Below are 144179 nucleotides of genomic sequence, written 5' to 3'. Positions count from 1 at the left end.
AATGTTAGCCAGCTTTCAGACACTAATTCCTGGGGAAGAAAGTCACCCTGGACGGGTCATCAAATGTGATTGAAATGGACAGATTCCTGTACATTTCAATCACTTTTAATGGGAGTCGTGAGGTGTGGATGAAATGGCCATATCTTCCTTAAATTCACATCAAAGTCACCCAGCTTTCACACACTATTTCATGGGTAATAAAGCCATGTGCACACTGTATTTAAAGTAATGTTAGCCAGCTTTCAGACACTAATTCCTGGGGAAGAAAGTCACCCTGGACGGGTCATCAAATGTGATTGAAATGGACAGATTCCTGTACATTTCAATCACTTTTAATGGGAGTCGTGAGGTGTGGATGAAATGGCCATATCTTCCTTAAATTCACATCAAAGTCACCCAGCTTTCACACACTATTTCATGGGTAATAAAGCCATGTGCACACTGTATTTAAAGTAATGTTAGCCAGCTTTCAGACACTAATTCCTGGGGAAGAAAGTCACCCTGGACGGGTCATCAAATGTGATTGAAATGGACAGATTCCTGTACATTTCAATCACTTTTAATGGGAGTCGTGAGGTGTGGATGAAATGGCCATATCTTCCTTAAATTCACATCAAAGTCACCCAGCTTTCACACACTATTTCATGGGTAATAAAGCCATGTGCACACTGTATTTAAAGTAATGTTAGCCAGCTTTCAGACACTAATTCCTGGGGAAGAAAGTCACCCTGGACGGGTCATCAAATGTGATTGAAATGGACAGATTCCTGTACATTTCAATCACTTTTAATGGGAGTCGTGAGGTGTGGATGAAATGGCCATATCTTCCTTAAATTCACATCAAAGTCACCCAGCTTTCACACACTATTTCATGGGTAATAAAGCCATGTGCACACTGTATTTAAAGTAATGTTAGCCAGCTTTCAGACACTAATTCCTGGGGAAGAAAGTCACCCTGGACGGGTCATCAAATGTGATTGAAATGGACAGATTCCTGTACATTTCAATCACTTTTAATGGGAGTCGGTGTGGATGGCCTGTTGAATCCGATTTTGAGCACTCTTTTCCCCGCATAAACTAGTTTAAATCACCGTTAAACACTTATTCTGTTGATGTCTATATAACCGACTTCCCGCTATGCATTAAGTCGGTTATATGGACCCTGTACACTAGGCATACCGCGGCCGGTAGTAAATGTCCAACCATTGTACCCTCTGGTCCCTAGGGTATGTTAGGCCCTCTAACCAGTGGCTTCCCCACTGGGTTGTCGATACCATCTCACAGGCTTACGGGGCCAGTGGTCGCCCCCTGCCACCAGGCTGAGATGCCACTCTACAAGGAGCATCTCAACATATTGGGCTGCCCTGAGAGGGGTGCCCCTGGAGACCATCTGCGCCGCGGCGTCGTGGGCGTCTTCTGGCACATTCTCCAGTTGTCATCAGGTCAATGTCGCCACTCCCCATTATTTGGGCGTGGTCCTTTTGCCGAGCTCCGCTGCTTCCAGTGGTGAGCAAGGGCTTGGATTCTTCATGACATTGTTGGTATAGGTCATCCAGTGCTAAAGCACCGCCTCTGGCGGTCAGTAGGGACGAAATAGAACGATAGTTACGGCTGTAACTACGGTCTATGAGTCCCGGATGACCGCCAGAGTTCCCTGTCACTCAGAATTCTTGTGTGCTCGCGAGAAGATTCGGGGAACAGATCCTCTGTCGACACCGGCTGATGTAGCCGGTGTCACGTGGGTCACAGGTGACTTTGTTGTTATTGGTACTCGAGCTGCGCATGCGCGCGCGATGGACATATCCAGTGCTAAAGCACCGCCTCTGGCGGTCATCCGGGACTCATAGAACCGTAGTTACAGCCGTAACTATCGTTTTTTTAGCAGGTTATTGACATGAAGTTTAAAAGAGAGACAATCATCAAGCCAGATACCAAGGTATTTGTAACAGGCAACAACTTCAAGTTTTGTTCCTTGCGTAGTTACAATATCTATCTATCTGTCTTTTTTGCTTTTGAAAAGAGCATTACCTTGGTTTTATCCACATTTAAAAGAAGCTTTAATTCAGAGAACTGAGTCTGAATAATGTTAAAAACAGCCTGTAATTTAACAACAGCCTCCTTAATGGTGGGACCTGCACAATACATCACAGTATCATCCGTATAAAAATGTAAAGTAGCTTCATCCACATTATCACCTACGCTGTTAATATATATGGAGAATAAAAGTGGTCCTAAAACAGAACCTTGTGGTACACCATTAGAAATGTTTAACCACTCAGAAGACAGTCCATCAAAATGAACACATTGGGACCTTTCAGAGAGGTAGTTCACAAACCACCCCACTGCAAGGCTGGATAGGCCAATACTGAGTAGCCTCTGCTTTAAGATGAGATGATCAACGGTGTCAAACGCTTTGGAAAGGTCAATAAACAGAGCTGCACAACTCTGCTTATTATCTAAAATACTAGTAATGTCATTCACCACTTTCATTGTGGCAGTGATGGTGCTATGTTGCTTTCTGAAGCCTGACTGATGTTTAGACAGGATGTCATTTGTACATAAAAACTCCTTTACCTGTTCACTCACTAGGCGTTTAAGAACCTTAGCCAGAACTGACAATTTAGAGATTGGCCTATAGTTATTTAAAATAGTTGCCTCCCCTCCTTTCAGTAAAGACAAGACATAAGCAGAATTGTATTTGTGCTGAGGGAGAGGTTAAAAAGAGAAGTAAGAGGTGGAGCAATAAAGTCTGCAGCTATCTTTAAAAAGAAAGGTTCTAAGTTGTCCGGGCCAGCCGGTTTCCTAGGATCTAGCTTAGATAAGGCTTCATGAACAACATCAACAGTAAAAGGGGTAAAACTGAAAGGGTTTTCCAGACCACGTTGTTCAGAGTCACAGACTGTGGTGTTTACAGAAGCAGAGTTAGTGACAGAATCAAACAGAGAGCCACAAGACACAAAATGCTCATTAAAGCAATTTAGCATAGTGGCCCTGTCCGATATAGTGCCAGATGCTGTGGTAAGGCACGGAGGTAGCTCATTACGGATCTCACCGGTTGATATCGATTTTATTGCTTTCCAAAATTTCCTAGGATTATTTAGGTTTTCTGTGGTAACTGACAAATAGTACTTCGACTTTGCACTTTTGACATTTGAAGTGAAGCTATTCCTTAGCTGCCTAAAACGCAGCCATTCTATCTCTGAGCCTGATTTCCTAGCCTTTGCCCAGGCCTTGTTTCTCTCATGAAGGAGACTAGACAGCTCAGCAGAAAACCAAGGATTGTCTCGTCCCTTTACTCTAAATGTACGCAGGGGTGCATGTCTATCAATGATCTCCGTAAAACCAAGATAAAAATAAGACCATGCGGTTTCTACATCAGCACACAGATCGATTTTACCCCAATCAAAATCAAACAGATCATGCACAAAACCCTGCTCCACAAAATGTTTTATGTCTCTCTTGATGATAATGTGAGGTTTAACCTTTTGGACCTAAGTGTCCCTAATTGTGGCTACAACACAGTGATCGCTCAGATCATTTGCAAATACTCCCACAGAAGAATATTTATGGGGAACATTAGTTAAAATGAGATCAATTAGGGAGGATTTATTAGGGGACTTAATATTTGGGCGAGTAGGACTGTCCACAATCTGAGTAACATTCAATGAGATACAAAGGTTTTTAAAATCCTCTGACACTGCAGTTAACCAGTCCCAGTTAAAATCTCCAAGTAGCACTATTTCCTTGTAGTCTAGTTGTGATAAAAGATTTGCTAGTGAAGACAAGGAGTCTTTGACAGCTGAGGGGGGTCTGTAACAGCCCACCACCATGATCTGTTGACCCTTTGCCACTTCTATATTTAAGGCTAAAAATTCAAATTGCTTACTGATCGATTTGGAAACTAATTTGGTTACACTGAACTTATTCTTAACATAAATTGCAACGCCACCACCTTTATTAGGCCGGTCGGTACGATACACATTAAAACCATTTAAGGCAATGTCAGAGGCCAAAATAGACTTATTTAGCCATGTTTCAGATAAGACAATGACGTCAGCGTCAGTCGAGTTTGCCCAGATACGGACAAAATCTAGTTTACCTAACAGACTGCGCACATTCAAGTGGATGAAACCCAACCCAGACCTAGCTTTAAAATCAGCAGGAGTAGCAATCTGACTATTAGTACTGGGCGGACCAGGGTTAGGTTGTACATTTCCTGACAATAATAACAACAAAAAAAACAGGCATCTTTTCCTCTTAAATGACACACATACATTGTCATCTAATTTAGAAACACCGGAAAAGTCTGCGAGAGTGTGATTAGAGCTTAAGAAGCAGTCCTGAAGAACCATCATCGCAGGAAAATAAAAAAGACAAACATATTTTGTCGAGCAGATTGACTGTGACAAGGCAACCGGTAATTGTTTGAGCAACACATCCGAACCTTTGCAGGGGATGCCCACTGCAGGTGGCAGAACAGACCTGAATTCAGTAGTCTTCTCAGAATGACTAGAGATCTTCTCATAGTCCAAAACAGTTAACAGGCACAGCAGAATCCCGATATGGGCCATTTTCCCAGACCAGCAGAGCATCCGGATAGGCGTGCAAGCAGGCCCGAAATGTGGAGGCGCTCCGTTCTCCTCGCGATATCCCCGGTGCAGAACCTCCTCAGTACAGCAGGATAGGCGAAGCAGGACCAGCTCGAGGCGTAGAGGCTCTCCGGTCTCTCAGCGATATCCCCGTGGTAAAACGTCCTCGGCACCGTAGAGCACGACAGGTGGAGCAGGTGGATACAGGCCTCCGCTACAGCAGGTGTAAAGCAGGCCGCAGCCCGAACGCGAAGCCGCTCCGGTCTCTCCGTTACGCCCCCTGGGGTAAAATCTCGCCAGGACAGCAGCACACGACAAGTGGAAGCAGGTCCCTGCCACAGCACAGCTGGGCAGGTGGAAAAAGGGGGCCCAAACAACAACGTGCAGCCGCTCCGTCTCTCCGCGACTTCTCGGGAAAAACCTCCCCACAACAGCACAGGTGCACAGGTAAACCTCCTATCCACGCCGACGGAAGAGAGGCAGCCCTGCCCCTCACTTTCCACGCTCCGTGAGGCGGATGAGAAAATGTGCTCCGCTCGCGAAAATGCGCTCCGCTCCCTCTGATCGACGAGTGTAGAGTGTGTGTGCAGTTGCGTAGATGTCTTCACGGCTGGACTGTGAGTGAAGATGAGGTGAACCCTATCGTCTATTCCTTGACCTCTGAGTGAAACGTCACGGGGTTAAGGGATAGTGGACAGGAGAATTCAAAAGGACTTAGGAGAAGAGACTGCAGTACTTTAGAGAATCCGAATGCACTTTCACTATCCGACGTGTTTATGATGCGCCAGCGGACGTCATGAATGTGCGTCTGCTGCTGTGGGGGAACTATGGAAACTACAGTTTTCTATACAGCGGACTACAACATGGATGTTTAATAAGAACGAGGGACTACTGTAAACTCATCTAGAGACTCTGCACCGTGCTCTGATGCTGTTGCTTTGCTGTATGAACGTGGACAACAGAGAAACATATTCTTCATGACCAAAGTTGGATTTGAAATAAAAAAGGAAAGTGAAACCTATGCTCGTCACCCTCTCCCTCCGGTCCACATTAATACCAATGATCCCAATACGTATGATTGTATGAACTAAAGATCTTAAAATCAATACAAATGTATTTATTATAAACGTTAGTCCTTAACATCTATCACTGTGTATATCACCATTCAAACATCTTTTAAAAGTTGAACAAACTCCACACAGCTCAGTAAAGACTGTGAAATGTTGACTTTATTTGATCATTTCAGTAAAAACTAACGTTCATATTTCTCTTTTTGATTATAATACTGATGAACGTTCAAAACAAAGCACTTTGGCAACTTAGCACCTATGTTTTAAAATGCTTAATAAGCACCGTAACTTTCATGATATCGTTTCTCGGTCATAATCGGTTGTTTCCGTGAACGGCCGACTGTTGAGTGACGGCAAATGCTGCGGCTGCAAGGCATTGTGGGGCAGCATTTTCGCTTCTCCTGTCGGTTAGGGAGGTCCAGTGGTTCCTGAGCTAAAGGAGGTTATAAAGGAAGTTTGAAACCTCCTTTCCTATCATTCTCATCATTCTAGAGAATTCGAACGGCACTTATCATGGCTGCCACTGAGGGACTTCCGGGTCATTTCACTCCTTTAGGAAGGTTCCTAAGCTAAATGGACTATTCGACTTCAGCCCCAGTATTAACGGGGCCCCGGGGCTGAATTATTAAAGACCGTGGTACCGTTAAGGTCCAACGTTATCGATCTTTTTATCGGTACTGGAGACATTTAAAAAATAGATGTCATATGTATTATTGCTACATAAACATTATATCGCAGTCTTACTCTCGCCAACTCCGTTTCTAATATGCAATAAGACTACAAAGTGCGTCTATGATTTATTTTCGATCTTTCCAATCCAGACGAGAGATCTCTCTCCCCTGTCGGTGTGCGAGGAGGTGGGGCAGTTTACACACAGAACCTGCTACATGCACACACACACACACACACACACACACACACACACACACACACACACACACACACACACACACACACACACACGTGTGTGGAGGGGCCTCGTTCTTTCCTATGAGAGCTGCTCATTGGCGCATGAAGCTCACAGAGCATGCGCCCCTTAAGCCCCGCCCCCCGAGCACACACTCTCGGCTCACTAGAAAGAATGGAGAGAGAGAATAAATCTAGATTCGGCTTTTAGTGCATTTCACAACTTTAAGGACTTAATGATTCTAGGGCTATACAATAGTTCATACTGGGTAGTTTATTTAGTTTAAAAAAAATTATCCACCGATTTACAGATGTCTCTTTCCCAATGTTAATCAATGGGAAAAAGTATTTCTGGGCCGGTCGACGTCACAGACTGATAAGGAAATTGTAGTTCCGCCGTTTTGGACACAACGAATATTTTCCTCAGAGTCCGGCACACTTCCTGGGGGCTGGGTCTTGAGGTGGAAAATGCTTGTTGCCAAAAGTGCAATAAGAATTTAGCATGTAAGGGCGGTAACACGAGCTATTTGTCTAAACATTTAGCAAAAGTGCACCACATTCAGACGGAGGAATGCACCGGGTTCGACTGTCTATCTAGTAGCTCTGTACGAGTAAATGTACATGTATACATATTTATTGCCTCATTTATTTATTTCAGAATTTATTTCATAGGCATATTTATATATATATATATATGTATTTAATTATTTATGTATTTATTTATTTATTTAATTTTGGCTTAAATGGCATTCCATATATTTTACCCGCAGTTTTTTTTTGATGGTATGTAACTTTTTTTCCATAACATATTAAAGTCTCCCAGTCCGTGACTTTTCCTGAAAGTGTGTTATATAGCACCCTCTGTTGTTAAAAATTGTCAATAGGAAGTCAGATTGAAAAAATCGCCAAACAATTGCCATTTATACCCATATCCACCAGCGGGTACTATTTATCTTGTAGTGACCACTTATTAATATACAACCCAGTCTCACGGCATTTCGTGTTCCCCAACACGTATTTTAATCTATTGATTCGTGTTCACCATCACGATTTGCCTCTTTTATTCGTGTTGCACAGCACGATTTTAAAAGCAATGTATTTCTACTGGTAACGTGTTTCGTGCCTGCAGGCTGCAGCACGTCTTTTTCTCCGGTCGGGTCGTGGAAGACCGGAAGCTGTGTGGTTCATAAAAACGTGTTCTTACTCAATATCAAGCCACAATTATTGCTCTTATTTTAAATCGTATAATTTCGGACTTTTGTTGCCGTCTGTGAGGAAAATAAATGGGGCTCAGAGCCTCAGGATACTGAAATCTGTATTTTTAAATATTTGTTCCTTCTAATTTGTTATTCTTTTCAAAATAACACACTGTTATTTACTCACCAATAACACACAATTATCCTTGCTTTTATTTATTGGTTTAATTCCATAATCTCTGGCTTTTTTGGTGTCCGTCAGGAACTGAATTTCAAAATTAAAATAACCGGAAACAGACGTAGGCCTGTAAGGGACATTTCGAGCATCATTGCGATTGTCAACATTTCTGAGTTTAGGATGGCCGAAGACACTACACTACCCATAATCCCCAGCTATTGTTTAGGACTACAGTTCCCGTAAGGTTACGCAGAGCGTCAAACAGCTCTGTGAAATGGAACGAAACCACGCCAGATTATCCAAAACTGGAATCGAACACCCCCCCAGAACTACACATTCTGGCCATGCTGGCTATTGTGTTTCGCAAAATGTTCTATGGGACGTCACGTCTCTACTGAACGTTTTCGTTTTTCCCACAATTAGAAGTTGCCATTAGTAAACACATTGGTGTTATCAAATGTAAAACATATAATTAATAAATGGGTGAAAATCGCTGTCCATAATGCGCAGCATTAATATATAGCATTAATATATACCCACATGACAGCTCATTGCTACTTTGTAATTCTACTCCACTACAATTCAGAGGTTAAGCTGGTATTTTTACTCCACTGCATTTATTTGAGTTACTTTGCAGATTCTGATTAATTATGTGAAATATAAACAACCCTTAAATCAGACTTTAGTTACACCTGAGTAAAATTCAGGTAAGGTGATTGTCAAGTGCCAACAATCAGGAGAGATATTTGATAGTTGGTGCTTGAGAAGACTAAACATGTATCTGCAATTGACATGAATGGAAACAAGTCATAAAGTATATTCATTACTCGTTATTCTCTACTAATAGTTAATTAAAGACTGTATATTATGGCTATTTTGCACATCCCCTTCAAGATTTTCAAAGGTTTATTGACATATCATACACAACTACGGTGTAGTTATGCAATGAATGAAAAACTTGGGTCACAGGTTCCTCAACAGTGCATTACAAGACATCTATCAATATGTGTGTACCTCCACCATTAAACTGTCATATTCTGCACATTTCTTATTCTATCTACATACATAAGAGTATAATTAATGTGTATAATATCAGTTAAAATAAGTGCTTCAACATAGTTAACATTGCAGGAAAGCAATATATTAGACGTTAATTACTTTGTCAGGCTTAATATTTAATATTTAATGTTTAAATAAAGGTTAATCCGTTTTTCTGTTTTGCACCTCTTCCTATTAATATCTGTGCATCCTGCACTAAACTGTTTTATTGTAGAGATCACTTATAGTATCTTCTTGATTTTTTATATTCTATATTTCTATATTTATACTTTCCCCCTATGAAAGTATGTATGTGTATGTACAACATCTGAAGATGTATAGTTTTATGCATGCTTTCACATCATTTTACAGCATATTGCTATACTATTTCAGACTCAGTATTTACATTCTTACATTCAAAGAAAATCAGTAATATCTTTAAAAACTACAGTCCTTTTATATCAGCTGTGCACCGTTATGGTGTAAATATAACCTATCTATGAATTAGATCAAATGTAAAAGTCAGCCGAATTAGTGTTGATACTGCAAGGAGACGTATTGTGTGAAGAGAAATGGAAGATGTTGTTTAATTGTTGATATATTTATGATCCACGTCAAGTATTCAGTTTCGGCGCCATTTCTTCCAGTTTTTCCAAAGGTCTACTCATCAGGGCTCTCTAAATAAAGAACTACGGCAGATATGTAATATGTAATGCAGCCGAACCGTGTATTACAATGCCGTTATGTGATGACTTTCAAAGAGAAAAGCAAGAGCACTCGGAATTAAGTATTATTTTATACTTTTTAAATGTTTTCCGGATTTCATATAATATAAACACCAAATCCCAGCATGCATTGCGGCTAACACATCCAATCAGCGAGCTTAAAACCATAGCTGAGGATCTTGGGTAATCGCTCGAAATGCCTACGTCTGTTTCCGGTTATATTTATTTTGAAATTCAGTTCCTGACGGACGCTGAAAAAGCCCGAGATTATGGAATTAAACCAATAAATAAAAGCAAGGATAATTGTGTGTTATTGGTGAGTAAATAACAGTGTGTTATTTTGAAAAGAATAACAAATTAGAAGGAAAAAAATATTTAAAAATACACATTTCAGTATCCTGAGGCTCTGAGCCCCATTTATTTTCCTCACAGACGACAACAAAAGTCCGAAATTATACGATTTAAAATAAAAGCAATAACTGTGGCTTGATATTGAGTAAGAACATATTTTTATGAACCACACAGCTTCCGGTCTTCCACGACCCGACCGGAGAAAAAGACGTGCTGCAGCCTGCAGGCACGAAACACGATACCAGTAGAAATACATTGCTTTTAAAATCGTGCTGTGCAACACGAATAAAAGGGGCAAATCGTGATGGTGAACACGAATCAATAGATTAAAATACGTGTTGGGGAACACGAAATGCCGTGAGACTGGGTTGTAATATATTGGGTTACATAATTCACACATGGAACTACAGTTGGGGGTATGGTTTCCACACGGACATATATGTGTTGTTATTTATATATGTTGTGTGCCCTCCTGGCACTTTCTCTTGTCGTCCCGGGCTGCGACCCAACAACATCTTAATTTCTGCTGCTCATTAAAGCAAGCTTTGTACCTCCATTGCACCGACTCCCTATCTCTCGGCACTACATTGGTGACCCTGACAACGTCTCGTGAAGTTTCCGGGACGGACCCGAACATGGCGAAAAGCGCTGTTTTTCTCGTTATGCCAGAGATTGTTGGAGACGTCCGTGGCTGCCACGGGCACACGGACTGAGGCTCGGTGCGCCCCCCGCGGAATGGCTGAGGACGTCACTCGCCATTCATTCCCGCATCGTCCCGCACGACCTGCTGGGTAGGGGAGAGAACCAGACTCCTTCCACGTGGGGTTGTTTCTTCGGGGCGTGCGGCTGCACGTCCAGGCTGCGCTAGCTATCGACGACTAGCAGCTAACCACGTTAGCTAACGGCTACGGCTAGCAGCTACCGATGGCTGCCAGCTAGCGGCTAGTGTTCCTTCCAAACAACTCAACTTTGGTTTCATCTGTCCACAGAATATTTTGCCAGTAGTGCTGTGGAACATCCAGGTACTCTTTTGCAAACTTCAAACGTGCAGCAATGTATGTTATGGACAGCAGTGGCTTCCTCCGTGGTGTCCTCCCATGAACTCCATTCTTGTTCAGTGTTTTACGTATATCGTAGATTCGTCAACAGAGATGTTAGCATGTGCCAGAGATTTCTTTAAGTCTCTAGCTGACACTCTAGGATTCTTCTTCACCTCATTGAGCATTCTGCGTTGTGCTCTTGCAGTCATCTTTACAGGACGGCCACTCCTGGGGAGAGTAGCAACAGTGCTGAACTTTCTCCATTTATAGACAATTTGTCTTACCGTGGACTGATGAACATCAAGGCTTTTAGAGATACTTTTGTAACCCTTTCCAGCTTTATGCAAGTCAACAATTCTTAATCGTAGGTCTTCTGAGAGCTCTTTTGTGCGAGGCATGGTTCACATCTGGCAATGCTTCTTAAGAATAGCAAATTCAAAACTGGTGTGAATTTTTTATAGGGCATTTCAGCTTTAACCAACACCTCCAATCTCGTCTCATTGATTGGACTCTAGTTTGTCTGACTCCTGACTCCAATTAGCTCTTGAAGAAGTCTTTAGCCTAGGGGTTCACAGGGTTTTTCCACCCTGCACTGTGAATGTTTACATGGTGTGTTCAATAAAAACATGAAAACATATAATTGTTTGTGTGGTATTAGTTTAAGCAGACTGTGTTTGTCTATTGTTGTGACTTAGATGAAGATCAGAACACATTTTATGACCAACTTATGCAGAAATCCAGGTAATTCCAAAGGGTTCACATACTTTTTCTTGCAACTGTAGATATGTTGATAGATAGATAGATAGATAGATAGATAGATAGATAGATAGATAGAGAGAGATAGATAGTTATAGATAGTGTAACATCATGGAGAATACAAGATCTTGGATGACTGAGCTCACGTTGAGGACGTAATGCATGTGTGCAGGTTACATGCCAGTTGAATAAAGATGGACACTCGGAATGAGAGAAGTAGTCCGCGTCATCCGTTTATGTAGACAATTATATGTCCATAGAACAGAACATTACAGATAGATAGATAGTTAGAGAGATAGATAGATAGAGAGAGAGAGATTTGAACCTAAACAAAACAAGTCTAACACCAAGCGTTTAAATCAGCACTGGTAGCGATATTTATACTTCATGCTATCTGCACACTATATGAAAAGCTGAGAGTCCACAGATTCTATTGGTATAAATTTCATCCCTGTGCGATCAAAACTCACTGTTCTGTATGATAAATAAAAGAACATTGTACCTTGCAAATCAATAGCGGGTACATTTTACCCGTTGGCGGTTTTAGGTATACAGCGACCTCTGGCGGTTCTAGTGTAAAGAAAGGAGAAGGAAATATAATGATGCAACCTGAATATTTTCACAAAAACATACTTTCTGCATGCGATTGCATTATGTTTTTCCAGCACTCGACTTCGTCACACATCATGCACTTGTCAGGTCTCTGAATGGGAAACCTAAAATTAGTTATGCGTGGCAGACATGTATAGAATGAATTAGTTAGAAGTCAGGTGTATGCGCTTGCTGTCTCTCCCTATTCACCTAGGCACTCGCGTGAGGCAGTCACAATTTCTACAGGCTCGCACTACCTGTTAGCATCTGGCATCTGTTAGCATCTAGCTCTCCTGCTGTTGGCGCACCACCCAATGGCGGTGGTGGAAGGTTCACCTCTGCTCCGCGCGTCTCTTGATGACTGATGAGCTGGTCAAATTTATAAAAGAAGGAACTCAAAGCACCAGAATAAAGGTTAAACAATAATCTGTTTTAATGGTAAAAGCAACAGTACAAAATACAGAGCACTCCGGGCTGAATTCTACTACCGTGTGATATACGTACCACGACAGTCAGTCAGAAGACAGCGCCGAATGTGGGAGGGGTTGTGTCGATGGCTCCTCCCTAGCTATTTGGTATTGGCGATTTCACTTCTGGGCGAGCCCTAGACCGTGAGCTGGTAGTTCTCCATTGGCCAGTTTCACTTCTGGATGGGACCCTAGGCAATGAGTCAGCAGTTGTTGACTCCATCTGTTTCGCCCCATCTCCTTATCGTGTGTGTGTGTGTGTGTGTGTGTGTGTGTGTGTGTGTGTGTGTGTGTGTGTGTGTGTGTGTGTGTGTGTGTGTGTGTGTGTGTGTGTGTGGTGTGTGTGTGTGTGTGTGTGTGTGTGTGTGTGTGTGTGTGTGTGTGTGTGTGTGTGCGTGTGTGTGTGTGTGTGTGTGTGTGTGTGTGTGTGTGTGTGTGTGTGTGTGTGTGTGTGTGTGTGTGTGTGTGTGTTGGAGGGAAACATCTAAACCTAACAAAAGCACATTGGATATTATCCATGACAAAAATTCCAAGAAGGACGGCTCAGGGAGGAATTGCAACCAAACAAATCCAGTGAAAAATACCATTTAGGAAATGTTAGGATATGGACACACTGCAGGTGAAAGTTTGTGGAAATCCAATTACTATATAACATTTCAAAACGATATATAATGTTAAAGCATCACTCAAAAACACAACAGTTTGTGTTTCATTAGTTGTAGTTGACTTCTTAAAGGTGCATCAAAGTATCTAGTTTAACTTGTGACATTAGCTTTACATTTGTTATGCTTATGGTTCATTATGCTTTAGCTTGCTTCAGCTCACACAACTCACAATAACAATTAATTTGAGCTTTACAGCATGTTTCCACATTTGCTATATCACATATGACAACCAAGCACTGTAAAATGCATCACACCAACGTGTTACGCTTCCATGGTGGCATTTCAATGAGTCACAATGAAAAAATGTTCACACACATATGTCGGTGTGAACTTGTTGCATTTGTGCGCAGTGCAAAGCATATGTCATGTGAAGCAGCATGATGTTTCAGTGTGCATGAACCACTAAACCTACACTAATGGAAACATGGCAAGCGGAATCAGTTTCACCTAAACACACAGAAACATGGCTCAGAATCAAGCTGTGTGTGTGTGTGTGTGTGTGTGTGTGTGTGTGTGTGTGTGTGTGTGTGTGTGTGTGTGTGTGTGTGTGTGTGTGTGTGTGTGTGTGTGTGTGTGTGTGTGTGTGTGTGTGTGTGTGTGTGTGTGTGTGTGTGTGTGTGTGTGTGTGTGTGTGTGTGTGTGTGTGTGTGTGTGTGTGTGTGTGTGTGTGTGTGTGTGTGTGTGTGTGTGTGTGTGTGTGCAACACGTTCTCACTCCCATCCCGTCACATATTGACGGACGGTCAGGGCCCCTCCCCGTCGCTATATTACGTACAGGGTACCCCTTTCCCGTCATTTTCTACGGGCAGGGCGTCCCGTAGACCTTCATTGCGGACAGCGGACCCCTTGACCGTCAGGCTTCTACGGGAAGGGCGTCCCATAGACCTTCATAATGCCTATTTTAAGGTTCATTTGGCCATTAAAATGCGTTTTGATGTCATTTTATACGAGTAATGAGTTTTTATTTCTGATTATTTGTGCAGTACATGTACATGATGTTTAGTTTGCTAGTTATGACGAAGATTACTTCATGAATGTGTACACATTCATGGTTGCTAAGGTGGTTGCTATGGACGCTGCAACAGCTCCCAGACCACGTGATCAACAACAATGGCTGTCCTTCGTGTTATTCTCGGTGGAAAAATGCCTATTTTATGGTTCATTTGGCCATTAAAATGCGTTTTGATGTCATTGTATGCGAGTAATGAGTTTTTATTTCTGATTATTTGTGCAGTACATGTACATGATGTTTAGTTTGCTAGTTATGACGAAGATTACCTTACGTCTGTGAGGAAAATGCATGGGGCTCAGAGCCTCGTATTTTTTAAATCTTTTTTTCCTTCTAATTTGTTATTCTTTTCAAAATAACACACTGTTATTTACTCACCAATAACATACAATTATCCTTGCTTTTATTTATTGGTTTAATTCCATAATCTCGGTCTTTTTTGGCGTTCGTCAGGAACTGAATTTAAAAATAAAAATAACCGGAAACAGACGTGGGCATTTCGAGCGATTACCCAAGATTCTCAGCTACGCTGATTGGATGTTTTAGCCGCAATGCATGCTGGGATTTGGTGTTTATATTATATGAAATCCGGAAAACATTTGAAAAGACTAAAATAATACTTAATTCCGAGTGCTCTTGCTTTTCTCTTTGAAAGTCATCACATAACGGCATTGTAATACACGGTTCGGCTGCATTAAATATTACAGATCTGCCGTAGTTCTTTATTTATAGCGCCCTGATGATAAGACCTATGGAAAAACTGAAGAAATGCCGCCGAAACTGAATACTTGACGTGAATCATAAATATATCAACAATTAAAAAACTTCTCAATTTCTCTTCACACAATACGTCTCCTTGCAGTATCAACACTAATTCGGCTGACTTTTACATTTGATGTAATTCATAGATAGGTTATATTTACACCATAACGGTGCACAGCTGATAAAAAAGGACTGTAGTTTTTAAAGATATTACTGATTTGAATTGGATTGCATTTTGAATGTAAGAATGTAAATACTGATTCTGAAATAGTATAGCAATATGCTGTAAAATTATGTGAAAGCATGAATAAAACTACACATCTTCAGATGTTGTACATAAGTGTCTGTGTGTACCTTGTGTGCCTAGTGGTTAAAGCACGTTATTGAATTATTGTTTTTATATATTATATTTTTATATATTATATTTGATTAAAAAAATATTAAGAGTACATATACTTTCATAGGGGGAAAGTAGAAGGTCTGTGATAGAAATATAGAATATAAAAAATCAAGAAGATACTATAAGTGATCTCTTCAATAAAACAGTTTAGTGCAGGATGTACAAAGATATTAATAGGAGGAGGTGCAAAACAGAAAAACGAATTAACCTTTATTTAAACATTAAATAACAGATTACGGTCTTCTTTTAAATAAGAAAAAAACGTTGGGGGTATCTATCTACAGATAAATACAAAGTACTTAACGTCTAATATATTGCTTTCCTGCAATGTTAACTATGTTGAAGCACTTATTTTAACTGATATTATACATATGGATTATACTCTTATGTATGTAGATAGAATAAGAAATGTGCAGAATATGACAGTTTAATGGTGGAGGTACACACATATTGATAGATGTCTTGTACTGCACTGTTGAGGGACCTGTGACCCAAGTTTTTCATTCATTTCATAACTACACCGTAAGTTGTGTAAATGATATGTCAATACACCTTTAAAATCTTGAAATCTTGAAAGGGATGTGCAAAATAGCCATAATATATAGTCTTTAATTAACTATTAGTAGAGAATAACGAGTAATTAATATACTTTATTACTCGTTTCCATTAATGTCAATTGCAGATACATGTTTAGTCTTCTCAAGCACAAGTATCAAATATCTCTCCTGATTGTTGGCACTTGACAATCACCTTATCTGAATTTTACTCAGGTGTAACTAAAGTCTGATTTAAGGGTTGTTTATATTTCACATCATTAATCAGAATCTGCAAAGTAACTCAAATAAATGCAGTGGAGTAAAAATACCAGGTTAACCTCTGAATTGTAGTGGAGTAGAATTACAAAGTATCAATGAGCTTTCATGTGGGTATATTAATGCTATATATTGATGCTGCGCATTATGGACAGCGATTTGTATCCATTTATTAATTATATGTTTTACATTTGATAACACCAATGTGTTTAATACTGGCAACTTCTAATTGTGGGAAAACGAAAAAGTTCAGTAGAGACGTCCCATAGAACATTTTGCGAAACACAATAGTGTAGTGTGTAGTTCTGGGGGGGCGTTCGATTCCAGTTTTGGATAGTCTGGCGTGGTTTCGTTCCATTTCACACAGCTGTTTGACGCTGTAACCTTGGCGCACTGCCACTCCAACATCCAATCCCAGACCTAGAAGAGTAATCACGGGGACTGTAGTCCTCAACGATAGCTGGGGATTCTGGGTAGTGTAGTGTCTTTGGCCATCCTAAACTCAAACATTTTGACAATCGCAATGATGCTCGAACTGTCCCTTATAGGCCTACGTCTGTTTCCGGTTATTTTTATTTTGAAATTCAGTTCCTGACGAACACCAAAAAAGACCGAGATTATGGAATTAAACCAATAAATAAAAGCAAGGATAATTGTATGTTATTGGTGAGTAAATAACAGTGTGTTATTTTGAAAAGAATAACAAATTAGAAGGAAAAAAAGATTTTAAAAATACGAGGCTCTGAGCCCCATGTATTTTCCTCACAGACGTAAGGTAATCTTCGTCATAACTAGCAAACTAAACATCATGTACATGTACTGCACAACTAATCAGAAATAAAAACTCATTACTCGCATATAATGACATCAAAACGCATTTTAACGGCCAAATTAACCTTAAAATAGGCATTTTTCCACCGAGAATAACACGAAGGACAGCCATTGTTGTTGATCACGTGGTTTGGGAGCTGTTGCAGCGTCCATAGCAACCACCTTAGCAACCATGAATGTGTACACATTCATGAAGTAATCTTCGTCATAACTAGCAAACTAAACATCATGTACATGTACTGCACAAATAATCCGAAATAAAAACTCATTACTCGCATAAAATGAGATCAAAACGCATTTTAATGGCCAAATGAACCTTAAAATAGGCATTATGAAGGTCCATGGGACGCCCTGCCCGTAGAAGCCTGACAGGCAAGGGGTCCGCTGTGTCCGCAATGAAGGTCTATGGGACGCCCTGCCCGTAGAAAATGACGGGAAAGGGGTACCCTGTACGTAATATAGCGACGGGGAGGGGCCCTGACCGTCCGTCAATATGTGACGGGATGAGAGTGAGAACGTGTGTGTGTGTGTGTGTGTGTGTGTGTGTGTGTGTGTGTGTGTGTGTGTGTGTGTGTGTGTGTGTGTGTGTGTGTGTGTGTGTGTGTGTGTGTGTGTGTGTGTGTGTGTGTGTGTGTGTGTGTGTGTGTGTGTGTGTGTGTGTGTGTGTGTGTGTGTGTGTGTGTGTGTGTGTGTGTGTGTGTGTGTGTGTGTGTGTGTGTGTGTGTGTGTGTGTGTGTGTGTGTGTGTGTGTGTGTGTGTGTGTCCAATGCTTTGGAGTCATGACAGAACGCACACCCATTCCCCTTTAACACACACACACATCTGTTTAAGCCAACTACTCCAAACTGTTGTGGCAATTTAGTACTCATAACATGAAAGAATAAAACAGAGAGAAATCAATAAAACACAAACACAGGTATAGTTGAGCAGTAATTATACAGCATATAGCCACTGAAACGAACGCACACATATTTGATCATGCAGCCTATCACACAAATGTCACATGTTTTTCCTCTGAAAGCTATACTTGTTATAGGTTTAAACGTCATCGTCTCATAACATCCATAGGATTAGCTAACTAACAAAGGTTAACTGTTCTTATATCCTAAGGCCTCCTCTGAACTTCCTTCCACCCCGAAGTCAGCTCACTTAATCATGAATACATCTATTGATAAATCAGAAGGACCATTGTCTCTCTAACTGTGTGACTCACATCATCTCATGGCCTCTTCAAATATCTGGAAACTGTAATTAAAGAATAGTTATATTTTGAGAAGGTCCAAGAATTTACATAATATTTCTTCCTTCTATTAATTTAAGCTTCCAGATCATACAGAAAACTCTTACAGACAACCTACTGAGTTCTGTACAGCACTTTGGCTCGACCAAAAATAGTTTATAAATGTGCTATATAAATAAAACTTGATTTGATTTGATTCTGCCCCTGAAAGCCCAAAATGACTTTCTAAAAAATACTCATCAACGGGTAATCATTTTACTCAAGGCAGAAATCACAGGCTGTACTGTACCTTACCTACTCACAAATAGCCAAAAAAACACCTTTTGATTATAACACAAAAGTGGAAGAAAAGACCTTTTGCGCTAATCTACTTCCACTCAAAATAGGACATCATTTTCCGTCCATTCAAGTTAACACACTTCCTATATATCAGGTAACATAAAACTGAATATACCAGAAATACGCTGTATTAAACTTTCTGCTATAACACGTTATTTTAATACTTCACTGTTTACAAACATTTAGCCATCCCTGCTTATACAAGTAGTAGTTTTAGTTGTCTGCAATCTGCGGAGGCCAACTCCCACCTGTCGAGTACGGCTGTACTGAGGTGTTTTTCCTCCGGAGACGTCGCGAAGAGACGGAGCGGCTCCACCTGTTGCTGCCTGCAATCTGCGATCTACGGAGGCCTGCTCGTCGCGAAGAGACGGAGCGGCTCCACCTGTTGCTGCCTGCGATCTGTGATCTGCGATCTACGGAGGCCTGCTCCCACCTGTAGAGTACGGCTGTACTGGAGATGTTTTTACCCCGGAGCAGTCGCGGAGAGACAGAGTGGATCCACGCTTCGCGCTTGGCCTGCTTCCACCAGGCGTGTGCTGCTGTGCGGAGGAGGATTTTACCACGGCTGGGGCCTGCTTTCCACCTGTCCTGGTTCTGCTGTTGCAGAGGCCTGCTTTCACCCCGGGGATACCACGGAGGGACCGGAGCGCTTCCACACTGCTGCTTTCGCCTGTCCTTTGCTGCTGTGCTGATTTGCTCCAGGAACATCGTGGATACTGTGTGCTGGTCTGGGAAAATGTCCCATATCGGGATTCTGCTGTGCCTGTTAACTGTTTTGGACTATGAGAAGATCTCTTTCTGAGAAGTCTACTGGATTCAGGTCTCTTCTGCCACCCGCAGTGGGCATCCCCTGCAAAGGTTCGGATGTGTTACACAAACAATTACCAGTTGCCTTGTCACAGACAATCTGCTCAACAAAATATGTTAGTCTTTTTTGTTTTCCTGCGATGACTGTTCTTCAGGAGTGCTTCTTAAGCTCAAATCACACTCTCGCAGACTTTTCCGGTGTTTCTAAAGTAGATGACAATGTATGTGTGTCGCTTAAGAGGAAAAGATGCCTGGTTTTGTTGTTGTTATTACTGTCAGGAAATGTACAACCTAACCCTGGTCCTCCCAGTAGTAGTAGTCAGATTGCTACTCCTGCTGATTTTAAAGCTAGGTCTGGGTTGGGTTTCATCCACTTGAATGTGCGCAGTCTGTTAGGTAAACTAGATTTTGTCCGCAATTGGGCGAGCTCGACTGACGCTGATGTCATTGTTTTATCAGAAACATGGCTAAATAAATCTATTTTGGCCTCTGACATTGCCTTAAATGGTTATAATGTGTATCGTTCCGACGTTGCCATTTATGTTAAGAATAAGTTCAGTGTAACCACATTAGTTTCCCAATCTATCAGTAAGCAATTCGAATTGTTAGCCTTAAATATAGAAGTGGCAAAGGGGCAACAGATCATGGTGGTGGGCTGTTACAGACCCCCTTCAGCTGGCAAGGACTCCTTGTCTTCGCTAGCAAATCTTTTATCACAACTAGACTACAAGGAAATAGTGCTACTTGGAGATTTTAACTGGGACTGGTTAACTGCAGTGTCAGAGGATTTTAAAAGCCTTTGTATCTCTTTGAATGTTACTCAGATTGTTGACAGTCCTACTCACCCAAATATTAAGTCCCCTAATAAATCCTCCCTAATTGATCTCATTTTAACTAATGCTCCCTATAAATACTTATCTGTGGGAGTATTTGCGAAATGATCTGAGTGATCACTGTGTTGTAGCCACAATTAGGGACACTAAGGTTCAAAAGGTTAAACCTCGTATTGTTATTAAGAGAGACATAAAACATTTTGTGGAGCAGGGTTTTGTATATGATCTGTTTGGGTTTGATTGGGGAAAAATCGATCTGTGTGCTGATGTAGAAACTGCATGGTCTTATTTTTATCTTGGTGTTATGGAGATCATTGATAGACATGCACCCCTGCGTAAATTTAGAGTAAAGGGATGAGACAATCCTTGGTTTTCTGCTGAACTGTCTAGTCTCCTGCATGAGAGAAACAAGGCTAGGCAATCAGGCTCAGAGGTAGAATGGCTGCGTTTTAGGCAGCTAAGGAATAGCTTCACTTCAAATGTCAAAAGTGCAAAGTCGAAGTACTATTTGTCAGTTACCACAGAAAACCTGAATAATCCTAGGAAATGTTGGAAAGCCATAAAATCGATATCCACCGGTGAGACCCGTAATGAGCTACCTCCGTGCCTTACCACAGCAACTGGCACTATATCGGACAGGGCCACTATTATGCTAAATTGCTTTAATGAGAATTTTGTGTCCTCCGGTTCTATGTTTGATTCTGTGACTAACTCTGCTGCTGTGAACACCCCAATCCGTGACTCTGAACAATGTGGTCTGGAAAACCCTTTCAGTTTTACTCCTTTTACTGTCAATGTTGTTCATGAAGCCTTATCTAAGCTAGATCCTAAGAAACCAGCTGGCCCGGACAACTTAGAACCTTTCTTTTTAAAGATAGCTGCAGATTGTATTGCTCTTCCTCTTACTACTCTTTTTAACCTCTCCCTCAGCACAAATGCAATTCCAAAAGTATGGAAGTCAGCTTATGTCTTGCCTTTGCTAAAAGGAGGGGAGGCAACTATTTTAAATAACTATAGGCCAATCTCAAAATTGTCAGTTCTGGCGAAGGTGCTCGAACGCCTAGTGAGTGAACAGATAAAGGAGTTTTTATGTAAAAAATGATATCCTGTCTAAACATCAGAAAGCAACATAGCACCATCACTGCGACAATGAAAGTGGTGAATGACATTACGAGTATTTGAGATAATAAGCAGAGTTGTGCAGCTCTGTTTATTGACCTTTCCAAAGCGTTTGACACCGTTGATCATCACATTTTGAAGCAGAGGCTACTCAGTATTGGCATATCCAGCCATGCAGTGGGGTGGTTTGTGAACTACCTCTCTGAAAGGTCACAATGTGTTCATTTTGATGGGCTGTCTTCTGAGTGGTTAAACATTGCTAATGGTGTTCCTCAAGGTTCTGTTTTAGGTCCACTTTTATTCTCTATATATACAGTATCAACAGTTTAGATCTCATGATGTTGTTTTATTAAATGTGCCAAGTGCTAGGACTGTCTTAAGGAAGAAAGCTTTTAGTTGTGCAGCTCCACTAAATTGGAACAGTCTGCAAACATGTTTAAAACTGAGCACAAGTCTTTGGTTCCCCTGCATCATTTTAAAACTCGGCTGGGTGACATGCTGTTTGATACTCATGGTACCTGTCACCTGTACATTATGTTGTATGTCATCCTTATTGTTGTTCTGCTGTTTTTATGTTACATGTGTAACTAATGTCCTGCAGGTCACCCTTGAAAAAGAGATCTTTTGATCTCAAGGGGCTTTCACCTGGTTAAATAAAGGCTACAAACAAACAAAGAAGAACAAACTTTACAATTCCCTGCAGTCCAAAGAAACGTGGTGTAATGCCACAATTTAATTAATCATTGGTCATACCAAAACATATCTAACTAACTAACAAACAGATAGAGTTGGCCGTGACAGATGTTCCTCCTGCATGAGCAGCCACCCATTTTGCACTTAAATAAATGTTCCAGTAACTTTCAACATCAGGATAGTACTTTGAATCAAACTGTTTTACATGCTCGGATACTAGAACCAGCTTTCATTTATTGCTGATCACTTTTCTACAATTCATATATTCGTTATCTGTACATCTATACTGTATGGAATTTCTACAGGGGCCTATGTCAAAATATACAATATTTTATTTAGTTTTTCCTACAGTGATAGATTTGTGTTACTGGAAAATTGCACATTACATCTTGTACTTCCATTTGCAATGGGCTAAACTGTTGGAATGACAAGATAATATGTATTAATTTACCTGCCAAGTAATTTATATTAAGTGCAACTAATATGTAGATGTTATAATATTGCACGTGCTAATTGAATTCCTATCTAGTTGCTTCAATTGAGGTTGCCAACCTTGGCTGAGACTTCAGGAATTCATTGCACCTGACCTAGAAATAGTCACACAATAATAAGTTGTTACACTTCTGATACTATATTTATAATTGATAAAAAATGTGTTAGTGTGACAAACTTTTAAATTCGCTGCACACCAAAGAAAAGTGGTGTGATGCCACTATAAAAACAAAAAAAGAGAAGATCACAGAGCATTTAATTAATCCCATATCATCCTTAACCTGTTCAACCCATCAGGTCGGTTTGCTATCCTGGCTCCAAAATGGTGGAATGAGCTCCCCATTGACATCAGGACAGCAGATAGCTTACACATCTAATTGTAATACACGTTTCAAAATGATGCCGAAGTAACTACATACTGATACCAGTTAGTAAAAACCATGAATTAATGCTTTGACAAGTGTGCAGACAAGAGGGCAGGCAAAACAACTTTTAAAATGTGTGTTTTCTGAATGGAGATCGAATCCATCAGGCTAAACTAACCTGTAGCTGCTCCGTCCAAACCATGGTCCAAACTCACAACAACGTCATATTATATTCAAATGTTGAAGTGTTTTCTGAAATGCTGTAGCGTTTTCTGAAATGTTGAAGTGTTTTCTGAAATGCTGTAGTGTTTTCTGAAATGCTGTGGCGTTTTCTGAAATGTTGTTTTGACTTGCACTTCAGGGCCACCGTAGGTATAACATAGGTCTCAATCTTTTTAATTCGCTCTGCAAGAAAGAAACAAAGCCAAAAATGTCAAACAATTTCTTGCTGAGAGTATAGGTTCTGGGTCATATTCAAAACACATGTATAAAATAATCAAAGTCAAGAAGTGCCGTTTGAATTGCCCAGTATGAAGAAGCTCATAGAGGCAGGAACCCAGAGAGGGACAAAGTGTGATAAATCATATGCAGTGATGTTTCATTAGACAAATTAGACGAAGAAGACGGCAAACAGAGAGCCTGTTCTTTTCCAAGCTACTGTTTCAGCTCACGCATATCAATGAGGAGGTGGAAGGGATTCTTTTATAGTTGAAGATTGAATGCAGAGTGTGTCCCTCTACTTGAGAATGCCCCCCTGATTGTCTTCATGTGAAGATGGAGAGATGTTTACGCTTACAGCTACTGAGCCCTAGCATCACACCCAGCGCCCCGACACAGACAGAGGCACAAAGGACAACGACAGTGAGAGGAAGAGCCTGAGTTATATTTGTAAGCAATGCCTGTAGCACTGGCAGATATACACAAATAAAGAATGGCGCACACGCAGACAACATAGTGTGTGTTAATGCAAGGCCCAGTGCTCGGGTCATGCCCTCCCTGTGACGCCGGCTCAGTGGACACACAGCATGCAGGAGTCATCGCTGGCTGCCATTGATAATCACCGTAATGAATGTAAAGGCCCCGACACACAGTGACTACTGCAAAAAATAGCCTACAAGCATTCACAACAAAGCTAACTACTGTTTTCTTGAGATATACATCAGGTTTGTGGAAATGTGGCATACAATACATTTTGTACTCAGTAATGCTGTCATCTTGTTGAAATGTTGCATATTGTTTACAGTCAGTTTGAAGTAATAATGTTTGAAAAGCATTTAGAATATCATATATGAAGTGCATGCTCAAATATGGAAAACTTGTATCTCTTAAAAAAAATGCTGAGAAATTACCTCCGGGCTCCACAGGACATGGCTGCAATTGCCCTGCCAATGCTTTTCAAAGTGTAAATAATCTTGAAGCTTCACAGATCTTACAGCGTTGTTGAATAATGCATGCTTGAAATTACAGTTGGTCTGATAGCCGCCTCTGTTGTATCAGGGTATCTTCTTCCTCTCTCTCTCCGATCGATCACAGCCCATAATTCCCTCTATCTAAAAAGTGATATATCACAGAGAGGACTCTGATAAGAGATTTCTGCTTTGTCACCTTTTGAAAAAAAGTTCCTCTATCTGTGTTCGCACTGCAAGTGGAAATTGCACACCAATCCAGAGTGTAAAGGTTTGGATATAATGCCTTAAGAAAAGCCTGAGAGAACCACTCAGAATAAATATATACTGCTGCAGGGCATATCCTCTCTATTTAATCAACCGTTTGCCTTGTTTACTATAGATTGATCAACCAGAGACTTTCTCCAGGTAATTTTCCCATCTGAGTACTAGACGATAAAATCCATAAACAAACCTGAAATCTATCACTGAGGGCAGATCATGAGCAATTCAAAGTGTGGGAGCTTGAAAGCGGACGATGCTTTATAGTATTGATTCTTTGGTGACTTTTTTCTGACTCTTTTCATCTTTTCAATCTTAACACTTCAAACTTGAAAGACAATAATTAGTTTCACTGAGTGATAATCCTTTACTTTAATCTTCAATAAGATTTCTCCAAAAATGATTTTAAAATAAATTGCTTTCGAAGCAGCCATGCAAACAAGTATATCTAAGAATCATTTTAATTTGCAGTACTGTCTTCCGACCAAAAATGTATAAAACAGCTTTATATTTGTTATAAAATCATTGCATTTAGGAAGCCATAGGCGCTTTCACACTAAGTACTTTGCCGTACTTAGTTCATCGGAACTCTTTAGTTCCCGGAACTAAAGAGCAGATCGCATTCACACCGCCTCTGACGTCACTTCTTCTTCTTCTGCTTTGGGTTTACTGGTAGGCCGCAAACAACTTCACGGCGTATACTGCCACCCGAAATCCCCGGCCGGAAGTCCCCAGAGTTGGGGACTGGCCTTCCGAGTAAATAGCCAGAACACCGACACCTCCTCATCACTCCACCGCTCCCATGTTTTTTTTTGTGTTGCCATAAGTTAGTCTCTCTCCGTTGGTGCGCTGGGCTAATGCTAATGCTAATAATGCTAATGCCAGCAAATACAATACGGAGTTGTATGGGGCATGGTTTGCAATTCGCCCAGCCAATCAGAAATGGGAACCTTTTTCTCCCAGGAAAGTACCTGCTCTCTAGTAGGGACTAAAAAGGGGGGAAAAAGTTCTCATGAACTAAGTTCTAGTTCCGGATCTTTTTGGTGTGAACGCAAAATCCGAGGAACTATCGGAACTAAAAGGGAAAAGTACGGGGAAAAGTACTCCGGTGTGAAAGCGCCTCTTGTTGTTGTGGGGTTTTGTTTACAGATGCAGAACAGACTTAAAACTACACTGAAGTTTTAATTATTAGCATTTACATATATTATTATTATTTATTTTGTGGTTTGCCTGTTTTTAGGCAATGTGCTTATTACAAAGGTTAGCAGTGACAGTAGTATGTATCTAATAACCAGGATAACAGTCACATTTGGCTAATTTTTTTACCACTGGTTATTATTGCAGAGAGAAATGTTACATACAGTAAAGCAACTCCTTTCACTGTGCTGTGCTGTGCTGTGCTGTTGTGTGGAAAACTACAATGAATGTGCCAATTATTCAGTGAATTAAAAAAGCATTCGTAAGAAAATTCCCCTTTGTTATTGTAACTGGACTACGGAAATTAGTTAAATGATACTTTATGTGGAAGACTACATGTAGTCCCCGTGCCCAAGTATTGAAGAAGATCTGTAATTGTGTTGAAGGTTCTGGGAAGTTTTCCCTGTACTCTGCACAGAAATGAGAGCGCCACAGAACGGACAACACATTTCTCTCTGATAGCGGGTTGGTTTTATGACCTGCTGTGTTGTTTTCTGATTATACTCCACTCAGTGGCATGGATGCTTTCCAAAAACAGTATATACCGCTGAGCTACCTACTGTCTCAGGCGAGAGAAACACATGGTCCTTCAATAAAAGATAATAGAAATGACAATAAGATTTACCATCTCCATTCATCTTCTTCATCACCATTTTCAGGAAACTGGGAATAAGCCAACCCACAAGCCTCACTGCACCACCAGGTCTAGTGGAATACTGGTTATGTAAGGCAGCTGGTAATTCATAAAATGTAATAGGATGCTACACTGCATTGGGCTTCAAGGCTACTATTTATTCAGTCTTTGATGAAGAGTTATACAATCTAGGCTGCTCCCTGTGAGTTCCTCTCTGAATCTTACGCAGCAAAAATCTGTAAAGAACTCCCCGTAAAAAGAAGCTGCAATGTAACAAATGTACCTATTGTACGATAAATCAAATAAACTGAATGCTTACACAATAAAACTGAAAAAATGCTACTTTCCATATTGCAAACTGAGCTTATTTTTGCTGCCAGGGAGCAATGCCATCAGCCCTTCTTGTTTCCTACAGCACTCAGCAGCACACAAGAGAAAATTGGTGTCCGAGGACAAAGCAGCATTAATGTACTGTAACTAAAAAAGGTGTGGAGATTCTTTCCAGTGACATTACCCAGTCGAGGTGCTAGCAACTGACGCATAAAGTGATTGTCTTCTCTAGGAGCATTGGATGGTGTCTCAACTAGCTCCCACTATCCAGTAGTCATCACGAATGAATGATTACACCCGCTAGGTGTGATAGTAGAGCTCTTTGCTGGAGCAAGAAAACGCTCAGGGGGCGAGAGGTCACTGATACTGTACCTCATGGTTTTTCCTTCAAGTCCTGGCATGGTCTGTTGGCTTAGCATGGGAGATAATGTGTGTCAGCCAATGCAGAGCCACAAAAACATCATTAAGTGTTTATACAGACACTCATAATTCTTCTTCAGGGCACTTTTTTTTCTATGCCCGAATCAATAAAAGAGGGAGATATGACTGAAAATGTCCGTCTCAAGCATGCAAATATGTCCAATACACATACAGCAAATGGTATATATGAAAAGACCCAATTTCACACTCCGCCTTCTATAGAGCAGAATTAGGCTCCATCACAGCTGAATAAGTATGATGGGGAAGGACAGTGAGAGGCTTTCTAGTAATCGTGCATGTCAGGGAAGATTTCTCTCAGGCAGAAAATGTGGAGTTAAGAAGAGGGGTGTAGTGCGGATAAACGAGGAAGGCAGGATTTGATGGATTCCAGAGGAGGATGACTGACCACTAATTGAGGAAGTGGCGCCCCTGCTGTGTCTCATTGCATGTCACCAAGACAATGAGGGCAAATTAGGTTCCTTGAAGTCACATTGGAGATATAAGGTGTGATGGAGTATAATGGAGGCAAATGAAATGAGGTGATTGAGACTGAAGGGTGCAGAGGAGGACACAGATCCTTAGGGAAGCTTGCAACCACTGGAGTGTGAACAGTTATAAGAACTTCGGTATTATGAGCTCAGACAAGTCAAACTCTGTGTTCCTAACTTCTTATCATGGACAGTAGAGATGTCAAATTGAACATTACAGGTTGAGTTTGACAGGGAAGCAAGTTCCACAGACTCCACGCAATGGTGGCAATGAATATGTCAGTGAGTGTGTGTGTGTGTCTGTGTGTGTGTGTGTGTGTGTGTGTGTGTGTGTGTGTGTGTGTGTGTGTGTGTGTGTGTGTGTGTGTGTTGTGTGTTGTGTGTGGTGTGTGTGTTGTGTGTGTGTGTGTGTGTGTGTGTGTGTGTGTGTGTTGTGTGTGTGTGTGTGTGTGTGTGTGTGTGTGTGTGTGTGTGTGTGTGTGTGTGTGTGTGTGTGTGTGTGTGTGTGTGTGTGTGTTGTGTTGTGTGTGTGTGTGTGTGTGTGTGTGTGTGTGTAATGCATATTAAAGTCAAGTTTATTTATATGGCTCCAAAATGTCACAGTGGGCATTATAGGTCCAAACAGAACCAGATCTTGACCCAAACACAACAAAAACGTTTTACACAAGGGGGGTGGGTGAGGAAGAAACCTAGGAGAATAAATTCAAAGACAGAAACTCCATACCACACCACTATGGAACAATAGATGGGTAATTGCCATTGTGAATATTGAAGTATCTCTTTAAGACAATTAGTAGATACATAAGTACAATACTTTAAAATGTAATATCTCCTAATTTAGTCACAATAGGAAGACAATTGTTCTAATATGAATGAAGTGAAACCACTACAAGCAGTTCATATAATTATATGGTAAAGGGTTAGTTGGATTTAGATTCAAAATGGCATGAAAGAACCACACCATCAAGCACTGATGTCCAAACCAACAAGAATATTCCATGCATAGACTAGATGCAGCCTGAGCATGCAGCTGACTATAAACTAAATACAATCCCATTATTTGTATACTTTAGCTTCACTAGATACAAAACTAAACAGAACCATACTATGCAACAAGCATTCTTAGGCTAAAGAAAGTAAATGGCGTCAGACTGCATTAAGTTTAATACATTACCAAAGTAGACAACACAGACATGTAAGGTATCCATTTTAACTCCAGTCGCTGCAGCCACAAACACACATCAGCTATAAGCAAAGGAGACCCTCCTCTCTGTACACCGAGTTTGTTATCATGTGTTGTTGTTGTTGTTGTTGTTGTTGTTGTTGTTGTTGTTGTTGTTGTTTTTGCACTCACCTGTGTGGACGAAATGTTTGAAACTACCAGGAAGTCCTGCCCAATCTGCTCCAGGTCCAACTTCTGTGTTGTTAATTCATAAATTCATAATTGTACCAGTCCGACTGCGCTCGTCAAAGTTTCTAAACAGATAGACCTAAACGATGATCTGCAGTCAGAATTTGCTGCCTCACATTATAGCCTTTAGTATGTTAGCAAGCTGCAAAATGCACCTGCAGCACCGGGGTGTGTTTCATTTGGGATACGCGTGCGCTGGCCAGCTGGTGCCAATCATTTTTAAGTAGATGTACTTTGATACTTCACCAAGGTAGGCTGCATCTTTCTTTATTCTTTTACAATCTCACACAGTCTGTTATGACTTTTTCATGTGACTTTCGTAATGTTATGTAAAATAAACAAAAAAATGTAATCCCAGTTCTTCCTCATTTAAAGTGTATTAGTGGTTCAGACAACGATTTAGTGCATTACTGCCACCAACTGGTACGTGTGTGTTTAACAATATCCAATATGTAAAAACAAATATTAATTTACAGAATTAATAATTAAAACATATCATATTGTCTCAATCATTATATTGAAGGTAATGAAATAGTAACAAAGAGTTATTTTTGTAGGATTTATATCAGATTAAAATGTACCTTTATGTTTGTGAGGGTTTGAATCAGATGCTATATGTGTTCCTTTCCAAAAACACTCAGGGATAGCCAACTTTAATAACTAAGCTTTGTTTTCTTTTTTTAAATATTTTGTACTTTTTTTTATTACTATTGAGATATTGATATTTTTAAATATGTATTGTCTTTTTAATTGTATTGTACAATGCCATGTCTTTTTATGCTCCTGCAACACAAACATTTCTCAACTTGGGATCAAAAAACTACTATAAAGTAATATCTTATCTTAAGTTAAAAAACGATGGCAAGCTGTCCTAGCGTTTGCATCACTTTTAGCCTAGGTAAAGTTGACATTTGTTTAGATGTTTGTTAAGCTATGATAGGCAACTTTGGTGAAACCAGCAAGAGTAAACTAGATTTTTAAGAAATCAACCGGAAAAAATCCCAGCTCCTGGTTGCAGGCCTCCCTCCAAAGCCACTCCCCAAAACACATAAAGGTAAAGTCTATGGAAGGCTTCCTGACTACTGCTGGTGGATGAGTCCATAAAAGACTGTTTGGTCTTCACTACCTGTATCCAACCACATCGATGAGTGCACAGCAGAGTGTTCACACGAATGTAGATCAAGCCTGATTAGAGCTGATACAAAATAATGTTGACGTTCTGAAAGAAGATTGAAGTTCCCGCTTTTAAGCTCTGTCTTAATGCAATGACCAATTAACTTCAACTTGAAAAACGAAAGGTTCTGTCTGAACACAAATGAATAGATCTAGCTGCCCCTTGTCTGTTTTGTAATAAGAAAAATACAGTGGACACTCCTCAGTCAGTGAATTATTGCTTTTCGCCTTCTTACTTTCTATTGCAATCTTTATTTATGTTGTCATGCACTATGTATTTAGCAGCAGAAGGGAGAGATGGAGGGTGGGCCTGTTTAACCATATACACATATAAAGTAGCATATATGTATTAGTGTGAGTTTATTTTTGCTGGATATTTCTGTTATATTTGCTTAGTTTTTCTTAAATGAAAAAATAGAATGTATTCTTGTGTCCTACATTTTAAAACTCTTTGATGGAAAACCAGTTGATGGAAACACTTATTAAGCACTTCCAAACAAAGAGAAAGCAGCAGAGAATCCTGGGAGAACACACATCTGTCAGCAGTGTATTATTAAACGTTATATAAGTTGTTGATTACAGGCGTTTAGTTAAACACAACACTCAAATTTAAATCATATGCATGATCTGTGATCGTAACATTTTGACATCTGCCTCATAGCCCCCAGATCTCTAAGTGCTGCACTGAACAATAAATCCTCTCTAAATCATCAGGGACATCAGATGCTGTCCGTACTCTAACCATCAATCATCTGTTGCTAATTGCAGCTATTTATTTGAGAGTTCAGTGAGTGTGTTCCCAAAAGATACAAATTATCATCCACATGACGCAGTACTGCAACAGCATTTTACAGAGAAATCCACCAAAGACACATGTTTGTCTATAACATTGCAGCTGCTGTACGGTAGTAACAGCAATGAACAATGTTGGTCTATCAGCCTGAGATTTTAACAGATAGAAAACATTTTAACTGTGCCATCAGGAGACGCCATAATTATAATAAAGATGGAAATAAAGAAAGACAATAAGAGATAGATAACCCCAGACATAAACCCATCTGTGCTTATTGCTCCATTGTATGCATGAGCGTGTATGTGTTGTATGCTCAGCAGTAGTGATAAACAGCATGCAAAAGGATCAAGTATTTTCATGGTGTAGAGAGGGACATCGCCATTATAGTAATCAGTCTGTGTTGAGTGGAATTGAAAGAACCAAATATGCAGGCTTTCATGTTAGTGTTCCACCAGGATTTAAGAGTCGATTGTGTGATTATTTCTGTCCAAATAATGCCTTTTGCACCAGTTATACTTGCCATTTTCATCCATTATGCTCTCTCGCCATTTCACAACAAATTGTGATGTAAAAAAGACAACAAAATTGGAGGGAAACATCTAAACCTAACAAAAGCACATTGGATATTATCCATGACAAAAATTCCAAGAAGGACGGCTCAGGGAGGAATTGCAACCAAACAAATCCAGTGAAAAATACCGTTTAGGAAATGTTAGGATATGGACACACTGCAGGTGAAAGTTTGTGGAAATCCAATTACTATATAACATTTCAAAACGATATATAATGTTAAAGCATCACTCAAAAACACAACAGTTTGTGTTTCATTAGTTGTAGTTGACTTCTTAAAGGTGCATCAAAGTATCTAGTTTAACTTGTGACATTAGCTTTACATTTGTTATGCTTATGGTTCATTATGCTTTAGCTTGCTTCAGCTCACACAACTCACCATAACAATTAATTTGAGCTTTACAGCATGTTTCCACATTTGCTATATCACATATGACAACCAAGCACTGTAAAATGCATCACACCAACGTGTTACGCTTCCATGGTGGCATTTCAATGAGTCACAATGAAAAAATGTTCACACACATATGTCGGTGTGAACTTGTTGCATTTGTGCGGAGTGCAAAGCATATGTCATGTGAAGCGGCATGATGTTTCAGTGTGCATGAACCACTAAACCTACACTAATGGAAACATGGCAAGCGGAATCAGTTTCACCTAAACACACAGAAACATGGCTCAGAATCAAGCTGTGTGTGTGTGTGTGTGTGTGTGTGTGTGTGTGTGTGTGTGTGTGTGTGTGTGTGTGTGTGTGTGTGTGTGTGTGTGTGTGTGTGTGTGTGTGTGTGTGTGTGTGTGTGTGTGTGTGTGTGTGTGTGTGTGTGTGTGTGTGTGTGTTTAGCAGGTGGCAACAGCATTCAGTCTTGACATGTCCCCAGTTGACGCCACCAGTATTAATGAAGTTCAGCTGTCACTGTGTTTTGGAGGCGGGTGGTTACACCTGTCTTTTCAATGCAGCTTTTATCATTCAATCTGTGCTCATTAGCCTGATTGCTGCGACCAGGGAGAAACAACCTGGAAAGCTTTTCAAAACATGATGGATGGTCAGATGTGAGCCTGGTGTAGGATTGCAAACTGCGGTGACTGAAATGAAAATGTAATAGAATTTGCTCTATCATTATAGATACATCTGGAAAACCACATTTGACAAACCACTGTCAATGTTTCCATCAAAAATAATTGTTGTAATAAATCACAACACAGTAGCTTCTCCTGAGAAACCCTCTCAATCATGCTTTATCATGGTTTATTTACTTCTTCAAGTGGGTTATTGCACCAAAGGGGTCCACTCTGACCCACTTACATCTCTGCGTGATAATTTCTCATTTCAAACTTTTAGCCAAGTTTTATTAGTTTATTTTGGGACATTTAAAGTTTTCCTTGTTTCTGGGCTTTTTCGTCGGTCCAGTTGTGTGTTGTGCACCAGGATCAAAAGTGTTACGGTGTGTGCAGGAAGCAGGACCCAAATGCAGATTAAAGTGTCAGAAATAACCCCTTTATTTCAAGGCTAAACTATAAACGAACACAGAACACTCACCGAAGACCAAGTCATAACACAAGACGAACCGACAGACAGACAGACAAACCAGAACTTAAATACACACAAGACTAATCACACAAACAAGACACAGGTGAGGAGGGAGGAGAAAACACAGGGACACCAGGTGAACACAATCGGGTACATTTGACACACCAGGGAAACTGACAGGGAACCACAGACAGATCTAAACAAGACAAAACACAACGCAGACAGAAAACCAAAGACAGATCTAGACAAAACAAAACACAACACAGACAGATCTTGACAAAAAGCCCTAATGCATCTTATTCGGCCCTGTGTGTTATGCAAGGTGTTTTAATGAAGGCGCAATGAATAATTCAGGAGTGGTGTTCCACAAGAAGCGCACCGCAGGAACAAATTCATAGAAAAAAATAATTGCTTAGGAAAAATAAAAATTGACATTGAAGTATCTCTCCCATCTGTTTGATATCCAGGGCTTCTCATCACTTGCTTATTAACAAACGTCTGTAAACTTAAATAACTCTTTTGATTAGTTTCTAAAGCACTCTGTGTCCACTTCTCGCTTGCCGCAGCCTGCCTTTTGTACTTTAATAAGACAAAAACAGAATATCAGGGTTAGCTTTCAAACTCAATTTATCTTTTTTTTCTTTTAGGAAGGGGTTGTTTATATAATACCAGAGTCTGATTACTGCCAAGGATAAGAAAGAAAAGAACACACTTCATGTTCTGGTCATTTGAGTTGCTATTAACAAGGACCAAAAATAACACTAAAAGCATCACTGTGGGAGAGTGTTCAAACATGAATAAATAAGAAAGTAATTTTTCATTATGTTACATTAGCTGTGTACATGTTAATTGTCACAAGGCCCTGTCGCAGAGACTTGGAGCTGCTGATCGCGGTTTGTGCCAAGTTGTTTCTTTGACAGCCGAGGGCTAAGAAAGGAAGGTGAGAATTATTCAACACCCACACATCACTAACAAGTATCTTATCTATACCTCCGGCAGTAGTCTCGATGAAATCCTTTTCTAGATCCAACTCAAGATGTTTTGACCTAAAACAGCCCAGACTGCATTTCTGAATGAGACGCACGCCTGAGCTGTTTCAAATCATCATTCATCATGAGTTGTCATTATCTGTACTCGCTGTCACTTACTTACAGGTAGAGTAATGAAAAGCAGACACAGTACAACTGAACATGCCACTGTCCACTTTGTTCTAGGCAGATGTCTCTAAAGCGGCCCCCTGGTCTCTGACACAGACAGGCTGACTTTGTAATCATATTACCGATGCATGTCTCATTAGTTTCTGCCATGGCTGAGTGTCCCTGCCTCATCCTGCCCTACTCATACTCTCTCTCTCTCTCTCTCTCTCTCTCTCTCTCTCTCTCTCTCTCTCTCTCTCTCTCTCTGACACACAAGCAAACAACCACTCAATTGCTGGCTGGCATTTGAGAGTGTCTGGGCTTGCATCTAAAGCAGTTTACCAGGGAAATAATAGCCCTCTAAAAGAATTATCTGTATGCAGAATCATCCTATTCCATTTGCATTCTAGTGAGACAAATTACATTTTAGCAGAAGGTGAGTCTAGCACCATGTTGAGATGACAAAAGAAATGAGCAGAAGCGGGAGGAGGACGCCTGAGACCTGAAATTAGATAGGAGTTACTGTGACTGGAAGAACTTTCATTTCAGATATTGATGCATTTAGATTTATTTTAGTTTTTTATGCAGTTACAAGACAGAAATTATGTGTTAGAGACAAAGCACATTTAGACAGTATTAATAGCAGCATCTCGAATGTACGTCTAGACATTCTTGACTGAACAGCTATGTATTTTTCCTGTTAGTCTGCTTGGGCTTTCAATAAAAAAGGTAAGCGTGGCCATTCATCCCATATCCACTTCAAAATATGCAGACAAAGAGTGAAGGCCGCTGGAGGGATATGCCAGATAAAAACACTGTCATACTGATTGTGAGTCAAGGTCATGAGCCATCTTTCTGAGCTGCTTTTCTTCATCTGCATTGCTGCTGTAGCAGGTTTTGAATAAAGAGCCTGCAGTCAAATAACCTTCAATACACCACCCCTTTTTTCTCTACCCACCCTTAACCCATTTCTATGGGGAAGTGCTCAAAGCTCATCCTTGAGAGCGTTTGCGTGTGTTGCTTTCAATAGGCCCCGGAAAACTCTTTGTCCCTGTGCTGTGACATTGGTTTAACTCCTGATGCAGATTCCTTTGCAAATGCTTTAAAACCCACCAACAAATAGAAGGTTTTCCATAGGAGCATCTCTGGGATACCTATCACAGTTCCCCTCTCGTTGAACTCGCTGGTGTTCATTATTGATGATACCTTCATGACCACCGTGTTACCTTCTTCTTGACTGGGTATTCACAGCGTCGACTCAACATCTTGCACCCTAAGAAAATGGAAATCTTCCCTCCATGCTTCACTTCTTACACTGTGCCCTTGCAGCGTCTTCAGTTGGTTTAAGATTGATGCAACGCTGAGGGCTGAACTCACAGCATGTGTCAGTATGCTATCGATTTCCTCCCACCAGGCAATTGCCAGGCTACTTAGCCTAAATATTAGCTCAGATCAAATTGACTGAAAGGGAGTGATCCGCTTTAAACTCAGATCTATGGGTGTGTGCAGTGATAACAAAGGCAGCGCAACAAATAAGGCTGTTCTATTTAACATGAAACCATGTAAACTTCCTGACCTTTGCTCTTTACAAAACAGGGCTATTATGACTATTAAAAGGTTGTATAAAAGGGTCACCTGCAGGTTCTCCAAATAGATTTAGCGGAGCAAAACATCTCTATGTGACACTCATGGATTCGACTGGAGTAATCTTTTGTTGTTGTTTAGAGGTTTTAACCTTCCGCGGAGAAAGCAATTTTAAAACGGATGAGGGCGTAATCCCTGATAATACAGGGATTACCTCTTTAAATGACCTTTATCTTGACATGAGGCGTGGAGTGCTTTTCAACTCCACTATCCCAAGTCTCGTTTGATTACGGCTACAATGGCTATTTATAATCACCAGGCTATAGACAGGCTACAGGGAGGCTGTGCTGTGTATTCAAAAAAGAAGATAAGGGCCTCTAAGGTATTTTAGAGATATGCAATAAGTCCAGTTAAAGGAGTGAAAGGATGTAAGCAAAAATAAACCTGTTTATGTGACTTTGTGAATCGTCCTGCTTTTGGATTATGTTCTGTTTTAGTCACAGTGGTTCACTTTTGGTTTGTTTTGGGACAAATAATGATGGTGAATAAGCGAAAAAATCTTACTGAACCATGAAGACTCAGAAACAATGGAGTGAATCAGAGGGGATGTTGGGCTGTTTTAGAGGCTTCCACCAAATGATGGATGAGTCAATCATCTCCCATCTTTTCAAATTGGGATTTCTGCCTCGTCAAAGGTGCTATATTTTCCCTCAGAAAATTAAGGGGAGACCGAGCACTGCTTTGTTTCAAATAATTGGAGCCATGGGATCTGGCTCCAATTATCTGAACCCAAGTAATAGGAAGGATTTTTACTTCAGAGCTGGACTTGCTATCATATGACTTTTTTTTAGCTCTCTTTATTTTTGGACTGTTATTTTTCTCATGTTTACTGTGTGGGAGGATTGTGTCTTTAATATCTTCAAATAAACTCATACAACATGCAGTTTAGTTGTTAAAAGTTTCTGTGGACCAAATGTATTCTCACTTCAATATGAAACATAGTCCTCTGTGATTCGCCTTCACACGTCTCACTGGATCTCTTAAGTTTTCAAAAATCTTCTTTGTTTTAGAAAGTCTTTGTATCTTAAAAGTACTCAATGGTCAATCTTAGACATAGAAAATGAGCCTCTAGCGAGTTAAACACTTTAGTACTCTGTAGCAGGCAATGCTACTGAATCCTGTTTATTTGGTTAAGTAACACTTTTGAATTGGACCAATCTCAACTTTACTTGTATCCTTGATTAATATTTCAGTAACATGCATTATACATGAGAGGATTCACTGCATGCATTTTGGATAAAAAAGTATATTTTGGGGATTTGCTATGTGTTTGATCTTTGAGAATAACTTAATTCAGCCATATTTGTATCATATCACTCGGCGCTTCATATTATTTTGTAAATAGCCAAAAAACCAGGAATACATTTTCTTAGAATATATTCACATTCAATGTTCAGGGGAAGGACATATCAACTTGAAAGTGAGCTTACCAGATAAGTGGATGCTTTTTAATTTACAAAAAGGAGCAGCAAATGAAGTCTGATGAATCATTGCACCGAGTTTAAATAAAAACTGGAAGGGAAGTACTGATCATTAATAATTTCCAGAAAATAAATATCCCAGCTGCTTGATCGTTTAAAGGAATGTAGTGTGATTCATACTGCGATATCCAGCGGAATAAAGGCACATGATTAAAAAAGTCAAAAATAAATAAGAGTATGACAAATTGCTTGAGTTTAAAAACTCCCTCTTCATTACTGGGGCCTGAAGGTGAAAGCTCACCAAGTTAAAGTTTTGATAAGTTCCTTAGATAAATGCATTCATGATTCCACTGCAGAGATGAATGCAGCAATACACCTATCACTCTGACCACCTTGCTAAAGAACTTACAATATATACCGTTGATTTGTAATTGTAATCTTATGTTTACGTTTTTGTCCAATGTACAATTACAAATATAATAAAAAAAGACACATTTTGATCTTTCATACATTTGCATATTATAACATATCAGAAACAAAAACATCATATATATATATATATATATATATAAAATAAATATATATAATACAGTAATGAGCAGTAAAGCATTTATGACTATGTTGATTCCACTGTAATAAATTAATCAACTTAGTTTCGAGATGCATATGTATTTCGAATGTCTGTCATCCTCTGTGTAAAAAAATTGTGACATTTTCAGAGTTTTCTCATCGTAGGAAAAAATTATTGGTGTTCTACCTTTTGTAAAATTAACAATCAATATACACAGCTGAAGATCATGGCTGATAGGTACAAAAAACACTTTAATAATCTTGAAGAACTCAAAAGATACAGTTAATTCTCTTACAGTATATACAACAACTCTTGATTTGATGTGTATGGTGGGTGTATTTTTCCTTTTCCAGTCCCTGAGCCAAACTTCTGCACATTTGAGTCATTTTTATTCCTCCGTATTTAAATACTCAATTTATATGCCATATATATTTGATGCCAGGGAAGCGGAATTTGAAAAGTATCTTGAAAGGATTTGAAGCATTTGGAGCCTGGCTTTATGTAGTGACTGGTCTGGGTCCACTGGGCTCGCTAACAGAGCCTCCGTGCCTGCGATCGGAATATTCTCCGATAAATGAACCGTCCTCGTTGAATTCTCGTCCGCCGTCGGCGTAGTCAACCATGCTGTCTCTGCTGACGCCGTCCCCCATCGCGCCATTCAGGGAACACACGCTACTGCCCTTCAGTGGCTTCTCTTCGCTGTCACTGCCATCAAAGACAACACAGAAGGATGGTCAGGGTCAGTGCATATGTTCAGAGGCAATATGACACTAAGAGGCTGACACACGATATCACATATAACCACACAGAGACACCGGCATACACAGCGTGTACAGTACATACAGACTATTAAATACTTGGGTGCACTAACACACGCACACAAAGCGAGGTCTTATGGTTTCAATACATCAATACAGGGTGGTAGTCACGGGTGGATGCGGCGGCAACACAGCGGGAAAGGGAGGCAGGGAGGGCTTGCTACAATCACTTCACTAATTGCTAATTGCCAAGGCTTCAAGACCAAAGGCAATTTCAAATCTCTTTAGAACCAGCGATGGAAATTGCCAGAGTGCAGTGAGAAAGAAGACGAGTGGGAGTTGTGTGTATGCGTGTATGGGGAAGAGGGGGTTTAGATTGAGAAAGGGAGAAGGAGAGGAGGGGGAGAGGTGGGGCATATGCAATCCCAGACAAACAGCCTGTCACTCCCTGTATTCCCGGGGGCCCCACACGAGGGCCGAGGAGATTAGATGCCAATTTAGGGCTGGGCAACTGGCCAACTCGCAGGTGTCTCACTACAAGACGCAGGGTCACCTCAAAACACTGAGGATATTTTCCCTGCCTGTTCTCTTTCTTAATTCCCCAAACCAGCCATGTTTGGAAACCTCTCTCTCTCCTTGGGTTTAGTATTCATAACGCGGAGCACCTGCGTTCAGAGACAACGCTCAGGTGTCTCGTATGTGATAGTGCCCTTTGAGTCTCACTGTAGTTGACACCTGTGTCATCTACAAGCTCAACATTTCGAGCAGCATTTTGGAGAAGAAATATGGTTCAAGTTAAGATTACAAATCGGATCTCCTCCACAAGGATTTTTTAATAACCAAACTTATCTCTCCTATTCCATGATGCCGTTTACCATGCAAGCCACATAAGGTCCGCATTTCAACTCTTATCAAACCTCCTTTCTCTGGTGACTCTAGAGCGCTGAAGATAAGTGGCTGTTATCTAAGAGCAGAGGAATGCAATAGCCGCCGCAGCCCGCCCACAGTGACTTTGAATACTCTGATAAAATGGGGCTGAGGGCCTTTGAGCCCCAGCTCTCATTCAGGCCCTTGGTCCGCATCCAGCTCTGTCTCAGCTGTTGCTGTGGAAAGGCTTTCCTGGAGCCTCTAAAACAGGTGAGAGATGGAGGCACATCGCCAGGCAGACTGTAATTAAATTTGTTTCACCATTGACCCGTGCTGACTCTGGTTTGGGGGCAGCCCAGAAACCTCATGTGGAAGGAGGATTTTATTTCCCCCTCTTTGCATCTGAAGTTGTATTTATGTTAGTAAAGTTAACTGAAGGAGAGCTTGTCCACATCGGCTGCCATCTGCCTAACTGACGATGAAAGCCAAGATGAAAGAAAGTACAAATAAAATTCAGCTGGGGAAAAAATTGCATTACACTGTTGGTTAACAGCCTGCTTCAGCTACGGCACCTGCTGTTCTCGCAGTGGACAGAGGGGCAAGAGAGCAGAGGGCTGCCTCCGAAGAGAAATCGTCTGAAGCCTAATTACCACTTGTCAGCTCCCCAGACACGTGGCATACCAGTGGGTGGTCTATTGCCGTCAGAGATTCAAAGGGCACCAGAGAGCCCTGAAACCAGCTTTATAGCCAGGCAAACAACATCATAGTGAGGCTAAGGGCACTCTGGGGGAACAGTAGGCAGAACAGCCTCATGAAAGAAACCATGAGAGGCATTATAAACAGGTAGCCAAACATCTGCATCATCTCACAAACTCATATTAGCAGTTTCCCTTGCCTCATGAGCTCCTACGTGAACTTTGTATCAGAGATCAAATCAACAGCACACTATTTATTAATTTGGACGACTACATTTTGTTACACAACATTACCAAATAATCACATCAATGAAAGTTAATGTGTGATCAAATTGGGTTATCTCCCAGCATTACATGTTACTTTCTTGGGTTTTTCATCAGTGTCAAACCTGACAAAATAACAATACTTAACGTTTGGTTGAAATCTGCACCGTAATCAGTGAGCCCTTGGTTTTCCATTGTTATTACAAAAATGCTATGTAGTTGTAAACAAGGCTGTAGACAATGCATCCTTTCCTTTTCAACAGAATTACAGTCTTGGCAAGAATCGCAGAAATGCAATTGGCAGCAACCACGCAGTTGTGAGTAATCATGTACTGAATAATATGATGACGAGCAGAATCAAAGCGGAAGAGGCTATTTTAGGTGATTTCTCTTGCGTGTGCACAAACAAATACACCATTGTCACACAGCTTCTGCAGTGCTGTCAGGCAAAATAGGATCATCCCATTTCCCTAAACTGTCACCGTAGCAGCTTAACAATGCAAACAATAGAAAATCAAGAGCTATTGTAAAGTAAAACAGCTGTCTGCTTTTGGCTTAAAGGCTCAGTTTTTCCACACATTTTCTATGCTTTCGTTATGCCTGTATTATTGAATGTAAGATATTTCCCATCAGAAATGACTATACATCATTAATCAATTTACGTGTTTACAGTGGGAGGATGTAAAGCAATACAAAATGTGGCCTTCATTTGAATGCTCCACAGCACACACTAATCCACAAGGTAAATCAGGGTTTAAAAGTAAGTCTGTCAAAACTCCAGTTAAGCAGAGGTACTCAAATACATCTTTATAGTTTCATTAAAGTTGCTTTGAACATAATCTTAATGGGGTCAGTCGGATGCTGATGTAAGAGCTTAAATAAGTAATATCATTACAGCTGTTGTCTAAGAAATGCTTTGCTAAGTGGGGTCACACTACCACCATTCGTTATGCTCCATCCTGCCATTTACTTCAAGTAAAGTGAATTCAGAAACAAAACAACAAGTTTCATGTTTAGATGTGAGCTCCAGCCCTTCGGGATACACTGCTTGAGAAGTAACTAAACCAGTTATTTTATTGTAGAGACAGAGTTGAAACGGGGAGATGGAGGAAATGACATGCTGCAAATGGTCCTTCACTTGGGGATAAACCCTAGTAGATGGGCCAGCTCTACCAATTGAGCTACAGTATAAGGCGGACAACCTCTATTACGTTTTGAATTCTGCAATAAAAGTGTAGGCCTATGGCCTGAAAGTAAAACGATTTATGTATTTTAAAGGTCACCTATTATGCAAGATCCACTTTTTCATGTCTTTTATACATAGATATATGTGTCCCCTTTGTGTAAAGAGATTCTGAAAGTTTCAGGAAAAAAGATTCTCTCAATTTTTGCCCTGATAATGAGCTGATCAGATTTTGGCCCTTTGTGATGTCACAACTTTTTTTGGGGTTGTGCAACCATAAGCCAATAACCAACCAAGGTAACCCCCGCCCACCTTATCACCTGAATCTCCTCCTAGAGCACCATTGTGTGTGTGTTTTTTTTTTTTTTAAACCAATCACTTCTCAGAGGGACGTGGCCAGCAAGCATTCCATTTTGCATTTAAAGCTACAGACACAGAATTAGCACTTTTGGAACAGGGCGGAAACGGGTTAATGGCATGCTACAATGCATGATCTGTGTGATATTTCAAACCAAAAACTTCAGAGACATGTTTTGTATATATCTGAGACCGATAATATATTTTTCAAAAAGAGTATAATATGGGACCTTTGAAGTGGGGGTAGTATTATATTACAGAACCAGACGATTATGTATTCTAAACATAAGACATTCTGTGTTAAATAGTCACTCATTCATTGGTACACACACTGCAACACACAAAATAAACTACTGATGCCTACGGGACCAAGAGCACATCATTCCTACAAAAGGGGTGAAAGCTCAGGTTAGCTAACAACGTTGCAAACACTTGTTAACTACACCATGGGATTACCTAGCCCATTAAATGTCGAGAACAATGGCTCCTAGGCTGATCCTCGTAAAGCTCATGAACGCGTGCTTTGCTTTTGTGGAAGGGAGAGAAGAAACATAACCGTGACATGACACATTAGTTTCTCAGCCAGAAAATATTTAACATATGTGGTTGCTGGATGAATACTGCTCCAGCTCAGCACATTTAAACATGTCCTTTTCTGAAGCAAACATTGGCACTGCAGCTCTTCTTCACACAGCAGGAGTTTAGCTCACCTGTAGTCACCAAAGCTGTCCTCATTCAATCCTTGCGACTCCGGGTCCGGGTGGAGGTCCTCCTTCTCTTTCACTGCAAGGACGAGGCAGGACACACATAGCATGTCAAAGAGCAGCACTTTCATTCGTGGTTGGAATTACATATGAGTTGTAAGACTTGGTCATGATTAAATAAAAGATTGGAGCGTTAACATTTTCCAAAGATTAATAACTCACATGTTAGCACCACCCTTTTGTTCATTTTTACCAACGTCAGTGACTTTTCTCTCTCAGAAGATTTTTAGAATACAGCCAGAGCAAGCTCAACATTAATGTTTGGTAGGTGTAAAGGATTAAATGAACTGAACTTTTCCATTACTTGAGTGTATAAAGGAGTTGCATTTAAAAAAAGTCAGGAATGAAAAGCTTTTGAGAACAACTTAAAATGACTGAGTAAACATTCTATCAATTCTGCAAACTGAAAGCCTCTCTTCTGTTTGTCCGCCCAAAGTGCTACACAGCAGCTCTTTGTGCAAATATGCTTTAAAAATACCAGTTGCTTTCAAGAACCTCAAAAGAGGGGTTTCATGAAAAGAGCTAGATGGGCAAAGGGGGAATCTAAAGCAGCAGATGAAATATTCAGTGCATCGTGTCAAAAAAGCTACTGCAGGCAAAGAGGTACACTGTAAAATATTACCATGATTTCACAATATTTAGCTGTAATATTTTACAATAAATTACTGTTTTACCACTTTACAGTCTTTACCTGTAATGTTCACAATATAACACTGTAATTTAGAATTTCACAGTGAAATCAATACAGGCACAGTTAATTACTGTGAATGTACAGGATCAATGATTACCAGGATTTCACAACATGTTACTGTATTATTTCATCGTAAAATACTGTATTCAGACCATCCTCTGTGATAACACAACAAATTAAGTGATTTTCTTGCTTTTATCGCTCTTGCTTGGCTTTAAATACAAATGTCTTTCTTTGGTGCAGGTTTTACTTAAATTGAAAGGGGCACCGCTGCATGTGCCTTAAAATAAATGAGGCAACATATACATCTATGTAAAATTGAAATTGTTGTCTTGGCTTATTGTTTTCAGGTGCATCCTGGGCATTAATCCTGAGACGGGCTAGAAAGCCACAAAGAGGCATGGCAATTTAAACCTCCATGTCTGCACATTCTTCAGAAAAATTGTTGACTTTGAGTGGATGTCTGTGTAGACATGTGTTAAGTGCTCCCCTCCTTGTTTTCTGTCTCCCTGGCTCTGCCTCTGCCCAGGTGCACCTGGTCTGCTCCTGGCTCCGCCTCTGCCCAGGTGCACCTGGTCTGCCCCTGGCTCCGCCTCTGCCCAGGTGTTCCAAATTCCACTCAGCCGTTTGTATATATAAAGAGAAGCTGGAGGAGAAGGATGTTTCACCTATCCTAATGCCGGAGACACTGTCCTTAGAATACCTCTTTGCCATATTTTTGCAGATGTGTTTATGTTTAGCCTGGAGGACCTGGTAGTCCAGTTTTTGCGGCTTTATTTTGTTTCCCATAGGGTTTATATTTGATTTTTGGTTAGGCGGGGGAGTTCTGGGTCCTACGGCCCGTGGTGTGGCTGGCTCGGGTTCCCTCCTTCTGTTTGTTCCTTTTGGCCAGTCCTCCAGACCTCTTTTTGTTTCCCATTTCGCTTGTGTGAGCAAACGGCTGATTATCAATAAATGCTCGTTACCAAGTACCGGTTATTGTGTGTATTCTTTCATGTTGCGCGTCTCAGCACAAGCCACTACCGCGGATTAGAGGTTGGGGCTGTAACAACATTTCCAAAACACTGTAAAATGTACTTTGCACTTCAATGGAGTAATACAAAGTTAAAATGGGCATTTTCTTTGTTGATTGAGCTGATTGAATTATGGTACAATCCCAGTCAAATGTACAATATATTATCGTATTATTTAGATTTATATATTTACAGTAAATTACTGGCTACTCCTGCAGTACTTTCACAGTACATATTGTAAATTCACAGTAAATTACTGGCTACTCCTGCAGTACTTTCACAGTACACATTGTAAATTCACAGTAAATTACTGGCTACTCCTGCAGTACTTTCACAATAGAAATGTAAAAGTACAGGCCCTTGTAATTAATGTACAACAAAATGATGTAATTCCCCAGTAACATACTGTACTATCACAGTAATTGAAGCTGTGAAGTTACAGTATACAGTTGTACCTTTACAACAATGCATTGTAATATCATGGATGTGAAATTACAATACATTGCTGTGAAGACATTCACAGTAAATTGCTGTGAACCTTACTGTGAAAGTCATGCAACAAGTTGCCAGGTAATTATTGTGAATTCACGGTGGATATTTTTACAGTGTAAGAGTTCTAGGGAGAAGAAGGGGGAGCAGGTTGAGGAGAGAAAGTGAGTGAGGAGTCTCTTGGCCAACAAGTCCTCCAACTCATACGACCAAATGGGTCGATTGTTCAAGCCCTTATTACGACCAAATATGTTGTTTGTTCAAGCGCTTAATACGACCTATAATTACGTTTTAAAGTTGTCGGCCTCTAGTGCTCCCATTGAATGCAAACGTTACAGAGGGTTGTTTATTCACAAATAACCCTCTCTGTAAAATCCTAAATTGTAGGATAGTTTGGCCATTAAAACGCTTTATGATTAGATTTCTAGCGAGAAGTATATATTGTACTTTTAGAATCCACATCCAGTCGATATGTAGGATCTATAGTTTGATAGATATTACGAAGATGATTTGAGGTTTCGTCAGGAGAACGTGTATATGCGGCAAGCTTCCATGTAAAGTTACGGGTTGAAAACAGTATTTCCGGTAACGACGTTTTCATAATAAAACCAATGATCAAATGATTTAACAGTGATATCTGCAGTACTCATCCACTAAAAAACATCAGTTTATCCTAGTTAATTATACGACATTAATTGGTTTAAATTGTGTACAATGCTTTTGTGTTTTTCCCATAGGTTTTTCTCTTTCGATTCTGAGAGACACATTTCTTTTTTCAGAGGTTTTGATAGGCTAAAATCACGCCGCAATGCACGTCGGGATATGGTGTTTATGTGATATGAAATCGGAAAACATTTTTAAAAATAAAATAATACTTTATTCCGAGTGTTCTTGCTTTTCTCTTTGAAAGTCATCACATAACGGCATTGTAATACACGGTTCGTCTGCATTACATATTACATATCTGCTGTAGATATTTATTTATAGAGCCCTGATCAGAAGACCTTTTGACAAACTGGAAGAGATACCGCCAAAACTGAATACGTGACGTAGACCATAAATATATCAACAATTAAACAACATCTTCCATTTCTTTTCACACAATACGTCTCCTTGCAGTATCAACACTAATGCGGCTGACTTTTATATTTGATCCAATTAGTAGATAGTCTGTATTTACACCATAACGGTGCACAGCTGATAGAAAGGGACTTTTTTGTAGTTTTTAAAGATATTACTGATTTTCTGAACTATCTTTCCAACTCCTCATGCAGTTGACTGTTACAGCAGGTCTATACAAGTTCATGGTACAATGCATAAGCTTCACATCGAGAGACTGAAACTGTATTTTCCTTTACCGTTCTGTTTTAATTTCACAATAAAGTGAATAGTCATATTATGTACGATATTATTATGTTTTATTAACTAGACCACTGGTCTAAACCGCACCTCCTAGTGGTTAAAGCACGTTATTGAATTTAGTTGTTGAATAAGTTATATTTGATGAAAACATTTAAATATTAAGAGGAGCCTACAAACAAAATAGGGGTCACTGATAGAAATATAGAATATAAAATATCAAGAAGATACTGTAGTGATCTCTACAATAAAACAGTTTAGTGCAGGACGTCCAAAGATATTAACAGGAGGATGTGCAAAACAGACAAACTGATAAGGCTGAATTTTACTCAGGTGTAACTAAAGTCTGATTTAAGGGTTGTTTATATTTCACATCATTAATCAGAATCTGCAAAGTAACAAAAATAAATGTAGTAGAGTAAAAATACCAGGTTAACCTCTGAAGTGGAGTAGAACAAAGTAGTACATGCTGCTGTAACAAAAACATTTCCCAACTTGGGATCAATAAAGTAACATGTTGCGAAACACACAATAGCCAGCATGTGTAATTCTGGGGGGGAGGGCTGGGCTGGACCCGTCCAAGTCCAATTTTGGATAGTCTGGCGTGGTTCCATTCCATTTCAAAGAGCTGTTTGACACTCGGCGTAACCTTGTCGCACTGCCACTCCAACATCCAATCACAGAGCTTGAGGGCTAATCACGGGGTTTGTAAAGCAAGGCGGATGTTGTAGTCCCAAACGATAGCTGGGGATTCTGGGTAGTGTAGTGTCTTTGGAAACTCTGTAGTGTCTAAACAACGAAAAAACTATTTGTTTCTCCAAATCGAAGGTTATAAACACAAAAGCAATGTACACAATTTAAACCAATCAATATTGTGTAATTAACAAGGATAAACTGATGTTTTTTAGTGGATGAGTAATGGAGATATCACTGTGTAATCATTTGACAGTGTGGGGAATACTTCCGGTTTTATTCAGAAAACTTCGAGACCGGAAATACTGTTTTCACCCACGCTAACTTTACATGGAAGCTGCCCCATATACAGTACACGTTCTCCTGGTGAGACCTCAAATCATCTTCGTATATCTATCAAACTGTAGATCCTACACATCCACTGGACGTAGATTATAAAAGTACAATATACACTTCTCGCTAGAAATCTAATAAAAAAGCATTGTAATGGCCAAACTATTCCACAATTTTGGATTTTCCAGAGAGGGTTATTTGTGAATAAACGACCCTCCGGAGCATTTGCAATCGACAGGAGCATGTTGTTTCTTACACGACCACTAGAGGGGCTACACTTTAAAACGTGACTCTGGGTCATATTTAGCTGCTGAACAATCGACCTATATGGTCGTTTTTTGTAGGAGGACAGGCTGCTCTTGGCAGGTAGGTACCGAGGTGAGATTAAACTCGTCTCTGATACAACACAAAGGTGCAGGGGAAGGAGGAAGGTCTGCACAGGTGAGGCAAGGAACAAAGCCAGCTGGTTCCCATTTGTCTGGCTTGACAAGGTATGTAATCAGAGGTACAAAGCAGAACTATCAGGGCCACACAAATTACTTCACAAAGCAGTAGACAAACTGTAGATGCAAGCATCCCACGGATAGTTCATTTGGAGTTAACCAAACTGGGTTTGGCAGGGTTAGCATGCATAGTTTGCCAACATGCATGCAGGAAGCATTTCCAAACGAGGTCGAGGGGGTTAGGTCAGGGTTGAGGCCTGTCGCACATTTGAATTATTTCAAGAGGTCAACCAAAATCAAAAAAGTCAAATTAAAGCGTCATCTTGTAGAAATGGTGATGTTTAAGGATTTCTGAGAGACCTTAAATTGCTTTTAACCAAGTCAGACTGATACATTTGACATACCATGAGTTACATTTTGGTTCAGCTCCTGTCTGAAGTGAGACGACAAGGGCCCCCAACCCTAGTTCAAAACTAACTGACCTTTTTCCATGGAGAACATTTCTTGTCTCTGGGTCGGAGGCGGCGTACCTGCATACTTGCCACCTCTGTTCCGTCGCACAAAGCAGGCCATGAGTACCACGAGGGTGAGGAGCGCCACAGCACACATGGTCCCGATGAACCAGCGCTGGGTGGAAAAACTGCTCTTCTGACCTACAGCACCTGTGTTTGCAAACAGAAAAGAAACACAGAGCTCAAAAATGTCCTTTACACATTGATTTATTTCAGTATGACCCCTTATGCACACAGCATCCAAGTCTATCCTAGACTTTAAAAAAACATGATGAATTCTAGTTTGAGAGGATGCTCTCACAATCCCTTCAGCTATAACACTCTCTTCTGAAGGAATATCAAATAGGAAATAACAAATGCACAGAGATGCAAGAAAAAAACTAAACTCACACATTCACCACAGTCGATATTTGTTTGTCAATTATATTTATGTGGCAGGTGGGAGCTCGAATCTCTAAACTCTACAGACTGCGTCGCCTTTCTCTCCTCTCACCTTGTAATCGAGTTTGGATAACGTCTTCAAAAATGCTAGCGTTATCGAGCAGCCTCTTGGACATGAGGCGCACAGTGTACAACGTCCCAGGTTTGAGCCCATCAATAACGTGGAAACTTTGAGAAGCGTTTACAGCCTCTGAAATCCGCCAGAAGCCATCACCTACACACAAGCAGCAAGTCTGTATTAGCTTCCACGCTATCTAAAAAGAAGAAAGGATGAGCTATTGCCAACTACAGAATCGTTGTTGAGATATAAATTAAAAAAATTAAATAACTTTAAAAGCATGTTAATATATGTAAGGGTAATCATAGAAATAATGGTTGTAGCAATGCAGACGCTAGGCTTATGATATATGTTTATATAAAACCTTCTCAGTAGCATCTACACATGTGTTACCTAAAATTCCCATCAATGCTTAGCAGGAAAAGTAGCTTACTGTTATTCATATAAGCCACATAAAGCTCCGAGTCCTGCTGCTCTTCTATGGCAGTCCAGCTGATTTTGGCAAAGGTGTCACTCACATAAGAGCTTACGTTCAACAAGGCTGGAACTGATAAAGAGAGAAGAAATAGGAGGAGGACAATAAAACACAGGCAGGCACAGAGAAAAGGAGAAAGAGGCAGGAAAATAGGATTAGCGGAGGCAAATAGGTTCCCCTGCAGCTTGAGCACAGTTCAGCTAGCAGAAACCCTTCGAGACGACAGTTCAAAAAGATACGCTGGGCCCCAGACTTAATTGAGTGGAGCTGGATTTTGGCTCATAAAGGGTAGATAGAGAGATTGTGGGCGGGAGTGACATAGCTGACATTTTCTGACGCCAACCCTAAAATCAGAATAGATTGAAACGACTCCATGTCTCGAATCCTGTTGTTAGCTGAAAGTTGACGATACATCAAGAGGGGTTTACACAGGGGTTTTATTGGCTGTATATGTATGAGTGTGAGCTATATACCTAAAGGAAGATGAGTAGAATTGCCTGGGATAGAGCTGGGAAAAGAGAGAGAGCAGTTGTGGCCTGAAAGGAAAGAGAAGCCTCAGATGTTAGATTCCTGCTGCAAAGCTGTCAGGTCTAATGCTCTATATTGTGCAACAAGCGAGCTCTATAGACTACATGAAGGCAGGATTGTTAGAGCAACCGGGGAAACTAGATTAATGGAAGAAACTGTGCGACAACACCGAGGATGATAGTAAACACACCTTAACTGTTTGGGTCTCACATGTGAATTCAAAGCGCAACTGTCAAACTTTTAAAAATAAATGTTCTGTATTTCCTGAGCTGTTAGTCAGGAAATACCCAAATATATATCCAGTGGTGGAAAGTAACCGACTACATTCACCTTTTGACATATTTGTACTTTACTTGAGTATTTCCATTTAATGGTACTTTATACTTCTACCCCACTACATTTTAGAGGGAAATATTGTACTTCTTATTCCACAACATTTATTTTCACTCAGTTACTTTGTACATAAACAAATTAAATGCTGATGTAGTAAAATGCTAAATTCTACCATTCAGCTCCACAGCACTTCAAGTACTGTATCTACATTTGGTCCACATCGACAAAACCACAATGCTAAAATGTTTTTACAAGTATAAAAACAGGATATTATAACAACCATAATAATGAAATACTGTGATAAGTTCAATTTGCATGACGATTACTTTTATTTTTTAAACTTGGAGTAGGTTTAGATGATAATATTTCTGTACTTTTTATTATTCTGAATTGGGCCATTGTCCAGAATGAGTACTTTCTGTAGTTTAAATTCATTTTCATGCTAATACTTTTGTACTTTTACTCACGTAACAATTCGAAATCAGGACTTTTACTTGTAGTGGAGTATTTTAAGTATTAGTTATTTATAGTATTAGTATTTGTACTTTTACTTAAGTAAAGGATGTGAGTGACTTCTTCCAACACTGACAATATCCGTACAACTATTAAGGACAAACCTTTACTGAGGCTACAGCCAGCTATTTGCTACAACAACACACACCACACATACACACACACAACCTTGACTATGTCTACAACTACTTCTTCTATGTGAGCAGGGCAGTGGCTGCAGGCGGTAATACATACTGCTCTGAACAGGGGCACCAGCTGGAGTCGGGGACAAATCTTTAAAAAAAAAATGAAATACAGCAGAAGATTACAGATATATGGAAAGCCAGCTTTAAGGTTTATAGACCAGGCATAAACACACACACTCACACACATGTACACCCACACACACAATTACGTGGGCAGTGCATCCTCATAAATACAACCGCACACAGGTGGATTTTGGATTTGATGACTGGTGGAGAGCTGCACCACGAGAGGGCTCCGTGGAGAAAAAAAACATCATACACTTTGTCCTCCCAATAAATGTGCTTTCTAATTGCAAGCAGGAAACAAGACATATTTCAACACATTTGTTTTTACCAGTTTAATTAAAAGGACTGTTCAACTGATATCCACAGACACACACATTTCTTAAACCTGCTTAACAAGAATAATATTCAGGTTCTTTTTACCAATTGTGGGCAGCTACTAAATGTCTGTGTCTTTTGGCCTTCTGTTGCTAAACAGGTATTATGCAGTATGTTTTGTTTAGTTGTTTTTAGTTTCAGGAAGGACAGCTAAATACTTAACCCATTTAATCCCAAATTTTTCCCAGACATGAAAATATCCAAATCTTGTGTCATTAGTAACCCTTTGAAAAAAATCAATCATTGTTTTTAAAAAAACTCGTGGAAAAGTAAATGAAATGTTATGTTTTATGCCCGGTCACAATTGTGACCGGTGGGATTATGTGTTGCTGTGAAAATACATATATTGAATTAGCATACTTCTCCAATGCAGTCATGCAAATTTGTATACATCCCAGCCTAGTTATCTACACATTTAAAACTCTGTCACTGGCAATCCCCATCAAATTCTAGTTAGACTTTTTACACAACAAAATTCCTGATACAACACCAATATGAACAACCATCAACGTTTTTCAACATTTCTATTTTAGTGCAACATGTATTGAAACATTAATATTATACAACTGTTGTAAAATGTGAACTTTTATTTTAGTACAATATTTGTAACATTGTCTTTCTGATATTTTAGTGCAACATTCACAAACAACTGTACAGCCAGTTGTGTGATTCATTCACATTGAACATAAAAGGTAACATTTAGAAAAGGTAGCATGTAGAATAGGTGTCCAATACTGAACAAAAATGCAATATATATATATATCATAGGCTTTAGAACCAAGTGCACGATTAGTTTGTGCATCACTATTTTGAACTACAATCTACTGATTGATTAACTTGAACTTCTTTTCCAAAACATTCCAGTCATTTTGGACTTTTCCCTTTTGTCATGGACTTGTCCTTTGTACTTCATCTCCACAGCCTTTATTGGGTCTGCTTTGTTTTTTTTGATAGCTATTACAGCCTCTTTGCATTCACTTGAAGCACTCAATGTGCAGTGGTGCTTTGCATTTTGTCACAGTGATGACATCTCTGGAACCGATGCATCGTGTTGATTGGCCAGTGAGATGATTTGTCATATCTTGCCTGATGTAGCTGCCAGCAGAGATCTCCTGCCCTGGCTCAGTGGTTTTGTGCCAAACTTTTGCATAAGTGACTGCGCCACTATCCTTGAGAAGGTGAGCAGATCAATGGTCCCTCCCATAATGGCTGTTCACAAGTGCACTGTTGAGAGACCATGCAAAGATGGCCACCACCACTTCTTAGACCTGATCGAGATATGGTATCTTGATACCTGTTGGTCATGAAGGTCAACACCACCCATGTGCTCATTGTATAGGTTGATGCATTTTGGTTGTGGGACTTTGTCTAATGTACGTCGATCCTTATTCCATCTCTTGACAAAGGTCTCACTGTATTTCTCCTCCATGTTTGTTGCCACTGTGACAACATTATTGTCTCTCCAATGGACCAGCAACTTGTCTCCTTGGGTCAAAACATCAGATGTTCCCAGAGATAACTTCATGAATTCTTTCTGGGGCTTGAATGGGACATCAAACAGACGATTTTGCCTCATTGTTCCAGAGCTCCCATATCTTCTTTTTGTCATTTCATCAAGGAATCCAAGAGAAGTGAAGAGGTTGTCATGGATGAACTTGCAACCTGAGCTTGCTCTGCAACACCAAGGACAACACTGGGTCCCTGACCTAACCCCGTCTCAGGGAGGAGAGTGTGGGATCCACCATATGGCTCCATGTGATGGATGAAACCACTGGATGAGGAGCAAGGCTCCATAGTTTGTAACCAAAGCGGATTGGTTTACCTCTTATGAATTGCTTACATCCATGGCGACCATAGTATCTGATCATGCTCTGATCCACCGACAGCCATTCCTGAAATGGCATGACTTTGTATGACTGATTGAGCTCGGAGAAGATGGGTCTAACTTTAAAAAATGGGTCGTCAGTGATCTTTGTGTTGTCAACCACATGAATTGAGGCCATTATTTCATCAAAGCGATTTCTCCGCATTGCATCTGAAATGCTTTCATTGTGTACATCACTGTCAGTGACCAGTACATGTGTCTTCTTGGAACAGAGCTGTACCCAGAGGTGATAAGGATCCCATAAAATGTGAGGAGCTCCTCCATACCCAGATACAGTTGCTGGTCCTTGGTCTGGGTGGAGTAGAGGTTGGACATTTCAATGGTGATCTCTCTTAAGGTAGGTGGATACATTAGTAAGAAAACATCCATTGGATCAGGGCAACTTTGTTTTATACATTCTGCAGCATTTGGGCTATACTGTGTGTTGTGGAATAACAGTGGAGGCGGGCCTCTTCGATCGTTTGAACACTCAATCTTTATTTTTGACAACCTGCAGCTTTGCCCTTGGCTTTTCTGACTGGACCTTCTGGCTCATAGAGGCCACTGGCTCTTTATCATGAACAGCGGAGGGGGGTGTGGAAGGGGTAGTGGTGAGGGAGATGTCATCATCATTGATAACGTTGTTCCCGTCATGATCAGTTTGCTGAAGTTCAGCATATGCATTCAACAGCTTGGCTGGCAAATGGCCTGACTCCCCCTCATAGTCCATATCTGACCCATCGCTATCACAATCACTGAGGAAAGCATCTTTCTCAGTTTGAGGGATAAATGTAATGTTGCATGCCTTATCAGGGCTGTCACCTGGATCCAACATATCCAGAACTTGACTCAAGGTAAAGCTAAAAGAAACAACACATTAAGAAATTAGGTTAAAAGACTATGTACGTGTAATACCTAGATGCACTGTGTTATCCCGCCGGTCACTATTGTTGCCGTCAACATGTTTACTCTTTCTGTTTCCACATTCAAAAAAAGTTAAGTTATTGCAAATGCATTTATCAATACTAGATACCTTAAAGATTATGTTTACCAAAAATCATTGTACTATCTTTACGTTAACATTCTTTACTAACCCTTTTTCTGGGAGCTTTGAGGCAGCCATCCTCTTCTCTAGGTGCAACCAGGAAGTGAACAGCTCAAGTCATGTGACATTTTACACTAAACATGTGACACTGCACATATTTCATTGAGACCTTTTATTTATCCAATATTTTCTGGAAATACATTGATATATAATTCAGTAACATTTATAGAGCCTTATAAGTGAAAATATGTTTTGCGGTCACTATTGTGACTGTTGCTTTAATTGCTCTAATTGTCCGTTCACAAACACTGGCCTAGTCGGTTGGGGTACGCTCCAAAACTTTATAACAGCAACAACAACAAAAATAGCGAACCAGCACAAGTTAGACAACAAAATAAAAATCCACAAACAGGCCGTCCATCACTCCCGGAGAGTAAACGTGTTCAGCTGTTGCCTTCTCTGCAACGATCTCTCGAACACGTCCCAGCTGTTGCCTTCTCTGCAACATTCCCCGAGTTCCCCTTCCAGGGCCAACCCCGTCCCTTAATAACCCGTAGCCCCTCCCACCAGGCTTACCGTCAACAGGTGACAACAATTACACTCCAAACCACATTTCAAAATAACAATCCGACCCAAACATAAACAGGTTAACCACCTCTTAATATAATCATTCCCCATAATTAACAAACGTAAATTAAATAATTGCAAGGTTCATAGCAGGAATTTAAAACACGGAAGTGATGCGCCTCCGTCTTTTCTCCGAAATGTTTGGTGTGTTGTGTGTGCCGGCTGTCAGTGGCGGAGTCAGTCACTCATGTGATCCGCTCCGTCACAGTGACCAATGGGATTACATGGGTTAATCATGCTACTGTATACTGTAAATCTCCATGGTCATACAGTATACAGATAGATGGACAGTCATTGTACATGTATATACGTTGTCAACAGAACAGAACAGCAACAGAATCTGTATATGTATTTTTTGCTTACTGACTGAGTTTGTCATTTTCCATTGTAACATGGAATTAATTTAAAATCACTGGTTTACTTTTTTGTAAAACATCATTTAATTCGCACATGTGGTTGCCTGTATTACTTCTCACGTTGTCCAGTGTAAACATTTTGAATATTAAAACGAATGACACATCGGTAAACTGACAGATTGTTCTGCTCTGATTGCTGAATCCTTTACTGACTCTATTGAAGATGAACACATCTTTATTATGGAGGTATATGCTCCTATTTACTCTTTGTCACGTTTGCAGTCGGCTTTATCTCTGTTGCTTTGTTGAATCATGAGATCTATATTTTCCTCTTTCTGCCACACTCTTCTGCCATTAGATCTTCTCTTTTCGTTTTTCCTGCTCATCTTTCTCACAGATGCTTCACGCCATCATTCTGTTGTGATGCTGTTCTGTCTCTCACTTCAGCCACTCTCTTTTTTTGTTCCAAGCCTTTTAAAGGGTCATGTGGTCACGCATCTGCTGAAACCTCTATGGCTGTTTTTTGTTCTGGTATGGCAGTCTGTTTGTCCAGACCATTTTTGAAGCTATGATTTATCCTGACTTAATAATAAGCATTAAAAGCTCACCAGGTAAAGTTTGAAAGGAGCCATTCATAACCACGGCTCAATAACTCACATACATTTATTTTTTCGCCGTCACTCCATGACCCCCCATCATCAACTCTAGAATTATGGTGCCCCTGCTCTGTGCTATTGGCATCCATAAATCTGCTCTGGTGCATTGTGACTAACGTGCCCCGAGCACAGCACTCAGAACCGAACCGTTTATCTCCCCACCGAGCCCCCTACCAAACCACATTTACAAACAGTGCATCTAACGGCTCTCAGGTTGGACATACATCGACAAGATGCAGAGCGTCTCTGAGGAAATTTAAAAGCCAGAGAGGAATGAATACCTTTTATTAAAACAACTTAGAAATGTGTACTACGAGGGCTGAAATTAACAGTTAAACTAAATGGTGGCAGGTAATGATTCCCATACTAGTCAGATTGCCTGAATTATTTGTTAAATTAAAGGTTAATAAAAAACTAAAACACATTAAAGCCACTAGCAAGTATAACATGCAATTATGGCTTTGGCACACTCTAGTGAAAGAAACCATATGATGATAGCAAAACATACCAGAAGGCACACATTTTAACTAAAGAACTGTCATCAGCATTTTCTGAACGCTATAATGCTATAAAATGTTAAAATGATTGGCTTCAGTGTAGATGACAGTGTAAAGTCAATGTGTTGTGCAACAGGATAGGATCCTAGACAGGGATTTTCGTTCTATGAACTTATCAGCTCATTAATTCCCTCAGTTGAAATATATGACATCCTGAACAACCACCTGATGAAAACTGAAGGTCATTAAGAGATTGTGTAATATAAAATCCATCGCCATCATTTATCAACTACAGTTGCAAGAAAAAGTATGTGAACCCTTTGGATTCTCCACACATAGCGTTGTGTGTTCCTTCCAAACAACTCAACTTTGGTTTCATCTGTCCACAGAATATTTTTCCAGTAGTGCTGTGGAACATCCAGGAGCTCTTTTGCAAACTTCAAACGTGCAGCAATGTATTTTATGGACAGCAGTGGCTTCCTCCGTGGTGTCCTCCCATGAACTCCATTCTTGTTCAGTGTTTTACGTATCGTAGATTCGTCAACAGAGATGTTAGCATGTGCCAGAGATTTCTTTAAGTCTCTAGCTGACACTCTAGGATTCTTCTTCACCTCATTGAGCATTCTGCGCTGTGCTCTTGCAGTCATATTTACAGGACGGCCACTCCTAGGGAGAGTAGCAACAGTGCTGAACTTTCTCCATTTATAGACAATTTGTCTTACCGTGGACTGATGAACATCAAGGCTTTTAGAGATACTTTTGGAACCCTTTCCGAGCTTTATGCAAGTCAACATTTCTTAATCGTAGGTCTTCTGAGAGCTCTTTTGTGCGAGGCATGGTTCACATCTGGCAATGCTTCTTAAGAATAGCAAATTCAAAACTGGTGTGTATTTTTTATAGGGCAGGGCAGCTTTAACCAACACCTCCAATCTCGTCTCATTGATGGACTCCAGCTTGGCTGACTCCTGACTCCAATTAGCTCTTGAAGAAGTCTTTAGCCTAGGGGCTCACATACTTTTTCCACCCTGCACTGTGAATGTTTACATGGTGTGTTCAATAAAAACATGAAAACATATAATTGTTTGTGTGGTATTAGTTTAAGCAGACTGTGTTTATTGTTGTGACTTAGATGAAGATCAGAACACATTTTATGACCAACTTATGCAGAAATCCAGGTAATTCCAAAGGGTTCACATGATCAGTCAGACATTTTCATGCCTCATTTAGGTGATGCCTTCAAAGAGTGCTATGTCAATTTTCATAGCTTTGCAGATGACACATGGTTATACATTTCAGTTGGGCCAAATGAACAAAATGCTTTGCATCCTTTATTTCTGCAATGAAAAACTAAATAAATACTATCTGAAGTCCAAAAAAAAAGAAACAGAAATGCCTCTACACTCAGACATTGCATCATCAAAGAGGATTTTGGATCTGTAGCTCCCCAGATTGATTCAGAAGTGTCTTTGAGTCCAAACTAAGCTTTGAATCGCAAATCAGCAGCAGTGCCAAAATAGCATTCTTTCACCCAATCAAGTTAATCTGTAATCCAACATCTCAGACAATGTGTGAAATACCGCCAGGATCCAGACACTCACAAGCTAGCAAAATGCCACAAAGCTAATGCATGCTCTCATCTCAAGCATACCATAGTAACTTCTCACTGCTCTTTTTTAAAGGAGTTGGAGGATAACATTATTCATAATGCTGCTGCTTGACTCCAAATCAAAACTATAAAAGCAAAACACACCACTCCTGTTTGTGGGCTATACTAGTTCCGAGTATCCTTCAAAAAAATATCTACAAAAATAAGTCCTGTAGCTTTTTTTTACTAAAGCTCGAAATGGCCCAGGACCATCGACTGCAATTTAAATTCACCTGAGTCCTCTGCTGTAGTTGTGTTGGATTTTTACAACCACTATCATATGAAAACTGGAGCCGAGACAGAGACTTCCGGTCCGACACAGAGATGGAAGCATAGAGCAACACGCTCCCGACCGAAAATATCTAAAAACACTGTCCGAACAACGCAATCCAACTCTCTGAGAGCATTTAAATCAACGGGGAAATATCGGACTAACGAAAAATGTCCAGAAAGGGAAAGAAAATCAATACCCAAAGTGAAAAGCACGACGAGGAAGAAATCGATCAGCTGTCTCAAGCAAGCAACAGCATGGATGATGACAAGCAGCCAGATGACGCAGATCACAGCGGGGAGGCTAATATGAGTTTAATTCTAAAAGAGCTGCGAGACTTTAGAAAAGACTCCTGCCAACAACTCAATGGAATAAAGGATGACATCAATAAAATTAACAAAAGAATGGAGGAAGCAGAGGAACGAATTGACGTAGCGGAGACCAGGATCCAGTCATGGGAAGAGGTGGTGACAGGCCTAGTGAAGCTACAGGTACAGACCAAGGCTAAACTGACGGACCTGGAGGGACGAACACGGCGCGAGAACATAAGGATCTACGGAGTAGAGGAAGGTGCAGAAGCCATGTCGACATCTGTGATCGCTTTTGTGGAAGAGCTACTAGTTAAAGGCCTGGAACTGACCCCCTCTACGCTACAGATCGAGAGGGCGCACCGTGCGCTCGGCCCCAAACCTCCGGCAGAGGCCTCACCAAGATCACTGGTGGTGAAATTCTCAAGTTTTCAAATGAAAGAAGACGTAATCAAAAAAGCCTGGCAGAAAAAGGGTTTTTATTTCAAAGAAAAAAAGGTCAACGTGGACCACGATTACGCACCTGAATTGCAGAGAAGGAGAAGGCAGTATGCGGAAGCCAAATCGGCACTTAAGGAAAGAAACATAAGATTCCAGAGCCCATTCCCGGCCAGATTAAAAGTGTTCTATGAGGACAATTCAGTTATTCTACTCTGTATAATTGTTCTGTAGTTGTTGTAGCTAAAAGGGCACTTTTGAGAGAATTTAAATCTCAGATCTGTCCACGTGAAACTGTCACTGCGTCCAGTTTCTGTCTGGGCTGCATTTAAATACGCACCCCTCTGCGTTGATTGTGCGTGACGTGTAGAAACAGCTGGAGAAACCAGTTCCCAGCTGACAAAGCAGTTAAATAGCGGTCTCAAAAACGAGTTAATTCAGTGTACTCCTTTGACCTGGCTGCTACACCTCCTCGGACGCAGAAACCGCTGTAAGTAATAATCTTGTTTAATTAGACTTCTCTATTTCAGTTATTCTACTCTGTATAATTGTTCTGTAGTTGTTGTAGCTAAAAGGGCACTTTTGAGAGAATTTAAATCTCAGATCTGTCCACGTGAAACTGTCACTGCGTCCAGTTTCTGTCTGGGCTGCATTTAAATACGCACCCCTCTGCGTTGTCGCCCATCAGCTGTTGAGAGTTAACTAACTAGAGGGGCGTGGCACCTTAGCTGTGAGAACTCAGCAATCAGGCGTCCATTTAGGCAGCTGTTTCTTGAGCGTCAGCGGCAGCGTCAGACAGCCAAAGACATTGGAGTCCTGCGGGAGTCAAAGACTGCCAAAGACATTGGAGTCCTGCGGGAGTCACGAGGGTGGCAAAGAGGAGGCAAATCCTACTCTAATTTGAGATAAGTATCACTGGTGTCTTATTCCTATTTTTCTTTTGTTTAGCTTTCCAGCCCCTCATGCTATAATCATGTGTATTTTCTCCATTCCTGTTCATGTGTCTTCTCGCAATTATCACTGGCCCCGTGTATCTCCTAATCGCTATAACCGGCCCGCTCTCGTCTATCCCACGCTGAGATCCAGCACCTAGTTTCAGGCGGCCTGTGGAACTGCCAGTCAGCTGTTCCTAAGGCTGACTTCATCTCTGGCTACGCCTCCCTGCAGTCTCTGGATTTCCTTGCTCTCACTGAGACGTGGATTACTCCATCCAACACATCCACCCCAGCAGCTCTCTCCACAGCATATTCCTTCTCCCATACACCCAGACCCACTGGCAGAGGAGGTGGCACTGGTCTCCTGCTCTCTCCCAAATGGAGCTTTTCCCTCTTCAAGCTACCTAACTTCACTCCTTCCACCTTTGAATTCCATGCCGTCACTGTGACCCATCCTATACAACTGACCATTGTTGTTCTCTACCGTCCACCAGGAGCCTTGGGGGACTTCTTGGATGAATTAGATCATCTCCTCTCACACATCCCTGAAACTGGCCCTCCCGCTGTACTTCTCGGAGACTTCAACCTCCAGACGGGGAAGATAGACGAACTAACATCTCTGTTAACCACCTTTGCTTTCTCACTGTCTCCGTCCCCACCGACTCATAAAGCTGGCAATGTCCTCGATCTCATATTCTCAAGGAACTGCACTACTTCTAACCTCTCTGTAAACCCGCTCCACATCTCCGATCACTTCTTCATTTCATTCTCTTTACCCCTTTCCAAACATAACAAACTAATCTCTTCTCATCCTGCACTTGTCCGCCGTAACCTCCGTTCCCTCTCCCCCTCTACCTTTGCCTCCTCGGTGCTCTCAGCCCTCCCTTCCTCTGACTCGTTCCAACTCCTGCCTCCAAACTCTGCTGCAGAAACTCTCCTCTCTACTCTCTCATCCTCTCTGGACTCTCTCTGTCCTCTCACATCTCGGCAGGCTCGTCAGTCCCCTCCTGCTCCCTGGCTAAATGACGCACTGCGTGCTAATAGAACCGTCCTTAGGGCAGCAGAGCGGAAATGGTGGAAATCCAAGCACCGTGACGACCTCCTAACCTATCAGGCTCTCCTCTCCTCTTTCTCTGCTTCCATCTCTCAGACAAAAAGCACTTTCTTTCAAGATAAGATCCAATCTTCCTATTCCAATCCTAAAAAACTATTTTCCATCTTCTCCACCCTCTTGGACCCCCCCAAAGCCCCTTCCCCCTCCTCCCTTCTGTCAAGCGACTTTGTTAACCACTTTGAAAAAAAGGTTTACGACATTCGCTCTTCTTTTTCTGACTCACCCCTACTCACCGCCGGATCACCTGAGCCACCTTCAACCGGCACACTAACCTCCTTTTCCCCTCTCTCTCCAAGTGAGGTTCTTACCCTCATTACCTCTGCCCGCCCTACCACCTGTCCTCTGGACCCTATCCCTTCAAACCTCCTTCAGACTATCGCTCCTGATATTCTACCGTTTCTCACCCATTTCATCAACACTTCTCTAACTTCTGGTCACTTTCCACACACTCTCAAGGAGGCGAGAGTAAACCCTCTCCTGAAGAAACCCACTCTCAACCCGTCTGATGTTATAAACTACAGGCCTGTCTCTCTCTCCTCCCGTTCCTGTCTAAAACACTTGAACGCGCTGTCTTTAAACAACTCTCCTGCTATCTCCATCAGAACAACCTTCTGGATCCGCACCAGTCTGGTTTCAAGGCAGGTCACTCCACAGAAACTGCTCTCATTGCTGTCACTGAGGAACTGCACACTGCTAAAGCAGCCTCCCTCTCCTCTGTCCTCATCCTGTTGGACCTGTCTGATGCATTCGACACGGTGAATCATCAGATCCTCCTTCGCACTCTCCAAGAACTTGGAGTTTCAGGCTCTGCACTTTCCCTCCTCACCTCATACCTCAAAGACCGCACCTACAGGGTTACTTGGAGAGGGTCTGAGTCTGACCCTTGTCAATTAACTACAGGGGTCCCTCAGGGCTCTGTTCTTGGTCCTCTCCTCTTCTCCCTGTACACAAACTCGCTCGGATCTGTCATTAGCCCGCATGGTTTTTCATACCACTGCTACGCTGACGACACCCAATTAATTCTGTCCTTTCCCCGCTCAGAGACCCAGGTCGTCGCACGCATCTCTGCTTGTTTAGCTGACATCTCTCAGTGGATGTCCGCTCATCATCTCAAGCTCAACCTTGACAAAACTGAAGTGCTTTTCCTTCCGGGAAAAGATTGTCCCTCTCTTGACCTAACTATCAACAATCGGCCCCTCTGTTGTTTCCCCGACTCAGACTGCAAGGAATCTGGGTGTTATCCTAGATAACAACCTGTCCTTCACTGCAAACATCGCTGCTACAACCCGCTGCTGCAGATACACGCTTTTCAACATCAGGAAGATACGCCCACAGCTGACCCAGAAATCGACGCAGGTTCTGGTCCAGGCTCTCGTCACTTCACGCCTAGACTACTGCAACTCCCTCCTGGCTGGTCTACCTGCATGTGCCATCCGACCTCTGCAGCTCATCCAGAATGCAGCGGCTCGTCTGGTCTTCAACCTTCCAAAATGTTCCCACACCACGCCGCTCCTCCGCTCCCTCCACTGGCTTCCGGTAACTGCTAGAATCCACTTCAAGACACTGGTACTTGCGTACCATGCTGCGAATGGATCTGGCCCTTCCTACATCCAGGACATGGTTAAACCGTACACCCCAGCACGTGCACTACGCTCTGCATCAACCAAACGACTCGCTGCACCCTCGCTGCGAGGGGGACCCAAGTTCCCATCAGCAAAAACACGTGGGTTTGCTATCCTGGCTCCAAAATGGTGGAATGAGCTCCCCATTGAAATCAGGACCGCAGAAAGCTTACACACCTTCCGGCGCAGACTGAAAACTCATCTCTTTCGACTCCACTTCGAGCGATAGAATGACTAACAAAGAACTGCTAACAGAGCACTTATATACTAATAAAGGACTGGCTTAGCCAGTTGAGCAGCACTTGAAACGATTGGCTCTTTGAAACCTGATGTTCTTATATGATTCTGTTTTCCTCAAGGTTGTGTCTTCCTGGTCGAATGTACTTATTGTAAGTCGCTTTGGATAAAAGCGTCAGCTAAATGCAATGTAATGTAATGTAACAATCCAGTGGTCTACAACTCGGCTGAGGAGGCAACAGCAGACATGGTGAAGAGAGGGATACCAGTGCCTGTCCTGCAGAACCCAAGCTCGTTAATAGGCCAGATTAACCGGCTGACCTGGGAACCCAGCAGAAAGCGAGGAGATCAACTGCACCCGAGCTCCAAGTTACACTTCAAGGAACGGCTTCGAAGCTTTCGACATCGGGATACCTGATAAGTAGCATTGAGACTATTTTCTTTTTTCTTCCTTCCTCCTTGCCTTTACTATCATTATTTTCCTCTCTACCCAAAGGTTGAGAGCAAACTGAATAGAACGCTTATACCACGGACACATGTGGGCACATTTCGGGTCGGTTTGCTACCCTCTGTATTTTATGGACCTATGTATCAGCTTAAGGGCTGAAGAGGGCCCCCTTCCATCAATAAGAGGAAGAGACTTTCCCTCCACATTCCAACACTCCAAGGCACAATATGTGGCCTTCAATCTGGAAGTCAATGTCATTTATGTTTGTGGATATTATTTTGTTACATTTTTTTTGGTTATAGTTTTGTATTTTATTAATGTTATATATACAACAGGGGATGTTGGAAATGATTTAAATGTAGGAACTCATGGATTTAAAATAAAAGGCAAATAACCAGCATGCAGAGTAAAGGGTCAATTAAAGTAATTACATACAATGTGAACGGTCTGGGAAACCCAATTAAAAGGAATAAAGTCATGTGAAAATTAAAAAGAGATGGAGTTGAAATAGCCCTCCTTCAGGAGACTCATCTAACAGAACAGGAACACCAAAAACTTAAAAAGTGGAACTTCAGTTCATATTCATCCTCATACAGAAAGGGATCCAGGAGGGGCGTAACAGTCTTAATCTCCAGTAAATTAAACTTTGAATGCACATATGGAAAAAAAGGACAAAGATGGGAGATATGTACTGATTCGGGGTAATTTGGAGGGCACTTTAGTTACCCTCCTGAATGTATATGCCCCCCCGGGATCTGAATGGTCATTTTACAAACACATTTTTGAAATAATAACATTGGAGGCCCAAGGAATTCTAATTTGTGGGGGAGATTTCAATGTTAGACTTAACCCAACTTTAGATACTTCAAAACCCCTTCCCTCAGGAGGGAAAAAAATCACCAAGAACATTACATTGATCTTGGGAGACCTAGGGCTCTCAGATATATGGCGAGACCTAAATCCGTCTACGAAAGATTTTACCTTTTACTCACACCCACACTCAGTATACTCAAGGCTCGATTATCTGTTTATGTATCAGAAAGATTTTTACAGGGTCCACAATTGCAGTATAGGGACCATGGACTTATCAGACCATGCCCCGGTCTCCATGGCACTAAATCTAGGACTAGAAAGGAAAAGCACAATCTGGAGATTGAACACAGGAATTCTTAACCAAATTAGGCCTCAAATCAGGACCCATATAAAAGATTATCTGAACGACAATGACAATGGAGAAGTGTCCCCAATAATCTTGTGGGATGCATGCAAAGCTGTCCTAAGAGGACAAATAATTGGCTATTCCTCAAACATAAATAAGCAAAGAAAAGAGAAAACAAATCAGCTTCAAACAGAACTAAAACATCTAGAAAATATACATAAGAAAACCCTAAACACAAAAACTAAAATGGAAATAGATACAAAAAAGAACGAACTCCATGAAATCCTCTCTAACGACATAAAAAATAAAATGATCTTTCTAAAACAAAGTTACTATGAGGTAGGAGGTAAATCAGCAAAACTATTGGCTTACAAACTAAAAAAACAACAGATAGAAAACACAATTTACAAAATAAAAGACCCTGAAACAAGTATTATACATAGTAATCTAAAAGACATACAACAAACGTTTGTCTGTTTTTATAAAAACCTATACACACAGCCTAAAATAGATAAAACCAACATCAGGAGTTTCCTTGACTTGATCACTTTCCCTAAAGTGAGGGATGAGCAAAATCACAATTTAATTAGAGAAATTACGGGAAAAGAAATAGAAAAGGCAATCGCTGATTTAAAACCCAATAAAGCCCCAGGCCCAGATGGTTTCCCTTCTGAATGGTACAGGGAAATGATGGATCTACTGATCCCAACAATGAGGGATGCCTTTAACCACATGCTTCAGACAGGTATAGCTCCCCCCTCATGGGGCGAAGCAGTAATCTCCCTGATACCAAAGGAAGGGAAAGACAAATGTGACTGTGGAAGCTATCGTCCAATAAGTGTGCTAAATCAAGACTATAAGATCTTTACCCACATTTTGGCAAAAAGACTCGAAGAAATCCTCCCTCGGATAATAAATCTAGATCAGACAGGATTTATCAAACAACGGCAAACTCAAGATAATAATCCGCAGAACTCTACACATAGTTGAACATATATCCAAAAACAAACTCCAGGCAGTACTTTTGAGCCTTGATGCAGAAAAAGCCTTCGATCGAGTTAATTGGAATTTCCTATACCAAGTTCTTGAAAAGTTTGGCTTTCACAAGACTTTTATTAATACTGTTCAAGCATTGTACGACAACCCTTATGCAAGAATAAAAATAAATGGAGCCATATCAAATTCTTTCAACCTTGAGAGAGGGACACGACAGGGATGTCCAATTAGCCCTCTGTTATTCGCAATTTATATCGAAGCTCTGAGTTTGGGGGTTACTCAAAATAACAATATTACCGGCATAAAAGTATATGGCCAGGAACATAAATTATCATTATTTGCTGATGATATATTAATATACCTGTCAAACCCAGATGAATCTTTCTTGAGTTTACTGACCTTTTTGGATACTTATAGTTCTGTCTCAGGGTACAAACTCAATATAACAAAAACCCAAATACTGAGCTTTAATTACAAGCCAAGCCAACATATAAACTCGACCATTGTTCTTAATTGGGATCTGGACCACTTAAAATATCTGGGAGTAAACATCTCTAAAGATTCAGAGGACTTGTATACACTACATTTTAACCCTCTAAATCAGAAAATAAAAGAAGACATAAATAGATGGAACTTGATCCCAGTGCTGAGCTTTGAATCTCGAATAGAATCAGTGAAAATGAACATCCTACCTAGACTTTTATACCTTTTCCAGAATCTACCAATTGAAATCACAGACAAGCAGTTTAACGAATGGGATAAAACCATATCAAGGTACATTTGGCAAGGGAAGAAACCAAGGATTAGATTCTGTACTCTTCAACTAGCAAAAAACAAGGGAGGAGTAGCGCTCCCCTGCTTGAAGGACTACTATATATCAGCCCAATTAAGAAGCTTGTTCTGCTGGTGCAAGCCAGACTACAGAGCTAGATGGAAAGAAATTGAGAATAATGTATCAGGAGAAGTACCAATCGAGGCAAGGTTAGGGGATAAAAAACATATTAAAAACTTACTGGAAAAAGATAACCGCTGGATCAACCTCTCTTTAAAACTATGGCTGAGGGCCATCACCAGGAGTGACTTGCTGGAGGAAATAAAGATATTAAGATGGTGCTCACATGATCTTGATTTCACCCCAAGCAAGCTAGATACAACATTTAAAGGCTGGGCCAAACATGGCCTTACTTCATATTGCACATTTTTCAGCAAAGGAACCATGTATGATTTTCAAACATTAAAAATCGATATGGGTTGAATAACGGTGATTTTTTTAGATTTCTACAGGTACGCCATTACTTATATAGTTCCCTGTCAGACAGCCAGAAGGCCCTTGAAAACCCTTTATTAATAGTTTTCACCAGTGCATACACATCAGACACAGGGATGAAAGTAATCTCCAATCTTTACCAAGCTCTTCAAGATATTAAAAAGGAAAATACTTTCTATATAAAACACAAATGGGAAAACGAAACAAAAAAACCCATCCCTGACGAAGTTTGGACAAGCTACTGTACTTTTCAATGGAAGATCTCGAGCTCAGGCACCTACAGAATGTTTAGTTGGAAGATGCTGAGCAGGTCTTTTTTCAGCCCTGCTCAGTCATCACATCAGCTGGGGCCCCCCAGCTGCTGGAGGAAATGTGGTTCTCAGTTAGCACATCACTACCATTTGTTTTGGACTTGCCCTTTAATAGTAACTTTTTGGCAAAAGATCCATGTAAAAATTGAAATAATACTACAGGAAAAAATCCCTTTAAACTGGGACGAATTTCTATTTGGGCTCGTACATTCAATCCCCTCAAATTTAAAAACAAAACAATTATTTGGAATTCTTACTGTTGCAGCAAAAAAAGCAATAACTAGAAAATGGCTCAAAGCAGACATCCCCTCTCTTGACAACTGGTACGACAAAATCTATGAAATCTATATCATGGAAAGAATCACATTCTCAATGAGGCTACAGGAAAACACATTTGAGGAAATATGGAAAAAGTGGAGAATTTACATATCCCAAAGACGACCATCCCTTGTTTGACTGTTCCTATACACCGATTGAATGTATATAGATGTGTATGTATGGACACATGTATGTGTGGGTGTATTGTATGCATATATGTATGTTGATATGAATGCATATGTACATGTGTAGACATTTGCTATTTCAAACAACCCCTGTGTACTTTTTCGTTTTTATTTTATTTTGACTAATTTTGTTTGCTATTTCATTTGTCACTGTCGGGTCTCTAAAAATAGATGATTTGAAAAACTGTACTTGTATTATAATGTGACTCCAAATAAATAAAGAATTAAAAAAAAAAAAAAAAACTGGAGCCGTAACTTTTTATACGCAAACTTTTGAAACACGATTTACTTGTTTCAATTAGTTCATATCTCTATTGGAACATTATCTAATAATAACTAATCCTGGTGCTATGCTGTACCTCCATTGTTACATTACTGATCCTTCTGTGCTGGTGTTTGCTCAGCTTCTATTCTCATTGTCTCTCCTCATTGTAAAGTAATACAAGATGTATTTGTGTGAAGGGCGAAATTGAAATAGTTTTCATCATTTCATCATTGACAGTGAAACTCTAAAGAGGCAGGAATATGTAAGAGATGCAAAGAACATTGCAACGGCATGGTATAAGTTTGTAGCGTCACAGTTTCGGTAATTTACAAGGTTTCTAAGCCTTGATATCATTTTTGATATCATTTTTGAGACTTGACAAACTGTCCTCTATAACGACAGAATATATTATGCCATTGTTTTTGAAAGGCTGATTAGTACTTCCCGTAACTATTAAAACAATATTTTAAGGTATAGTACAGTTACTCCTAGAATAAATATGTCCACTCTGTAGTAATTAAATCTATATATTATTATAACTAGGTCTGACGTGTACTTCAAACCCTTTAATGGGGCTGTCATACCTTAAGCAATGCAAATGATATCTCATTAACCCCAGTGCCACAACAGATACACTGATCTCCTCCACTCACGTTCTAGGGCTAGAGTGCTGCTCTCCTGGGTCAGCGGGGGGCCGCAGCCGGCTGCAGTGCAGGCGCTGAGGAGGAAGCGGTAGAGGCTCCCCCCCTCCAAACCATAGAGCTTCCACTGGGTGGTGTCAGCTCCGGTGATGTTGGTCTCCTGGGAGTCCACTACCTCCAGTGTGGTCTCATTAACTATAGAGGAGGGAGAAGGATGTCAGGTCAGTTCAACAGGCATGAGTGAGCCTCTGCCGGAAACACGTAGAAAAAAGTCATCGCGGTCGGCACGTGTTGTATGTTAATGGTACACAACTATAATGAGAGTCAATGGATGAGGGAGTGGGAAGATGAAGAGATGTCATGCTAGCTCATGCAGTAAGTGATATAGCAGATACGTGTCACGACAGGTGAGCTGAGGAGGAATACATTATGAAGAAAGCGGAGAGGAGATGAAAGGAGGAGATAGAGAGCTCAAGAGGAGATGGGTGGGAGCGTATAAACAAGTGTCAATAGATGAAAAGCAGCAGAGGAGGAGAGAGGGAGACAGAAACACCGATGGAGGATGTGGAGGAGATATTAAAAAAAGAACATGTGTGTAAAAGGAAGGGGAACAATTACAGATAAAAGAAGAGATGGGTGGGGAAAAAAAGAAAGACAAGAGACGAAGGAAAAAAATTAAACATAAAGCATAAGCAGTAGGAAGAAAATCAGAGGAGCAGCAATCACAAGCAGCATAAAGTATCACCAAACTTGCATTATAGATCAAAGTACAGTATGTGTGCAGACTGTAGAAAGCAACTAACTCCAGGGTTTCTCCAGAAACCCCCCCACGTTGAATTCATTACTGTGCCAATGTTGATATGCAGGTAACTGAATATATGCCAAGTCTGAGGTGTCGCTTGGGAAAATTGATGTTTGTTTGCAGCACGGAAAAACTGGAAATGTCATGTTTTAATGAATGTTGTAAGAAATATTCAAAGGTTAATTACACAGCGGATTCATGACTCAACTGGATATGTATATACATATAACATTTAATCATATAATTAGCAGAAAACTCAATTTAAGATATGCTTGCAGAGTGAATCAATTCAACCCAAAAAACTTCCAACACCCACGGACTGCATTGTGTGGGAATATCTGTGTAAAGCCTGACATCTGATATGGGAAAAAGCAGAAAGGAGAGGGGGACAGAGTGTATTGAAGAGCTGGCCAGACTCAGTGGGTGCTGGTGGAGGCGGCAAAGGGCTGTCTCTGCCTTCACATTTTACACAAAAGATTTCAGAAATGTCAGCCAGCGAGGCTGTGTAGGCTCTGAAAACAGAGGGAGAGTAATGAAAGCCCTTCCTTCATTTGTTCTCAAGGTGTGGGTTTTAATTTTGAAGACGGAAATGTACAGAGTAATAAATGCCAAATAATTTTGAATAAGAGGCACTTAAAAAGTAGTTGTTTTTTTAAAAAGGAAAACTGCAATCCTGGAGGATACGAGATAAGAAACACTTGTCAAACCACAATCTGTACTGAAGCAGGCTGCACAATTACGACCACTTTGCAGCTTTTAGTGTTAAACAGTCCTACCTAGTGTCTGGTATGATAACATTGAAGAGAAGAGGAGATGGAAGAAGGGTCATTGATTGTGTGTAGTATTTTTCCAGTGTTATAACATGAATATTCAACCTGTAGACTCAAAGATAAACTGTGGTGTCGCAGAGCACCTGCAGCTACACTTTGGCTTACGCGCCTTGCACTACAGATAAAGCTTGAGCTACAGCAAAGAGAAATCTATTCATGGGAAACATTACATAGGGCAAAAGGTCGACACTGAGTAAGTCAATGAGTAATTAGTCACGTGTGTACGCGCGCGTGCGTGTGTGCGCGTGCGTGTACATACTGAGGTGGTGCTGCAGGAGATAACCAGTAAGGATGCCATTGGCTTCCCGCGGCGGGCCCCACACCAGCAGTATGGAGTCTATCTGGGCGTTGGAGGCAGTCAGGATGGGCACTTGTGCAGGAGCTATGGGAGTGACAGTAATGTTAATGTGCAACTGAAAAGACATGTTTCAGTAGATCAAATTACATCAAAGATCAGTGATATTTCTCTGTTGTTTTAAGTGTCTTTTTATGGCTGATATTTCTTCTGTTATTTAAGCTTCCTTTTGCCTTTTCTTGTTTGTTAAACAGATGACTAACACACTGAAGACGCGTATATGACAGTTTGCCTGTTTTTAGCAGCTTTGTCTTTTCACAAGGCTGCAACATGGAGCAGCCTTTCACAAGTATTTTCAGGCACAACTTTCTTCCTCCTGGTCTCCAAGCTAAACATTTGTCACCACTTTATTTCAGACCTGCTTTGATACCTTAAACAACTTTATTTGTAATTAGTGTCAGTGTGCCAGTAAAAAGTAGTAAAATCAAGTTGTCCTTGTTATTTTTTAACAAGATATGGTCTTTGACCCTCTGAAAAATCGAGAATCTATGAATATGCATAGACTTCATTATAAATTCTCAGTGTATGTGAACAATGGTTTTCAAGTGTCTGTGTTACACCTCTGTAAGTTGCAAACTATTGACAGTTGTGCAGATACAAATCCTGCTTTAAAGTAGACATTCAACTCTGATTTACAGTGAGCACAAAGACATGTCCTTCTTTTAGCATACTATTATGAACTCATTCTAGCATGGCACATGGCACATTTCTTATGCTATAACATCAAGCTCAAGTATCAAGGTTAAGTGACAAAATGCGAAAAATTGTGGCGGAGGACTTAACTATAAATTAAATCTGTGCTTTTGTTAAAAGTTATTGTTTTGTTGGTTGAATCAAATAAAACTATCATCATTTCCTTACAGGATTTTCTGCAAGCTTGACTGATATTCCTATAATGTACTTAGCAGAGTTATTTATAAGTGTGTGAGGAGCACCTGCATGTTGTGTGTTTGTGTCACCTCACCTCCCTCTGGAGTGTTGAATGTGACCGGGTCACTGTTGGGCCCATTGCCCTTCTTGTTGAAAACATTGACAGTGAGTCTGTACTCGGAGAAAGGCTCGAGGCCCGGCACGATGGCATGAGTCCTCTTCCCAGGAAAAGACAGGGACTGGCGCTCATCCAAAATGTTGTTCGGATTCAGCAAACTTCGTTTCCTCACCCAGTGAACCTGTAAAGGGGGAAGCAATGGAAGATTTTGATGAGGAACACGTCTTAACCGAGAGCAGAGAGAGGAGGGAGGGAAGAGAAAGACAGCGATAATGGCAGAACAGTGACAAAGACAAAGTTGAGGAGCAGCAATTAATGCCTGGGTTCCCTTTTAATTAGGCAGAAATCTGATATTAGACATCAAATATGAACTGTTAATGGGAGATGTTGCTTTGTTCGTGTGATGGTGTGTGTCTGAGTAATTGTTTCCTATAGTCAGGTTGTCATTGTCCCTGCAAAGACACTGTTAATGCCTTCACAGGTGACAGTGAAGTAAAAGGTGATTTGACATAGATATAAAAAGTATTTAATCAAATTACACATCAATAACATAAGCCTCTGTCATAACACGCAAACATATCTTATTGAGTTAATCAGAGGGATTACATTAGTTAACCTATCACAAACTCATTCCACACAAAAAAGGTGAACAAATATTACAGGTTTAGAAATAATGTTTTATTTTTGTGGTCATTGCCATGATGATATTTGTTGAATTTAAATGACATATACTTTTATTTGTAGGAAACTGAGTTTTATGCTTTACAAGCCAAGTAATGTGTTACTATACAATCAGCATTACTTAGTCACCCTACTATCTAAAGCCCACTCTAGAATATTTAGTTCAGGGCTGTGTCTAAGATTTTCAGGATGTAACACCCAGAAACTAAATGCATTCCCTATTGTGAAATCACATTATGAATTGTTTTGTCTTTCAATCGTCCATTATTCAAATAGCACTTATATTAAAAAAAATGTGAAAGTTAGTGGCGTCTCTTTTATCTTTTATATCTGGTTTTGACACACTCAAGAGGCAAGTGAAAGGGGTTGAACCTTAGGAATATATTTTATAACGAGAAATATCTAACTGCACCAGGAAATCAATCCAGGTAATGTATTTTACTTGATTTGACTCTAACCCCTTTGTGCCTACAGCATGGCTCTGTTCAGACCTGGCATTAACATGCGATCACAAGCGGACAGCTTTAAGTATGTCAGGTCACATATTTCAAAACGTCTCCATATTGCGTCTCTGGAGGGACCAGATGCGCTAAGATCTCTCTTCCCTGCTCAAACATGTAGCTGAGTTTTATTAAAACGAAATTATGACTGGTGTGCCAACACTGATTATCAGCAAAGTTATATCAACTTGAAGAAGAAGAAGAAGAAGAAGAAGAAGAAGAAGAAGAAGAAGAAGAAGAAGAAGAAGAAGAAGAAGAAGAAGAAGAAGAAGAAGAAGAAGAAGAAGAAGAAGAAGAAGAATCCCTCACAGGGAAATGTCTTTCTCCACTCTGTTGTGTTTACACACATTACACAAACACAGAGGAAATACATGCACACATGCAACCCCAGGCAGATAGGAGAGGTGGCAGAGCAGAGAGGATGTCAGGTACCCGGCACAAAGGGAGCAGTTTTGAGGTGGCCTAGGAGGTGAATTGGCACCTCTCCTGCTACCTCCTTTTTTCTTTTCTTTGTTGTTCTATGCACAGCTCGATGTGTTTGGATGCACTGCACTCAAGCAGATATTAATTGTTTATTTATATTTTTAGAAGCAGCGCTGCAAAATGAATATGGAAACAAGATGTAATCATTTTACAAGGCTTATCTCATATAAACCAAAGTGATTACTATATTTAATAAGAAGTTTTGATATTCAGAGTTTCTCTGCTGCTATTGAAATTCTGCAGTTACACAACCTCGTCTGAAAGAAATCAGGTTTCAGGACCATAAGAACAACGTACATGGTAGCCCCCGAGATGACCTCTCACTGTGGCGGCGGGGGCGGGGGTCCAGCTAACTCTCAAAACAGTGGTGTTGATCACCTCCACCGCTATGTCCCGTGGTGCTGCGGTCGGGACTGGAGAACAGAAAGAGGAAGGTCAGGAAAACAGACGGACTGCTAACAGCAGGATACCTTTGAAGCAACTCTTTAACAATACCATTTACAGCTGTAAAGAAAGAAAATAAACTGAAGAAATACTTGCAGATACAGAGGGTTAAACAACAAAATAATCATGTTGGACAAAAACGCGCTCATCGATGGTGGTCTGAGCTGTTATGTTGAAGCCATAACAGGTCATTATTCTTGTTCAGGCTGTGCTGAAATTAGCTTTTTTGCTGGTTTTGGTAGCAAAGAAAACGGTGAAGCTGGTTGTCGTTTGCACAAATACAAACTCAGCAGGACACCAACTGAGGCAGATTTGTCTTCTTCAGTCGGGACAAAAACAACACCAAACATGAAATTAAAACACTCTCTAAATTTCTGCTCTACAATTGACTGAACTGGGAGTAGGAAAGGAGAGAAGCACAGCAGAGACAGGGAAGCAGCCATTGGGCTTCAATAGGCCCAAAGCGAAAAGTGTGTCGTGATCTGTCAAATCTCCCACAGCTTCTGAGACAGAAGTGGAAATTTGACACCCCTCTGCTCTACAAAGGTTATCTGCCACCTGCTGGATTTAGCACAGAAGTTTTTTTTTCTAAGCAGAGGGGGAGGAAAAGTCACTACTGCACACCTGCACGGGGTTAAAAACCATGAGAAAAAGAAAGAACTTAACCTGACACATTTTCCCGCAGACAATGCCAAAAGACGACTGAAGACGGTGTTGGATTTGATAACACAAAGAGTTCAAAGTAAGTCAAAAGCAAAACAACAGCTACTGTACATGTACTAGTTCAGCATTAAGGGTATGTTTTTAATGAACAAGTGAAGTGAGTAGCATGTACACATAGATTGAAATATGATAATGACAGTACATATGTTTGAGGAAGTCTTACGTTTGCATCACACTCACCATCTTCTCCAGAGTAACCAGTGACGATTTTAGGTTCTGGTCCCCAGCCATGGCTGTTCCTGCTCTGAATTTCGATCTCGTAGGGGACAAACGTGGACGTGTTCCTCACTACAAAGGAGTGTCTGTTGACCATATGCAACTTCCATTCATCTCCCACCCCCAGTTTTCTGTAGCGCACCCTGTACTCGAGGCCTGGGCCATTGTGTTCAATTGGCAACAGCGGCTACAAGAGGATAGAGTGTTGATGTCATAGAAATATAATCAAAAATCAAAATACAATAATATCAGTTGTTTGTATTTGTATACAGATCCATAATATATACCTTACCTCCCAGCTAATGTCCATTTGATTAGGAGAATGGCCTTGAATTTTGATGTTTTCTGGGTTTTTTTCTGGAGCTTTGAACAGAAATGTAAAACAATATAATGAATATATAGAAAAATAGCATGATTGAGTGAATCTAACTATTTTGACTCTTGTCTTTTACTGCCAAAATGCAAATATCCCTCAATTTTGTTCAGCTAAAACAGAATATTTGGTTGTTGTAGCACAAGTATCCTTATTTGACACACAAGCATATTCAAATGAGAGTCATGATTAAGCAGCATCGTGTGTTGGAGCTGATAATTGGCGATTTAAGGGCTTCCGAGACCCAACAATATCCATACCCCCCACTGCAAGAAAAAGTCCTGTGGAATAAGGTTGGCCTCTCTACTCAGCAACTCTCTGCACTTTTCACAAATTGTTAAAACTTTGCATGCTTTCACAATCAACAGAGAACCAAAGCAGAACATGATAATTAAAGGGAGCGAGTCTCACCAGCAGGGGGTGTTTTGTGTCTCTCAGTGGGCTCACTGGGGGGTCCAGGTCCAACAGCATTAACAGCATACACTCTGAACTGGTAGTTAAGGTTACCATGTAGTGCCAGCTCTGCTGTTGCCTGGTTACCAGGGACTTTCTGAAGCTCCCGCCACCTTCCGGGCTCCCATTGGCTCTCCTCGTACTCCACTATAAACTCTGTGCTCACAGACGAGAGAAGAAATCCTCATGATCAGTCACTGTAACAGATCATCACTACAGCTGAGAAAGCATGCTTCACACTCCTTTGATTATTTTCTAAAGTCCAACATACATTATGTCTACAGTTCATGTTCCACACTTTCTCAAAATAAATAAAGGAACAATTGAACGTTCTCATAAACACCTTTTCTTAGAGTTTGCGCATATCAGTGCGTTAATTACAAAGCTTGTCAGGGGTGATTAGGTTTAGCACAAAGCTCAAGGGTTGTTGGTACACACAGTTTTTAAACTCAACCTAAAAAGTTAAGAAATATCAATGTTTCATTGACCCCAAAAGGCCAAAAGCAAGTTATAATTTCAGGTTTACATACATTTTATTTTTCTAGGAAAAATTTTAACCAAGTAAAATGACGTTATTATACATATCTAAGTGGTGTCATGAACAGAGCTGTTAAATTCTCCAGCAACCTAGTGCCTTTTCAGTAGTCCTCTCCAATCGTTTCTCATCTTTAATGAACCATTAGATGTTTTTTATCGAGCTCAACAATTATTATTTTTTTTTAATAGACTTAACCACTCTTTGTCGAAAAATCCACGAATGCAATTGCTCCTTAATGTCAAATGTGCACAATCATTCTGCCACGTAGGTGTGTCAACAATGAAGTGTTGAACATCACTGTTAACAACTTGTTACTGAATGTTCATCATGTACTGTAGGGAAAAATAAATGAGTAAACAAGGGAGTGATTTCATGCAAAGCCTTTTGGCAATTTCCAAGGCAAATTAATCAGATCATTTTAATATTTCTTCACACACATTCACTTGGTGCTTAGCCAAACTGATCCACGGATATCGTTTAGAGAATGTCTGGCCTCATAACTCATGTGTGCTGCTCCAAGATGTTTAATTAAACACAAAACAGCACATTTTACACTAACAAAGGATCTTCTTCAGGCATGTCTATTCTGATCGTAGATAACACACATCAAAGCACATAAACACAAGGACACACTTATCAGTTGATATACAATCTTTTCATCACAAGTTTCCAAAAATAAATGAGACCCTTTTTGAAGTATAAATGAGACACAAGCTTCTGTGCCAGGTTCCTGAACACTTCACTGCCACTTGCAGCCTTTTCTTGTGAAATAACGTTAGTTAGCACTTAACAGTGATCAATGCAGCCGAATCTGTTCACTCTCAGAGAAAAAATGACAATGCGCAGCATCTAGATTTGAACTTGTATCAAAGAACATTTGTAATGGAGGGTTTAACACTAGTCTGCAGACTTTAGGTGTTAAAGTTCAACTTATTTACGTGTTAGGGATTGTTCATCCAGACAGCATTCACTGAACAAAATTAGCTGAAAGTGCCAGTAGGTGTGCAGGGATGGAAAGTAACTAACTACAATTACAGTATTAAAGTACTGTACTTGTACAAGCTACTTGTTTCCAACTTAATTATTTCCATTGTTATAGATATTTATATTTTTTTGTACTTGTGACTACACTGAATTTATTTTAAAGCTTTAGTTACTACTTTTCAGATTCAGAATCATAATACAAAGTATACTCTCAGAAATTCTGATGAAATATAATGGATTAAGCTAATCAGCTTTATGTAGAGTAGTTAAAATGTCCTCCTTACCAGCTACTATATCAAGGTAATGAACACATGAATGCATCTTATTATATTTATGATTCTGAATTCCAGTTGTGAGTACTTTTAAATGAACTAATTGAGATATATTTTAAGCACTATTGTACTTTTACTTTCATTATAATTTTAATGCAGAATTTGAGTACTTCTAATTTGAGACATTTATTTTTACATTATATGATTGCTACTTAAGTAAAATATAATTGGGTGTGAGCATGTAAATCATGTATCTGCTAATATCCTAGTATGTTGTTTTCTACAGTAACTGCAGAAAAACATTCTATTCCATTCACTCAACCTACACAACTTTTTTCCTCACTCTAATTATTCTGAAATACCATATGTGATGCCCCTGTGGGTTCATCAGTGGAGAGGGTGTGGCTGTCCTGTCTTGGCTGCATTGATCGCACTGATTGCAGTAACTCAGGGCACCTGGGTCTGGTGTCCTGCAGCTATTTAGAGCATCTCTGCTCCTCTCTCTGCTTTTCCCTACAGGCCCCCGGTTTTGTTGAGTATATGTTGTTGTTACTTTATTTGCTTTACTTTGTGCACCTCAACACTCTCACACATACACATTCATGCAACCCTCACCCTGCATTTACACTACTGATACCACTGATGTCCACACCTCATGCCTTACTTATTGTTGCACTTCATTTAATTTGAATTGTTTCTTTTAAATAAACATATTTTGATAACCGTTGACATGGTGTGTCTCCTTTTTGTTGTGGCCTTTTGAGCCAGGTCATAACAAATGGGGGCTCGTCCTACGGGTTATTTGGTTAAAAGTTTGTGTAGTGCTCAGAGCACATGGTGTCATTTGAGCAGCTAATTAGTTGATGTGGTCCAGCTGTGTGCTGGCTCGGCGCTGCTATTTGGGGGACAAATCATGTTTTTGGGTTTCGGGAAGCTTTAGTGTTTGACATGGCGTCAGGTTTTGTGTGCCAATCAGAAGGTACGAAGTTTCTGCTTGTTACTCTTTTGTAAAGAGTTTTCCCCACTAGGCTTAAGTGGCGTTTCCCCTTGGGTTGCATCTGTTTGTTTTTTTTGTGTTGTGGCGACGTGGTTAGTGTCAGCTGTTTTCGGACAGCTGTCTCGGGGGCACATCCGCGTGATTTCTTGGTGATTTATGGAGCAGGTCGCTCCATAAATCCGCCGGGTTCCAGTGCGTAATTACCCACCGCAAGCCACATGAAGACTAGGTGAGATTAGTAAGATTTTGGTAAGGCAGTTAGGGGGGGAAATTCTCTGTTGGGTTTTGTCTTTTGCCCAGGCGTGTTGACAGTATAATACTTTGCTTTCTGATTGGGTATAAGTAATATATTATGGCTTCTTTGTCGGCGTTTGTGGATGCGCCCTCAGTATCTTTCTTGGATGATTGCCAGAAGGCGCAGTTGGTCGAAATAGCAGAGCATTATGAAATTGCTGTTGTAGGGAGCAAGCGCAAACATGAGATTAAAGCTGTCATCTTTGTTTGAGCGGGGAGTGTTGCAGAAGAGTGAGTCTGGTGCGGCAGGGGTCGTGCCGGTAGTGGTTCAGACAGCTGGTTTGACGTTCGAGCAGCAAAAGGAGCTTTTGGCCATGCAGTTTGATCAGGAGAGATTGCAGTTGGAGCTGAAGTTGGAGATGAGGGGTCAGCAGCAGGAGGTAGAGAAGCGTTTAGAGGTGGAGAAGATGCTGGAGGTGGAAAAGATGAAATGTGAGGTGGAACATGCTAGATTACGGCTGATGGGAGAGGGCAAGTTTTCTCCATGGGAGGATGGTGGTGATAGGTCGGCATCAGGCAGTGGCGACATCATTTCTTACTTGCGATTAGTGCCAAAGTTCAATGAGCGTGACCCGGACATTTTTTTCACTCCATTTCAACGCATAGCAGAGGCAAGAAACTGGTCAGATTCGGACAGAGTGCTCTTACTTCAGTGTGTACTCACTGGGCGAGCACAGGAAGCCTATTCAGCTGTTTGTGGCGAAAATGCTTTGGACTATGATGGAGTAAAATCAGTGGTGTTGAAGTCTTACGAACTGGTTCCTGAAGCGTATCGTCAAAGGTTCAGAAGTTGAGTCAAGGGAGATAAGCAGACACATGTGGAGTTTATCCGTGATTTAACTTCTCATTTTCAGTGGTGGTGCGCGGCAGCAAAGGTTGCAAGTTTTGACTGTCTTTGTGAGCTCATTGTCTTGGAACAATTTAAAGACATTCTCCCTCAGCGTGTGGCCACTTATGTGAATGAACAGCCTTCCACCGCGTTTAGAGCTGCTGACGATTTTGTGTTGACACATAAGGGCAGTTTTACTGAGAAGTATTCTAGGGGTGATTGGAAACGTGGAGAAGACAATGGCTATGCCCGCGGTGGTGCAAAGTTTTCACCAGGCTCCTCCCGTAGATTTGTAGGTACAGGGCGACCCGAGGGGGCCAAAGTGGACCTATGTCATTATTGCAGAGGAGGGGGTCATTGGAAGGAGCAGTGTCCGTTGCTGGAAACTAAGGGGAAGCCTCGTTTGTCACCACAGCCATGTGTTGTTCTGCCGTGTTGGATAAAAAACCGTTGGGTGTAGGCTCGGGCATGGTGCCTGATAAGAAGCCGGTTTGTGCCGACCCGGATGCGGGTTCTGGTTTTGAGCCGTTCATCACTGAAGCTGTTGTATCAGTCGTCGGTAGTGACAAATATGTGCCGATTAAGGTGTTGCGTGATACAGCGGCTAGATACTCATTCATTGTTGAGTCAGTGTTGCCTTTTTCGTCAGAGACAGAAACGGGGGATTTTGTGCTGATGAGGGGCATGGAGATGGGCTTGATCCCTGTGCCACGGCATACAATAGTGCTGGATTGCGAGCTGGTGCGGGGAGTTGTGTCTATCGGCGTGCGTCCCGCGTTGCCACTTGATGGGATACATATGATTTTGGGCAACGATCTCGCTGGTAGTGCTGTGTGGGCTGGTGTGCCACCGCCTGTGGTGGTTTCCAGGCCGGTGGCATCTGGGGAGCCAGATGAGCGTGGTTTGCAGTTTCCAAGTGTGTTTCCAGTTTGTGCTGTGACACGTGCACAGAGCTGGAAAATGTCTGCTGACCCACATGTTTCGGAGTGTAGCAAAAGTAATGTGGTACAGTACATGTGGTCTCACTGCCTGATCTCCCTTCGTCGGTGTCAAAGGAGGACTGGGTCAGGAGTCAGAAGGACGATTCATCTCTTTCTGCTCTGTGGACTGAGTTGTTGCCGGCAGAGAAGGTCATGGGTTACTTTGTTCAGGGGGACTTGCTGGTGCGCAAGTGGGTGCCCTGTTTTGGTGATGCTGTGGGGGACGCAATGTTTCAGGTGGTGGTGCCGAGTAGCTTTCGTGATGTGATATTGCAAACTGCGCATGATAGTGGTGGATATTTGGGGATAAAAAAACCTATGACCGTGTCCTACGCTATTTTTTTCTGGCCTCGGTTAAAGCGCGATGTTGCAAGTTATATTAAAGCATGCCACATATGTCAGTTCACTGGTAAACCAAGTCAGGTGGTGAAGCCTGCACCCCTCAGTCCCATTCCAGCCCTTGGTCAACCTTTTGAGCATTTGATCATAGATTGTGTGGGGCCGTTGCCTCCATCTAAGTCCGGTTGTGCGTACATGCTTACTATAATGTGCCAGACTACAAGGTATCCTGCAGCGTTTCCCTTGCGCTCCATTTCAGTGAAGCCAGTAGTTAGGGCTTTAACCCAGTTCATCTCCACATTTGGGATCCCACGTGTGATTCAAAGCGACTAGTGTACCAACTTTACTTCCCATATGTTCAAACAGATCCTACAGCAGCTGGGGGTCAGGCATAACCGTGCGTCGGCTTACCATGCCCAAAGCCAGGGGGCGCTAGAGCGGTTTCATCAAACATTGAAGTCCATGCTGCGTGCTTATTGTATGGGGAAGGACTGGGAGGAGGGACTTCCATGGCTCATGTTGGCGTCCAGGGAAGTCATTCAGGAAAGTACAGGGTTCAGCCCTAATGATTTGGTCTTTGGGCATAAGGTGCGTGGTGTGTTATCTGTTCTCCAGGATGGTTTGGTTGAGGGTGAGCCACCTAAAAATGTAGTGGACTATGTACAGGGCTTTCGTCATCGCCTGTATTTAGTGGTGGAAATGGCAAGGAAACATTTAGCTGGTGCGCAGGCTAATATGAAGAGACTCTATGACCGTAAAGCAGAGTATCGTGAATTCAGCCCAGGGGATCAGGTGTTGGCTTTAATGCCACTGCAGGTCTCATCATTCAAAGCCAAGTTTGCCGGCCCGTACACTGTTGAGAGTAAAGTGTCAGATCAAAATTACTTGATTGCTACTCCAAATCGGAGGAAGTTGTCTCAACTGTGTCACGTCAACCTCCTGAAACCCTACTATGTTCGTGATACCGTTGGGGATAGCTTCATGGCTAAAAAGTTGGGTGTGGGCCCCATAATGATGGTTGATTCTGTGCTTTCAGATTGAGGGTTGGCTGAGGAGTGTGATGTTAAGGCACCAGATGAACCTGTTATGTCTGGTAGGCTGAGGAATTCGGAGTCGTTATGCCAATTGGATCGCTTGTTGAGTCACTTACCGGCAGCACAGAGAGATGAATTGGCGGATGCTCTCTCTCGTGCCCCGGTGGGGTAGGAAGTCTCTCTGGCTCTGGATATTTGGTGTTTCGGGATCCCTTTGGGGCCTCCGTCTTAAGGGGGGGCTGTGATGCCCCTGTGGGTTCATCAGTGGAGAGGGTGTGGCTGTCCTGTCTTGGCTGCATTGATCGCACTGATTGCAGTAACTCAGGGCACCTGGGTCTGGTGTCCTGCAGCTATTTAGAGCCTCTCTGCTCCTCTCTGTGCGTTTCCCTACAGGCCCCTGGTTTTGATGAGTATATGTTGTTACTTTAGTTGCTTTACTTTGTGCACCTCAACACTCTCACACATACACATTCATGCAACCCTCACCCTGCATTTACACTACTGATACCACTGACGTCCACACCTCATGCCTTACTTATTGTTGCACTTAATTTAATTTGGATTGTTTCCTTTAAATAAACATATTTTGATAACCGTTGACATGGTGTGTCTCCTTTTTGTTGTGGCCTTTTGAGCCAGGTCATAACACCATAATTAAAAAGTAATGACATCGTTATGTGGGCTGTAAACTTAATTGTAACAACTAATAGTCACAGCAGGTCACAGCTGTTGATGATCCCTGAGAACATTCTGTTGCATTATTTAGCACCACTAACACCTATTTCCAGACATCAGCTGTTCTACTTCTTCTACACTAACTGTTCACCTCTCACAGAGCTGTTGTGATCACTCCCGGATATCCAATATAGGCTAATATTCCTCGGACTCTGAAGTTCTGAAATCTCTACTATTTTGGGAGCATCGGGAACATCTGCAAAACAAAACAAAAGCAACAGGATCAAAAGTCAATTTATAATCTGAAACATGTGGAGAGCTGAAACATTACAATGACATCAAAACCACTGTTTTCAAATATTTATAACACTGTCTATATTCTGAGCCCTTTCAAAGAATGTCTAGTCAATCATGAATGATATTCCATACTATATTATTTACACAACCATCTCACCCAGCACGGTGAGCAGTGCAGTGGCATTGTCCTCATCGAGGCTGGTTCTGGCAACGCACGTGTACGCTCCCTGATCGCTCAGGTTCACACTCATGATCTGCAGCATGCCATAGACCGCAAAGTATCTGAACATAAAAACACATTTGTTAGTACATAGATAGAATTCAAGTTAAATTAATCAAACAGTCAGAAAGCATCTTGCACCTCCGGCAAAAGCTACACAATCCTCTGCATTGTTAATAATGAAGTAAAATAGGAAAAGCTTTTTCTTAATCTGCATCAAAATGAACATAGTACTAGATAATTATAGATTATGTTCTAGGTTGTTTAAAATGCAATAGTTTCTGCTAGAGCCTTTCCAACTTTCTAGTACATTTTACAAAAAATGTGTTTTTTCTTAGATAACCACCTACGCACTAAGCAGGCCAGCAAAGACTTGGCAGAGGTAATCAGGCATTTTATTAAGTAGACAAAAAATTGCAAAATCCCCTGTCTTTGACCATCTACTGAGTAGGATAAGCACAAAGCTTTCGGGACCTGTTATGCATTTTTTTCTCCTGAGAATAAGCAAAGAGATAAAGACTCAGAACAAACCCATCTTAGGAGAAAAAAAACACCTGAAAACGAATGGAAACACTATCAAACCTCAGGCGCCTACCTGGAATTTTCTTCAGACAAAAGTGGGATCTCTTCACCATCCTTCCTCCATACCACCTCAAAGGTGCTCTGCAGGCTTTTATCATACTTTGCCTGGCACATCAGCTGGGCTGTGGTGCCACTGATGACCTGCACGTCCTGAGGTGGGTATACTATGTGTGTAGGGTCTAAAGATAAGAACAAATCCCAAGAACAAAAACACATAAAAAAGATAAGAGGGTGCAGCCAGAGAGAATAATGATTTATAATGCCTGCATGCTGCAAATGAGATGCATGTATGTGAAGTTCAGCCAATTTATTTAGTTTATTAATGTGTCCCTCTCGCAGTAACTGCCTCCTGGATGGAAATGTACGGATTTTGCTCAATACATTTCATGGTGATTTTCATTTATGACAAATAGATTTCAAAATATGTTCCACATTATTATTTATGCAGCATCTTCTTATACTACCAATCAATAAAAGATGAATTGTTGGTCTGGATGCTAAGATATTTATTGGCTTTCTAGCACAAGCATGTTTCAACAGACCTTACAGACCACCTAGTTCCCAGCTAGCGGGGAATGTTCTCACAACTTTGGCTAACATTAACTACTGATTCTAATAATGTTTTAAAGAAACGTTTGAATAATTTTAGGATGTTTATTATTTCAAATAATGTTCCTATAGGTTTAAGGTTAACTAAGACATAACATTTTAACTGCAACATTCAGAGGATGTTTTGAGGGTGTTATTGAGGCCTGAGATGACAGAAAGTGTTTTATAAAATGTTCCTTTAATGTGATATGTTAACAAAGGTGGAACGTTTTGCCTGCAACATTCTAAGGATGTGTTTTGGATGTTGTTTTGGTAACACGTTAAAGATGTTCTTTATAAAACGTTCCCTCAATGTTACATGATAACAAATTAAGATCATTCTCCAAGAAACATTCTGAAAATGTTTTCAGGATGTTATTCTTTTTTTATAAAACGTTCCTGTGATGGCAAATATGAACACGGTCATGATCAACGTCAGATTTATTAGAGCGCTTTAAAAAAACAAACTTGTAGCATTTGTTTGAAAAGGATGTTTTAAAAAATCTGATGTCACCATATTTTCCCTTTGAAAAAAACAAGCACGTAATTCATGATAAGCTGTAAGCAGATATTGCATGTTTGTGGTGGCATGTGTGAGTTCCCAGATTGCCTTTGTTGGTTCTCAAAACATTCTGAGAATGTTACCATTCATTGTTCTAGGAATGTTTTCAGCGGGACGTATTATTTTGGTTCCCAGAATGTTCTTCTGAAAGGTAAGATAACGTTCTTTAAAAACATTCTTGAAATGTTTGGTGATAACCTTCTTAAGATGTTCTCATTCATAACACTCCGTTCGATGTCTCACTATGGGATGCGCCTCATCGCGGAGCAAACAGAAGCATCAATCTCATTACGCCAATCCTGATTGGCTGGTGATCTTGACGTCAACGTCAGGGAATTACCCTCTATAAGTAGCTTGCGCCACGACGCATGCGTCATTCAAACACCTCTTCTCGCTTCAGAGCACATCTCTATAGTAGCCGGACAAGCTTAACAGTCCACAGATTGAACCCAAATATAACCATTTCGGTCGACGGGCGCTCGCCGGCTACTCCTTCTGCTTTGCAGGAAGACGGTAATACTAACGCCAGTTAGTATTGAAATCGACCTTGCCCTTCTCTTCCCCGGAAAGTAAGGTAGGTCTGATTTTTTTCAAGCTAGCAACACACCTGTTGCTAGCTAGCTTCCCCTTACTACCGTCACCACGGTAGTGAGGACGCTTTTCTTTTTCTCTCTCACAGAGGAGAAAAGAATTAGAAGTATATTGACACACCAGTCAATATTCTTTGAGAACAAAGGACCCACACCGTCCCTTTTATTATTTATTATTATTTATTATGGACGGGTTGGTAACACTTTTCTCTCAACGACGTACCTGTTACGAGCGGGCCCTCCCCACGCCACAAGGCGAACAAAATAGACGCCTCTCCCCCTCACACCAGAGGAGTCAGGGACTCGGAGGCTCGGTCATGCGGCTGCGGTTTGAAGATAGCAGGCACAGACTCACACCAGGTCTGCTCGTCCTGTCTCGGGCTGGAACATGCCCAGGAGGCTATCTCCAACCCCGGCTCGTGCGGACATTGTGCCCGTTTCACCCGAAAGAGCCTCCACCGACGGCTAGCACACCAAGCTAGCTTCTTGGAACAGGACTCCCTCGTGTTCACTGATTTGCCGTTTGGCAATCAAGACACGGGGGCGTCCGCCGTAGAGACTGAGCCCCTCACTGTGTCGGTCTGGGGCTCACTAACAGCGGCAGTTGCGGAACCGGGATCCCACGCCGTGTCAGGCCGGGACCCGGTGGCGGCAAGAGACGCAGGAACGGAGCCCCACGCCTCACCAGGCGGGAGCTCCCGGCGAGACCTCACCATGGTCTCGCCCGCGGAGGCTCGGCCTGCTCCGCATACCGCCGATGGAACTGCTGGTGGCAGCCCACCTTCTACTGAGGATGGGCCCGTCACCAAGCAGGAACCCCACGCTGCCAGCGAAGGTGGACCGTTTCCAGTCGACTATGACTGAACGGTCCTACAGAGCCGCAGCGTTGTCCGCCAGGGCTCTGAACGTTTCCTCACTGCTAACCGCATACCAAGCGGAGCTCTGTGAGGATATGTCGAGTAATCCTGGACCGGCCGTTCTGGACGAGTTGGCCGCGGTCACAGACATTTGTCTCCGTGTCCAACGCTGCGCCGTCCAGGCCTCGGGCAAAACAATGGGGATCATGGTGGTGCAGGAAGGAGCTAGATGGCTCAACCTCACCAACCTCCCAGACCGGGAAAAGGAGGATGTGCTTGACATGCCTATCGTTCCCGAGGGGATTTTCGGCTCCGCTCTTGCCTCCATGCAGAGGAGATGCGAGTCGAAAAAGAAGGAGGACGAGGCCCTCCACCTCTGCCTCCCTCGAAGGGCCCAGCCGCTGCCTTCGCAGCGTCAGCCCTTCGTCCAAGCTGCCCCGAACCCTGCTTGGTTCAAAATACCGAAAACGCAGAGGTCGCAGTCCACCCCGAGTACCCCCCGAGTCCCCAGCCCAGGCAGGGGACGAGGGCGAGTTGGCCTAGAAAATCTCCGGTTCCGGCTGCAGCCCAGGCGCAGCCAACCCAGAATTTCGGCCAGCAGTCGAGGAAGAAGAAGCGAGCGGCGTAACAGCCCCTCCTCCTCCCCTCTGTGACAGAGCTGGAAGTCTACGGTTCCCCAGCTCTAAATGTGTTCCCGCCGCCTCGAGAGATGCCTCAACACCATCCTCAAGTCCGCATAAACACATGTCACACACTTATTGATCATAAAACATTTTCCGCTGACGCATCTAGGCTTCGAGCCAAGGGCGCAGCTCGAAAAAATGAAAAGAAAAACAATAAACAGTCCGTCAACTGTTCCCCTTCTGAGAGCAGCTACGGCCTCTCTCAAAGGGCGGACAATTGACGGGTCTGTGAAGGCACCACCGTCATGCGCATGCGCAGTGCCGGCTGGGGTCGTGAAGGCACCACCGTCACGTGCATGCGCAGTGCCGGCTGGAGCTGTAAAGGCACCACCGTCACGCACATGCGCAATGCTGGCTGGAGCCGTAAGGGCACCACCGCCACACGCTGTGTTGGTGGGGATTGTCGAAATGGGGCACCACAGTGCTCAGACACTGGAGGGCCCCATAACACAACAAATAGAGACTCAGAGGGGAAGAGACGTGACATCTCAGCTGGCTCTAAGGAGCATACAGCGGGAGATGCTCACGACATCTGCTTGGGTTTCTCAAGACAGTTACACGGAGCTACAGACTCCAAGTCACCGTCACCCCCCCTCGCTTCTCGGGCTATCTGTATTCACAAGCCCGGGGAGAGTCAACCCATATTCTGGAGAGAGAGATTCTCTCACTCCTAGAAAAGAGGGCTATATCTATTGTACCCGCCGAGCAGAGTCAGGGCGGCTTCTATTCCAAGTACTTCCTCAATCCCAAACGGGGAGGGAACGGAATTCGGCCAATACTTGATTTGAGGGCTCTGAACAAATATCTAAAAAGATATAAGTTCAGAATGCTCACTCACACATCTCTGCTGCGGCTCGTGCGACAAGACGACTGGTTTACATCAGTCGACCTGAAAGATGCGTATTTTCACATCCCAGTATATTAACCACCAGTGGCGGCGCTAGGGGGTGGCTACTTGGGCTCAAGCCCCGGATGTTTTCTGAAAAGCCCCGGATGTTTCACTTAAAAAAAAAAAAAAAATTTGAATATTTTTTTTTTGAAAAAGTCTCGGGAGTAATGTGCAGTACCGGAGTCCACCAGAGAGGCAGCCACTGTGGGACATTAGCCTGCGTACTGCGTAGCCTGCCCTGAAGAAGAAGTGATCCTTCCTAGTGCCTGACGAGTTTTAAGCTAATAGCCTATAAAGTTATGGATATTAGAAAGTTATTTTCATCGAAGCAGGCGCCACAAGCTGCAGCAGCAGTATCAGCAACTGACAACAATGTCATCACCAGCAGTGAAGAAATGGATGATGTTTCAGGTTTGTGAATCTAATGGTGATATCTGCACTCTGGCTGACTGAGTAAGAAGTGAAAAAGAGTGATGTAACGTTAATGTTATAGTAAACATGGAGTAACCACACTAAATCAAAACCCTTATATGTTAGTATGTATACAGAACATGACTAAAAATTATCCTAAGATGTAACGTTAACCTTCATAACTCAGTCTACTTTTAAGACACTAAAATAACATATTCCCATTTTTATTTTGTTTTCGCGCGTGGAATTATACCGGCTCTCGTTTCAGTACACATAACAACAGAACTGACAGGCAACCCTCTGAATCAGACTCCGATTGGCTGTGACTGCATCCACTCAGAGTGTCCGATTCAGAAACGTGACTCTTACACTCTTTACGTCACAAACAAAGATGGTGGATGAGAATAGATCTATAAAACGATAAGCAATGCGCCAGAATCAAGGTGAGACTATCCGCATCCTTTAAAACTCTACGCACATTCGTTTCACCTTAATAAGTAAACAACTATTTGAGTGATTTAAGGCATTAGCTTGCTTCATTAAAGGGTGTTAATGAGTGTTCTCCAGTGCCTTTTGTCCGCTTTAAGGTGTTATTAAGGTAGGGTTAATGTTGCTCTCAAAGTGCACCAGATTGATGCTTTCAACTTCAATATGTAAAAAAATATCTTCCCGGGGGAGCATGCCCCCGGACCCCCCAAGAGGAGGCGACGACCCCCCTAAAGGATGTTCGGTCCACCCCCCACTTATAAAAAATAGCACTGTACCCCTGCACCCCCCCCCAACCCAACAACTCCTGGGCTAAGCCCCGGATCTCCTACAATCCTAAATCCGCCTCTGTTACCCACACAGGAAATATCTGAGATTCGCATTTCAGGGAATCTGTTATGAATACAGAGTACTCCCCTTCGGTCTGTCTCTCAGTCCAAGGGTGTTTGTACGATGTACGGAAGCCGCGATAGCCCAGTTAAGACAACAGGGTATTCGCCTGGCGACCTACCTGGACGACTGGCTGCTTCTCGCACAGTCGGAACAGGAGGCTGTTACGCAGACAAATGTCCTCGTAAAGCACCTGCTCAACCTGGGTTTCATAATAAACACAGAGAAGAGCATGTTGTGCCCCGCGCAGACTATACTCTTCCTGGGTTTACGCCCTTTTCAGCTCGCTTGTCAGCGGAAAGAGTGAAAGCTTTCAGAGCTTGTCTCGCTCTTTTCCAGCTGCGCAAACATGTTCTCTTCAGATCATGCCTGCGATTGCTGGGGCTCATGGCGTCAGCCATCCTGGTCGTACGACTGGGACGCTTACACATGAGGGAGTTTCAGCGCTGGGTGGCCGCCCTACAACTAAAACCTGCGCGCCATGACCACAATATCGTATATTAACCGCCAAGGGGGTTTGCGCTCTCTCCAGTTACACACACTGGCGCGCAAACTTATCCTATGGAGCAACACATCCTCACTCCCAGGTCGGCCTATGTTGACGTTATGTCAAGTCCCCTGCCGGCTTTTTCCAACGCAAGGGGGGGGGGCCTTAGCGTCCATTTTCAACGCAAGGGGGGGGGCCTTAGCGTCCATTTTCAACGCAAGGGGGGGGCCCTTAGCGTCCATTTTCAGCTTTCCGGGATGTCCATGTGCTTCTATGGACGCTCATGGAAGCACGGCATTCGTTTGTGTCAACTGCCCTTAAAGGCAATGAAGACACTACACTACCCAGAATCCCCAACTATCGTTTGGACTACACCATGTGCTCTGTTTGACAAACCCCTGATAGTCCTCAAGCTCTGTGATTGGAGAGTGTGCTCCGAGGGTTACCGAGCCTCGAACAGCACTTGAAATGGGATGGAACCACGGCAGACTGTTCAAAACTGGATTTGAACGGGTCCACCGCGTCCCCCCCCTCCCCCACCCCGTACCCAGAACTACACATGCTGGCTATTCTGTTTCGCAACATGTTCTCTATGGCACGTCTCTACTGGGAGTTGTAGTTTTAAAAGACGTTTTCGTATTTCCCATAATAAGAAGTTGCCAGTATTAAACTGTGTACATCCCTGGAGGTTTAGGGGAAAGGAAACACTCACATTTAAAACATATAATTAATAAATGGGTGAAAATTGCTGGTGCCCATAATGGGCAGTATTAATATATATACCCACATGCCAGCTAAGGTCAGAAGAGCTTTATTTAACAGCTGGTCTTATGTTTGTGACCCCTCCTGTTGTTAATTGATAACATTACATTACATTAATTGATAAGCCTGAAACATGCACTTGTCAAGGTTCAGAGGCACATTTTGCAAATATGGCAGTAGCCATCGATCAGCTTAAGATAAGATATACTTTATTGATCCCAAGTTGGAACATTTGCGTTACATCAGCATGTGTAACAGTTAAATATGCAGTGGTGTTTATTTGAAAATCATTTAGTATAATCACACAAATTCTGTGTTTTATATTTAACAATTCTGTGTTCTTTATTTATTGATTGTTCAATACCTGACAAGGCCGGAGATGAAATATCTGCATACATCATAAGAGTATAATACATTATGTATAATATCAGTTAAAATAAGTGCTTCAACATAGTTAACATTGCTGGAGGTATGCACACATATTGATAGATGTCTTGTAATGCACTGTTGAGGAACCTGCGACCCAAGTTTTTCATTCAGTGCAGAACTACACCACAGTTGTGTAGGCCTATATGATATGTCAATAAACCTTAGAACATCTTGAAATCTTGAACGGGATGTGCAAAATAGTCATTACATACAGTCTTTAATTAACTATTAGTAGAGAATAACGAGTAATGAATATACTTTATAGGGATCCTATTAATATCTAATAATAAAAATAATGAAATTCAATAACATGCTTTAACCACCAGGTGTCTCTTTATATCATCTGTGCACCTTTATGGTGTAAATACAGCCTATCTACCAATTGGATCAAATATAAAAGTGAGCCGAATTAGTGTTGATACGGCAAGGAGACGCATTGTGTGAAAAGAAATGTAAGATGTTGTTTAATGGCTGATATATTTATGATCCACGTCACGTTTTCAGTTCCTCATGTTTGTCTTCTCATCAGGGCTCTATAAATACAGAACTACGGCAGATATGTAATATTTAATGCAGCCGAACCGTGTATTACAATGCCGTTATGTGATGACTTTCAAAGAGAAAAGCAAGAACACTCGGAATAAGGTATTATTTTATTTGTTTTAAATGTTTTCGGTCTGTTTCCGGTATTTGTTAATGACGATGTGCTGTGAGATGTGAGACTGGAATTGCACAGGGGGAAATAACGTATCTTTAGATGCGGATTTTGTTAAACTAATATGTTTGCGCTGTGGACCAACACTATACATTGACGGGGAAGGGGGTAGCAATAAAGATAACACCATTAAACAGTTACACACCATAACAGAAATAATATCGATAGCAGCGTCCCTAGCAACCACCTTGGTAACAATGAAAACGTTGGACGCAATTTCCTGAAGTAATCTTCGTAATAACTAGCAAACTAAAGATCATGTACATCCACTGCACACATAATCTGAAATAACAACTCATATTTCTCGCATCAAATGACATCAAAACGCATTTTAATGGCCAAACTAACTTTAAAATAGGCATTTTACACCCAGAATAAAACGAAGTTCGGCCATGTTTTCTTTTTCTGCAGGGAGAAATGATAGCTGGGGGATTCTGGGTAGTGTAGTGTCTTCTGCCATCCTTTACTCCGAAAAAAGATTTGTTTCTCCGAATCGAAGGGGAAAAATACAAAAGCATTGCACACAATTTAAACCAATCAATGTTGTGTAATTAACAAGGATAATCTGGTGTATTTTAGTCGATGAGTAGTGCAGATATCACTGTAAAATCAATCGTCAGTAAGGGGAATATTTACTTCCGGGTGTACAATTCTCCGCTATCCAATGAGAATGGACGCTCACATTGCCTTTAAGGGCAGTCGACACAAACAAATGCCGTGTTTCCATGAGCGTCCATAGAAGCACATGGACATCCCGGAAAGCTGAAAATGGACGCTAAGGCCCCCCCCCCCTTGCGTTGAAAATGGACGCTAAGGCCCCCCCCCCCTTGCGTTGAAAATGGACGCTAAGGCCCCCCCCCCTTGCGTTGAAAATGGACGCTAAGGCCCCCCCCCTTGCGTTGGAAAAAGCCGGCAGGGGACTTGACATAACGTCAACATAGGCCGACCTGGGAGTGAGGATGTGTTGTATGGAGCGGTAGACGTCTCCTCTCTCTGAGAGCGACGCACGTACCGGGAGTGATGAACCTCGGGGCAGATCTACTGTCCAGAGGTATACCACTTTATGCAGACTGGACTCTACATCCAAGGATTGTGAGCCAGCTGTGGGTGCGTTACGGCAGAGCCGCGGTGGATCTGTTCGCATCGAAAGACAACGCTCAGTGTCAGCTGTTCTTTTCGATGCGCGATCTAAATGCACCGTTAGGCGTGGATGTGCACGATTGGCCCCCGGGCTTTTCTGTAAGTGTTCCCACCCCGGGCTCTGATACCCCCAACTCTGGCCAGAGTGAGAGAGCAACGCCACACACTTATTCTGATAGCTCCGCACTGGCCCGCTATGTACTGGCTTGCGGAGATATATCAGCTGCTGTGCGGGCAGCCATGGCAGCTCCCACTACGCAGGGACATACTGTCCCAAGCGGGGGGGGGCGATCTTTCACCCACACCCAGAGCGCTTGGCTCAGATACCACATTTGACATTGAGGTATCCTCCCCGCCACTGTATTCCTCCGGGGAACAGCGGCCGGATTTGCCGTGTCCAGCCTGTGCTTTACGCACGTACAGGGACAGATCAAGGGTGCTTCGTCATAATGACCAACCCCTTGTGTCCTGGGCTAACCCTTATAAGGACAAGCCTGTTACTAAGCAATGGCTCTCCCACTGGTTTGTGGAAGCAATTGCTTTGGGGCCCATACAAGTCAGAGTTCGCAGGCACCCTCGGGTCCACGAGCTCTTTCGACTCAGGGTATGGCTGCATCCTGGGCTCTGTCAAGGATGTCTCCCATCCAAGACATTGGTGCAAGCGGCGAGCTGGTCCTCGCAGCTCACTTTTGTCCGCCTCTTAACAGGCTGGACGTTCTACTCCCAGTGTGACTCAAGCAGTGCTGGGCACCTGGTTGAGTCAGAGCTCTACCTGTTAAGTTCTGGTTGGTTTGGTGATTTTCGAGATAAGCTCGTCTGACAATACGGGAGCTACAATTTCCCATAGTGAGACATCGAACGGAGTGTTATGAATGAGAACTATAGGTTACTTACGTAACCCCAGTGCTCGAGTAACATGAAGTGAGATGTCTCACCAGACGGCCCTCCTTGCTATGGTGAAGCGAGAAGAGGTGCTTATTTTGAATGACGCATGCGTTGTGGCGCAAGCTACTTATAGGGGGTGAATTCCCTGACGCTGACGTCAAGATCACCAGCCAATCAGGATTGGCGTAATGAGATTGATGCTTCTGTTTGCTCCGCGATGAGGCGCATCTCATAGTGAGACATCTCACTTCATGTTACTCTGAGGACTGGGGTTACGTAAGTAACCTATAGTTTTTGATATCCTTCTTAAAATGTTTTTGATAACCTTCTTAAGATGTTTTTGATAACATTGTTAGAACATTATGCCCTACTGTTCTTAAAACATTTTCAGCGGGACGTTTTATTTTGGTTCCCAGAATGTTCTTCTGAAAGGTAGGATAACGTTCTCTCAAAACATTCTTAACGTTTTTGGTGATAACTTTCTTAAGATGTATGAGCGCATTGAGACAATGAATAGGACATATAAAAACCAATTTGCATGCCAATATTCACTCACATGCACTAATCACACTAAGGTATGTAGGCCCACAGTATTCATAATATCATATGTGTAAAATATCAGAAAATAATCACACTTTTTTCTGACTATAAAGGTTGTGTCTCATATGTAGGTTCTAACTGTTAGATAAGCTATCTGGCCGTGTGTGGTTTGTGAGGGCTGCATATAAACAGTGTCCGCTGTTTATGCATATTGGATACAAATTGTTATTGCACCCTTTAGATTACAGACTGACTGTCACTGTTAGTGTTTGTATGTGTTTGTTTCTACTGTGTGTCTCTCTCTCTCCCCCCCCCCCCCTGCCTACTTTCACCAGCTGATTCCGAGTCTGATTCTGGGTCCCCTCCAGTACATGTGACACCGACAGTGACTTGTACTAGCTGCTGGTCGCATTTTTTTAAAAAAAAGAAGAAGACTTCTGATAAATCGGAACGATAAAGCACGTTATTCTACTCTAAAATAATAACATTCTGGCAACATGAAAAAATCTAACTTGCAGCTGAAAACGTTTTAAGTAGGGCATAATGTTCTAACAATGTTATCAAAAACATTAAAAAAAGGTTATTACCATCATTTTAAGAATGTTTTAGAGAAAGTTATCCTACCTTTCAGAAGAACATTCTGGGAACCAAAATAAAACGTCCCGCTGAAAAAGTTTTAAGAACAGTAGGGCATAATGTTCTAACAATGTTATCAAAAACATCTTAAGAAAGTTATTACCAAACATTTTAAGAATGTTTTTAGAGAACGTTATCCTACCTTTCAGAAGAACATTCTGGGAACCAAAAGAAAACTTCCCGCTGAAAACATTCCTAGAACAGTGAATGGTAAAATTCTCAGAATGTTTTTAGAACCAAAAATGTCTAGCTGGGTTATAACCACTTTAGTCATCACAGCAGCGTGGGTTAAAAACAATCAAACTTAAATTGTATTTATAATGTGGTTTGCAAATGTAACTCCTTTTTTCATTTGGGTGAATATCTGTATATTGAATAATTGTATGCAGTGACTTTTTCTCCTTCTTAAAGAAAGCACTAATCATGTCACTGAAATACCTTTCACATCCAGCACAGCAGTGATAGCAGACTTGCCCTCGCTGTTAGAGGCAACACACTCGTATCTCCCACTGTCTTTTTTGTCTGCACTGATGATTTGCAAAGATTCGTTTAGAGGGAAAAAGCGTATCCCATCAATGGTTTCCGGCGTGTCATCTCTGGCCCTAGGAGAGAACGTTTTAGCCAATTAAGATGCAACAACTCCAGGTATTTGATTAAGATCAGTAAATCATGCCCATTTCATTTTTACAATTTTCATTTAGGTGTAAGTCTTTGTGACGGAGCGGGTCACAGAGTGACTGACTCCGCCACTGACAGCCGACACACACACACACACCAAACATTTCGGAGAAAAGGGGAAGGCGCATCACTTCCGTGTTTTAAATTCCTGAAACTAACCATGCAATTTCTTATTTATTTTACGTTTGTTAATTATGGGGAATGATTATGTTAAGAGGTACCTGTTTATGTTTGGGTCGGATTTTTATGTTGAAATGTGGTTTGAAGTTTAATTGTTGTCACCTGTTGACGGTAAGCCTGTGGGAGGGGCTATGAGCTCAAAAGGGACGGGGTTTGGCCCTGGAAGGGATCACTCGGAAGAATGTTGCAATGAAGGCAATAGCTGGGACATGTTCAGGAGATGGTTGCAGAGAAGGCAACACCAGAGCATGTTTACTCTAATCAGTGATGGACGGCCTGTTTTGGATTTTTATTTTGTTGTTTAAATTGTGCTGGTTCCGTTTTTTGTTTTTGTTGCTGTAAATAAAGTTTTGGAGCTTAACCCAACCGACTAGGCCAGTGTTTTTTGAACGGACAAATAGAGCCCCGTCACAGTCTTATTTTACATACATACAATATATCATCTTAAGTATATTATTCTACCTTGTTCTTTTGCCCTAATTTATTTTTTCCTTTTGATTTCAATGAATTGAAATTGAATCTTTGCTAAACATAAAAAGTTCTTTTAAAGCTATCGTATTATGGATCGTCTGATATCCAATTTCCCTTCTGTGGATCTGTAGCAGAGCTGCAGTGATATTTCTTAGATACAATTAGCTCAATTTCAAGGCAAGGGGGAGGATTATCTCATTAAACAAGTATAAATGTCACATCTATGTCATGCCAACACCTGAAGCAGTGTGTCATTGCTAGCGTGATTCACTGCAGTGAGTATGTGCTCCGGTTTATTCCTGATGAACTGATTTCAAACTGACTGATAAAGCGGTAGGCTATGTACAACCTGATCTCACCAGAATGCGTGACTCCACCACGACTCCTTAACACCACAATGCGTGGTGGAGTCACGAACTTTGTTACATTTGCGTGTCGGCACCACGCAAACAACCCCAATGTAAAGTGAATGAGGCTCCTTTGTCGTGGTGCACACACGCATTTCTACAACGTCCCGCAGTGAGCTTTTATTCTATACAACGTTTTTTAAATCTACTTTATAGCGTGTAGTAACTCACGGGAGGCTTCTTTTATTTTATTTGTATTCATAATTATTTTTATTTTTCGTCAGAATGTAAAAATTACATTAGTTACGAATTTGTGTTCTCAAAAAACAGTGCATTGTGTGTAATGCAACTGTGATTTTTATTAAATTAGTTTGTTTTTAAGGAAGGCCAGAGCTTCAGCTGTGTCAAATAGATTGTTCCCTTTAGTTAACGTTATTTAAAAGATAATTATCATGTCTTGTATTACGAGCGTCCATTCCCATTGGATAACGGAGAATTTTACACCCGGAAGTAAGTAGCCTATTCTCCTTACTGTCGATTGATTTTACAGTGATATCTGCACTACTCATCGACTAAAAAACACCAAATTGTCCTTGTTAATTACACAACATTGATTGGTTTGAATTGTGTACAATGCTTTTGTATTTTCCCCCTTCGATTCGGAGAAACAAATATTTTTTCGGAGTTTTTGGACGGCAGAAGACACTACACTACCCAGAATCCTCAGCTATCGTTTGGGACTACACCATGAACCCCGTGATCAGCCCTCAAGCTCTTTGATTGGTTGACCTCCAACTGCATTCCATATGAAAAAAAAACGTTTCGTAAAAGAGAAAATCATACTTTATTCAGCAGTGCTTGCTTTACTCTTTGATAGTCATCACATGAATGCATTGTAATAAATGGTTTGGCTGCATTAAATATTACACATCTGTCTTAGTTCTTTATTTATCTACAGAGATCGGGCATCAGAATAGACCAGAAACTATTCTTTTACCGTTCTGTTTTAATTTCACAATAAAGTTAGTAGTAATATTTTGTTTTGATATTATTGTTTTTTATTAACTACTAGACGACTGGGTCATGTTAAGACCATCTTTTTTTGGTTGCTATGGATTTTTTCCATCGCTTTTGTGTTACAAATATCAAAACAATAACAAAATAATATTCGTCGTAAACTAAACCGGAAACAGCAGTATATTTTATTTTGTTAACACTGTAAACTTGACAGCCTTTTAACCTATGCTTTTAACCCAAACCACCTACTGGTTCAAGCACGTTATTACACGTTTAGAGTAATTGCAATGCAGGAAGATTGTGTTGCTTTTTAATGACTGTTTAAAATGCCTTTTTCTTAATGTCTTTCATTTTTGTAACGCACTTTTGAATGTGTTATATTTTATGAAAACATTCAAATATTAAGAGTACATACAAAATAGTGGGAAAGTAGAAGGTCAATTATATAAATATAGAATAGAAAATATCAAGAAGATACTCAAATGATATCTAGAGTAAAACAGTTTAGTGCCTGATAGGAGGATGTGCTAACTAATAAGGCTTTATTTAAAGAAATGTGCAGAATACGACAGTGTAATGGTGGAGGTACACACATTGATAGATGTCTTGTAATGCACTGTTGATGAACCTGTGACCTAAGTTTGTCATTCATTGCATAACTACGCTATTGTGTATATGATATGTCAATAAACCTTAGAAAATCTTGAAATCTTGAAAGGGATGTGCAAAATAGAAATTATATACAGTCTTTAATGAACTATTAGAGAATAACGAGTAATGAATATGCTTTAAACGGATCTGCAGATAAATATTTAGTCTTCTCAAGCACCAACTATCAAATATCTCGCCTGATTGTTGGCACTTGACAATCACCTTCACTGAATTTCATTCAGGTGTAACTAAAGTCTGATTTAAGGCTTGTTTATATTTCACATCATTAATCCAAATCTGTAAAGTAACTAAAATAAATATAGTGGAGTAAAAATACCAGGTTAACCTTAAAGAAAGCCCTCAGGATTATAAAAGACCACCATCACCCCAGCCACAAACGGTTCTGTCTGCTGCAGTCTGGCAGGCGGTACCACAGCATTCGGACTAAAACCACCAGACACAGAGACAGCTTCATCCCACAGGCCAGAAGACTATTAAACACCTGAATTTAGAAATAACATTCATCTGGCTGCTACTTAGAAATTATTTATCTAATATATCATATTCCAATCACTTGTATATAGACTCTTATTGCACTATTTCACTATTTTTTCTGTGTATCTGTTTTATTGCGTAGCACTGTTGGAGGAGCCTGTGACCTAAGGGGGGGAGGGGGGTAGGACACGTTCGATTCCTGTTTTGAATAGTGTGCCGTCGATGGGTTTCATTCCATTTCAAAGTCCTTTTGGACGCTCTGTGTGTAAACGTCGCGCATCCAATCACAGAGGTTGAGGACTGATCACGGGGTTTGTCAAGCGAAGCACATGGTGTAGTTCCAAACGATAGCTGAGGATTCTGGGTAGTGTAGTGTCTTCGGCTATCCTAAAACGCCGAAAAAATATTTGTTTCTCCGAATCGAAGGGGGAAAATACAAAAGCATTGCACACAATTCAAACCAATCAATGTTGTGTAATTAACAAGGACAATTTGGTGTTTTTTAGTCGATGAGTAGTGCAGATATCACTGTAAAATCAATCGACAGTAAGGAGAATAGGCTACTTACTTCCGGGTGTAAAATTCTCCGTTATCCAATGGGAATGGACGCTCGTAATACAATACAGAGGACATGATCATTATCTTTTAAATAACGTTAACTGAAGGGAACAATCTATTTGACACAGCTGAAGCTCTGGCCTTCCTTAAAAACTAACTAATTTAATAAAAATCACAGTTGCATTACACACAATGCACTGTTTTTCGAGAACACAAATTCGTAACTAATGTAATTTTACATTCTGACGAAAAATAAAAATTATTATGAATACAAATAAAATAAAAGAAGCCTCCCGTGAGTTACTACAAGCTATATAGTAGATTTTAAAAACGTTGTATAGAATAAAAGCTCACTGCGGGACGTTGTAGAAATGCGTGTGTGCACCACGACAAAGGAGCCTCATTCACTTGCGTGGTGCCGACACGCAAATGTAACAAAGTTCGTGACTCCACCACGCATTGTGTTGTTAAGGAGTCGTGGTGGAGTCACGCATTCTGGTGAGATCAGGTTGGCTATGTAGCCTACTGTCCCCTGGAAAAAACCTCTCACATTGAAAAAGATGTAGAGTTTTTCTGTTTTAACACTATATGTTTCAAAATGACAGACTAATATACCTGTTCTTCTGGTGATTACTTACCAGGAGATTTTGGATGGCGGAGAGCTGAAAACACTGCAGTTCAGGAGGATGTCCCCTCCTAATACTACAGCGTACTCTTGGTAGTCCCTTGTCAATATCAAAGGAGCCATATCTAAGAGCAAGGTAAGGAGGAGAGATAACAGCAGCTCAAATGTCAAGTTATTGCCCATGAGTGATTTTTTTTCCACAAGAAAGAAAGCGAGCAGATAACTGAAAACACAGATATAATTCAGATGCAGGCACAGGCATCACACCTCTTGCAATACTTGAGAGATAAATGATCTATTATAGAGGCCCAAGTGCTGAGAATTCTTTTGACATTTTCAGTTATGTCGAGGGTTTTTTTTCATTCAGAAAAGACATTTGCACATTTCTTACAAATGTCGGTTGCATTAAGAAGAAGAACTGAAACATAAGTGAAATCAAAAAAAGGTGATGCTGAGAGGGTTTTCTTCTCTCAAGACTTGAGTTATTATGAGTGGTCGTGGCTAAGTCAAACTCGGCTTTTTCGATGCAATGCAGGCTAATTGAGGATAATGTGCAATTGTACCTTTTGTGATCAGAAAAAACAATGTTTGTAGAGAGAATAAAACCACCTCAAAATGTAAAGGAGCTGTGGAATGCTTTTGATCTCAAACTATACAACATTTACCAGAGGCAGGTGGACCTGATAAATTGGCCATTGTGTTAATAAGACAATACATTTGTCCTCGCTGGCTGTGTAAGGTTTAAGTTTGACTGTAATACTCACTCATGACCATGATGTTAATGTTGGCCAGAACACTGCCGTGGCTGTTGGAGGCCTCACACTGGTAGACGGCGCTGTCCTCTGTTTTAGCGTTGTGGAGCACCACGGTGTCATCGAGCACTCGCCTGTTGTTCACTGGGTCGTCTGACAGGAACACACAGGCATACATAAATCATCAAAGTCTTTAACAATCAGTGTAGGTTTTGCTTTACAATCAGCAACGTTTTTTAGATCAATATGACAAACATTCTCAGTATCGAAATGTTAAGCCTTGTTCTTATTCTCCAGAAATATTTATAATCTTCTTACACAAACCCTTTACATAAAGACAGTCGCGTACTCAGGCAGGACATTTTACAGTTGAATACAAAACTTTACCTTCACATAGCACAGTTAAACTTCAGTGGAAATTAACTAAAATGTATATGCAACAAAGAAAAACAACCGTAAGAATACATAAAATACTTTAAAAAAAACTACAAAAATACTCAAACTATTCCAGTATAAATCAATATAATATTGGTGGTTAAAGCTGTGTATAGCTGCTTGCTGCACCGCCCTCCTGTCCAGTGTTATAATATGCATAAAACTACAGCTAGAATCATTTCCACTTACCTTTGAACAGTCGTCCATTCCTCCTCCATGTAATGTCCGGCAATGGTTTTCCACTGACCGAGCACTTGATGTGAACATCAGTCCCGATCACGGTCAGCTGGCTCTGAGGAGGCTCTGACAGCCACTTTGGCGGCTCTGGGAGACGTTAACAAGACACTTGTTGAATTAAAAAACTAAAAACAGCTTTATCTTCCAAGCAAAACCAAATGCACCAACAAATACAAGCATAATTAGCTCTTACCTTCCACTATTACATCAAAGTAGTGGACAGCCTCTCCAGCAGAGTTTTGGGCTTTACACATGTATTTCCCAGCGTCACTCTCATCTACAGCGGAAATGGACAACAGCTTTCCATGTTTGTTAAATATTGTCCGTGAAGGCAGCGTATCTCCCATTTTCATCCATGTTACCTTCGGGGTCGGACTACGACATGAAAAAACATGTCAATTGCCACAATAGCAGATGAATAGAATGATTAATAAAAAAATCTATAACCAACCATATATGTCCTTTTGTTGTTCTATGTCCTTTTGTTGTTCTGTTTATGCTTTTATGTTTCATGTGGAACTACTTGAACAGGTCTCCCTTGGAAAAGAGATCAATGATCTCAATGGGATTTTATCTGTATAAATAAAGGTTTGAAAATAACCAAATGGTATTTGATAGTCGAGTAACTAGTCAATAGTTATTATATTAATTACTAATATTTACAGATTATTATAATGTTGAAATGTAAGTTATTTTAACAATGTATTGATGTATACATAATATGGAGATGGATGTAACATTATATTTAAGGCTAATAATTAGTTTGTAATTAGTTTGTAATCTGTCTATAAACACTATTCAGGTGGCTATCAAGTTGATGAATATATTGCATTCGTAATTAGTTAATAAATACTTTGTAAAGCATGTATAAACATAATTTGTTAATGTTAATTAAATGTTTGGTCTGGTAATATTAACAAATATTTATATTTGTTATCTCCTCTCATCAGCTACGATACAATATATAATTTATCAATGCATTGATCATATTATACATGAAAATAACGTAAGTTATAGAATTACAAAAAATGTGTAAACGTTATTTTTTCATATAATTGCTTTACAGTAAATAACTATTAACGATAAAGTTTAAATTAAGTTATTAATCTGCCATTTATTTATTATGTTTAATAATATATAATATACAGTGATGATATTGCACATATACGTACTATCCATGAGGAATACACTCCAGCTCCAGATGCTTTCCCCTCAGCAGCACCTTCTCTGTCTGAACACCAGAGGGCAGCAGCAGGCCGGGCATCCTCACAGGGGGGGGTTCAGCTGCTTTAGACATAGAAAACAGTCTCCTTCAGTAAATTCCTTTTTTAATCAATGTTTAAATAATAGTTAACTACACACACGCCTGGAGACAATGTGTTATCTGCAGAGTGTTTGCAACATGCAAATCAACCCTGCAACGCTGCCTGTTCACATGATATGGAATGTGTTTTACTGTGAAGGCTTTGATGTGTGAATATCACTCACTGGCTTCCCCGCTGTCAGCAGATTCATTGCCAGGTTTCACTGGAACAAAAACAAAACATCTTGAGAATGATACGGGTAGTGATCGTTTGTTTTCACCGATATGTGTCACTGAATTCAGTAGTCATAACAGATTATCATTGAGCATAAACATGACAAGACAAGCCCTGCTAGAGAGTGAATATCTCAGGGATCTGTCCTTGATGGGATGATTCACAATTTTTAATAGTCTATGGAAAATACATTGTGCCCCCAGATCCTTTTATCAAGTACTATACCAATACAAAAATATGACAGAAGTACTGCTGGCTGTATTGTGGTTAACCTACAGCTCTTGACAATGACAGCCATGGCGGTTTTCTGGACGATGGTGCGTATTTTGGTGAAGGAGGCAAAGCAACAGTAGTCCTGACGACTGTCTTTCAGTAAGGCATAAGCGAAGTACAGGTTGCCATCAGTGCCCACAGAAACCCTCTCATCCTGCTCAATGTGCTCGAGACCTGAACAAGAGAACATTCATATCAATGATTTCAGCAGATTAATTAGACAGAACATCTCAAATATATCCATCAGGTGAACCAGAGCTATTCCTGATGCATCCAAGTGTGCGTGATTTTAACCAGAGCTTCCTAATGAGACTTAGGTTACATGATAGTAAATTGCATCATTGTCATTAATGGAACGTTAATGGAAATGCCCTGAAGTATGTTCCTTGTATAGAGCCGGTGAATTGGTACTGTAAGTGCACTGTGACAGCATATTTGGTTTCCACAGATCCATTATTTAAGTAAAATACAGCCTTAAGTCATTGGTTGTTTGGTCAATGTTCATAAAAAAAAGATTTGTTTTTTATAATGCATGTGGACTGTGGATAGTGTCGATAGAAGTATCTTCTATCATATGTGATGTATAGATGTTAAGACAATCCCTGGAAAATGTATCATGTGAAACAAAATTTAAGGAAAGGTAAGTTTATTTATAAAAAAAATGAAAGACATTAAGAGCTTTAAGAAACATATTATAAAATGACATTTAAAAACACTAATTTAAAAAAAAAAGGTAATAAAAGTTACAGTGCAGTTTAAGATATGAATATATCAATTAAAAGCAGCGGCAAAAAGATAAGTCTTCAGCCTGGATTTAAAAGTAGTAAGAGTTGCAGCGGACCTGCAGGTTTCTGGTAGTTGGTTCCAGATATTTGGAGCATAATAACTGAACGCTGCTTTAACATGTTTAGTTCTGACTCTGGGGACAGAAAGCTGACCAGTCCCTGAAGACCTGAGAGATCTGGATGGTTCATAATTTAGCAGGAGGTCAGAAATGTATTTTGGGCCTAAACCATTCAATGCTTTATAAACCAGCAGCAGTATTTTGAAATAAATTCTTTGACACACAGGAAAGTAAACTTGTTTTTTTTAAAAAAGATTTTTAAACAAGAATTGTGCACCAGTGTATTCATTGGCTCTGCTCCATGCCTCCAGGCCCTATCCACTTCAAAACCCGTTTTTTCTTTTTCTCAGGTGTGTTGTCGGAGCTCTCAAGGGATTGGACAGAAAACTATTGACAAACCACTTCAGATGAACTGAGGTGACTTTTTAAAATCACTGTCTTTGGCGCTGGTGTGAAGAAACTTTGTGGGCCTCGAGTGTGTCTTCCTTCTTATTGTCACTCTTAACTTCACTGATGGCCAGTGGAGACTGAGGACAACCACATGGCTCTCCCAAACTCAGTGCCAGCTTTTAGTTTTTATCCCTAATAAACTTTCAGTAGAAGTGACGTAGACAGACCTCCATCAATATACCACCTCGGCACCATTAACAAAGCAAAGGTGAAGCACAACTGAAAGTGTCCCAGGGGCTTCAAGAGTCTTTATTTGACTCCCAATACAGACTGCTTTTAGTCTGTATTGGGGGTAATATAATGCTTAACTAACACAACGTTGGTTATATTATTACATTACAAATGGTGCGAATTAATGAATGGGCCTATAATCGGGCAAATGATATCCACCATATGCATATTGTTGTGTTTAATGGATTTTGTCAACCACATCCTCTTTGCGTTACGGCTTTCAGATGAAGCGGAGACAAGCTCGCTCATCCATACAAATTAAAAGGAGAAGAAGCATTTTCACGGTGTTCATGGTGAACATTCTTTTCCAAGGAGGGTTTAACAAAAACAATAGTAGCCTAAATAGATCATTAAAAGCTGACCGGAAAGAAAGTCTATCATACATGGCATTTAGAGTGGTAATACTATAATATTGTTTAAAAAAAACACATGTAGCCTTTCCTCACAGCGCGGCAGAGAATGGTATGTCGTAATAATGGTACTTGTGCTGTCAATTTGAAAGTAATGCAAAAGTAGAGTAGTCACACATTTCTCTACACAAACAGGAAATTATATGTTAAACATTTTGAAAGTCACCCGTCCAAAACTATCAATCAACAGATATATCCACCATAAAAGTAACAAGTAACAACAGCTCCTTCTTTGCTTACCAATAGACATCCAGTAGATCTTAATTGGGGCTACTCCTTCTGGAGGGTTACACTCCAGGATGATTGGATCTCCCTCCTCAACAACGAGGGGGGAATTGACCTCCTTTGGAAACTTGGGCACATCTAATAAAAAAAAAAATTAAATTTAAACAAAAAGAAAAAACGTATCCGGTGACTGTAAAAAGCATTAGTCATCCATTTAAGGTAATTTATGAGCTTGTTGTGTAAAGGTTACTCACTGGGAACTCTTAGTTCAATCTCATCCGTCATGGCAGTTCCCAACTTGTTAGAAGAGTAGCATTGGTATTTACCACGAAACTCGACAACCTGCTTGTTGTGAAGTACGAAGGTACCAACTGGGTGATGTCTGTTTGTCGTGACGTGGGGAGGGATGAAGTCTTTGCCATCTTTGGTCCATCTGTATCTGTTGGAGCAAAATACACAGTATATCACTGATAAACAGAAACATATGTGACAAAGTGGAAAGCTGTGGTATTTTCTCACAGATCATCTTTAATCAGCCATTTGCTTAATTATGACAGAGATCATGCTGATGTCACTTACTCTGGTGGTGGGTTGCCCCTGGCTTCACACTGGATGGTAATGGAATTGTCAAAAGGAAGTGCAATAATGGGACCAGATGAGCTATTAATTATGGTTGGTGGCTGCTCCACTATAAAAACAAAACATAAAGACAAAATGATCACAAAAGTGTTGAACGTTAACATTTCGGATTAAGAACACAGATATTCTTCTGTTGTTTCATATTATTTGCTACTGCCCTATATAAAGCTGATAGTCAGTAATGTGGTAAAGTTGTATGCAAACCATGCTACACTCTGGAAAGGAGATAGACACTGAACTACAACAGCATCCCAGCATTTGCAAAGCATTCACTACGGTGGCCCTGAAGTGCAAGACACCACAGCATTTCAGAAAACACTACAGCATTTCACAAAACGCCACAGCATTTCACAAAACACTACAGCATTTCACATTGGACGGAAAGGGTATTCCTTTAGGGAGAACACTTCTTGTTTGTGATTGGACAGAGCCAGAGAAGCACTGCTGTGATTGGTTGTTTTTGCTGCCAGTCAAGAAATTACGCTTTGACCCGACAGCGAAATATGTCCCAACACATCAGCCGTTAGCACACACTCAGAGCTCACAGCTCCTTATATCTGTTCAGAAACTGGACACAAGTTAAACATGTACAAACCACAGACTGTCTATGTCATGGCGAATACAGTCGCTGCTTTATTTATGTCTGTATGACGTTGTTGTGAGTGTGGACAGAGCAGCAACAGGTTAGTTTAGCCTGATGGGTCCGATCTCCATTCAGAAAACACGCATTTTAAAAGCTTTTCGCCTGCCGTCTTATCTGCAGACTTGTCAAAGCGTTAATTCATGGTTTTTACTAACCGTTATCAGTATGTAGTTACTTCGGCATCACTTTGAAACGTGTATTACAATTAAATCACGGTCAAATATGTTCATTTTGTTGTAGTTGGTATTTACATGGAGATACGCCCCGCCCCCTCTCCAGCGCCTCTTGTTTGAATGACAGGAGCAAACACAGCTGACAGCCGCGGTGAAACTTGAGCGATTAGAGCGATGCGAATATTGGGTGGTCTACCATAGTATTTACATGGAGATAAGCCCCTTAAAAACCATGAATTAATAAAGCATTAATTCTGTGTTTACTCCTGTCATTCAAACAAGACGCGGGCCGTATCTCCATGTAAATCGGAATCGGATCGACCAGGCTAAACTAACCTGTAGCTGCTCCGTCCACACTCACAGCAACGTCATACAGACATAAATAAAGCAGCGACTGTATTCGATATGACATAGACAGTCTGTGTTTTGCATATCTTTAACTTTTGTCCAGTTTCTGAACAGATATGAGGAGCTGTGAGCTCTGAGTGTGTGCTAACAGCTAACGGCTGATGTGTTGGGCCAATCACGCAGCATCATTTCTTGACTGGCAGCAAAAACAACCAATCACAGCAGTGCTTCTATGGCTGGCTCTGTCCAATCACAAACAAGAAGTGTTCTCCCTAAAGGAATACCCTTTCCGTCCAATGTGAAATGCTGTAGTGTTTTCTGAAATGCTGTTGTGTTTTCTGAAATGCTGTGGCGTTTTCTGAAATGCTGTGGCGTTTTGTGAAATGCTGTTGTGTTTTCTGAAATGCTGTAGTGTCTTGCACTTCAGGGCCACCGTAATTCACAGACATAAACAAAGAAGCCTCTGCTGCAACACTCGTGAGTTAAACAATTTAAGTTGTTATTTGTTAGTCATCTTTTTAAAAGCAGCTAACATTTACTTAAGCGTGATGGACAGCTAAAAAAAAAGAACACACGCTTTTGACAAATGCCAAAACAGAAAGATTAAACATTAAGCAACCAGTTTGATTTATAAATAAGATAATATATTAAAGATTTGTATCATGACATTCCTACCTTCCAGAGGGATGCTGAGGCCTGTGGCTGTGGAGGTGAAGGCCAAAAGCAGAACAAGCTGCAGGCTCCCCACCAGCCTCATCACCCTCCACTGGTGGATGGAGACAGCAGAGATCAGGAGAACGTGTTGATATGGATCAACTGGCGTCACTTGGGATTTGTAAGGCACATGGAAGAGGACCTGAAAGAGTCAGAGTAAGATTTATTTTTAAAAGATGAATCTACTGATTAAAGTTGGAGAAAAACAACAACAGTTTGATCACAAGCACATGTTCTTTTCACAGAGATGCTGCACTTAATGAACATCACAGAGGGGGAGATGCTTTTCTCTAAATGAGCTGTGAACAAACACACTTATAGGGAAACTTTGCCTGTCACTGAGGGGAGTTAACACTGGCAGTAACACTGAGGAAGCTGAACATGGTTCAGTTGTACATACCAACAACATTGCAACGATACAAACCTGGTTTAAAATGGTCAAAGTTTCCATTTAAGTTAGCATTGTTTACTTTAAACGTTATACTATGGTTGTCAAGTGACAGTATAGAAAACCATAACGCAAATACACAAACAAAATCTTACTCAATGCCTATCCTTTTTAAAATACTTGAACGACTCCTGTTCAACTCACTGTACCTCAGGGAAAAAATAATGTTCTTTGTTATTGCTAGAAAATGTAACTTTAAGGCATTTATAAATGGATTGGAAGGGTTAACAGTCAAATGTAGTAATAGAGAGCAAGGAACTACATAATATTGGAAATCCTTATAATTATGTTTTTAGAGTTATCAAAATCAGTACATTGTATATAAATAAATACATTTGGATTTTCCATGTATACATAAGAAAAACTTATATTCTATAATAAAAGGCCCATTTAAAGAACATTTCCTTAATGTATTCAAAATGTCCCATTGAGGATATTATTATACTATTCAGCATTATTTGTTCATCATTGTTGTGATGTCGTAGCACAACACTGTCTGGAGATTACCCTTTGAACTGTAAAGCCTGGCTGGTGACATGGCATAGCATGCTTACAGTAAACCCACCTGGCACAAAGCTGCAGTCTGCTACGACAGCTAGATCCAAGATGGCAGACTATAAATTGGTCTAAGCAAGTTAGTATTTCACGGCTTAGTTCTCACAGTGCTGAGACTGTGACGGCAGCACTGGCAATGCCAAACGGGTCCAGCCTCCAGCTAATCCTGCTATCAGCCGAATGAAAGAGGGAGCCCCGGCAGTCATACAGTACGCTGCTTAACAGTGACTGAGTGCTGCTCTGGGTTCTTCTAATTAGATGCAGGATTAAGCTGCTTGAACTTAGAATCAATTAAACAAATTGAGAGATTGTGGAAGAGTAGTACTTGCAATAAGGACTTTTTTGTGATTATCCTCCATCGGATTGAATGGTAAACAAAGCTGGATAGATGTTTGTCACAGTGGGGTAAACATGCATTTTCATGTTGTAATAAAGCTGTAAGCCTCTGTCATTCTTTGTCTGGTGCTATTGTGTGCTATAATTTACACACACAGGCCTACACATGAGCATGCCTGCACATAATTACAGACAGAAAATCACATAAGCCCAGCAGGACATGCAGAGTCCTTGAAAGGGAGGAGGTACACAGTCCACCAGTGACTTGAGAAGTGGGACCTTTTATCCACATTTGTGTTAATCCTACTAACAACCAGTCAATTTATATTCAAACACAGCAGAAATACTGTAGCAACTTTGTGGGTTAGACAGATTATACTACATTCCACATGCGCGTGGAGATCTGAAATCATGTCACTTTAATCATAAGTGAAACAAAGCTGACAGTCTGTTTAAAAGGCAAAATCCTTAGAGCATAACATGGGGTGGAGTCACTATGTAAATAGTCACAAAGCATTTGTTTGGGAAGTCGAGGGATCTGTTACCTGAACACATGGCAGATCACAGCCACAAATCTGCAGGGATTGTGTTTCCTAAGCCAATAGTTGGCTAGGGCACGAAGAGTGTGACTACATGACTAATCCTTGCCAACACACACTGTATACAATGACCCCCTCCCTTTCTTTGAACTCAAACTTAGCTCAATCGGCCTCACACAAACACACACCCCTACTCGATATATCGTTGCAAAGTAAAGACTGTAAAGTAAAGCATAAATTATCTGAACACGTATAATTATACAAAACTACTACTCAAATACATATACAGTTAGAACAGAGAGTAAAAATGGCAGAACACTTTACATGAAATAACAGTTCTACTTACTGGTTTCTGAGTCATTCTACATCTTAAGTCCACTTCTATCAGAGTGCAGTTGAACTACAAGTCCATACTAAACATTTTACAGGGCAGGACCATCAAGAGATCATTCCAGCAACTCTCTCTGAACCAACATATCTGACATGTCCTTCCTCCTTAACCTCACGTCGTTCCTCTCATGGTGCACAGGCACGCCTCCCTGCCCGCCCCTCCACTCAAGCGGCTAAAGGAGCGACAGGAGACTCACTGAAGTGACATATGTCGGCAAAGCCTCTCACTTGGCAAAGAGGCTCTCTAAGCCTGTGACAATGAGGGGACAAAGCCTGCACTGCAGGGCTTCTCAGTGAGCATTAAAGAATGGGTGTAGAGGAAGTTCAGGCATGTCTCTCCCTCTCTTTCTCTGCACTATCTCTCCCCTTTTTCCTAGATCCCTCCATCCTGCGTTCCACAAACAATGCACGACCATTTACACCCAGTTCCATCTCGATGATTTTTTATGCAATGTGTCTCAGATCCAATGAAAGGGTAGGGAGTCATCTTCTCTCAGAGGACCACGGCTTTTGTGTACTTTCTTTTCCACACAGTGCTCCGGGGTATTGATAGAGAGAGGAATGGGAGTACATGCCAGAAATAGACACACAATTGTTGATAGCAGCCCACTAGAAGCTTTATGATTTGGCTTTTCCTTTCTATTTAAGTTTTTGTAAAGATTGTTATTGGTTTCTTATCTGAAAACATGTCAAGATATAATTCAGTATTATAAGTAGCTAAGTAGCTCATTGTCTATGTATCCTGTAAATATAATGTATAATGTCCTTTATTGTTTTATGTTTCATGTGGAATCTATATGCTGCAGGTCTCCCTTGAAAAAGAGATCTATGATCTCAATGGGACCAATCTGAATAAATAAAGGTTTGAAATGAAATGAAAAAGCTCTCCTGAAGGTAAAGGTAAATATCTCGTACATGCAAAAAGGTCACCACGTGTTATCTGTATGTTATTTTCTCAATAGGCCTCATTTATATTCCACGGAGTAAAGCAGGGATTTGCAATATACTGTATGTGGCTTATCAAACACCGTTGTGAGTTAAAAGTGTTAGCAGATCTGCATTGTGTTTAGGAATAATGGGGAGTGTTTCTACAACATCATTTTCTAAGCCTAATGGAGACATAATGACCGCACCGATAAGCAATGCTCACACTGCCCTGCAGGGCAATCCAACCAGCAGGAAACGTGTTGACATTCACAGCTCAGTATATTAAAGCCTGAAATGAGGTAGTGCACGCTACCTGCTAACGCTGAGATGAACTGTTCTAAAGTGAAGAATGGGATACTAATGGTTTTAGAAAAAAAGCTTTGGGGAGCAGTTCTCAAGGGAAAACAATGTATTTACACTGCCTAATAAAGAAAAGAAAATAGTCTTGTAAAACGTGATACTGTTTTTCGGTTTATCTATTTGAGTATAAGAACACTGCATTAACTAGAAAGCCGTTCCTTTTTACTTTTACTATTTTAAACCAGTGTTTGATTGCTAGACATACTGTAACATACAATGCCATCCATTTAAGCTGTCATCACCTCAAATGGACCTATTCCATGTTTAAGAGTGCACAGCTTCTGTAAACACAGAGGAACAAACCTAAGAGGCAACTTGCATGTCCTCGTAAAGGGGGGGGGGGGGGCATTCCATATGTATTTCTGCCAAATCAGACAATTGATGACAATCTGTTGTGCGTAGACGGCTCTGCTAAGATTGTTCCCTAGTTTAGGTTTCATGTTATGTGTTTAGATAGGTTCCTGTTTTATTTTGATAGTCTTGTCTACCCTCATGTGTCTAAAGTACGTTTCCTGCCTTGTCTGTTTTCCCGCTGTTGTGATTGTCTAATTGTCTTCACCTGGTGTTGTCTGTCTAGTATATATAGTTCTCGTCTTCCCTTGTCTCGTTGCCAGATTGTCTTGTGCGTTCCGGCGTAAGATCATTTTGTCATTGTCCATGGAGTTATTATCGTCCATAGAGTTAGATTAAGTAAATCGTTTTTTGATAGTATAGGTTAGACAGTTTATTGAGTGTTTGTTTTGTTGCTTTTTGTATTCAGTGTGTTATGACCAGGTTATGACCTGTCTACATTAAAAACACTTTATTTTTGATACTTTGTTTGTCTCTGCATCGTGCATTTGATTCCATGCCCTTGTACAGCCTTAACAGTACAATCTGGCCAAAACATGGAATTAGCAGATGCAGAACCAGTTAAAACAGCGATACGACTTCGGGGCGATCGTCTACACCATCATGAGGAGAAGTTCTCTGTCATACACCAGGCAGTGAGGGACCTGGCGGAGCAGCAACATGGACTCCAAGCCTCTGTCAACACCCAAATCAGCGACATGGCGGAGGCGGTGCATTGGGTGCTGGCCATGGTGCTGGCACGCCTGGACGCCGGTGCCACTGCTCCGGCATTACCTGATGCTGCGGCTCATCCTCAACAGCTGGCAGCCCCTCCTACTACAGCGGCGCCGCTTCCTAGATCTCATGCTGTCCCGTTGCCTCGCTTGGCCCCTCTAGATAAGTTTTCCGGAGATTCCAATGACTGTAGATCCTTTCTGACTCAGTGCCATCTCCACTTTAAGTTAATGCCCTACATATATACCTCTGATTATGCTCAGATTGCATTTATCATTTCTCATCTGTCCGGCCGTGCGGCTGCATGGGCTACGGCGGAGTGGAAGAACAATTCTGCAACTTGCAACTCTGTCTCTCAGTTCATCCACTCGTTTAAAAGAGTGTTTGCACATCACACACCAGCTGTAGAAAGCGTACAGAATTTGACATACATTCAGCAAAATCAACGCCGAGTGGCGGATTATGCAATTCCAGTAGCGTGGCGTGGGAAAAAAATTAGGGGAAGCCAATAATACGTCCTTTCTTTTGGGTCGGGGGTGTGGTGGTCAATATAATAACGTAACCAGATGAGTGATTACAGCACCCGGTATCATTTTACACACATTTGTATCATACAGATGCAGGACTTACACACGCCTGTTATCTAACCGACAGGTCCGCAGTGCACGCACTCTCAAGCCGAAACTCTAATAAGCATTCATTCACAAACTAAATCAGGAGACCTTTAACGTTTTACGTCCGATTCGCTCCTTTTTTCCTCTCTGTACACAGCTCCAGTTTGGGCATCGGCCTGTCATCAGATTGTATTTGTTGTTGCTGCTGTAGCGGAAGTTTAGTACAATTATTTTTAGGGATGCACGATAATTATCGGTCCGATATTAGGAATTATGACGTCATCCCGATAAACCCGATACCAGTATTAATAGCCCCGATAATATACAATGTATTTTTTGGGTAAAAAAAAAGAAAAAATACTGCGGTGTGGGTGGATTGGGATGAGGGGCGCTTGTTTTTCACTCGGCTCCTCCCGTTTTGCCAGTACTGTGGTATTAGTGGTTTAGGAAGAGGGGAGTTCTTCACAAATCCAGCGCTCCCTAATACTTCGAACCTGATCAGTCACCTGAAACATCGCCATCGCTACGATGGTGTGTTAAAAGCGTACGAAGACAATAATACAATACAAAGTGTGTGTGTGTGTGTGTGTGTGTGTGTGTGTGTGTGTGTGTGTGTGTGTGTGTGTGTGTGTGTGTGTGTGTGTGTGTGTGTGTGTGTGTGTGTGTGTCTGCGCGCGCGCATTGGAGCTGTGTGCAACTCAAGGCATATGCTCGAACCGGAGCTGCCTGGACGCTGCAATCATGTTGCTGAGTGTGCTGACTTTTCGTACAATGTCCCACTGTCTGGCTTCCTGCATAAAGTCAAGTGCTCGGCGCAGTTGTGGCGAAATGTCGCTCCCCTGTTTTCATTTAAACAGCTCCTTATATCCATTAGCGCAGCTAGCTAGCACCAGATGCTAACAACAACAATGCACGTAAGGTCTCTCTCTCGCTCGCTCGGACCACACATACACACACCCTCCCGGTCCTCCAGATGGCCAGTCGGTGCCTGCCGGTGAGCGTGGAAGTGTGGTCTGCCACAAGCGGGCGGCAGGAGCGGGGCTTGTAGATGGTATTTTAAACTCGATGCGCTCTGAAACTACGGGGCGGCCAAGGTAAAAAAATACACATGCGTTAATCGCGTTAAAATAATTAGTGGCGTAATTTTTTTTTATTATCGGTCTTGAGAAGCAGGAAGTTATCGGTATCGGTATCGGTTTCAAAAAACCAATATCGTGCATCCCTAATTATTTTTGAGTAAATACTCCAAATCTTCACCCTCCATAATTGCACTTGCTTCAGTTGCTTGCTACTTTCTAACGGCGTTGAGAGTGGTGCAGTGACGCTATCTATCTTCTATCGATTCGATTTATGATTCGAAAATTATAAAAGTAGGGTAGACATGTGAATATTATCCGACTGAACACAACGTGCGTTTATCTAACAGGTTCGTTTTCCACTGACCTTATTTCGAGCTATTTTCCAAAATCCTATGGAGAAATCCCATTGCTTTCTGTCGAGGGAACCCGAGCGCAGCTTACTTCCAGGTTTTAGGACGCGTCACTGCAACACTAAGTTGATGCGATTTGATTGGATTGTGAGGCAAGGGAAGCCAGCCGCCTCTGGCTTCCCTTGGCATGGCCCTGACTAATCACAGGTTGGCAGGGGTATCACGTGGTCAATCTCTCCAATTTGTTTCACCAAGGGAAGCCAATTTCGGCTAGCCTCCTCTCGCAGCAGAGAGTGCAATCTACTGTTTCACCATAACATCTAGAGGGGCGCTGTTTCACTCTTTGTAAAATACTCAATGAGAATGGGGGAGAGACGGGCCGGCAGCAACACACAGCAAAGAATTTCCGAAACTAAACGAAGTGTTTTTATTTATTTATTAAAATTATAACTACACTCCGAAAAAACAGGGGAAGCCTGGCTTCCCTTGGCCTCCAGGAGGAAACGCCACTGTGCAATTCTTTCACACACACATACGGGTATTGGGCCGAGGGCGACACCGTACTTCCGGTATCCGCCATTTTACGCGAGGTGCAAGCAGGCCGAGGGTTTAGCCGTACACCGTCTAGGTGTTGATAAGCTTCCTGTACTGAATATCGTAGTCTATTGCCTTAATCAATATCTAGTCAACTCTAAAATACCACATATATGCAATGGGATGATAATATTATTGTGACAAGTGGGGTATTCACCTGGTGTTTCCAGAAATTAGACGTAGATGCAGCCAAAATCGACGAAGGCCACTTTCGAGGGTCGTTTTTCCATACATCTGCTCTAGTTTATGCTGGTAACAACCTAGAGCACACCCCTCAAGTCCAGAGATATAATCCGAAGACATGCAGCGATTTCTTCGGTCGTTAATTCAGAAAAAAAAACTAGTGCGCTCTGCCTGGCTACGTTAGCTAGCTGTTTATATTTGCACTTCCAGGATATTTGCACCCAAACTGCTTTCCATGCGACAATATTACCATTAGGAAATGTATTTATCTAGTCTATTTCCAATGTAAACGATCGAGATACGCGAATTTACTTTTTGAAATACGTGCCTAATGACCATGGGCGCTTCCATTGCTCCGGGACTTTTCCAGTGACGTCACTGATTGGGTAAGGCTTCCTGGGCCAAAGCTCAATAACAAACAACATGGCGTGCAATGCACCAGTAGTTTACATTACAAGAAAACGGTCGTCGTCAGGAGTTTATTGTATTGCCCCAGGCTGCACAAATGGATTTTATACAAAGAAGGAAGAAGTACATTTCCATAGGCTGCCACTAAAGGATGAGAAGCTGCTCAAAGTCCAGTCTGGATGCCTGGTTCAATACAAAACATTGGATTTGAAGCCAGGATCTGTTCCCACAATATTCGATTTCTCAACGTATGCAGTCGGGAACACCGACCGTCCCAGCACGTCGGCCGCGCAAGACAATGACAGTGTCAACAAACGTGAAGTTCGAGCCACCAAACGAGTTGCTTCAGCTGCCGAGAGAGAGGTAAATATTGCAGCACTACCAGATTACTAGCTCACACATGTATTTACTGACACAGTGTGACCTTATTAATTAACGCAATCGCGTCCAAACTAAATGGTAGCTATTATTATGACGCACAATAGAGAATTGGGGGTGTTCTATAGCTCAACTAATTAAACTGGCATACACACGCTCATCTGTCGAAAACAAGGCTAGTATTGCTATTGATGGATGGTATTGCAGGACCCAGAGCGCACGGAGCACAGAGCGGACAGCAGATAACGGAATTGCAGTTGTATTGCTTATAGATTATCAGAACATTTCAAAGGGGACACAGCCCCATTGGATATTAACCTATGGATTAACTACATCATCGTTTTTATCGTTGTAATGCCATTGAAGACCAGTTTAGACCAGACAATGAGGAAGGTAAGCCGTTAGCCTGGCGTATGTTAGTACCTAGCGCCACTTGTTTTGATGTACGTTTTTGTGGATAACCTCGCGAGTTTGTATCTTCCAGTGTTGAGGTGGGCACCGTTAGATTCTGTGTCTCCTTGCGATCATAAACGATGTGTTGGATGTGCAGCTAGGATAAGTAATAAGGGAGCTATCGGTGCAGTAATAGGTTAGCATTTTCGCTCGGGGCTAATTCAGAGGCTCACTGTTAGCATTGTGTTTTTTTAATTTTTTTATTCCGGATCGTATGCCACTCTATTCGACCGAATCGGTTCATAAGCATAGGCCATGGGATGCCTGGTAACTGTAGATGCTTCCACATCAATGTCATCTCCCGACGAATAGTCAAATTCATCGTTCAAAACGTCGATCTCATTGCAAAATTCTTCCATCGCTGCCATATCTGCTACGTTGTGTTGACTTTCGGTGGAGCGAAAACACAGCCAGTGACGTCACCATTTGGGACTCCCCTAATGGCGGCGGCCTGGTCCCGGAATTCCCCACCCGGCCGGCGGATAATTAATTTTCTTTTGGCGAGTAATATCATATACAATAAATATTACGATCAATATCCATTGTAAAATGAATAAACTACCGGAATATTATAACTGTAATTGGTGTTTCCTTTCCCCTTTAAGGGACATATTTCGGAACGTACTATCAGAGAAAATTAAGGATCATTTATTGCTTATGGATCCTCCCACAGACTTAGAAACTATAGGTTACTTACGTAACCCCAGGCCTCAGAGTAACATGAAGTGAGATGTCTCACTATGGGATGCGCCTCATCGCGGAGCAAACAGAAGCATCAATCTCCTTACGCCAATCCTGATTGGCTGGTGATCTTGACGTGAGCGTCAGGGGAAATCACCCCCTATAAGTAGCTTGCGCCACAACGCATGCGTCATTCAAAATAAGCACCTCTTCTCGCTTCACCATAGCAAGGAGGGCGGTCTGGAGAGACATCTCACTTCATGTTACTCTGAGACTGGGGTTACGTAAGTAACCTATAGTTCTCATTCATAACACTCCGTTCGATGTCTCACTATGGGATATTGTAGCTCCCGTATTGCCAGACGAGCTTATCTCGAAAATCACCGATCAACCAGAATTTAACAGGTAGACTCTCGACTCAACAAGGTGCCCAGCACTGCTCGGGCCACGCTTGGAGCGGAGACGTCTAGCCTGTAAAAGCGGACAAAAGTGAGCGGCGAGGATCAGCTCGCCGCTGCACAGATATCTTGGATGGAAACACCCTTGAACAAAGCCCAGGATGTAGCCAGGCACCGAGTCGAGTGAGCCCGCAGACCCGAAGGTGCTTGCAAATTCTGACTCGTATAGGCCAAAGCAATTGCCTCCACAATCCAGTGGGAGAGCCGTTGCTTAGTAAAAGGCTTGCCCTTGTGAGGGTTAGCCCAAGACACGAAGAGTTGGTCATTAAGGTCATTAAGACCATATGTGTGCAAAGCCGGGACTGGACACAACAGATCCTGCTGCTGCTCCCCGGAGGAAACCAGCGGCGGAGGAAATGCCTCAATGCCAATTGGGGTACACGAACCAACCACCTTTGGTGTAAAGGCAGGGTTGGGCTTCAACAACACTCTCGTTTGCCCTGGGGCGAACTGAGTGCATGAGGGATGTACAGACAGTGCATGAATATCGCTGACCCGCTTGGCGGATACCAGGGCCAGTAACAGCACTGTCTTGAGTGACAGATGTTTCATGTCAGCTCCTTCCAGGGGTTCAAATGGGGTCATTCTGAGCCCATTTAAAAACCACTGCCAGGTCCCATAAGGGCACCAGTGACCTGGAGAGTGAGCCTGCGAGCTCCCTTCATAAAACGGCAGACCAAAGGATGTTGGCTAGCCGTCTTACCCTCAAAGCCCACATGGCATGCAGCAATAGCAGCCAGGTACACCTTGATCGTGGAGAAAGCTCTGTGTTTATCGATCAAGTCCTGTAGGAATGATAAAATCACCCCGACAGGACATTGAAAAGAGATGTGTCCTTCTTGAAGGCACCACTCCTCAAACACCCTCCACTTACAGTCGTAAAGAGACCTGGTGGAGGAAGCTCTCGCACTCTGAATAGTGTTTATCACCTTCTGAGGGAGTCCCACTGTATTCAGATTGTACCACTCACGGGTCAGGCCCATAGTGCCCCGCGCTCTGGGCGTGGGTGAAGGATCGCCCCCCCCCCCCCCCGCCTGAGACAATCTGTCCCTGCGTGGTGGGGGCTGCCATGGCTGCCCGCACAACAGCTGATATATCTCTGCCAGCCCGTACGTTGCGGGCTAGGGCGGAAACATCAGAGTAAGTGTGTGGCGTTGCTCCTTCACTCTGGCCAGAGTTGGGGGTAACAGAGTCAAGGGTGGGAACGCGTACAGAGGACCCGGAGGTCAATCGTGTACGAGTGCGTCCCCGCCTAACAGTGCGTTTAAATTGTGCATTAAAGAGAACAGCTGTCATTGAGCATTTTTTCTTTATGCGAACAGATTTAACGCGGCTCCGCCGTCACGCACCCACAGCGGACTCACGATCCTTGGATGTGGAGTCCAGTCTGCATAGAGTGGTGCACCTCTGGACAGTAGTTCTGTCCCGAGACGCATCACTCCCGGTACCTGTGTCGCTCTCAGAGAGAGGAGATGTCTGCCGCTCCAAGGGATCAGTTTGTGTGCCAGTGTGTGTGACTGGAGACAACGCAACCTCCCTTGGCGGTTCATACACGATATCATGTTGTCTGTCCTCACGAGGACATGGTGTCCTCTGAGAGAAGGCAGGAAGCGTTTTAGGATGGGGAACACCGCTAAAATCTCCGGGTGATTTACGTGCGCCCGCTGGAGGTCTCTGCTCTAGAGACCTCTCACCGGGCGACCTTCGTAAATACCCTATCAGCCTGTCTGACATGCGTCCGTGGTGACCACCTTCCGTGAAAGGACAGCACCTGTAGGCGCGTCCCGCACTAGAAAAGTCGGGTGTAGTGCCACTACGCATTACATAATATTTAGTTTTATTATGAGACCCATGTTGAGCGGGTGCTTTACGAGGACATTTGTCTGCGTAATCTGACTCTGCTCGGCGGGCATTATAGATAAAACCCTTCTTTCTTCTTTCTTTCCTTCTTATATGGGTTGAGTCTCTCTGGGCTTGTGAAAACAGATAATGTGTAACTGTTTTGAGAAACCCAGGCAGATGTCGTGAGTATCTCCTGCTGTATGCTCCTTAGAGCCAGCTGAGATGTCACGCTTACGGCTCCAGCCGGCACTGCGCATGCGCGTGATGGTAGAGCCTTCACGACCCCAGCCGGCACTGCGCATGCACGTGACGGTGGTGCCCTTAAAGCCCCAGCAGGCACTGCGCGTGGCGGTGGTGCCTTCACAGACCCGTCAATAATCCGCCTTTTGAGAGATGCCGTAGCTGCTCTCAAAAGGGGAAAAAAATGTTTATTGGTTTTATTGATTTTCTTTTCATCTTTTTGAGCTGCGCCCTCGGCCTGAAGCCGGATGCGTCAGCGGCAAATGTTTTATGACAGAGGAATCAATCAACGTGTGACATGTGTTTGTGCGGACTTGAGGATGGTGATTAGGCATCTCTCGAGGCGGCGGGAACACATTCACGGAGGGAAGAAGGAGGGGCTGTCACGCCGCTCGCTTCTTCTTCCTCAACTGCTGGCCGAAATTCTGGGTTGGCTGAGCCTGAGCTGCAGCCGGAACCAGAGAATTTCTAGGCCAGCTTGCCCTTGTCTCCAGCCTGGGCTGGGGACTCTGGGTGGGCTGCTGCCTCTGCGTCTTCGGTGCTTTAAACCGAGCAGAGTTCGAGGCAGCCTGGGCAGAGGACTGCTGCTGCGAAAGCGGCGGCTGGACCCTTCGAGGGAGGCAGAGGTGGAGTGCCTCGTCCTCCCTCTTTTTCGTCTCACACCTCCTTTGCATGGAGGCGAGAGCGGAGCCGAAAATTCCCTCGGGAACGATGGGCATATCCAGCACATCCTCCTTTTCCCGGTCTGGGAGAGTGGTGAGGTTGAGCCATCTCGCTCTTTCCTGCACCACCATGATCCCCATTACCTTGCCCGTGGCCTGGACGGCGCAGCGTTGGACACGGAGACAAATGTCCGTGACCGCTGCCATCTCGTCCAGAGTGGCTGTCCCCGGGTTACCCGACAGGTCCTCGCAGAGCTCCGCTTGGTAGGCGGTTAGCAGCGAGGACACATTCAGGGCCCTGGCGGACAACACTGCAGCTTTGTAGGACTTTTCAGTCATTGCTGACTGAAAACGGTCCGACTTTGCTGGCAGCGTGGGGTTCCTGCTTGGTGACGGGCCCACCTTTGGTAGAAGGTGAGCCGCTACCAGCGGTTCCATGGGCGGCATGCGGAGCAGGCCGAGCTTCTCCATTCCGTCGCAGTCTAGGGAGGAGGCACCCTGGATTGGGACCTTGTTGCTGAAGGGCCAGTCTCTACACGAGACCGACACTTCATCCAACATTTCCGGGAAGACCGGGAGGAGTTGCCTCTTTTTGCCCGCTGCTTGGGGAAGGTGTTTCCCCTCGTAGCAGGACCTGGTGAAGCGGACACAATGTCTGCATGAGCCGGGGTTGTCGATCGTGCTTCCGGCGTGTTCCAGCCCGAGGCAGGACGAACAGACCTGGTGTGTGTCTGTGCCCGAGATCTTCAACCGAGTCCCTGACTCCTCTGGTGTGAGGGAGAGGGGCGTCCATCTTGGTCGCCTCGTGGCGTGGAGAGGGCCCACTCTCGACAGGTGAGACGGGAGAAAAAGGTATTACCACCTTGTCCTTAATCCGGAGAAATAGGACGGTGTGGGTCTTTTATTCCCGGAGAATACTGACTGGTGTGGCAGTATGCTCCTTTTTAATCCTTTTCGCCTCCGTGGAGAAGAGAAAAGAAAAAACTTCCTCGCTACCGTGGTGTCGGTAGAGAGGGAGCGAGCTAGCAACAGGTGTGCTGCTAGCTTAAAAAAATCGGACCTACCTTACTTTCCCGGGAAGAGAACGGCGAGGTCAATTTGAAATACTAACAGCGTTAGTACTACCGTCTTCCTGCGAAGCAGAAGGAGTAGCCGGCGAGCGCCCGTCGACCGAAATGGGTATTTGGGTTCAGTCTGTGGACAGTGAAGCTTGCCCGGCTACTGTGAGATGTGCTCTGAAGCGAGAAGAGGTGTTTGAATGACACATGCGTTGTGGCGCAAGCTACTTATACTTATACGGAGTGTTATGAATGAGAACTATGGTAGCGGCTGCCATTAAGATTGACAATCGCATCTGTGAGAGGGATAGAGAAAGAAAGAGGAATGCCGTTTCGTCCAGCGGAACCAGAGGGTTCTCAACAGCTTTTCATCCTGTCCGGAGGACATCATTCGGCTCGACACCTGCTTCAGAGGCCACAGTGCCCCCCATTGACTCGGAGGAGCCGATGCAGCTCGGCAGGCCCAGAATCTCACCGGAGGAACGACGTTGCCGCCTTGTGGAGGCAAGATGTTTCTACTGCGGTCAACAGGGTCATCAACAAGCCATGTGTCCAGTAAAAGAACAGGCTCGCCGGTGAAAGGGAAGACACTGGTGAGCCAATCTGACTTTTTTTACTTCCCTCCACGCACATTAACTTAAGTTATGCTATGTGAAGGTAATCAGGTTATTGAACAGGGGTTACTTGTAGATTCTGGAGCAGATGAGAGTTAGCTCTTAGGCTTAACCCTTAAAGACCTAGACGGAATTTTCGCCTGCCTGACTCTCCTGTATTTATTTGTTTCTCCTAACCTGTTCTAACCTTTTCTAGCAGTCAGCATCAAGTGCCTTACCTCATTTGATTCAGGAGAACCTCTAGTTCAAGTCTGGTTAATTTAAAGTCCAAATGTTACCTTAACTTTGTGTGATAATGGCTGAATTTACCAGTTTTTCAAAAACGCCAGTACAAATGTTGTGTTTTTTTTTACTGTTTACTCCGACAGGAACATAGGAATTTTCTTTTTTATTATTTAAAAGCTGCATTTAGATGTTTTAGGCTTTCAAATGAAATGTAATCTGCATATTATGTTCCCTGAGTAAGTTACAGCTATTTATTCCATATTATCCTAGGCGTTTTTCACTGAAAAATGCCTAGGATAATATGGAATAATTAAAACGAATTGTATTTCCATATTTAAATGACTGATCATGTTTCTTCTGTCAAAAAAAGGCTTCTTCCGTAGTGTAACGCCGTTTTGACATGTTGGTTTGAATTTGTCTTGGGGTGTGTGTATATGTATGTATGTGTATGTGTGTGACTGTATCTAGATATCTCGTGTTGTATTTATTTCTCTTACGCTGGCAAAATTACTCTTCTTTTGTATTACTCTCTCGTCTCTGTTTGTTTATCTCTCGCCACCAAAAACATACACAGCGACCTATGTTGATTGGTCGAGAGGATGGTAGGGGAGGGGACTTAGTCTAAAACCTTTGCTGTTTGGCTCAGACGGAGGGGCCGCGTGGGTCTCCCTGACGAATCAAGGCTCTACAATGTGATGACGTTGCCCAGATCACGTCGGAGCCTCTGAATCCCGGAAGGACATAGTGATACCCATGAGTGATACCAGCGAAAAGCCGAGAATCGCCGCTTTACCTCACTTTTTAAATCAGATGGATAGGATTAGCGGTTAAAAAGTTATTAAGCATTTTAGAACGCTACCCCTTTGAAGCCGCGGGCGGCTCGCTCGGTCTCTAAGGGTTAAAAGAGCTAGCTCTTAGGCTTAACCTGACGTTGACGCCATTACCTTCGCCGTTAAAAGCGAACGCGTTAGATGGGCGCCTACTATTCACAGTGACTCATTGCACCACACCTGTAAGAATGACTATCAATGACACTCATGTTGAGAACATAGTTTTTCATGTGTTTAAATCAGCTCAACACCCGATCATTTTAGGTTACCCTTGGTTACTTTTGCACAATCCTGTCATCGATTGGCGGTCAGGAAAAGTACAATATTGGGGAATGTTGTGTAAACAGAAGTGTGTACACGATCAGAGTAAGTTGATACTGAGGAAGATCTCCACTTCTAAAGCAGACTGTCACAACGAACCTCTTTCTGACTATTTTTCTGATTTCCCTGATTTATCAAAGGTCCCCACATGTTATCATGATCTAAAGGAAGTCTTTAGTAAAGCTAGGGCGAGTTCACTACCACCCCATCGGCCTTATGATTGTGCTATAGACTTGTTGCCAGGATCCACGATTCCCATGGGCCGTCTGTACTCCCTGTCAGCTACAGAAAAGGGGTCCATGAAGGATTACATCGACACCTCACTCAAGGCAGGACTCGTCCGACCGTCTTCCTCTCCTGCCGGAGCGGGCTTCTTCTTTGTGAAGAAAAAAGATGGTTCTCTCCGTCCCTGCATCGATTACAGTCCACTGAATGACATCACGGTAAAAAACAGATACCCCCTCCCTCTCATTGACTCTGCTTTTGACCTATTGCAGAATGCTAAAGTGTTCACAAAACTGGATTTACACAACGCTTATCATCTGGTAAGAATAAGGGAGGGGGATGAGTGGAAAACTGGATTTAATACCCCAACAGGACATTACGAGTACCTCGTAATGCCTTTCGGGTTAACTAACGCCCCAGCAGTTTTCCAGGCGCTGGTCAATGATGTACTCAGGGAGTTTTTGAACGTGTTTGTCTTTGTGTATTTGGATGACATTTTAATCTTCTCTCCTGATAAGGAGACTCATGTGCAACATGTCCACCAAGTACTACAGCGCCTACTGGATAATCACTTGTTCGTAAGAGCAGAGAAGTGTGAGTTCCATGCATCAACTGTCTCATTCTTGGGGTTCATCATTTCTCCTGGACAAATCCTGATGGACCCTGCAAAGGTCAGTGCAGTGGCAGACTGGGCCACCCCCACCAATAGGAAGAAGGTACAGCAGTTTTTGGGGTTTGCTAACTTCTAAAGACGATTTATTAGGAACTTTAGCTCTGTTGCTGCTCCCCTTCATGCACTGACCTCACCAGGGGTTAACTTTGTGTGGGGCCTCAGGGCCGAGGAGGCTTTTAATGAGTTAAAAAGAAGGTTTACCACAGCTCCCATACTGACTGTTCCTGATCCTCAACAACAGTTTGTTGTGGAGGTGGATGCCTCCAATGATGGGGTGGGGGCCATTCTCTCACAGAGAGCGGCATGGGGATCATAAGATGCATCCTTGTGCCTTTTTTGTCTCGCAAACTATCTCCCGCAGAGAGAAACTACAACGTCGGAAACCGAGAGGTGTTGGCAGTCAAGATGGCTCTGGAGGAGTGGAGGCACTGGCTTGAGGGGGCGCCACAGCCGTTCTTGGTTTGGACCGACCGCAAGAACCTTCAATACATCCGCAAAGCTAAGAGGTTGAACTCACGCCAGGCCCGGTGGCAACTTTTTTTCAACCGTTTTGACTTTACATTGTCTTTCAGACTTGGGTCCAAGAATGGCAAACCTGACGTCCTCTCACGCCTCCATGACCCAGAGCCCATGGCCAAGGATCCAGAGCCAATCCTTCCACTCTCCCGTGTGGTTGGGGTGGTGACATGGCCTATAGTAGATCAGGTGAAACGTGTCAATGGTGAGGGGCCGAAACCTAGTGGCTGTCCAGTGGACAGGCTATTAGTGCCTGAATCCATGCGGTCACAGGTTATTCATTGGTCTCACACATTACTGCTCACTTGTCATCCAGGGGTCAAGCGGACCGTATTCGTCGTTCGACAGAGGTTTTGGTGGCCTTCCTTGGTTAAGGATGTCTCGGAATATGTGGCTGCCTATGTAGTTTGTGCCAGGAACAAGTCGTCATCAAAATCACAGATGGGACTGCTGCAGCCTCTCCCTGTTCCCAGCAGGCCCTGGTCTGACATTTCGTTGGATTTTGTCACGGGTCTTCCTCCATCCAAGGGTAACACCACTGTCATCACTGTAGTGCAGTGTTTCTCAAACTTTTTCATACCAAGGACCACTTAACCAATAAAAAAACACTCGCGGACCACCTAACTCCAAAAATATCTAAAAACACATCGTTTTTCTAGAACAGATTACAAATCGCCTGCAAATGGTACAAACAAGTGGAAACATGTGTGATGAAGGTGTTGCGCTGGGCTATATCATGCAATCGAAACTTAAGCTTGCTCCATTGTGGAGATATTCCTGCGAGAGTGCGGAAAACTTGTATTTATTTATCTATTTCAAATGTGAAATGTTACCAATATACTCACGGACAACTAGGGGGCGCTCACGGACCACCAGTGGTCCGCGGACCTGTCACGATCTGTCTTTATGGTGTTTGTCTATATCTGTTTTTGGTTTTCTGTCTGCGTTTTGTTTTGTCTTGTTTAGATCTGTCTGTGGTTCCCTGTCGTTAGTTTCCCTGGTGTGTCTGATTACCCGATTGTGTTCACCTGTGGCCCCTGTGTTTTCTCCTCCCTCCTCACCTGTGTCTTGTTTGTGTGATTAGTCTTGTGTGTATTTAAGTTCTGGTTTTTCTGTCTGTCTTTGTCGGTTCGTCTTGTGTCATGACTAGTTCGTCGGTGAGTGTTCTGTTTTGTCTTTGTTTATCACCTAGCCTTGAAATAAAGGAATTTTCACTTTATTCTGCATTTGGGTCCTGCCTGCTTCACACACCATAACAGGACCACACTTTGAGAAACACTGATGTAGTGGACAGGTTCTCTAAGATGGTCCATTTTATTGCCATGCCAAAGTTGCCATCAGCTAAAGAGACTGCTCAAGCGTTATTGACTCATGTTGTCCGTATTCATGGTATTCCCAGAGACATTGTGTCGGATCGAGGTCCTCAGTTTTCCTCCAGGTTCTGGAAGGAGTTTTGCACCCTCCTGGGAGCGTCCGTCAGCCTCACCTCAGGTTATCATCCCCAGTCCAACGGACAGACGGAACGGCTGAATCAGGAGCTGGAGACGTGCCTGCGCTGCCTGGTTTCTCAGAACCCTGCAACCTGGAGCGAGCATCTGACATGGGTGGAGTATGCACGCAACTCTTTGCCCACCTCTGCTACCGGTCTGTCTCCCTTTCACTGTGTCTTTGGCTATCAGCCTCCTCTATTCTCAGAAACTGAGAAGGAGGTGGTGGTGCTATCTGCTCACGCCTTAGTCAGAAGATACCACCGTGTCTGGGCTGCAGCTCGTCGGGTCCTCCTAAGGAATTCGGCTCGGATGAAGACGGTGGCGGATCAACGGCGGCGGGCGGCACCTACACACAGACTGGGGCAGCGGGTTTGGTTGTCCACTAAGGATCTACCACTCAGGGTCTTGTCAAAGAAGCTCGCTCCGAGGTTTGTGGGTCCATTTCCTGTCACTAAAATATTCAATCCTGTATCTGTCCGTCTCCGTCTGTCCAGGTCACTACGGGTTCATCCAACGTTCCACGTCAGCCGAATCAAGCCGGTTCTGGACAGTCTCCTGGTTCCACCCTCCAAATCCCCCACCCCCCTGAGGCACTGAGCATGAGATACTGTATGTCTCATGCTCAGTGCCTCTTTCTCTTCTATGGACAAACGAGAAAAATGTTAAGACTAAGAATGTAGATTCAATTAATAAAAGCAAACTTTAAGCCCCCTAATTAGGCTTATATGAAAGAAATAAAATATTTACTACTACAAAATATATAATTATATATCACCGCAGTCAGATGACAACCAGACACATACACAAACTTATATAGGATAAATATGACTTTTTTAAGGATCTCTATTCATGACCAGATTCTTTTTTTTTTTGTCAAGTTAACATGAATGTTAAAACAGACGAGACACAACTTCAATTGCGAATTCCTACTTCAAATCTACATCTCACCCCCCTATGGTGATGAGCTGAAAAGGCGTCCCGGCCCCATGCCTTTGTCATGATGCATTTCCTCTCCAACAGTCCTTGCCTCTGGTCTTTCGCCACCGTCTTTATGCAAAATACCAATTACCAAATGCCTTCCATACAAACTTAGGAAATGTCATATGACGTGGTTAAAATATCTATAAACATAGTATGTGCAAGTTTGTTATGAGTATAATCAAAGAAAAGGCTGGAAGGGCACCAGGACACACCTGTACAGTAAATCTATTTCAACGGAAGCTAAGGTTGTGACCCATTCATGATTCCATTACATTCTCAAACATTGTCTAAAATCACAAAGGAAAAGATTTCAGAGAGTGCTTCACTATAGGTGTAGCCGCTCCACACAGTCAGATATACGACTGCAGACAAAGATACTCAACATAGCATGCTGTCAACGCAGACAATGCCAGCAATGATGGAGGAGGTTTCAGAAGTCAGAACATCAGCTGGGACTGACAGAGATAAACCAGCCGCCAGACAAACTCTATTATGTACAAATACTAGAGTGCTTTATAATCCTGTGGACTGTGTTTTACCAATGTACACACTTTAAATTCAAACGGTTGGGCTACCATAGGTAACATTCTTTAAATGCAGGGTGTTAAACAAATGTGATTATAAAGAAAGTGTAATCAAGCACATATCCTGGCTGCCTCAGGAAATCCCTCATGTGTTCATGTCATTTGGCTGACACAAAAACGATTAGATCTCTGTAGATCTTGACTGATTACTTTTTCCGAGGCAAATACCAACTCTTTAGCTAGGCGTATTATCCAGGCTTCTTTAACAATACTGTATGATTGCCCTGCTTATCCGTAGATGAAAGGAGTAACGCTTACTACACATTTATCATATTTGCAGACACTGATTGATCAACAATCCATGGAAGTAATGCCAACATTAGGGAAGACCCTCTCTCGACGCCAAAGTTCTAAGCTAGTTAAAGGAATGGTCCACTCATTAGATAATTAATCAAAACTTCAGTATTTAGTGAAACATTATGTTTAAACCATACCCTGAAGAAATCAGCGATATTCCCCGGTAAATAATGATTTTATAGCTCTTTTTTATCAAAACCTGTATATTCCGTCTGGCCGCCGCCATTTTTGCCATTTTCAGTAGTCACGTGATGGTCGTGACGTCATCCATGCGTTCACTTTGTCAACACACGGAAACATAGCTGAATATTTGAGTTCGGACTCGTCAGCAGAGGAAGAAGTTTTGATGTTTTATCAGTATGACAATACGACACCCTCTGTCCGTAGACCCTCACATCGTACAAGGAAAAACTTCCGAAGAAAACCCCCAGTTTAAAGGGAACATGGGAGAAACCTCAGGGAGAGCAACAGAGGAGGGATCCCTCTCCCAGGACGGACAGACGTGCAATAGATGCCATGTGTAAATTGAAGAGATAATACATTTGCAACATAGGTAGTCCAGATGTTTGGAAATGCATGTGTGTATAATGGGAAGATGATATAAGATACTATATGTATGCATGTAGTACCACCCTTGCTAGCGATTCCCTCCCTTAGCATACTCAGCTTCGTTGTCCCTGGCCATAGAATCACGATTTTATGGGGCCGGAAAAAACTGGGGGAAAATACACACTAGCCGGTACTACGCTATATGGAAAGGCCACCAAAAACTGTCCTGGCCTGGACGCTAAAGGACGTTAAAACGGGACTAGCCGCTGCAATGGAAATGCGCTATAACATACCTTATTCTTACTCCGAGCACTACTTCTGCTCCTCCGTCCCTTCACACTTGCAGAGGGCGATTTCTCAACTGGCCGAACTGGTGTCCTGGTCGGTGATGACACCAGAAAGACCGATGGTACTGCATCTCCATTAAGTAATGGTTGTTCCATAAATCCCATGTTATGTTTTATCATACTCTCAGAGTAGTCGTCCGGAAATTTGAAATGTTCGCTGCATACATGAGCCTGTGAATCTTTCGGTTCGGGCCGGCCACATTTCGCTAGCCACTGCCTCCGAATGTACTTCTTACGCTTACCTTTTGGCAACAGATGGAACCGAGCATTCCGTGGATTGTTCCTATCAGAATTGTGGCAATATTTCGCGATACAGTGAGGCATATTTGAAGAGAGAAACTACAGTAAATAACATCAACATCATCAACATCAACGTGTCCTCGAAAACCAAACGCATGGTTTACGTCACGTCCGGAAAATGGCGGCGCCCACAGTGTTGATGTTATTTCGGTATATAATCAGTTTAAAATCACTGATAATGTCAAAAAAAAAGAAAGACTGGCAGAGACTGATCTGTTTTATCGGATGATAATTATTTGAAAATGAGTGTCATGAGCATACCATTCCTTTAAGGTCATAACATAACAACTTCCCTTACCTCAGGTCAACATGTCTTCGTCATTACCTAATGGTGCAATAAGACGTCTCTGTTTCGGTCCCCCGAGCTCTACAGTAAGCTAGTAATTATGTATGCCTGGAATTCACACAAACAGCTCTCTGACACGCATCCAACGCGTCCATCAAAACCTGTGCTTCCAGTATTATGTTAAAAGAAGAAGCTCTATACTTGTACACAAGTAAAACAGGTTCAAGTCAAAAGAAAGCCTGTTGTGACTCTAAACATCAAAACATGTTGCACTGCTGCTTCTATAACTTTGCATTTCCTAATTAATGTTCATATTATGATGTTATAGAGACCTAAACTGGTTTGCCTGTGATCAATGCCTACAACAGAATTGATTTTAAATTGTTAAGCCCACATGTGTTTTGATGTCATTAGTCCATGCTCATCAAACTGTCACCATTAATGTCAGAATGATGTTTTCTTTCCTCCATCCTTTCATGTGAATATCACTTTTGCAGAGCACATGTGCTGTGTGGAGGTTTGTCGAGGTGTGTCGCTCATTTAAGTGCCATTAAGCCTTAAGTGGTTCCTGCGCTGGCACACGGTGCTTTGTGAAGTGACATGTGAAGTGTCACTATAAACAGAAGCCATCCTGGCATGCAAACGGTTGACACGCAACTAAAACCTTAAATACTAGTTACCAAATCATAGACCATGAGATGTGGCATTTCCTGAACAGCAAAGATACTCTACCTTTTCCATTTCTCAAGATTTCCCCCTTACCGAAAACATTGGGATACAATAATGAATTAAACCGAAAACTTATTTTTTCATTTGAATCCATCTGTTGGGAGACACAGGCTAACAACATGAATCACTATCGAAACACGTTCCTTCGCAAAAGTGTTGAGTGACAAAGAGTGGCATTCAGGAGCCTAATCAGTTTGCCACAGCTAGCAGCACAGGGAGAGACAGTGTGGAGACACACACACTCAGCTTCCTTCCTTTAGAGACTGCAGGCCAGGAGAAGACCTCTTCACACCTTCCTTCACCCCGACACATTGTTCATCGCTGTTGCAGAGGGATAAGGGAGCAGTGCTGTGCTCTGTGGCCTGAACTAAGCTGGTAATTAGTTTATGGGATAATCTTGAAGGCGTAAAGTGGTATTTAGTCGGATGGGCAATGTCTTTTTTTTTTAAAGACAAAAACAATTTTGTTTTGCTTCAAATCAACAATTTCTATTGCTTCAGTATTTTGACCAAACCTAAGTTTGCAAAAGTTTGACTTTTATGGGATTACAGGTCTGTGATTACACATAATACAGATATTATTAAAAGTTATAATGATATAATACTTTAGAATGAACTCAATAGTTACAGACCATGTACTCAAATTAATTTGTATTAGGTTCCACTCCTGTGTTTTGAATTCAGTTGGATGGAAAACTTTTTTTGGTTTATTTTCACATGAATAAATACTTTAATTTGTTTTAAGAAGATGTATGTATGTTAAAGCCAGATTATCTATTATAGGACCTTTTAATAGAGTGCTTGGACTATGTGTGGGTCTATTTGTGTGATAGATTAGCTACAATAACACAAGACATGAGGAATCCGTTTTTAAACACAATGCATTCCTCCTTGAGAACTAATTTAAAATATGCCATCAGCCCTCCAGCTATTTCTTTACACTATACCAAACAACAGAATATATCCCCCAATTTAAATTCTTATGTCCCTACGTAATGGCAGACCATTTCCTGTTTCCAGTTGAGACAACGGACAGTAAATATACCCGATGACACACTAAACTCCTCTCTTCTGACTGACAATAAAAGCCACCCGTGAATCCCCAGAGACTTTCATGTACGTAAAGTGACAGGTTGCGATAAATGTAATTTTGGGATGTTTAGAAATGACAGCTGTTGTTCGGTCCTGGGGATTAACCTTCATCTCCAAAGGGCTCAGACGCAGAAAGTAATGAAGCCCCACCTCAGGGTGAGACCTGCTTGGTCTTGTATCAAGCATACACACCTTTGTGAACACTCTCTCTCTCCCACGTGTCCTTTCCCACTCTTCTTTTTAACAACCAGAAATGCGGTTTTCTGGATGTCATTACTCAAGTATAAAGTAGACTAAAAGAAAAGGAAAGAAGAAAAGAGCGATTTTCCTGTCATTTTGAGGAAAAACCCAAATGTGTTGTTTTCAAACGGCTTGCACCTGCAGTTTAGTATCTTCTCAAAAACAAGTCAGAAAAGGATTAAGAGTAGTAGCCTACTTATACCCTAATATCTGTTTGTCTGGATAAAAGGACTCTGAGCCAAGTCTCCAATCCCATAAATGTGAGTGACATTTTGAGGTACCGTGTATAATCTGTGCAGATTAAAAAAATATGATACCTGGCATTTGGTAGTGGAGTTACGAGTGATACACAGTCAAATGCTAGAATGATGGAATTCTGCCAATTATCTAGCATGGCATCTACTGCATCTACATTACTCTTAAATTAGTAAATGATTTCCAAAGAAAGCCCTATCAATCAATGAGTTATGAATCATCTGCTACATGTGCTCCTATCACTGCACTAAAAGCAGTATTTCATGTGACATTCCTGAAATTTTAACTTATTTCCGATCAGCCTGTTTTCACCGAGTTGGCCTTAATTTGTCACATCAATGCGATGGCACAGAGCTAATGGCGCTTGAGGAGACTCATCGGCTTGGTGTTTAAATGACTCTTGGGACAGGAAACATAGGAGTTGTACCTTGCATCTCCCCGTGTGAGTGATAGCCCCAATGCTGCCAAACACAGGCCCACAACAGAAGTACCCCTGTGAAAGTGTAAGGGCCTTGCTTCATTTGCATTTTTGGAACATCATGAATAAAAGTGTTTGTTCTGGTCTGGGCTCCCAATTGAAAGGGTCCATTAAAGAGTGTTTTAGGGGTTTCACTATGTTGGGTCGGAAGTTTGGGAGCTGGTGTACGGAGAAGAGTGACAGTGCAAAGAAAAAAATATTCTGGAGGCCACGGTGTCCCGGATCAATCTGTATGCAGATGACATTGTTTTCAAGGTAGGCCACATTAAAAGACATCACTCACGATTATGAAATGTATCCATATACAGTAGACAAGGAACTTGTTGGCAGATTGTGATTAAACACATTAAGGATGGTCTCACATGTGGAGCCAAGTATTACCAGAAGCCTATTTACTGTAAGCCAGAGATTGCAACATCCCCACAGGCAAACAATTATCAAATACCTACTTTCTCACACACAGGTACTTTCAGGATAAAGGAGGACACTCGGAAGAGAGCTGCAGCACATCCCTCGTCCCTTCTACTATCAGTAATACTACCGAGTGTGTGTGAATGTGTTTTCCAACATTTGGCTGTTGGTTAAATAGATAATAAAGACATTATAGAGATCAAAGAAGTTGCCAACATACAGACTGTGTGTGTGAGGGTGTGCATATTGGATACAATGCTTGTTTAACCTATTTCCTAAATCTGCAACAGCGATCTGAACCTAAAGGCATCATAATGATCATTTACCACACTGTAAAATAAAGATGAATGCCAAATGTAGGATCACAATGTTCTCCTTAACAATTAAATCAAAAGGTATTTCTGTTACTAGTTTCTGGGGCCAGGGTATAATCATAGTCCTTTATTTTTTTGGTAAAGACTTGTGCAGATCCTGTCTACAAGGAATCAAAGTCCCCTAAAACAAAAGGTTTATCAAAGGGAATTAGAGAATTTCAGACATGTAGACATGCTGATTTGCCTGAATCTCTACATGGCCTGATAATCATTCAGATTAGGGCTGTGAAGTAAGCCAAGCATTTGTGTTTGTATTTGTTTAGAAGTAAAATCACTTCTTTCTGCATTCAAATAAAAGTGGATGTACATTATTCTTTTTTGAAACTATCCTGTTTTCATTGCTATTTTTAAAAATACTTTACATTTTAGGACATACACATCTGCTGTTAAGGTAGAACTGATTACAAGAGTCTTGTGCAAGATTATTGTAAGCGAGGTTATGAGCTTGTGAATGCATGAAAGTGAGGGAATGTGAGAGGGGCAATGAATGACAGACAGAAAAGGGAGAGGGGGGAGGCAGGGAGTTTTGAGGGTGATATCTACGGCACAGGAGAGCGAAATCCATGGGAATTTGGCTCATTAGCATATGAATCAAATTCCAGCAGCACGGAAAGACAGACATTCAATTCAGAGAACGTTGTTAGGAATAACAGAAGTAGATGAGCAAAATCATTGGGCTGAGTGCAACGGTCAGAGTTAATCCTCCCATGGTGTGCCACAAAAATAGAGCTATGGCCTATTAAAGGCCTGGCGGAAACATGATCAAGATAAAACAACAACGAAGCAGCTTTCAGTTATTATGCTCCAAATATCTGGAACAAACTCCCAGAATCCTGTAAGTCTGCTACAACTTTTAAATCCAGGCTGAAGACATTTATTTGTGCTGCTGCTTTTAATTGAACTATTCATATCTTACACTGCACTGTAACTTTTATTCATGTATATTTTATTATCTTTTTTAATGACTGTTTTTAAATGCCATTTTATAATGCGTTTCCACTGCACTATTTCTTAATGCTCTTAATGTCTTTCATTTTTGTAACGCACTTTGAATTGCCTTGGGAATTGTGAATTGTGTTGAAAGGTGCTATATATATATATATATATGCTAAATAAACTTGCCTTGCCTTACTGTATATTACCATGACACACTGTTAGCATTAAACAAGCTTGTACAACACTTGCATGCTCAGCATAAGGGTGAAACTGTGCAGATGCATGACTACCATTTTTGCTCTTTAGATTGATGATGTAAAAGCTATCAAAAGTTCCAAATAAATGCTTCTTAAAGCATCTGAAATTAGATGAACTGTATTATGTTCATAGATGATAGACTACAAGATCTCACTCTTACAACATTTAATAGAAAAACATGTTTAATTAATATAATTAGCTGCAGCAGTTATATAACAATACTATACACTGTAAATCCTACATGTAATACAATGTATAGACATGTTTTATTAGTCTCTGATCAGTGGTGTCTTTTCTCAGCCTAAAAGCAGTGTAACAGGTACGGACATGAAAACCGTGAGTCATAGCTAAATTCTTTACTCCTTTCAAAAACAGGAGACCTCTCCTATAATTATGTTTTCAGCAGAAATGGGTCCCGCTGTTCATTCAGATTAGGTGTTGATTGTGAGACAGGTCCAAATACAAAACAAGTTATCCACTCAGAAATCTGCATGAGGTGACCACACATGGAGAGGATGTTTACTTCATAGTCTAGAAACTGGGACATGCTGTCACTGTCAACAAGACGATGCGCTGGATATGTCACGTATTATATACTATATTTCTATCTCAAAGTGAGCGTTTGTCCCGAAAGAGTGGTCTCAACAGTGAGGGCACTGTTCAAAAGCAAGAGTCCATATGAATGCCGTGAAGAGCATTTCAAGTGCCAGCAAACCATGTTCCTCACTTGCTAGGAGGAATGTAGCCTATTGTCAATTGAGCTGGTACAAAAGCTCCTGGAAGTGCATCACAGGGGGTGGAGGGAGGCTGAGGACAGCATACATGACCACCCTCCAAGCCAGATCCTCTGCACCTCCTGCGCTTAAAGAAACTCCACTTGCTCCAATTCAGACTGGGGTGCAAAGTTATTTGTACCCCCTGTGTGAGGCGTTGATTTCACCAAACAGTTGTCTGCTGGAGGGGTCATGACCTTTGCTCTTGGTTGTTAGGAGCCGCGAGAGCTGTGAGGCAGAAAGCCAGACACCATGGTAACTAGAGTGCTGGTATCTATGCTGGAAAGATTTACTGGGAATTTTAAAGACGTTTCCACAGGATACAAGCCCTTGTTGCGGGAGAGTTAACAAATCCGTCAACAAATGTGAAAAGGCGGACAGGAGACAGGCTGAAGACACAATCAGTGTCTGACAGTGACTCCTCTATTTTAAAACCACAGTGTTGATGGCAGCGAGTTCCTGTGTCAGTGACTCCTGTAAATATTTCACGAGCATTCCAAATGTGGACTGGCTGTCCTCGGAGGAGAGCAATAAATTCCCTCACCAAATACACACATCAGTGCTCGACCCGTTAACTTTCTCTTTCATGGTCAGCTTCCGATCAAAGCCAACCAGGCATCATTAGACTATCGAGCGAGGAGTGAGATTCCTATGTGTCCTTTTATGGAGCAGAAGCAAGGAGTTACGCTACAACACAAACTAAAGAAGGAAAACCATGGGAACGACACGGCAAAACCACCTACCAGACATAAAAATTCCACTTTGGATTTTTCTTAACCATTATTTCGTTTGGGGGTGGCCTGGTATAATGTGTACTGTATAATGTGTATAATGGGTACACTGTGGTACTAAAGACTGGACAAATACAAACATTTAAATCAGTTTCAACATAATTTAAACATGCAAAGAACAATTATGACACTCTGTTTCTGACAGCTGTTATCTCACATTCTCAAGCACAGGCTGCTAAATGTATTCATGTATGCAGTTTTCTCAGATTATCTTCTTAAACAGTCCTTAAACAGTTTATCCACATGAATGCTTTCTCCGAGGCTATTGATATGTACAATATTTGATTATTGTGCTTCTCTAGAAAAGCAAACATAATCACATTTCTTTCAAAATCATTATTTTGCTTTCGGGAGTAAGAGATATTTTGCAGCCTTTGCCATCTACTTTGAAGCACTCTTTGCATTTTGTTTCCCACAGACGATTTTGTTGAATCGAGTGTAGTAATGCATGAAGGATTTCATGGTAAAAATGTAGTGTGTTAGGAAGAATATGTATATTTGAACTTAGCAATGTTCCTGCAGCAATTACAGAGCTTTGCACATGGCATAATGGAGCATTTTAAGGCTGTTTAACGACTTTTGCATTGCTGGGATGAGAAGACTGTAATTGCTTTATATTTTGTGTTTGTCTTGTGTGTTTGCCTCCCCTTCCTATACTTTCTAATTAAGAGAATCCCCAACTGTGTCAGCCTCGTCAATACACTTCCAACACAGCAATTAATTCCTAGTGGCTCTGAGAATTTGATAACTGCAAATGCAAACATTTAATAATCTAAAAACCCTCTGGAAGTCATTTGCGATCGAGGGCTTATTGCACCACTAAATTAGATTATTAGGTTAGGTTATATTTTTGTATGCAGTGGCATGTTGACAGCATAATATGGCTGGCTATAAGTGACTGGCATGGAGTTTTACTCTTCCCATCGCGTCCCTGATTAAGTGGCTGAGAATCTCACCCCCTGCCTGGTAAGACTCTTACTAGCTGTTCCTAATGGATAACAATGAGCTGCTCAGATGCTGACAGCAGCTAAATATACTGCGTTCCGACACAACACATTTGGCTGCATTTCAAACGCATAATGCATTATACAATAACATAATGTGGCATACATACAGTATGCTTGGCACAATATTTCAAGTTGTGTTGTGTTTGAGTTTCTCCTTCCTAGTAACTATGAACAATCTGCAATGTTCTGTATATCTTTACATGTTATACTATTATATATTTATACAAGTATGTCTATGCTCCTGTAGTGTAAGATAGATAGATAGATTCAACTTATTGTCATTACGTAGTACAGGTACCATGTAACGAAACGGTTTCTCTGCATTTGACCCATCCTAGTGTTAGGAGCAGTGGGCTGCCATTATGTACGGCGCCCGGGGAGCCGTGTAGGGAACGGTGCCTTGCTCAGGGACACCTCGGTAGCACTTGGTCTTTCCGGGACTTGAACTGGTGACCTTCCAGTTGCCAAGCCAAGTCCCTATGGACTTCGTCACCACGCCCTATAAAAGTAAGCATATATTCCTGCTACTAACTGAAGTATTTTTTTACTTTTTTAGAACATTTTAATTATCCAGACTTTCTATACTGTTTATATTGTTGATATTTTATATAATATTTTTCATTTTATTTTTACTTTAAATGTGTAGTTGTTAATTCTCTATTCCACTTTTTAAGTATTTGTATTTTAATGTCTGAACACACTGACACTTCTGTAACAAAATTATTTCCAAAATTGGGATCAATAATGTACACAGTATATCTATCTATATTTGTGTTAGTTTAACCCTCCTGTTTAATCTAGAGAAGAACTCAGTAAATATACCATCAAACTACAGGCTCCAATTATACAATTACAGAGGTTTTTAATCTTACTTTTCCTCTGCAAGGCAAAGTGGAGAGGAGGAGACAGCATGCCTACGTGGCAACACATGCAGGACATACCTGTCACAGGTTGATGCTGTTTACAGCCTCTGAAAACAGTGTGAAGTGATTTACTGGGACACTTCTGCATTTATGTTCTCTCTGGGCTGCCACTGGGGAGCTATTGGCTTTGGAACGTTTTGATTTCCATTTCACAGTGTCAAAGCATTGTAACATTTCCAGGGTGAATCTCGAGTCAGTTTGCCTTCGATTGCCTCTGTATAAGTGCACTCAGACAAACCACTCACCATCTGACATTGAGATGTTAACATCCTTTCTCTGACTCTAATAAAGCAGAAAATGCAGGTGAGCCATGGATTTTGAAATTCAATACATATTTGAACCCTTAAGTCAAAACAACCTGCATGATACTGCGTTTCTTATGCATAGTTTCCACTGAATGCTGCCGCTCTACTCAACCTGACTCACTTTTAGTACCAAGTCCTTCTTCATTTGGTTTTCCACTGCAGATATTTCCCCTAAGAGTAGGTGGGATTCTTAGCTGATCACCATAGCGACACCACATGAAACTGCTGTAATATCATCTTCATCGCAACAATTGCTGTACGCTCTCATTTCCAATCCAACAGAGAAATTCGGCACTTTGTAGATTGTACATGTTGAATTTATTTTTAAAATTGCGGACGCAATAAAGGTAGCTTGTTTTTTTTATTGCGGGTTTGTTCAGGTTGCCCGGGGACAGAGTACTGATGGTTCTCTCTGACCAATCAGTCGTCTGCAGACTCCACCTTTAGTATCAGCGCAGATTGCTTGAACAGACAGAAATGGTACCAGATACTATCCAAAACTTTTGTTAGGAGTTAAATAGAGATTTGCTGCACCATACAGGGAAAATGCAACTTTACAGAGAGATGTAATACGATTTAAATCAGTGAGTTAAAGAGGACTGTTGGAGCTACAAAAATCAACAACAACAAACATCAGCAGCTACAGTATTGTAAGAACCTCATTGTAATTCTTAAGAAGAACATTTCAAAAACTTTGAGGGTTTAAATATTTCTTTGTTGTATATGTCACTAATCAGACAGATCTGTGGGGTTTTAGTCTGTTGGGGAATAGCAGACATCAATTTAAATTATTGGAACTATATGCACAACTTTAATTTTTAATTTGTTGACATTTTACAAACAATAGTTGGGATTACTTGAAGTATTTATAATCAAAATTCACATTCAAAAAGCTCAAACTAAAACGTTGAATCATCTATCAAAGTTGTTGCAGATTACTTTTCTGTCACTCAATGGCTCAACTATGGCATTTCATCAATACTGCCAACCCTGCCTTTTTAAATGGCTAATGATAAAATATCCTCAGCTATAATTGAGTTAGCAGACTGAGCCTGAACATGTGGAGGGAGAAAATCTGAGCGAGATCACATCACGCCTGAATGAACACAATACTGGATGTGTTCCACGGTTGAAATTAAAAGCTGACCTGTTTCTCATGTAACAACTTGTTGTACTGTAAATGTAATTATTGAAAGCTTGCCCCGGACCTCACCCCAGGGAGTGAGGATCCCAGGATTTCCCAATAACAACTTTTCAGTCAAGTTGTGACACACAAAGAAAGACAGATTAGAGGCTCGACCCATTTGGCTATGACAAAGCTGCAGAGACTTGAATGGGCCGGCTTCACAGGACTATCGTGGCCAATGCTCTGGGCAACTGACCCACCACTACTCATCTTCACTCTGAGTGGCCAGGCAGGGAGAACAGACACAGAGATGTGGTCTCACTATGAAGCATTTGCATTAAGGCAAGCTGGTTTTTGAAAGGTGAGCCAATTTGTTTCACAGGACTGCAGAGCCTCATGTTTATGTCATTTTTAAAAGTCTCACAACTTCAAAAACACTGTCAATGAAAAGCTTAAGTCTTATAAAACCAATTAATTCCACATTCTTTAAGGGACTGGAATAAGACAGAACATCTCAATTGTAAACAACCGGAGTAAAAATTGGTGCAACACTGTAAATGTCTAACTTTTTGACCCCTTAACAAACCATGGGTCACAAAATCCATTAACCTTTGACTGAGGTGTGCAAATGATTTGGTTTAAACCTGAAAATCCTTGTAAAAAATCAGCTGAAATAGCTACATTATGGTGATTTCAGAACATGTTTATAAACACAAATGAGATTAGATCAAATAAGTGATGGGATATTACAAATAAATAGGTTATTAAGTTGTATGTGTGTCAGAAAAAATATAATTTAAATAACTGCTTCCAGAGGGAGGGAGAGGCACACAGTGAAAATACTAAAGCACAGACATGAAGAGTCTAGATAAAAGTCAGAACTTGTCCATACTTTTTGTTTATGGCTTTTTGATATAATTTACTGCAGGATTTCATACTTGGGTTCCCAAAACCTGCATGAGAGACTCTTTTTTGTTTTTGAGCTGCACAGGGATCTGACTGCTGACAGGTAAAGTCTTCATCTGTGAAATGCCCCCTTTCAACTGATAAACAAAACGTTCAACATACTGTTCAGTAAGTTCAGGCTGCATGATGAAAGTAATTTACTTGCATTTTACAAGTTTTGACTTCTCACCATGTGCCTGCATTTTTACGCTTTCGTATTTTTTCTGCGTAAACCTGAATAAAAACATAATTAAGTTCTCTAGAAGCTCATTGCGTTGTGCAGCTTACCCTAAGCAACTGGAGTGATAACAAAAGTGTGTTACCTATCGAAGTGTCTTCAATTCCCTCAGGAGAAGCTCGTCGCGTCCAAAATGAAAAAGTGATGACAAGTTTCAGTCCCGGATGTGACAAACATCACAACTCGTGTGGATAAACTTATTTCGTTTATTTTGTAACCTCACAAGCCCAACGTGTGTAACGCTTTGAGTGTAGCCTAAAACTTAGAAGTCAACAACTGCAAATGACGCAAGTCTCCACAAGGTCGTTTCTCTATTTTAAAAGCGACATAGGTCAAAGGACACACAGTGGCTGCGAGGAGGGTGCGCGCGGAATGACTGCTGTCATACACTATAAGCGGCCGGCACCCACGGGCTTTGAGTAAAATATGCGCGTATACAAAAACGTGGGGGCATATTTTATTGCTCGTGTACGTGCGCTAACATGTCGGATGTCAATCAAGGAGAAGGCACGAGAGCGGGTCATCTCTGGAGAGCGCCTCCTTATTTAAGTCAGTTCATACTGTCACTTTTTACATCTCAAAGGGAGGAATGTCTGCTGAGTGGACTGGGAGAAGTACTCAGATGTTGTACTTAAGTAAATGTAGAAGTACCGCAGTATAGGAATACTCTGTTCCAAGTACAAGTCCTGTATTCAAAATGTTACTCAAGAAGCATAGCATTAGCATAACAAAACAATTGAAAATACCAAAAGTAAAAGTACTCATTATGCAAATAGTTCCATTTCAGAATAATAAATATGATATGTTTCGTTTATAATTATTTATGCCTTAAAGTGCTATCAAAGCTGGTAAAGGTACAGTTTTAATGATTTTGAATACTACTGCAGATTGTGAATTTACTTCAGGGTTAACTAAAGTCTTATTTAAGTGTTGATTATATTTCACATCATTAATCCAAATCTGTAAAGTAACTAAAGGTAGTCGAGCAAAAGTACACAATTTACCATTTTAATGGAGTAGAAGTATAAAGTAGCAGAAAATGCAAAGACTCAAGTAAAGAACAATAATATCAAAATTGTACTTAAGTACAGTACTTGAGTAAATGTACTTAGTTATTTTACATCAGCTGTTCTTGATATACATGCAAAACGTTCAGGAAAAAATCAATTGAATGATCCAAATCCAGACCATTTGATGACATCAGCAGCTTTAAGTCTCTATCTGATGGAGGGAGTGAAACAATTAGTGCATTATTTAACATAGTCAACTAATCATTTCAGTCAGGATTTTTTGTCTCCTGAAAATCAATGGTTACGGCTTCTGAAATATGAATATTTATTATATTTTGCTCTATATTTATATGGACAGTTTGATAGACAAAACAAACATTTTCAAAGGCCACTTATTAAGAACATAACAGTCATATCCATCACTGATTAAAATAGTTATTTCATGGAGGCCTATCTCTGGCAATAATGCATAAGGCAAACATCAAAAGACACCAAGAAGGTGATAAAATTATAATTTGATATCTTATTTTCACAAGTCAACCTTGTTGCTGTAAAATACTCACAGTATATTGGATGATATTGTGACATAATAAACCACATGTATTACAAATATCTGTGGTCAGACCAGTTCAAGATCTCAAATGTAACTAATTGTGACAATTAAACTGTATATGTTTTGACACTCATTGTAATTCAGCTTCCCTTTATTCCCCAGACAAATACTGTGGGACCTATGGTAATGTTGAGCCTATCAATGGACACTGGAATCATAATAGAAATGGCACTTTGTCATTGGCACTATTGTATTTTGTTGTCTTTGATTAACCTGTGTTCTTCAAATCAATGTACATGTTCAATAGCAACTATAACATTTAGTACAAAATATTACCATGATTTCACAATATTTAGCTGTAATATTTTACAATAAATTACTGTTTACCACTTTACAGTCTTTACCTGTAATGTTCACAATATAATACTGTAATTTTGAATTTCACAGTGAAATCAATGCAGGCACAGTTAATTACTGTGAATGTACAGGATCAATGATTACCAGGATTTCACAACATGTTACTGTATTATTTCACAGTAAAATACTGTATTCAGACCATCCTCTGTGATAACACAACAAATTAAGTGATGTTCTTGCTTTTATCGCTCTTGCTTTAAATACTAATTTATTTCTTTGGTGCAGGTTTCACTTAAATTGAAAGGGTTCACCACTGAATGTGCCTTAAAATAAACGATGCAACATATAAATCTATGTAAAATTGAAATTGTTGTCTTGGCTTATTGTTTTCAGGTGCTTCCTGGGCATTAATCCTGAGACGGGCTCGAAAACCAAAAAGAGGCATGGCAATTTAAACCCCCATGTCAGCACATTCTTCAGAGAAATTCTTGACTTAGAGTGGTGCACCTGGTCTGCCCCTGGCTCCGCCTCTGCCCAGGTGTTCCAAATGCCACTCAGCCGTGTATATAAGAGAAGCTGGAGGATAAGAATGTCTCGCCTATCCTAACGCCGGGAGACACTCTCCTTAGATTACCTCTTTGCTATTTTGAGCTGTAGGCCATATTTTTGCAGATGTGTTTATGTTTAGCCTGGAGGACCTGGTAGTCCAGTTTTCGGCTTTATTTTGTTTCCCATAGGGTTTATAATATAATTCTGGTTGGGGGGGGGGGAGCTCTGGGTCCTACGGGCCCCTCCTTCTGTTTGTGCCTTTTGGCCACTCCTCCAGACCTCTTCTTGTTTCCCGTTTCGCTTGTGTGAGCAAACGGCTGATTATCAATAAATGCTTGTTACCAAGTACCGGTTATTATTGCGTGTATTCTTTCATGTTGCGGGTCTCAGCACGAGCCACTACCGCGGAGTAGAGGTTGGGGCCGTAACAACATGTCCAAGACACTATGAAATGTACTTTGCACTTCAATGGAGTAATACAAAGTTAAAATTGGCATTTTCGTTGTTTTTCTTTGTTGATTGAGCTGATTCATGGTAAAATCCCAGTTAACTAGTCAAATTTACAATATATTATCGTATTTTTATATTTACAGTAAATTACTGGCTACTGTGTTGCATTACTTCTACAGTAAGAGTGTGAAAACACAGGTAATTACTGTAATTTATGTACAGCAAGGTACCATAATACCACAGCTCTGTACTGCTATATCACAGTAATTCCATGGGCATGGCAACTGTAAAGTCACGGTATTTATTTATTTGTACTTTTATTCTAATTTGCTGTAAAATATCTACAGTAAATTACTGTGAAATATCTACAGTAAATTACTGTGAACTATTTACAGTAAATTACTGTGAAATCCATGCAACTAGTAGACAGTAATGTACTGTAATTTTACAGCCAAACATTTTACAGTGTAGCTAAAGTTATGAGTATAGTTCAAACAGACACTGTGGGCAGCTTTGGGGTCCTACAGGTAAGACGCAGAAGCAGCAAAGACATCATGATATGTTTTCAGGTGAGCAGAAGTGTTGAAGCTATTTATAGTAGCACAGATTTATAGTTAATGTAAGTGTAACGGACTACTGTATTGCCGACATGACATTTTTTTAATCGCATTTTTACCGTAGTTTTACCTGTCCATAAATACGTGCCATTTGAAACAGTGCTTGAACGAACCACCTGTAGCTTGTTTTTACAACCTGATCTCACCAGAATGCGTGACTCCACCACGACTCCTTA

General features: G+C 41.5%; 1 protein-coding gene across 6 annotated transcripts; it reads right to left on the bottom strand.

Annotated features, from left to right (window-relative positions):
- Positions 1 to 38280: 38280 nt before the first annotated feature.
- Positions 38281 to 110094, bottom strand: chl1a (cell adhesion molecule L1-like a). 6 transcript variants are annotated; one of them, XM_034087814.2, is made up of 29 exons: positions 109954 to 110094; positions 107691 to 107871; positions 105792 to 105900; positions 105467 to 105651; positions 105228 to 105350; positions 103056 to 103226; positions 102730 to 102768; positions 102414 to 102528; positions 101435 to 101616; positions 101194 to 101328; positions 100582 to 100722; positions 99831 to 99942; positions 95234 to 95397; positions 83759 to 83924; positions 83101 to 83225; positions 82798 to 82902; positions 75663 to 75860; positions 75171 to 75241; positions 74843 to 75065; positions 73793 to 73908; positions 71808 to 72012; positions 70748 to 70870; positions 68869 to 69051; positions 51260 to 51298; positions 49610 to 49723; positions 49171 to 49332; positions 48648 to 48827; positions 43091 to 43163; positions 38281 to 38961 (listed from the first exon to the last, which is right to left on the bottom strand). In XM_034087814.2, exons 1-29 carry the CDS (start codon positions 109966 to 109968, stop codon positions 38754 to 38756), a joined length of 3963 nt encoding a protein of 1320 aa, XP_033943705.1. In that variant the 5' UTR covers positions 109969 to 110094; the 3' UTR covers positions 38281 to 38753. The 6 variants fall into 6 exon arrangements, with proteins under 6 accessions (XP_033943705.1, XP_033943709.1, XP_033943706.1 ...); XM_034087818.2 differs by having other exon boundaries at positions 48696 to 48827; XM_034087815.2 differs by having other exon boundaries at positions 102414 to 102525.
- Positions 110095 to 144179: the final 34085 nt, after the last annotated feature.

Source organism: Pseudochaenichthys georgianus, chromosome 7, assembly GCF_902827115.2.
Source record: "Pseudochaenichthys georgianus chromosome 7, fPseGeo1.2, whole genome shotgun sequence".
Taxonomy (NCBI): Eukaryota; Metazoa; Chordata; class Actinopteri; order Perciformes; family Channichthyidae; genus Pseudochaenichthys; species Pseudochaenichthys georgianus.
This window is presented reverse-complemented; position numbering and strand designations above follow the sequence as displayed.

What these genes read in the sequence shown, in the direction of transcription:
- chl1a (XM_034087814.2), bottom strand. An exon ending in GAGTGTATTCCTCATGGATA is followed by an intron (nt 101,617 to 102,413) that starts GTACGTATATGT and finishes TTCATGTCGTAG; the next exon opens with TCCGACCCCGAAGGTAACAT. An exon ending in AAATGGACATTAGCTGGGAG is followed by an intron (nt 75,066 to 75,170) that starts GTAAGGTATATA and finishes ATCCTCTTGTAG; the next exon opens with CCGCTGTTGCCAATTGAACA.